The following is a 123,684-nucleotide window of genomic DNA, read 5'->3' on the forward strand; positions in this document are numbered from 1 at the left end:
CCTGGCCCTGGGAGGAGGCAAACAGTTAATTATCAGCTGCTTCAGCTGCTAGTCCCACCATCCTGCTTTCTACAGGGTGATGAAATTGCCACCTCCTCATGATTGCAGCATGAAAAAGCATGTCAAAGCTTGAAGGTGTTACTGCGGTTGCTATGCAGAGCTACAGCCCCTGATCATCTGGGGATCCCAAAGCTCCTTGGGGTTTCCAGAGAGAAGCAAGTATTAATGCTCCCAAAATCATAAGGCTCCCAAGGGGGAGCAGGATGACCAAAGCCATGCCTGACAGAAGTTCACCCCTGAGCATGCCAGCCTTGGCATCATGTGGCTTTCTCTGGCACATGTCCCTCCATCCAAAATTAAGATGCGGGCAAAAGGTTGTTCTCTCTGCTGTGACAGCAGTGGTTATTTTCCCATTGAAAAGGAAATTTCTTCCCAGTAACAAAAAAGGAAACAATAAAACCAGCTGTACAATAACAAATAACAACATTATTTGCTTTAAATTGGCCGAGATTAGTAGCTCCCTGTGAAGTTCTCGCATCACAGAAACTGACTGTTAGAGTAAGTAGCTTTTAAATCAATTATGTATGGATGGATATTAATAATGGTATAGCAATGGGCTGAGAGAGTGCACACATAAACACTTAGTCCTAATTCAGAACCCATACAGGCTGCCAGCTCTCTATGTTTCCAACTCTATGTCTTTCCACCACATAAGTCACATTATGATCACTTCCAACTCTAGGTATCTTAATTTGGAAATATAATCACTTCAAAATATGTTAGCACTTTAAGCATCCCACACAGAACTGATTGCTCTGAAACCTCCATTATTCTTTTTAGCATAGTGAATGCACACTTAATATTTCCTAATAGGTACTAAGAAGATCAAGGAAGAAAAGACTTCTAAAATAAATCATGCTATTTTAAGAGGATCCAATTTAAACAAGTGCCAGCTAAAATATTTCTGGATTGAAAAGTTTCCTATAGTATCTTGCAAGTGCAAAATCAGTCACCAGGGCAGTTCTTGCTGCCATCTCTTCTTGTCACGGATCTGTACTTCTGTCCAGTTAAAAATTCCTAGTTCGAAAATAGGAAGGTGTGGGATGAGCACTGAATTTCATCTAAATAATTAAAAAACTTATTCATGTTTTTAAGCCACAGCTTACAGGTAAAGTCAAAGGATTAGTCTATCCAGGACTTAGTACAAGGCTTGCTCCAGCAGCTGTTGAGGAAAATGGAGCTACAGATTCTGAACACAGGATTGCTGGTCAGGCTCCTGCCAGTGCAAATTTGGGCCTATTGTGGTCAAACACAGCCTTCTCCATGGATCTCACAGACTCTGTGAGCAGGCTGCAACATCCCAGACAAGTGCATTTGCAAGATCAAGACCAGAACACACAACGCACCTACTCTGTTTTTCATCCTCACTCTCTCTTTAAATTCCCACTTCAAAACAGAAGCTTCTTTGTAGTAAAAAAGGAAGAAAACATGGTCCTGGATATAAAAGAAGGTGAAAACTTGATGTCAGGCACACAGATGACAAATTTCTTGACTAATTGCGTTGGTTTGTTTCCAAACACTTGCTATCGAAGCCTGCAGGAAATGTCATATTCTCTGCCCACCCATTTGAAAGGCAGGCTGCAGATCTCAGCCTCTGCAGGAGTTTCCAAGCACCTGCCTTTCAGCAGGTGGTTTTCAGACCCCAGATTCTTGCCACAGCCTCCTGTGACTCCAGTTGCTCTTACTGTGTCCACCCAAGTCAAAGAGTCTATTACAAAAAGGTGTAGTTATCCAGGCATGAAAGGTATGTATCATAACATTCAGGCAGGCAGGGAAATGTGGCACATCCTCTTTGGATGTGCTGCTGCTGAGGGCTCACCTGATCACACTGCTGCTGGACTGCACCATGGAGACTGCAGCTCCCATCCAATGTATGCAGGACCCTGCCCTTCTGCTGTGAACAGCTTGGTGAGCAAGCCCTCTCACACAGCAGCTCACCATGTCCCCAAACTCCTCTGCCCCTTCTTCATAGGTTGTTCTTTCTATTTAGCTGCTTTACTCCCAACAGTGAAGATTGGTCACCCTTGGGCAGAGGGTGAATTCTGCAAGTGGAAGCAGCAGATTGAATTGCAGGGAGTAATAGCTGCTTAGCCCCAAAGAAGTGGCTGTCAAGCAGTACCAGTCCCTTCCTGGAGAGGTCGAGGATGTACAGGTCTCCAGTGCAACAACAGAGCAGAGCCTAGCACACAAGATCTGAAGGCCTGCACCTTGGTGATAGAAAGTCAGTGAGATCAATCCACCAGCGATGTGGGACGCAAGGCAGAGCAGCAGAGCACTGAATTGTAGGTTTTCAGCCACACACAGAACTTCCTCCTGTGGCTCAGGTGGACAGACAAAACACAAGACATCATGAAGTTCATATATTGATGCTCTAAACAGCAGCTAACCCCCAAAGTCCCACAAACTCAACAGAAAGTTGCCTGTGGTAAAACATTGGACAGCTGGAAACCCAAATTAATGCATTCTGGTCACTGCTGCCAAATTATCTCAAGTGGATTGATGGCAGCAGATAGCAGACAAATGAATACACAGCTGGTTTTGGCTTGTTATTTGGTTCACCAGAACACATCTCAGCACAGGCTCCATGCATGGACCCCCAGCTGTCCAGACCCTGAAGCAGCCTTTGTAAAACAGGAGGTGAGAAGCTGGGGCCCTGATTCAGCAATGTGTGTGTGGGCACATACCTGCTTTCAAGAACACCGTGAAAGACAACTGAAGTCAGCTTGTGGAGAGAATTTGCTGATGCAGGGCTGAGGTGTACACCCCACTCCATTACACACCGCAGTTGCTCACCGTCATCTGGTGATGGTGACCAACCAGACCTTGGTCATCCAAGCCTGCACAGGCTGGCCTTCTCAGCAAGGACCTCTCAACCTGCCTGCCATGTTCAAGCTGAATTGCGCAGCATTGTGTGAGGCGCTTGGAGTAGATCATTGTGAGACAGAAGCACCAGTGACCTCCAGGCAATGTCGGTGGCCAGCATTATAGACACGGGGTTTTGTCCTCCCTCACAACCCACCTGTGCCAGAATGTCACAGTCTGAAAAACAAAACCTCCCAAGCCAGCACTTACAGACCTGGTAAAACACTGGTGCCTTTCTGAGCAGCAGAAGCTAGCTGCAGATATTAAAAGCTCCCCATCTGCCCTTTCAGTTGGGAAGTCTCATCCTTTGGCACCTCCGGGGTTCTCCAGGCAATGTCCCCAGGGAGCTGCAAGCTTGCCTGTCAGTACCTCATTGACTGACTTCTTGCTTTCATTGGCTGCACTCCAGAGAATAGCATGCCCAGCAGCATCCTCCCTGCTCGATTAGATACCAGAGGTCTGTGCACACCTTCAGATTACTCTGTTGTTAACAGGACACAAGCCCGGTATAACTGTGTGCTGCTTTTCTTTCAGGCTTTCCCTCTGGACCAGACATAGCCCTGCTCATTCCACACAGCTAGAGAAAAATTCTTGCCTTTTCCTTACAAGTCCTGTTTGAGGACACGAAAACACTTGATCTTGACATCAGGAAAGTCTTCCCCACTTGGAAATCCCAAGTTCCTCCCAAGTTGAAATGTTGCCCCACACACCAGAGCAGCAGACACACCAGAGAAATCATTCCTGTCTAGGCACTTATATGAACATTCACAAGTCTGGATGGGACTACTGAGCCCTTCTCAAAGGACACCAGTCTCAAAGGACACCAGTCTCAAAGGACACCACTCGGAAGCCCTTCACTCCTGCATGCCAGCTTGCTCCACAAGCCCTTGCAGAAGGCCATATATTAAGAGACATCATTAGTCAGGGTTTCTGGAAGGTTGCACACGGTTTCCTTTGCCTTCCCCTTGCCTTTACCCCTGGTATTTCCCTCACATGCATGTGCTATGTGTACATATGCACACAAGAACTTGCCTGATTTTTACCTTCACTAATAAAATTTGCTTTCTCTCCCTGCAAGCCTTGCCTGCTTTCTTTCAGCCACATTACAAGAAAACATGCCCTTTCCAGATCTGACCTGTGAAGACTGTCCCAGTGCACTCACACGTCTTGCCTGGATCCCAGCAGGTCACATTGTGAGCTGTGCTGAGGGTAGTTCTTGATTTCCCAGCAAGCTCTTCAGCTTGTGTGAGACATGTAAGTATTCCTAGCACACAGAAGATGGCAGCTCACTAACTGGTGGGGAGGAACAGCACCTCCAACGGACACTCAGCGGCTTCATATAAAGGAGAATAGAGTCAGCAGAAGAGGGTAAAAATACATACCTCTGATACTGGGGCAAGTGCTCCTGACTGTCTGGGAGCTGGAGGGACTCAGTCATTGTCCCCTCATCTTCCCAATGTTCAGTGCTTTAATCAGAGGGCTCTGGAGAAAGGTCTGCCACTGCCCCTTTTCAGCCCCAGCCCCATTTTGTGACTGATCTCCAAGTTCTCCACTTCCCCTCCAACCATAAAATCAACGTGATGAATTCAGTCTGAACTGGGGAAGCTGAGCACAGCTAGAAGCTCATTTTTCTGCAAATACATTCACAGTGCAGAAGAAAGGATAGGCTGACTCTTCTCTTTCTGCCCTCCTTATGCCTCCTTCTGCAGGACCAGAGCCTGGACCAGCTACATTTGCTGGACAGTAGCATACCGCTGAACTTAATATTTACCAGTCTCAAATACTTGTTTTCATCAGTGTTGCCCTCACACAACATACAGCAGTTATGAAAAAGCATGCAGAAGAGGATGAGTGTTATCTCTGTCATTTAGTCTACTGGAACAGGATAACAGACACTCCCCCTACACCCCATGTGTGTACACAACAAGACAGTAGTTGCCCAGTGGAGGTAGAGGCACAAGACTGCTATCTTCAGGAGGTTTTCTCCTTCTTAAACCTAGCGGGGTCTCTTTCAACACAGCTATGTGAAATGCAGGAGGCAGACAAACACAGAAAGGCATGGACAAAGTTGAAAGATGCACCCTGGAAGAGGCGTATGATAGTAGTGTTCTCACAAGCTGGCTTGCGTGCAGCTGAGTAGTGCAGGGATGCAGCAGCTGCAGTAGATATAGCAAGAGAGAGTAGAAGTTGACTGGGACATTAGTATGGGTGCCAAAGAAATAGGCAAACCAAGCAAATGCACATGCTTCCACTTGCAGCGATCTCACATGTTCCTGTAAGAGACCATGTCCAGAAAAAAAGGTATTTCCCAGCTGTAATACCTCTTTGCAGATTGCTGTGGGTTTTTTTTCCACCAGAAAACTCCTCTCTCTTTAAAGAAATTCCAAGCCACTTTCAAGACTTCTGGCTTGGTCCTTCTGAAAATAACCTTCTCTCCTTCACTCACAAGCTGTGGGAGGGCCTTTCCTCAGACGTGACTTTCGGGAAGCAGCAACTCAATGAAGTAAGTGCCATAAAATGAGTGTTTTGCAAAATATTCATGCTTGAAAAGAAAATTGTTCTGAACTATCAACTCCAGCAATTCTCAGAATGTAACATCTATGGATATTTCTACATTACATTTACAGCTTTCCCACTTACTCCCTATTTTTCATAGAATCCTAGAATTTTTTGGGTTGGGAGGTACCTTCAAAGTCATCTGGTCCAAGCCCTCTGCAATGAGCACGGAGGTCTTCAACTATATCAGGTGGCTCAGATCCGTCCAGCCTGGCCTTGAATGTCTGCAGTGATGGAGCAGCCACAACTTCTCTGGACAATCTGGTCCAGAGTTTCACCACCCTCACTGTAAAAAATTATATCTAGTCTGAACCTACCCTGCTTTAGTTTAAAACCATTACCTCTGTCCTATTGCTACAGGCCCTACTAAAATTTGTGCCCATCTTTCTTACAAACCCCCTTTAAGTATTGAAAGGCCACAATAAGGTTTCCCCAGAGTCTTCTCTTTTCCAGGCTGAACATCCCTAACTCTTTCATCATAGGAGAGATGTTCCATCCTCCTGATCAATAACTGGTCATTTTTGTTGCCCTACTCTAGACTTGCTTCAACAGGTCCATGTCTTTCTTGTACTATTTTTCTACCTCCACTACGTCAACACAGCGTACTCTGAACACTTCTGTAACTGTGATGGCAACCATGAGAAGATCTCATGAAGTGCTGGATAGTCAATAAACCAGGATAAAGATTAATAGGCCACACAAACCACTATGAACTATGAGATCTCAGCATGCTAAGCTTGTAATGTGGGACACTGCTTATGAGGAATCATGCAATGCAGAACAGAATGTATGTTCCTCAAAACGGAGAGGGAGTGTAGTCAGCAAAAGCAGGAAGTTTGAATTGGCAGCTCTTATAAATGCCACTGGTCTTCAAACTGGTCTCATTTTCCAGCACTGCTCATTCTGTCCAGCCTATCTTTCCAACCCTTCCCTTCCACACCCCCCGCTCCCCCCTTTATTTTCTTGGTATTTCAATTCAGCAATAGAGTGGAGTGAAGCTGGTCACAGCAAGCCCTCTGCAACATCTGGAAAACAGATTTCAACCTAATTTTTCATGTTAGCACCAGTAAGTTGAAGGATCACTGCCTGACGCTGGGTACACACATTTCCCAGTCTTCTTTTCTTCTTCTTCTGTGTGTTTGTATTCCTGGTGCTTTCTGTGCACCACCTGGCTGCTTCCATCGGATTCCAAACACTCCATCCGCACTGCTCTTTTCCTACCTGCAGCAGTCCTGACCAGTCCTTCTCCTCTCCTGCAAAGCCTTTCTCTCCAATGAGCAGTACTACGGAGAGATGAGATGCTGTGCGCTTCTGCTGGTTTCGGTGTGCGAAATGTGGATCCCAGTCTTGAACACAAGAGTGGCTGGATGTCTGTGTCATCCCTTGAGAGGGTTTTCTCCACATGCTTAAGCATTTGCAGGATTTGGATCTTTGATTCCTAGACCCTTGAGTCAGAGAATGCCTCATTCTCTTTGCATGATCAACAGCACTTAAGGCAATTACACTTAGAAAATAATGCTCAATATGCATATGCCTACATAAAAGCAGCATGACACCGACATTTGAAATGCAGAATTAAACTGATTTGGCCTTTATTTTCTAAGAGTACTTAAGACATTTTAAACAATACAGCATCAGGCAAGCAAAAGATTTTAATGATGAGAACTGGAAATGATTCGCAAGTTAGGGCTCTCTTGGCAGGATGAGCAAAAATCCCGATTTCAGCGGGAATGGAGCAAGGCTATTAAAAAATAACATCAAAAAGCCCATTTGAGGCAAATAGTATCTTCAGAGGGTTTGGGGGGTGTGTGTGCCACATATAAGAATGTAAGAAAATCCAACTGATCTCATTACAAGAATCCAGCAATTTGGGTTAAGCATCCAACAGCAGGTGAAACTCTTCTGGAGAAGTTACACTTGCTCTGTATTCAGCTAAGATATTTTCAAACCATCACATACAAAAATACGAACTAATTATAATCTTTGCATCAAAGAGGAAAACTGCCCAATCTCTGTGCTTTTGTTTCAGCTAATCTACGTTCACTGCACTCTTCATGCAAATGAGCACATTTGTTGGAAATGGAGTAAAATTACTCTGCTAATCATCCAGTATTTCATCTTCAGAATTTCAGGCTTTAAATAGCTTGTTTGTGTTATACCTGTCTGCTAGCCATGGTATGGCACATGGTATACTTTTGGTATCACCACGTTGGCTCTGCAAAACTCACCCTAGGGCAAGCGAGCAGTACACAAGAGTTTCCCAGGGGATGCAGAAGGAAAGACTGACTTTTCTTTAAGAGTGTGTCTCTGCTGATCTGCAAGCTGAAGAGTACAGTGTGTCCCTTCTGGCAGCAGACAGCCCCCAGGCACGTCCCCACAACATGCTGTGAAGGGGAAAAGGCTTTTACCCCCAGCTCACAGTCCAAGTCCAAGGCACTTCTGATAAGAGTCCAGCACAGCCGGTGTCACATACACTGACAAATGCAACAGTGTGGCCAAAGGGGGAAAGGGTGTCTCATTTCTACCCTGCGCTTGTACTCGGGAGCCAAAGCAGCTGACCAGACTACGCTGCAAGGATGCTAACGCAGAGCTGCATGTGTTGACGATGATCTGAGCTAAGAAGCCTGTATCCAAAGCCCAGTAAAATTCTGTTACTAAGGCACATTTGTCAGGTCACTCCAGGTCTCTCAAGTGGGTAAGAGGAACCTGTAGCAGCTTCTTCAGTATATGTTTAAAGAAACTGAGCTGTTGTAGGACAGGGGAACAAGCAAAGCCTAGTTTCTACATCGATCCTTTGGCCAAAGCATACCTGCTTAGACTGGTCAGTCAGCTGCTTTTATGCAGACTGGACACTAGTTAAATCCTGCCCAGTCTTTAACGGGGTCATGCCCTGAGATCCTTGTCCATGACACATCCCTGATGCTTAGCAGAGAGAGGCATGGGAACTCAGGTTATCCTAGGACCTCTGCTTTGCTCCAGGTTTGGTTGAAACAGGTCAGCAGTATGAATAACATCACACTGAACACACATTTTATTTCCTTATGTCCCCTTTCTCCCCCACCGCTAAAACTCTGAGTAGGATGTTGAGACGAAAGCATTCTGAAGTCAGCTATTGTGAGCTTATGTGTAGGTGAACTATTACTCCCAGTCAGACAACTGTCTTGAGTTTTTGTTTTGTTTTGTTTTGTTTTCCCCCCTGGGTTTTTCATAGAATGGTTTCATTTTGGCTTGCTCAGAGATGCTGCATGTGTTAAAAGGGCAAATGTGATTTACAGCACTCTCCCCTGGCCCTGCCCACCCTGCAGAAGCCACCCCACAACATGAAAATTTCTCCCAGTTGCCTCCAGTTAACTCTTACTTTGTTTTGCCCCTGTACCTCCCTCACCACAGCTCTGCCTTCCCTGAAATGCTCTGCCCAGCCCACCTGGGGAGCGTCTCCGGCCTCTACTGAAAGCCTCAGAAAAGAGCCCCAGTGCCCTCACAGGACTTCCCTAGACTTCTGTCCGTGCACCCAGGCCTGAAGAGCATGGAACTCCTAACCACCCCACAGTGCCTGCTTCTAAATATGTGAGTGAGAGGAGGGTGCTTCTCCACACATTAAGATATGCTCTGCACATCAGGCTGTGCTTTGTAAACCAAAGCTGTGCCCCATGCTACTGTTCACCGAAGGATTTATCACATGCAGGCATCTCGGTGCAAGTGCCTATACGAAGTGCTCTGCTGTGCTCTCCTAGGCGATATGTGCATGTTCACCTCCCATGGTGTACCTATCTCCACAGGCTAGGCCACTAAATTTATGAGAAAGCAGGAGGGAAGCCTAGGATTTCTGTGCTGTGGCGTGCTGCCTAGCAAGATTAAATGGGCAATGCTGCCTGTTGATACCCACTGCAGAAAGGTGATGTCCACATCCCCACAAACATGTCACTGGCAGAGCTGCAGACACAAGTCACAGTGCATCTCTCAGTCACAAGTGCATCCCTCGCTGTGGCAGCTCTCTCTAATGGACTTCTGCCTTTTCTTAGCAGCTGTCTCCTGCGTCCCAGTTGCGAAAGAGGAGGACCAAGAACCTTCCTCCATGGACAAGCATGGCGTTTGTGGAAGAACGAGGCTTTCAGTGCTACTGCCAAAATGGTGAGCAGTGACATGCAGGGGGAGTTCATGTGCAGCCAAAATGCAAGAGGCTGCTCGCTCACTCCTAAGCTGCTGCTCTGGGCTGTTGACGCCAGCAAAGAGAGCTGCTGCAGTTGTATTGGTCTCTTTTTAAGCTGCTCTTCAAAACAAAAAGCCACCCGCAATACATGCAAATGTATTCTGTCCCCATGCCTTGTGTTTCTCATCAGTCAAGCACCTCTGGGAGCCTACAGCTAACTGTAGGAACTACTACATGCAGGGACTGAGGCAGAATTGGGGCCAGTAGATCTTTGTCACTTTCCATTTTAAAGCCAGCTTTTAAAGAATAAGATGTTGATTTCAGTGGTATGATTCAGTGGCATGTTTTCTTTAATTTGATCTTGTGCCCAGCCACCCAAAGGATCTACAGATTAACTCTGCTCAGCAACTGCTGTACACAAATGGTTACAAACTCACTTGTGCCAAACAAGCAAGCCTAAACAACTATAGACACTATGCCACACTCCAGTGCCATTTCTGGGACCACAGGCTCAGCTTTTTCAGGGGACCACCCCAGACAAAAAGCTTTTGCAGCTTTGCAAAAGCTTGGAACCAGGTAGGGTTATTTTGACCCACTGGGAAGTCTTACAGCCTCCAATGACAGCGCTCTTCGTGCAGCTGTCATCTTTTGTATCAGGAACTGTTCAGCTCAAGCCTTCCTATCTCACCAGACATAACCAACTCTCAGGGTAACAGCTCTAGGGGCTTTTGAGTGTTTTGGATCTCATGTCTTCTTGCTGGTGACCAATACAAAAACCATCCAGTACTGGGTGCACTTTTGCTGTGTGAGCTGTGCAGTGTCATGTTCTGCATCACCAGTGGAGTCTGCAGTAGATATCACCAAATACAACATGCTGCAGTGTTAAAATCAGAGGCGTAAAAAAGGCATAGGCGATTAAAGATTTACCATGTATAGTACATCTTGAGGCTGAGCATCACGCTGAAGCCAGTCTCTAGTGGCTAGTACCCTCACTCTAAAAATGACGACACTGTTATGCTAAAAAAGGTGTGCTTTGAGCTACAGATTGGACTTGAGTTACACCTTAAGCTAATATCATGTGTCCTCAACACCCTCCAGTGAGGAGGTCAACTGTTTTACACTGAGTGGGGAAGACAGCTACTGCTCCTCACTGCAACCCAAGATTTTTGTCAAATGTTGAGAGGTTACAGGTCCTTTGGGATGAACCTATGTACCCCATTGGGCAAAATGCAGGAAAACAACTTCAGAAAGTCAGTCACCTGTGTGTGCATGCCCTACCAAATGTTAGCGGGGCAAGGGCCCAACTGATCACAGCAAGGCCACAGCTTTCACTTTAGTCCTCATAGGCAAGCTGAACATTTTGGAGAATCATCTGAATCGTAACAGAAGCAATGGCAAAACAGGACCCTCTGTCATCGAATCTGGGAATCCTCAAGCTATGGAGGCAATGAAGCTGGCATAGCTAAGGGCAGATGGCATTAAAAGTCTCCTTACAGTGACACTCCTTGTACCTAGTATATAAATACATGTCTACATAAAATAAAAATGGCTGGAAGAGACCTCCGGAGCTCAACAAATATGACCTCCAGCCCACAGCAAGGCCAACTAAATGAGGTTGCTCCAAGATGGGAAGATCTCCAAGGCTGGAGGTCTGGGCCCCATCCCATACAGTAAAAACCCAAAGGAAAAAGGGCTCCTCTGATCTTCTGGCAATGCCCTGTCCTGCAACTTCTGCCTGTTGCCTTTGGGGCTGTCCTTGTGCCCTTCTGAGCAGGGTCTACTTCGATCATCTCCATGCCCACCATCCTGGGAGCTGACTGCAGCTAAAACAGCTCCCCAGTGCTTTCTTATCCCCAGGCCAAAGCAAGGCATTAATCACTGTGAACACAGGTGATAGAAGACTACTCATGGCTAACAGAAAGGTCTGGAGAGGGTCAGATGAATAAGGACATGCCTAATCACTTACTCAGTAATTTGTAGCAATTTATTTAGATGACAATGTAATCATTCACTAAGCAATTAGACAGTTGTCCCTGGTGTGAAGCCCACCAGAAGTAGTCAAGCATAGAAACTCTTCTCCTGGAGGATCTTGCAGACTGAAGGCACTTACTGCCTGAAGGAATACAGAACTCATTATGAGATGCCCCAAGAGCACTTGGGGATTCTATAAAATTTATGGGACATTTTTAAGGGGATTGATGGAAAACATCTGATATTATGCAAGGCTTAGGGAAAGGACCAAAGGAGGGGAAAAAGTAGGATCGAGATGACTCAGGGAGGAACAAACATTGGGAAGTAGAGGAAAAAGTGGATAAAAATGGCTGGTTATAAGCAGGTTGCTAGTCAGTGTACTTCTCTGAAGCAGTCTTTCATCACCACTGTGTACTCCATCCTCTCATTAGCTCCTACTTTATGAGTGGAGTCTCTGCTCTTAGTAGGTATGTGTGAACAGTGAGCTTCAAGCTGGACTCACCAGTAAGATAAGAGGTCTGGATGCCAGCAACAGGACCATGGCTGCAAACCATGGCTTACACAGACCCAGGGAAAACTTGGGGTTTTTTCTACAGAGCAGAAATACAGATATGTAGTATCTGAGTAATTTGGGGTTTTTTTTCCTTAAAACTGAATTCATTCACAAGAGTCTCTTCTTAGCTCAAGATTCATCACACTCTGGGTCTTTCGGATCATACTGGGCAGATGTTACAAGCTTTGAGTGGCGGTGAGCTGCACTGACCAATGGTGATCTAGAGAAATCTAGCAGATATAATATAGACCACTGTAACTGGGTGAACCTGGCTCTGACCAGCAGCAAAGATGTCACATGGAAAAAATCACCAGGTGTCAAAACTTCATCCGAACAGGACGATGTACACAATATCCCTGCTCAGAATGTATTTAAGGAGGAGCCTGTGCCAGTGCACAGGGTACTCCTGAGGAAGCTGCAGCCCAGGCTGATACTGGAACAGCGACTACAGAGGACTTGAACAGAAGAAACTGATAGGCTCAGAGCAGCCAAAATCATCCCATGTATCACTCCTGCTTTCCAAACCACTTGTTTCCTTGTCTGATGGTTTGGGACACACCAAACATGACAAGGGAAATTGGGATGAGGAGGGAAGGGGAACAGCTAGTGAGATTAGAATTTACATTTAGGCATTTGGTTTTCCTGTACATTCAGATCAATTGCCAAAATTTTGGGTTGATTTAAAATAAAATTATTTTTACATAATTCCCCAGTTCAAGTCTGTTTACCTCTGGCAAGAACCAGCTCATTTCTTCACTGCCTCAGCTTCGCACTGCCATAGCCCAGAAGCCAATAAGTTAAAGTAGTATTTAATTTGTCTATACTCAAAGGGTGAAAAAGAATAAAAACGGCAATATTGAAGTTGAAAGCACAATGCTTTCTTGAGGTATCACCCATGTGTAACTCAAAACAGAGACGCAGTCTAAATTCCTCCTTCCCTTCCTGGTCTTGAAGACCTAAATAAGAGTTTTTCCAAGCCTGAATTCAATCTGGACATCTTTCAACTTCAGAGAAGAAAGGGGACACTATGAGTATTTAACTAAGTAATATGAAGAAACGCAACCTTAATACACACACAATAGTTTAAATGCCACTATTTGATAAAATGTCCAAGAGAGAAACTAGAAACAAAAAATATCAGAAGGAAGGAATAAAAGATCTTGTGAATATCACCTCACACTACTTTAGGATTCTGTACTCCAGAGCAACCTCCCCTCCACCCCTTCTTTCTCTTTATTAGCACCCTTTCCCTCTGAATTGTATCTCTTATAAAGATGTTTTGTATGAATGTTAGGGAGGATTGCTTAGGAATTAGCCAAGTAAGCAGAGATGACATCAATAATCCCCATATGGTTGCTAGCCAACAGATAACCAGAAAAATACCAAGATGAAAATGGTAAATGTGTACAACACTCACAAATAAAAAGTGTTTTAAATATTCCACAATTTGCAATGAAAAACATTTTATTAAAAGTATTTAATTTTCAAACTCTCAACTGGTCACAGTGAATGACATTAAGATCCAGTAGTCTCTTCTCCAGGCAAACAGCAGTACGTGGGCAGAGTACTGAAAATTCTGTTGTTTTACAGTTGAAAAAAGTTTCACTTTTAGTGATTAAGATGGCTCACTATTAATATATAAAACTAAAGGCCTACCTTCTGAGATTTGCACTATCTGAAACATGAGATGAAAAGTGTATCAGTGATCCTAACAAATGCACTGCTGGCTCCATAGGGCTTAAAAGCTTTTTATTTGCATATTTATAACAAAAGTTAAAGTTCCCTGTGTGCCTTTCTTCTGCTGCACCTCTAATACATTTAGATTAAATCCTACTGGCTGCTAACATGGACAAAAATATGAGGAAAAAAGAAAAACCCACATAAAGAATACTGACAGGATGGTCATCAATGTTTATCCCCTTGACAGAAACAAAGAAAACAACATTGTTAGGAATTAATTATAGCACATTCAAGTGAGGTGGCCAGACAGGTCACCAGAGGGAAGATGATGCAAACACACCTTTTATTCTGCTGGTAACTTAGCCATTAAACTGTTTTGTGCTCATGGCTCATAACTCTCTACCCTAGTGTGAAAAACATGATCAGATGTTCAGCGCAGCTGCCATGAACCTGGTTAAACATTAGACATTAATAAAAAGAAATACAACATTTTAGCAGTGGATGAACTCCATAAAAGAATCATTGCTTTGTTAGCCCATTAGTGCTTCCTATCCAGTGACTGAAATGCAGATCGAAATACATTGCAGATAACGGTTGCACTCATCTTACAAAGAAAATACTGCCTTTAAATAGAAATGCTGCATATGCAAAACAAACAAACAAAATCTTTTACATGGAATATTTGTACAATAATTCAATAATAATTTCAATGCACATGCTAGAAACTAAACAAACAAAACCCCCAAAGGCTAATGAATGTAAGATCTTGTTAACAGCACCAAGAAATCCTCTTGGATATTTTTAGGATTCTGTCATCTAAGAAGGTAAAAAAAGATCGTATGTGCGAAAGATTTTTTCAATGCCTGTGGTCTGTACTCAGATTAAGATGTACATTTTTAAATCTGAATCACATAATATTGCCATTCTGTTATTTGGGAAGTGCTATAATGACAGTTACAGGACAAAAGTTATCCATGAAAAACCAGTTTATTTAAAGTAAACATTTTTAAAGCAAACTAAAGTTTTAAAACAGTACAGGCCCTTGAAATCCTGACTTTGACTAAAATAAACAAGGTTATACTTCAAATTCTGCACAACAATTTAAAGCCATTACTCTCCTTTTTCCATCCCAGTATCGCACTAGACATTGCAATGCAGATCTGCGTCCCGCACACTTATTTCAATCTTGCACTTTGTGAGAGTGGTTGTGATCCATGGCTGTGAAGAACAGGCAGATCGTGGCTGTGATGAACACATGCACTCCCTCATAAAGTAGTTTTGGCGAGAAGACGCTCCATATGAACAGGTGGTAACGCAGACCTGTCACCAAAACTATGTATACGGCAACTGGAAGTGAACGCATTAGAGCATAGCAGAAACAGCCGTGACCCACTGCTGCTGAATTCCTGGTAACAGAAACAGAGGAGTTCATTCTCAGGCAAACTTGGTAAAGACTTAACAGTTTCTCTACTTTAGCATTATTTCACAACCAAAGAACACTGATAGATCTCCACTTTGTGTTAGGATACTGATTATTGATGCAATGATGTAACTAATAAAGCTTGTCCTTATCATCTCTACATATTCTATAACATGTAAGTACATTAAATGTAAGCATAGCAACTGCCACGGCAATAAAGGCACCCAGTAGTTCACTTCACACTTAGAAGGTTCTGTGCTTTAATATACTTTGTTGTAATTGTTAAAGTCTCCATTAAGCAGTTTGAAGATAGCTCCATCTCTTGTTGGCCCTCCAGTGCCTTTCACAGTATCTGGATGGTAAGAGGCAGAGAAGAAAGACTTCAGTACTATTCACAAACCTGCCTAATCTGTACAATGGACAATCAGATGGAGCCTGCTCCCCTTGTACAGGGCATAAAACTTGTCAGAGCACACTACTGCCTGCAGCCAGTAACATTGTACAAAGCAACATAAAAACAGTGCTATTAGCATACTTTGCAAAGCTAGCTAACATAACATTCTCCAGAGAACACTATATTCTTAGGCTTACATGAGTGATGCATTCCTGTCACAGCAGATTAGCTCAGCTGGGTCGACTGTATTGCTAGAAATGTCTGCCCCATATGTAACCTACATGGTCCAAACCTGCCACACTGAGGTAGACTGGTGGGTGACAGGAGTCAGATGGAAAGGGAAGTGAAAGGGTTTTCTGCACTTTGATTGTTCTTCCCACCCCAAACTCACAAGCAATGTCAGTTGCTGTGCCAACTCACAGCAATGATGCTGGGTTGGCAAGTGTCCACTTTCCCCAAACCACATCTGCAGAGACTAATTTGCACCAAATTCAGATGCTTACCTGTTCAGACAAAAGGAAACAATAAAGCTATTTCACTGAAATAATAAGCAGAACATTTTCCTCTCCCCATCAATATATTTTACATCATCAGTTCCTAAAAGAACACATTGGCTGAAAGCAGAAATTATTTACACTGAAATCCTGATCTGAGAATCTGTTCTGCTCCTCCCAGATCTTAATTCTGATCTTGCTCCAAGTAATAAAAATTTAAGATGATTAGCACTTCTGTGAGATGCGAATTAGTCACTTATGACTAAGTAAGCTACGGAATGCAATATTTTACATAGTAAAACTATTTAACTTATTATTTATAAATCAAAATAATTAGGATACAGTTCTTTTTCCAGCAAAGTCAAGAGCAAAATTCCCAAGGCTTTCAGTGGAAAGAAGAACAGGTCATGAAAGCAGAGCTAAAAAATCAGTTAAGAACAGCAGGTGTGAACGATTGCAAAACATACATTCATTTCACAGAAAACTATTTCCCTAGCTGCTTAGCCAAGGAAACTGTGGCTTGGGAGCGAACTAGGCTGCTCCCTGCGTCTGCATAACTATTTTAGTCTTCAGTGAGCTTGTGCAAATAACCAGCTTTATGTTTAATAACCGATTTTGTTGACAAGGATTAAACCAACTGCAGTTCATTCATTCTTAGCTGTTTTCATGCTGTATGAGTAAAACGGTATTTGTAGTTAGATGATACAATAGAATAAACAGAGGAAACGGGTTCTGAGTCAGATAGGCAAACAGGTGATTTTTAAACCATTTTCTGGAGTAAAAAAATGCACTTTATTGACCAACCAGATGAAAGCTATCAGTGGTAGTGGCTATCAATCACATTTATTAAGCTCAGTGATGGGATTTTCAAGAGAATCTTAAAAGAGGGAAGTGAGAATATCCATGAATTTACATATCCAGGTCTTTCAAGAGCCCTGCATTTTAAATGTAAATTTCAGTTCATATCTTTTTCCCTAGTTTGTGCTCGCCTAACAACACATTCAGTACCCTATTGTGAGAAAGCTCCTAGTCTTAAATCAGTGGTGTTAAAATTTAAAAAATTAGTACTTTTTTAATTATGAAGAAATTAAATTGGAAGATTATCATATTGGAAAATTATTGGAAGATAATAATGGAAGATTATTTTGAATAGAATTTCTGTGCACTCACGTCTTTGGCTCAAAAATTAGACAGACATAATACTTTCGATACTAGCATTTTAAACTGGAATGACAGCACAGAGTAATCTTCACTAGCAACATTTAAATTCTGCATTTTCACATTATGATTACTAGCAAAGAATCCCCAAGTCAGTAAGTAAATGGTACAGTTCTTTCTATATTCTGATACAGTAAAAATAATGAACTGGTTTCTGCTTATATAATACCTTTATTTCCAAAAGGTCTCAGCACTCTCTTCATCTCTCAACAAAACATAGACACCTACTTGCAGAAGGAAATCTTGGACAGTTTCACAGTATAATGCAGCAGTGCACTTTAGAGAAGGCAACAAAAGTATAGAGTATTCACAAAGTTGAACTGTTAATGGGGTTCAATGGGAGAAAAATCCCATTTATTTTGGAGCTGGTATAAGACTTCACATGTGTGTTGTTGCAGCAACAGCACCAGAATGACTGAGCCCAAGCAGTTAGACCGACTCAGCTGTTCTGATGCTAAGGCGCAGCCCCATGCCGCCTTCTTGCTTCTGCTAGGTATACATTTGCTGAGTAGCTAAGAATAATGACTTTATGCACTCCTGCTCATTCTACACACACAGAGTGGCCACAGGGTACAGGGCATAGGGATCAGGCTGCTGCTGCTAATATGACCAAGGCAATCTAGGTAGTTCAGCTGGTTCTCGAGTATTCCAAAGGAAGTCACGAGGAGAGCACAGAAAGCTAGCTGTAACATACCACTCATGTACTCTACCATTTGTGAGCTGGAGCAGCCAGTAATTAACAACCTTGCAACCTCTCAGTGCTGTTTCAGTGAAAACAACAGAAGATTAAAACACACATCTAAAGCATAAACCTGTAACTACTCCATACAGAACTGTCTCTACAGCAGTCAATGCCTTTTCTTGTTCAAAGGAGAAGAGCATAGAGCGATGTAAACTGTACATACTACCACCATGTTCTGACAGAAACAGCTTCTGCATAATGCAGTAGTTAAAAAAAAAAAAAGTATGCAACCTCTGATATTGAGCTCATTTAGCTAGTTAGCTTCTTTGGACTTGAATGAGAAATTCAAATGCTTTTAAGATGATAAAGCACATCCAAACTTCATATGAGATTGATGCTGAAGATTGCTAGATCCAGAAAAGACAATGCCTTAGAAGAATTCTGAAGTGAAGAACACTAAAGATTCACATCACTGAACATGCTATATTTAGACTGCAAATACTCTAGAGCACATACTGGCTTTTAACAAAAATCCTCTCTTTTAATTGAATATTTAATAGATAGAAAAATATAGCCAAGAAAGTGTGCTATTAATAGATTTTCTGCTGCTTTGCATCTCCTAGATCTAACTGCCAATAGTTTGTCAACAAATCTTTCACCTCTCTCTCTGTCTCTAAGGCGCTATTAAAGTGGGTAATACAAGGTTTATAAGATGAAAAAACTATGATGCCAAAAACATGAAAGAAAAAAATGCTCTTTTCTTGTAAAAACATGTCTCCCAGTTACGCAGAATACTTGGCAGATGGTGGCACAAGTTTTGCAGTTTAAAAATAAAGCAAAAAACCTCTGCAGGCAGCCCTACAAATGCTTCCACAAGGAATTTTAAAATACACTGCTTTACATTGTTCCAACGTTTGTTCTAACCCACCATATTAAATAAACATTTGAGAAATATGCAAGCAGATGAATGAGGAATACCCCAGGATTGTTATTTTCCTGGGACTGGGGGAGGGAGGGCCAAGTCTGTAGGGTTTCAGTATGAAATATGCTGTATCCTTTCAGTAAATGTTATCCTCCAGCATTTCTGCCCTTCCAGCTCCTCTTTTCTAGCTGAATATCACTGCCTAGATTGCCTCTTACAGGGATATTGAATTTGCATATTTGAAGGCAATTTTACTGGATAACATTTTTTACTGTATTAATGGCACTTTTCGTTCTAGGGTTTCTGCAGCTTCAGTTTGCAAAATCTCCCTGTTTAGTGACCTATGAAAAATAGTTGGCACTTTGTTAATCTGTCCTGTTTATATATTAATAAAGGGTTGCAGGCAGAAATAAATCCTGTAACACTCCAACTGTGTCTCTGACATCTTAGAGTACCTGCAATCTACAAGAAATTCCCCTGATCTAAACAAATACCAATTAGCTTAGCAGCAAGAGCAAACTTGCTACGTCTCTCCCACATGCCACATTCTCACCTAGTATAATTCTTGCAGTGCTATTTTAAATTGTAGTGTACAATCCTGCATTGTCACGGAAAAACACTTTTTAGCAATTTTTAGCAGATCCAATGGAACCAAAAGTCCTTTGGAAATTTACATGATCAACTCTGCCCCAGGCTGTCAATCAGAACAGCATTAATTCTATAGAGTCACAATTTTTGACACCAAACCGTATCAATGGACAGATGTCAAAAAGAGTAGTTTGCACTCATCTAAAAAAGTCATTGAGTATATTCTACAGTCAAGGAAATGAAGGAACTTGGGGATCACCGTTGATTTTCCTATGCATCCTGTTTCCCAGTAAGAAAGGTGGAGAAGCTACAACTAACTACTTGAACAAAGTCAAATGTCCATGGCAGTAAGGTACAGTGCACTGTACTATGTATGGACTGTAGCATAGAGTTCAGCAGGTTCTCATAAAGACTTAACTGTAAAAGGCTATTAACACCTGAAACTTTAATTCTCTTCATTTCAGCATCAAGAGCAGGAAAAATAAGATCATATCAATGGTTTTGCCTGTTTTCACTGCTGACAGAATCAGTTGTGCCGGGAGCTTCCTGTCAGAAAAAGAAGTAGCTACAGTTACCCAGCAGAGCTAACTCTTTTCGCTGGCATCTACTACCAGCTAACCTGCTTAGAACAAGAGCTCTGCCTAAAACACAGGACACATATTGATTAAATTCAGACTCCTTTTTTCATTCTTCAGTCAGGCTTGTCCCCTGAAAATAGTTCCCGTGGAACTCCCTAAACTGGATACCTAACAAAGATTTATATTAGATTGCAAGTAGGAACCCCATTATGCTGGCCTTGTGCCAGAAGGTCTGAACAGCCACTCTGAATGGCTACCATCACCATTTAACTAGGTCAAGCTGTACCTTTAGTAATGGATCCTAGAAATCTCAGCAACCTAACTGGAAAGATGTTCACTACATCCAATTCACCCCCTGCATGTGCTCATTTCCCCAGATCCTGCGGCAATCAACTTACAAAGGACTAGAAACTCTCTGCTTTTCAGCTTTTACTTGATCAGTCCTCACCTTCCCTTACAGAAAAAACACTTCACAAACTAGAACATTCATGTTTATTTCAGGATTGCAGGCAAAGAGATAGCACTCTAGGCAATGTGGCCACATAATACATAGATTTCTTCACCACAGAGAAGTTTTACTCCTTTTCAGCAGATACCTTTCACCCAGAAAACCAGCTTCCTCCATGTAAGCTACAATGGCTATCGATGAATTCTAGCCATTTATTAAAGACAGTATTTGCATGAAATCCCAAGTGCTCTGCTTGATACATTTTTCTTCATTACTTCTGTGGCAGGCCATGCTGGTATATATGTAGTGACTGTTCCTGCCTGTTATCACTGCTTCAAGCCTTCCCATAAGGCTCTGTTCACTTTAATACTTAGCACGTTACTCTGCTCAGCTCCAAGAAAACCAAAGAAGTTAAATCAGTCTATTCCCGTTGTCACTGGCCCAGACTTTAAAGCAACAAGATATAAACCAAATCATTAAAATTCCTAACAAGCAAAACACAAATCCTAAGTATTTCAAAGCCCAACATTAGTCAATTTTCTGCAAAGCATTCTTCTAAAAATCAACTTTGCACTTCTAAACACTTACACTAGAAAAAATCCTGAAGCATTTCACATTAGCATAATACATGCAGGGAATAAAAGGGAAACTTATTGCTTGATTTTCTGGTAAAGTGCATCTACAGGCTTTCCTGCCCACTTCGTAAACAAACAGCTCTTCTTCATCACCTTAGATAAAGATGTAAAGAAAAATCACATATGACAATTTTTCTGGACAGGCAGGCTCTGAAGAGACTTAAATAAACAGTTACATGTTATTTAATTAAATTCAAACTTAACAGTTTAGAATATACCAGTCTAACAGGACATATGAAAGTGTCACAAGGCATTCCTAGAGAGGTGAGGCACAAATTATTTAAGTAATGGGTAGGAAATTATTTACGTATGGGTAGGAAACTGGCCAATGAGGCCACACTCAGGTTGGTGACCAGTGGATTTTACTCAGGCTGGCAGCCTGTCACAAGTAGAGTTCCCCAGGGATTGATACTGAGCTCCAAGCTGTTCAACATTTTCATAAGTGATCTGGATGATAGGATTGAAAGCACGCTCACCAGGTTTGCTGATGACACTAAACTGAGTGGTGAGGCGGACATGTCAGAAGGGAAAGCCATCTTACAGAGAGACCTGGGCAGGCTGGAAGAGTGGGCTAGCAAGAACTGTATGAAATTTAACAAAGACAAGTGCAAGGTCCTGCACCTGGGACAGACAACCGAAGGGCCCAGTACAGCATCTGTGAGGCTGGGAAACAGCCTTGCTGAAAGGGACCTGAGGATGCTGGTGGACAACAAGCTGAACAGAAGCAGCAGAGTGCTCCTGCAGCAACAAAGGTAAATCAGATCCTGGGCTGCATCCGCAGGGGCATCACTTAAAGAGAGTGAGATGTGATCATTCCACTCTACTCAGTGTTCGACAGCCCACACCTCAAATACTGTGCTCAGTTCTGGTCTCCACAATTCAAAAAAGATGCAGACAGACTAGAGAGGGTCCAAAGGAGGTCTGGAGATGATCAAAGGGCTAGAGAGCCTGCCCTACAAGGTAAGATTGTAGGACGTGGGTCTCTTCCTGGAGAAGGCTCAGGAAGACCTTATTATAGTATTCCAATACTTAAAGGGTGGCTACAGAGAGGATGAAGATGCTCTCTTCACCAGGTACACCACATGGAGAAGACAAGAGGCCATGGGTACAAGGGAGAGGTTTCACCTCAGTACAAGGCAGACATTTTTTACATGAGAAGAATCAGTCGCTGAAACAATCTCCCCAAGGATGTGATAGAGTTCCCATCACTGGAGGTTTTCAAGATGTGACTGGATGTGGTGGTAGATGATCTCATTGAAGCTCCCTTTCTCATGAAAGGGTGGACCAGATGATTTTGAGATCCCTTCCAACCTGGGCTGTTCTGTAGTTTTGTGAAGCAATGCTCGCTCTTCTGCACTCAGGGCAGAGTTAGTTCTTTCTTGTATTTTTCCATTAGAGTAGCTATTTTTAAACATGTGACTAGAACTAGAATAACAGCTCTCTCCTCAAACTACTCCTGCCACCCCAATAACATATACATTCGAAAATAATTTGTGCACTTCAAGAAAAGGTGTGAGAAAAGAAGATAGAAAAATCCTGGACAAATGCAGAAGGACAGCATCCCATACCCAATGTACAGTCCTATCCACAGCTACCAGAACAAAGCAGTCAGTTTTGTTGGCCACAGAACAGAGAAGGACAGAAAACAAATAGTGAAAAAGAAAAAACCTGCAAGTAAGAACAATAAGACAAGGCCGTTAACAGCAAAAAGTACAGGTTACATCTAGAAACATTTTTACAATAAAGAATTATGTAAGTAAAAGTCTAAAAATATGGTCCTCTCTTTCCAAAATTGCGCCTGTGAACGGCTCTGCTCCTGCTTGAGCAGTAAAACAAACCACTGACAAGCCAGCATCATCATGCAGCCCTTACTAATTGTAGAGAAGAAATAAAGTTTGTACTATGCTTCAGTCTGAAGATTACTGTTACAGAACTAAGAGGAAGGAATATCCAAGGTAATGAAGGGGAGAGCATTCCTTTAGTGCACTGTGTATACCTCATGCAGTGTGTCAGAGTATTGCTTTCCTCACAGAATCTTCTGGTGCAATGTGCACTGGATTCATCTCCAGAGACTTATTATTCCTAGTGGTGCAATGAGATGACTTTTGGGATTATGCAAGGATACTCTTACTGAGCCCAAGTGTCATATATACTTTTTACATGGGCAAGTTTATATGAGTGTTGGACTTAGAAATAACTTGAAGTTGAATAATTAAAAACAATATTCAGCATTAGCATGAAGACTGTAGAGCCCCACACACTTTCTCTTGCAAGCAAAATGATTCTCTGCAAAGGATGAGACAATCCTAATACTATTAAGTACAAAAGGAACAGTAAAGAAAAATGGTTTCGCCTTGGCAAGAAATTAAGTTCAACACCAATTTGATTTTTGAGGAAGATACCTTTGTATACTAGCTGCAGACCCTCTTCCTCACTGGACTCTAGCTGAAAAAAAAAGCAGAAAAATCAGCACAGGACTTTTTATGCCATAGTTTTGGTGACACTGTAATGCTGATCTTGGCTGACACAGAAAATGAAAAGTAAACAGACAGGACACAACTTTCAGAGGTCACTTCCAACTTCAACCATTCTGTGATTCCAAGAAGGGTGAATGAGAGGAAAGGAAAGGGAAAAAGAAAAAGGAGAGAGAGAAGGAGAAGAGCAAAAGGGAAAGTAGCAAGAGGGAAAGGGAAAGGCAGAAAAAAGGGAAAGAGGGAAAGAGGCTGATAGGGCATAGAGGCAGAGGAAATAAAAGTAGTTGAGAGTGAAAGAGGAAGAAGGAAAGAACAAGAAGAAAAAAGAGTGAGTGTCAAAAGGAGCAATCAAGATTGAACGACAGGAATAGGAAAAGGTACCTGGGGGGGAAGAGTAAGCAAGAGTGGAAGAGAGGCAGAGAAAAGAGCAAAGAAAATGGGAAAAGTAATCAAGAGAGGAAGAAAAAGAGAGATAGAAAGGGAATGAGAGAGAAGGAAAGTGTGCCAGAATGCAGGAAAGACAGCAATTGAAAAAGAAAGAGAATAATAGGCTAAGCAAGTAGGAAGACGAAAATGGATATGAAAGAAAATCAGTAGGAAAGATGAGAAAGTGAGACGCATGAAGGATGAGAGACAGAGGGAAAGAGAGAAAGTGATCACAAAGGAAAGAGTGAGAGATAAAGGGAGTGAGACAAAATGAGAAGCAGATACAAAAGATTCTGCAAGTCAGGGCAATCAGGAGGTAAAGTGAGACAGAGAGAGAGGGAAGGACACTGGGCAAGAGATGAGCTGAGACAGAGGGAAAAATTAAAACCAACACATCAAAGTAAAAGAGACCAAACAAGAGGAAAAGTGAGGCAGAGTGAGAGAGGACAAGATAGCATAACAGAGTGACAGAGAAGAAATAAGGGAAGAGTGAAAGATATCAAAGAAGAGGGGAAAAGGAAGAGAAATAAAGCAGGAGAGCAAGATGAAAAGAGTGAAAGACTGAGAGGGAAAGAGTGGGCAAGAGAGAAATGACAACAATAACAAAAAAGCATATAAAAGTGGGAAAGGGAGCATGAGTGTGGAAAGCCATGCACAGGAGTGGGAAGGCTGCATGCAAGAAAGAAAAGGGACACACAAAGAGAGGGAAAGACCACGAGAACAAGAGAAAAAGCATGTGAAAGAAAAGGTACATAGAAGAAAAGGAAAGCATGCACATAAGGGGAAGCACGCAAGAGCGAGGAAGCGTAACAGAGAGAGGGAAAGCATGTGAGACTGAAAGCAACAGAGAATGATTGTGTGTCCATGAGAGAATGAAAGAACGCTCAAGATAGGGGAGAAAGGGGGAAAGCAACTGGGTGGGGGAAAGCATATCTGCATCTGAGAGAGAGAAAAAACATGACAGAGGTAAAGGCCATGAGAGAGAGCGGAATAGCATGGACAGAGACACACCAGGACAAAGAGAAAATGGAAAGAATATGCAAGAGAGAGAGGACACATCTGAGGAGACATGAACACACATGCAAGGAAGTGTGGCAGGAAGTGTGGCAGAAAGAAACAGAGAAAATCTGTCACTGAGAAACAGAGGGAAACCATAAGATTGGGGTGGGGGACAGGACAGGACACACAGCAACAGAGAGAGTACCAGACAGGGAAGGGGTGGAGTCGCCGAGATTGTGGGCAAGACAGAAAAGTAAAGCATGTAAAATAGAGAAAGCATCTGAGGAGTGGGGAGGGGGAAGAGATAGAAAGCACATCAGTGAGAAAGGAAAAGCCCAAGAGGCAGAGGAAAGAAAGGCACAAAACAGTGAGCAGGAAAAAGTATGCAAGAGAGGGAAGCAGCATGTGAGGGAGAGATGGGAAATGCCTCCGAAAAAGTAAAAGCATGCAAAAAAGGTAAACAACACACAAGAAACAGTAAGCAACGGAAAACATGAATGGGTGAAATAAGGAAAGCATGCAATGCAGAGGGAAACCATCAGAGAGGGACAGTGTGAGCAAAGAAGAGACATCATGAGTGGGAAGGAGAGGCAAAGCACATGAAAGAGAGGTAAAGCTCCACACTGAGAAAGATGGAAGAGCAAGACAGCAACGAGAAAAGAGTGATAGCGTGAAAAGTGCACAAGAAAGAAAGCTTGTGTGAGAAGAAAAACAAAAGAGACAAACAAAAAAAGGCACAACAGATTGGGAACGTATGCAAGACAAAAAATGTGGGAGAGGGAAAGGTGCAAGCACAAGAGTGGGAAAGCATGCAAGAGAAATCAGGGAAGTTTTGAGACATTGAGATGGAGGGAAAAGTAAGACAGAAGGAATGAGATCGTGAGAGTAAAAAGAGTGAAACTGCAAGGGACAGGGAAAGTACACGAGAGAGGAAAAACACACAAGAGAGAAAAAGCACACACTAAGAAAGAAGCGTGAGCGCAGGAAAGCCTGAAGAAGCATGAGAACACAGGTTATTGAAAGAGCAAGCATACAAGAGAGAAGGACGTGAAAAAGCAGCAGCGCATGGATGGGGGCATACAGGGGAGAAACCACAAGTAAGAAGGAAAGCACAAGTGAGAGAGTTAGCGTGTGTGTGCAAGGAAGAGAAAAGCATGCATGAGGGTGAGAAGCAACGTCACCGCATACTCATAGCAAAAGGAAAGCATATGCAAGGAAGAGGTAAAGCATGTGAAAGATGGAAAGCCTGAAGAACAGCAAAGCATTTCTGAGATGGAGATGGAGGAAAGTACAAGAGATGGAAGTACAAGAGATGGAAGCAGAAAAGCACATGTGTGAGACAAAGTGTGAGTGACAAAGCAAAAGAGGGAAGGTGTGCTCATGACAGGAAAAGGCCATATGCTAGACAGAGAGGAAAACAGGGAGACTGTGCAAGATAGAGTGGGAAAGCATGAAAGAGAGGCGAAGAATAAAAAAGGGGTAGAGGAAAACTGAGAGAGGATAACACACCAATATTTTAGTTATTGCTTGCATATCATCAAGATGTTCTCAGTTTCTCACGCTGCCCGACCAGTAACTAGGCTGGGGCTGCACAAGAATTTGGGAATGGACACAGCTGGGACAGCTGACCCCAAGTAGCCAACGGGACATCCCATATGTTGTGCTCAGCAAAAACTGCTGTGGAAAAAGGAGAAAGGGGGGGATGTTTGCGGTTACAGTGTGTCTTCCCAAGTAACTGTTACACATGCTGAGGACCTGCTTTTCAGAAAAGTGGTTAAACATCAGCCTGCAGTGGTAAGAAGTGAATAAATTCCTTATTTTGCTTTGCTTGCACACAGAGCTTTGCTTCACTTACTAGCCTATCTCTATCTCAATCCATGAGTTTTCTCACATATGCCCTTCTGATTCTCTCCTCCATCCGACTGGGAGGGGAACAAGCAAACATCTGTGTCATGTTTAACTGCCTGGTTAACCCACAACAGAGGGAAAGTACATGAGAGAGGGAAAGCCTACAAACAACAGAGAGAAAAAGAATGAGAGAGGTTGAAACATGCAAGAGAGAGAAAGTTAGTGAATGGGAAAGAGTGCTGCCAGAGGGAGGGAAAGAGTGCACAGGGAGGGAAAGAGTGCACAAGAAGGAAAAGCAACTTGCAAGGAAGGAGGAAAGTACAAAACAGGTACGGAAATGGCACATACAAGAGAGGAAAAACATGCACTGTGGGGGAGGGAAGCATGTGAGAAAGGGAAAGAATGCAAGAAAAGGCATGAGACAGTGTAACAGAGAGGGAGGGAAAGTGCACAGAAGGTGAAATTGCACAAGAGACAAAAAAAGCCCAGGCCAGCAAGGAACAGCATGCAAGAGAAAGAGCATGCACAAGAAAGAAGGAAAGCCCTCACATGCAAGAAAGAGGAAAAGAGCATGACAGAAGAAGGAAAAGGGAGTCGGCGGGTTGGGGAAGTGTGTGTGCACAAGAAGGAGAAAAAGGAAAAAAGGAGAATAACGGAAACTGGATGCAAGAGAAAAAGTGTGCAGGTGTGACAGAGAGCAAATGCCAGAGATCAAGGGAAAGAGTACACAAGAGGTGAAACTGCACAGAATATGTAAGGAAAGCAGACACATGAGAGAGAGGTAACGAGGGCATGAAAGACAAAGTTCATCAAAGAGGTAGACACGAGTTACAGGGAGAGCCTGAGATAGAGGAAGTATGTAAAATAGGAGGGGAAAGTGAGTGGGTTAGCAAAAGAAAGCTCAAGGCAGACAAAGCACAAGAAAAAAAGAGAAAAGCAGATGTTATGTATGTGAAGTGCTGGGGAAAGTGCAGACGTAGCAGGAAAACACACAAGGGAGAAAGAGAAAGCATGATGAGACAGCACTTGTGATAAAGCATGTGACGGAGAAAGTGTAAGTATGCCTAAGAGAAAGAAAGCAAGGGAGAAAGACGGGGAAATTGCGTCCATGAGAGAGGAATGGCAAAAGAGTGAGAGGAAGTGTACCAGGAAGGAGGGGAAAGCACACGCAATAAAGGAACAGTGCATGACAGAGAAGCAATGCAGGAGAGAGGGGGAAAGTACAAACCAAGAAAGAACTGAAAAGCATAAAGTGTCCAAGAGAGAGGAACGGATGCATGGGACAGAGGTAAAGATGTAAGAGAGGGAAAGAAACTTTGCACTGTTGGGAGAAACAGGGAGTATGCGAGAAAGAATGAAAGAGCAGAAGAGATACACGTTCAACGAAGAAGGGAAGTATTTGAGAGGGAAAGTAGCCACAAGAGGCGGAATATATGTTAAATGAGAGAGAGCGCTCAAGAGAGCATGAAAGTGAGAAACATTCACACTAGAGACAAGGAAAGCATGAGCAAACAAAAATGTATGTATGACAAAGTGAAAGAGCATATGGTGGGGGGGAATGTGCACGATGGAGCAGGAAACTGTGACTGGGAGAAAGTGCATGGGAGAGACAAAAAAGCATGGAGGGAAAGCATGCCACAAACAGAGAGAAAGCAAACGGCAGAGGGAGGAGGGAGAGAGGGAGTGTGCATATGAGAAGGTGAGACCAAAAAAAGGAGAGAGCATGCACAAGAGAGGAGAAAAGTGCAAACAGAAAGAGCAAGGAAAAGGTGCCAGAGAGGGCAAAGGCACACTAAAAAAGATTAAATATGCGAGAGAGGGAATGTATGGAATAAAGGAGATGTTCATTAGAGACAGAATGGAATGTGAACATGGAAGAGGGAAAGCAGGTGCGCAAGTGAGAGGAAAAGCATGCAACACAGCACAAGGGAGGGAGCAATAATGTGCCCAGGAGCAGGAGAGTGCAAACAAGAAAGGAAAAGTGAAAACACAGACAATAGAGAGAAGGCGGAGGAAAGTGACAAGGGGGCAGCATGCAAGAGAAGAAAAGCACATGCAAAAGAGGGGAAATATACAACAGAGAGAGCATGTATGTAGGAGAAGGAAAGCTTGAGAGAGGAGGGAAAAGTAATAGAGCATGAGGGAAAGAGAGAGGGAAACTGTACTGACACACAGAAGAGTGTACAAGAAAACAAGAAAAACTGCAATAGGCAAAAGAGAAAGCACAACCGTGAGCAGGAGGGTAAGTGCACAAGGGGGGAGAGACAAGTGTACAGGAGGAGCAGAGGGAATATGTGATAGATACAGAGGAAGAAGCACATGCACAAGGGAAGGAATTCATGCGTGAAGAATGGAGGGAGAAGTTGAAGTTAGTGAGAGGGAATGCACACAGAATAGCGGTGAAGTGCACGTAAGTGGAGAAGTACATGCAAGACAGGGAAAGTGCATGCATGTAAGAGAGAAGGGAAGCACACATACAAGAGTAGGAAGGAAAGCACACCTGTGGAAAGGGAAAGCACAAGAGAAAGAAAGCACTGGAGAGAAGGCAGAAGAAAGGGAAAGTTCATGAGATGGGATGCACAAGTGAGAGGCACAGTATATGAAAGCACACAGGATGGCAAATGACAAAGAGATTGCAAAAGTGAGAAAGTGTGAGAAAGGGCATGTGAGAGAGCTCAAGAATGCCAAGCTGCACATTACAGCATGTGCAAGAGAAGGAAAGCATGAGATGGAGAAACTGAGATAGAAAGGATGTAACAGGGTGAATATGAGTGAAAAAGCTTGTAAGGCACAGAAGGAAAGCTCATTTAAGGGACGCAAAAAGTGTGCAAGCAAGGACAATGCAGTAGAGGCTATGAGCACACCAGAGACACAAAGTATGTGCAAGACAGGGACAATACTTGTGGGAGAGGCAAGATGTCCAAGAAAGGAAAATACACAAAAGAGGGAACAAGAGAGACAGAGAAAGGAACAGATGAGAGAGAAAAAGTGTAAATGTGTGGAAATTATGAGAAAGGGAGAGGGAAAGTGAGTATGAAAGAAATGTAGGGTTGGTGAGAGAGACAAAGAGAGATGTAGGGACAAGAAGACAGAGAAGGGGGCAGGAAGCAAGACAGGGAGAATGAAAGGAATGGGGGGGGCAGTAGGGGCAGTGAGAGGGAAAGAGAGGAAGGTACAGCAGCAGGGAAAGAGTGAGGCACAGGAAAAGACCAGAAGGAACAGTGGGGGATAAAGAAATGAGTGGAATAGACAGCAAGAGTAGGGAGGGACAGAAAGTGAGAGAGGAAGGAAGGGACACTGAGGGGGAAAGACGAAAGGAAGAGAGCAGGGACAGCATTTGAGAGTAAGGAACAGCAAGAACAGGAAGAGAGACAGATAAAGGGACAGGGAGCAGGCAACAGTGAGAAAGATAGGGTGAGAGACAGAGGGCCACCAAGAGAAGCAGAGGAGCACCTAGAGAAGTGGGAGGGCAGCGTCGGGAGAAAGGGCAGTGAGTGAGTTATTTGGGGGCAGCAAGTGAGGCAGAGGGACAGGAAGATGGGGGTAGGGGAGAGGATGGAGTGAGAGGGGGGAAGAGAGAAAACCTGACAGTGAGAGTGAGAGAGAAGAAGATTGTGTGCCTGGGAAAGCATGCAAAAGAGGGGAACAGCAGAAGAGCAAACTGACACAGACAGAGGGGGTGTGCAAGAGAACAAAGACACATACAAGAGTGGAGGCACAGAAGACATGCATGGAAAGCAGGAGAGAGGGGAAAAGCACTAGCAAGACTGAAAGCATGAGTGAGCGAAAGAGCATGCAAGAAAGAGGAAAAGTATGAGAAACATGGGAAAACATGCGAGCGGATGTTAGCAAGAGGAAGAGTTAACATGAGAGAAAAGGGTAAACAGTAAAGGACAAGCCAATGAAAATGCATGCAAGGGAAGCAAAGCATGTGTGAGAGAGAGCAAACTGCAGGTCCAAGACAAAAAGCACATGACAGAGAGGCAAACTGCATGGCAGAGAGAGGCAAGATGTGTGTGAGTGAGAATGCATGATGTGGAGATGGGGTTAGTGTGTAATAAAGAGTGAGTGGGGGGAGGAGGAGAAGGGTAGAGCACGTGACACACGGGAGCAGCACACCACGGAGAGGCATGGTGGGTAAGAGTGGCAAACTGTGATGCTGAGTGAGCACGTGAGTGAGGGAGAGGGGGCAGTGACAGAGATTAGGTGGGTGGGAGTTGAAGAAAGAGAGAGAAAAGGGGAACCGAGGACAAGAAAGAGGGTATGGGATGAGAGGGGGGGGGAAGCAAGAGAGAGGCAAAGCAGGACAGGGGGAGAGAGGGTGGAATGCCACTAGTAAAAGACAAAGCATGAGTGAGATGGAAAGTGCAAGCAAGAAGAGAAACTGTTTGAGACAGCATACAAGAAAGACGGATAAAGAAGGGTAATAAGACACATGAGTTGAGGAGGTGAAAGACAATGACAACAGCAAGCAAGAAAAAGCACACGAGATACAAGGAAAGCATGAAAGAGAGGCAAAATTCATGCGTGAGGGAAAGCACATGAGGGAGAATGCATGCAAGAGGGAGGCTGTTGAGAAACAGACACAGGGTGCACCAGAAGCAGAGGAAAAGGGCATGGGAAGCCTGCGAGGCGGAAAGCGTGTGAGAGAGAGGGAAAGCACCCAGGAGAAAAAGCAGGTAAGAGAGAGAGAGAAAGCATGCAAGAGTGGGAGGGGTTGCAAGCAGGAGGGAGAAAGCACATGAGAGAGGTAAACCATGTGTGAGAGAGGCTCAGGCAAAGTAGGTGGCAGAGAGACAGAGGCAAGCCATATGGCAGAGAGGCAAAGGTAAGAGAGGCAAACCATCTGAGACTTGGCAGTAGGGAAGTACGTGAAGGAGAGAAGGAAAGCAATATGTGGGGAAGATATGTCTTAGAGAGACAAAGGAAAGGAGAGAGAGAGAAACATAGTAGGGGTGAAGGAGAGAGAAAGAGGCAAAGCAACAGAAAAGCAAAGCAAGGCAGGTATAGGAGGAAGCAGAGGGAGGAAAAGCACAAGTAGACATGCAAGCAAGAGGAAAAGTGCAATCAAAAGAGAAAGAATTGTGTGAGAGAGGCAGGAAGTATATGGGGAAGGGTGCAAGATAAAGATGTTAAAAGCAACAGCCTTTAAGAGAGGGAAGCACCTGAGAAAGAATAAAGGTACAAGACAGCAAAAGCACATGAGAGAGACAGCAAACAGAGATAGAGGCAAAGTGAATGTAAGATGGAAAGCAATAAAAAGAGGAAGGTAAAGCATGTCTGGGAGAGAGGAATTACATGGCAGTGAGATGCAGAGCCGGAGAGAGACATGTAAATGGAATGAATGAGATGTGACACGTGAGAGAGGGAATGTAAGGGGGGCAGGGAAGGGACAGAATGGGAGGAACGTGAGGGGAGGGAGATGCAAAGAGCCGGAATAAGAGTTGGAATCAGAGAGAGGGTGGCAAGAGATACAGAGTGGTAGCATGAGAGGAACTACAAGCACAATTAAGAGCCTGAAAACATGAGCAACTGGGAAATCACATCACAGAGAGAGGAAGTATGCCAGAGTGTGCAACAGCATGTGACAGAGGCAAAGCAAATCCACAAGAGCAGGTAAGCATCTGAAAAAGGCAAAGCATGTGCACAAAAGAGGCAAAGCACATGCAAGAGATGAGGCACGTCAGATGAAGTGGCCAAGACAGGGGGAAAGCTTGAGAGAGGGAAGGAGAGAGAGCAAGCACATCAGAGAGAGAGGGAAAGCATGCCTGAGACAATGCTGGGAAGGCAAGAGAGACAAAGAGGGGGGATAGCAAGGGAAAGAGAGGGATGCCGAGAAGTAGGGCTAGCAAGCAATAGAGAGATCACAAGTGACAGAAGTAACGAAAGCATGAGCCAGAGACTGCAAGCACGAATGAGCAAGAGAAAAAGTGAATGTAAGAAACTAGAAAAACGTGCCAGAGATGGAAAACCACCAAGGGAGGGGAAAACATAAGAGAAAGGGCTAGAAAGTGAGAGTGAAGAGAGGGAAGTGCAAGGAAAAGAAAAATACACGAAAGGCGAAGCATGTCAGAGAGGGACATGAGAGGATCTGTGAGAGCAAAAAATGTAAGACAAAAGGGGGAAATGTGAGAGGGAAAGTGGAAGAGGAAAGTGTTTGAGAAAGAGCACAAGCAAGGAAGGTAAGAGAGACATCAAGGGAGGAAATGGGAGGGTGGCAAGAGGGACAAGACATTGAGAGAGAAAGATAAAAGAAAGCCACTAAGAAAGAAGGACGGTGAGAGACAGGGATAGCACAATACGGGGAGGAAAAGCACAAGAGACAAAAGATGAGTTAGGGAAAGTACAAGCAGAAGAGGAAGTGATTGTGCAACACAGAGATAGCATGCGAGGGAGGGGGAAGAGAGGGAAAAGCAAGTGCAGGAAAAAAATGAAACATGCAAGACTGTGAAACTACAGAAAGATAAAAAGTGCACATGACAGGGAAAGGGCACCTGTGAGACAGAAGGTCAAACAAAAAGAAAGCAGGTGACTGATGAATTATGCAAGAGAGCACAAAAATTATACAGAAAAAAGCAATACCAGAAAAAGGGAGAGGGCAAATGAGGAGAGTAGTGAGAAGAGGTGAAAACAAAAGGAATAGAGAGGGGAAACAGAAGTAAATCGAGAGGCAGAAAGAAAGAAGGGGGGAGAGGGAGAGAGAATAAGAGTGAAGGGGAAAGTAAGCGAAAGAGGTGGATAGCAAGGGTTAGAAAGGGCTAGAGCAAGAAAGGGAGGAAAAATCACAAGGTACAGGAAGCATGACCAAAGGAAAACTACAAGCAGGAGAGATGAAAATTGCGCAATAGGGAGAAAGCATGCAATATGAAGAAAAAAAGAGAATGGGAAAGCAAGACAGAGAAAGGGAAGGCAAAAGCAAGAGGGAAATGCAAAAGGAAAGGAAAGGCATGCAAGAGTGTTGAAGCACATGAGAAAAGGAAAGCATGAGACTGTAAATGTCAGGGATAGTGAGGAGTGCGCTGTGCAATAGAGAGGGATAATGAGCCACAGGCAGAAGAAAGTACAAAAGAGAGACTGAAAGCACAGATGAGGGAAAGTGCCTGCAAAGAAGGAAATGTTTCAGAGAGAGAAAAGCATGCAAGAGATGGGGAAAACAAAAGACAGAGTAGCAAAGTGAAAGAAGGAGATGGAGAGTGAGACAGAACAAGAAAGTGGAAAAATGGAAATGACAGGAAAAGGGGCAGAGTAGAGGGGAGGGTGTGTCCAAGAGGGAAGACAAGCAAGAGGCAGAGGGATGAGAGAAGGAAAATGCATTGGAGAGAGTAAATAAACCACTCTGAGAGGCAAATCACATGAGAGAGGCAAACCGTGTGTGAGGTGAAGCCATACAAAGGAAAGGTGTGTCAGAGAGAGGTACAGCACATGACCGAGAGCGACAGCAAAAGAAAGAGGGAGGGAAAGTACAAGGAGAGGTGTGTCAGCAGTAAGGTATGTGTGGAAGAGAGAAGAGTGCATGCAAGAGAGCAAGAAAGTGAGATAAATAGAAGAAAGATGCTAGAGGGTGTGCAAGGGAGTGTGAGTGCACAAGGAAGACAAGGAAAGTCTCCCTTGGGAAAAGAGAAGCACATGCAACAGGAAAGCTTACCAGAGAGTGGGAAAGCATGTCCAGGAGAAAGGCAAAGCACATTCAGAAGAGCAGGAAAACACGTCTGAGAGAAACAGAAATTTTAGGAGAGAGAAAGCAATAGAAGGAGGAAGTGAGCAAGGAAGAGTGAAATGTGAATAGCAGAGCAAGGTTACAAGCAAGAAACCACAAGCATAAGAAGGAAAGCACATATAAGAAAGAGGAAATCCGTCAGAGATGGAGTATCATGTGAGACATAGGCAAAGACAGTCCAAGAGAGAGGGAAAGCAAGAGAAAAGGGAAATGCAAGAGTGGGACAGCAACAGATAGCAAGAAGTAGCACAAGACCAAGGGAAGAAAAGTGCAAGTAGAAAAGAGCACAAACAGGAAAGTGCAAGCAAAAGAGGAAAACACAAAAGAAGGAACGTGTTAGAGAAAGAGAAAACACACGTCTGAGACAAGGAAAGCACATCTGAGAAAGTAAGAAAGTGGAGGAAGAGAAAAATACATAAGGAAGGTGAGAGCAAGAGAAAAAGAAAGCAACAGGGAGATGGGGCAATGAAAAGTGCGGAAGAGGGAATGCTCAGAAGAAAATGTAGGGAAACCAAGAGAGGAGCAAAGGCTGTCACAGGCAAAGTACATCTGAGAGAGGAAAAGTGTGTTTAAGATTGTGAGAAAGATGGGCATGGGGGGCAGGAAGAGAGATGGTGAGTGAGATGGAAGGTACAAGGGGGTGAGGGGTGACTGAGAAAGGGTGGTGGTGGTGAGAGATTTGTGGCAGGGCAGAGTGGGATAGCAACTGCAACAGAGAGGGATAGTGAGAGACTGAAAGCTTGAGTGAGACAGTGCAAGTAAGAGAGAAAAGCTGAGAGATGGAAATGCGTGAGAGGGCAGGACAGAATGTTACAGGGAAGCAAGAGAACATGAGAGAGCAAAGTGCCAAATTGACACAACAGCAGCAAAGCGTTTAAGACAAAGCAGGAAAATGTGTATCAGAGAGGGAGAGAGAGTGGCAAATCATGCTCACAAGAGGCAAAGCTTGCACGCATGAGGTAAGCATGAGCACAAGAGACTGAAAAGTGAGGGAGAGAGGCAGAAAGCATACATGCATGCAAGAAAGGAAGAAAGGTAAAGTGCATACACATGAGAAGGAAAGTGCAAGCGAGGGAGAGGCAGAACACATGAAAGGTAAAGCACATGTGGGAGGCAAAGTGTGTGCGAGTGGCAACATGCACATGATAAAAAACATGCATAAGGGAGAGAAATGCATGTAAGGGAGGAAGTGTGCAAGAGGGAAGGCATGCAAGTGGAGGGAAGTGCATAATGCATGCAAGAGGCAAAGATGCATAATGGGCAAAGTGACAGAATGAGACAGGGAAGAGGGGAAGCAGAAGACAAAATCATATCAGAGGCACAGCACATAGGACAGGTGAAATGCCAAGAGAGGCAAAACATGCAGCATTAGGGGAGGAGGGAAAGCGTAACAGAGGGAACATATAGAATCATTTAGGTTGGAAGAGACCCTTAAGTTCATCGAGTCCTAATCATAGAGTTATAGAATAGTAAGGGTTGGAAAGGACCTTAAGATCATCTAGTTCCAACCCCCCTGCCATGGGCAGGGACACCTCGCACTAAACCATGTCGCCCAAGGCTCTGCCCAACCTGGCCTTGAACACCGCCAGGGATGGAGCATCCACAACCTCCCTGGGCAACCCATTCCAGTGCTTCACCAACCTCACTGTAAAGAACTTCTTCCTTATATCTAATCTAAACTTCCCCTGTTTAAGTTTGAACCCATTACCCCTTGTCCTACCACTACAGTCCCTAAGGAAGAGTCCCTCCCCAGCATCCTTGTAGACCCCCTTCAGATACTGGAAGGCTGCTATGAGGTCTCCATGCAGCCTTCTCTTCTCCAGGCTGAACAGCCCCAACTCTCTCAGCCTGTCTTCATACGGGAGGTGCTCCAGCCCTCTTATCATCCTCGTGGCCCTCCTCTGGACTCGCTTCAACAGCTCCATGTCCTTTTTATGTTGAGGACACCAGAACTGTACACAGTACTCCAAGTGAGGTCTCACAAGAGCAGAGCAGGGGGCAGGACCACCTCCTTTGACCTGCTGCTCACACTTCTTTTGATGCAGCCCAGGATATGGTTGGCTTCCTGGGCTGCGAGCGCACACTGCTGGCTCATGTTAAGCTTCTCGTCAACCAACACCCCCAAGTCCTTTTCTGCAGGGCTGCTCTGAATCTCTTCTCTGCCAAACCTGTAGCAGTGCCTGGGATTGCCCTGACCCAGGTGTAGGACCTTGCACTTGACTTGGTTAAACTTCATATGGTTGGCATCGGCCCACCTCACAAGCGTGTCAAGGTCCCTCTGGATGGCATCCCTTCCCTCCAGCGTATCAACCGAACCACACAACTTGCTGTTGTCAGCAAACTTGCTGAGGGCGCACTCAATCCCACTGTCCATGTCACCGACAAACGTGTTGAACAGGACCGGTCCCAACACTGATCCCTGAGGGACACCACTCGTTACCCGTTTCCAACTGGACATCGAGCCATTTACCACAACTCTTTGCGTGCGGCCATCGAGCCAGTTCTTTATCCACCGAGTGGTCCATCTACCAAATTGATGTCTCTCCAATTTGGAGACAAGGATGTAGTGCGGGACAGTGTCGAACACTTTGCACAAGTCCAGGTAGATGATGTCAACTGCTCTGCCCTTGTCCATCAGTTCTGTGGCTCCATCATAGAAGGCCACCAAATTGGTCAGGCAGGATTTCCCTTTAGTGAAGCCATGCTGGCTGTCACCAACCACCTCATTGTTTTTCATGTGCCTTAGCATGTTTTCCAGGAGAAACTGCTCCAAGATTTTGCCAGGCACAGAGGTGAGGCTGACTGGTCTGTAGTTCCCCAGGTCTTCCACCTTCCCCTTCTTGAAAATGGGGGTTATATTACCCTTCTTCCAGTCATCGGGAACTTCACCTGACTGCCACGATTTTTCAAATATGATGGACAGTGGTTTAGCAACCTAATATCCAATCTAAATATCCTAATATCCAATCTAAACTTGATGCTATTTCTTCTCTTTCTGTCATTCACTACTTGGGAAAAGACCAACACCCACCTTGCTACAACCTCCTTTCAAGTAGATGTAGGGAGCCTTAAAGTCTTCCCTGAGCCTCCTTTTCTCCAAACCACCACAGTTCCCTCAGCTGTTCCTCATCACACTTGTGCTCCAGACCCTTCACCAGCCTCATTGCCCTTCTCTGGACCCACTCCAGCACCTCAATCTCTCTCTTGTAGTGAGGGGCCCAGAACTGGGCACGGTATTCAAGGTGCAGCCACACCAGCACCCAGTACAGGGGGATGATCCCTGCCCTGGCCCTGCTGGCCACACTATTGCTGATACAGGCCAGGATGCCCTTGGCCTTCTTGGCTGCCTGGGCACAAGGTGGCTCATGTTCAGCTCCATCAGTCAGCACCCCCAGGTCCTTTTCTGCAGAGCAGCTTTCCAGCCACTCTTCCCCAAGCCGACAGCATTGGATGGGGTTGTTGTGGCCCACGCGCAGGACCCAGCACTTTGCCTTCTTGAACCTCATACCATTGGCCACAGCCCATCGATCCAGCCTGTCCAGATCCCTCTGCAGAGCCTTCCTATCCCCCAGCAGATCAACACTCCCACCCAACTTTGCGCTGTCCGAAAATTTACTGAGGGTTCGCTCAATCCCGAAGTCCAGACCACTGATAAGGATGTACATGAAGGCAGGCAACGCACATCTGAGAGAAAGGCAAAAGGCACACAGGAAAAGGGTGTCAGAAAGAGGGAAATATGGCTGCACAGAGAAAGAGAGGAGAAGCTTGAAGGCAGCAGTACACAGATACCAACAGAGGGAGGGAAGAGAAATGAAGGGAGAGAATGAAGGGGAATGACAGAAGGGGGAAAGCCAGTACCAGTGAGAAGGGACTCAATAAGCTTGAAAGACAGAGGCAAAGTGCATCCAAGAGACAGGAAATAACCCAAGAGATGGAAAACGCAAATCTAAGACAGAGAGAAAGCAGGTCCAAGACAAGCAGAAAGGAGGGTCTGTTTGGGGGAAGCTCTACAGATTGAGAGGAAGAACTGTACAGATAGAAGGGACAGAGAGCTAGCAAGAAGGAGAAAGCACGAGAGAGACTGCAAGATTAAAAGAGGGAACGTGCATGCAAGAAAGGAAAAGTTTGTCAGAGACAGGAAAGCACATAAAGGAGAGACAATGTTAGCAGCAAAGAGTGAATGAGGGAAGGAAGTACAAGGCAAGTGAGAGAAAATAGGTGAGAGAGATGAAAACTCAGGCAAGCTATTGAGCATGCAACAGAGAGGGAAAGTGCAAGTAATTTTAATTTGTGAGAATTTGAGTGTGTGAGAGAGATATGGAAAACATTTGAGACATAGGAAAGCATGCAGGAAAGGACAAAATCTACACAGGGAAAGGAAGACAGGAAAAGGAAAAGCAAGAGACAGAAGAACATGCAAGAAAGACACATGAGAGCGAAAGTGCAGACGAGGGAAAGAAAGCAAGGGAGAGACAAAGCACATTCAAGTAAGAGAAGGAAAGAACGTGTGAGGAGAAGCACGCATGCGAAAGGGAGAGAGTACATGCGCAGGGAAGAGAGTGCATGTGTGAGAGGGAAAGCAGCGAGGGGGAGAGATGCATGCAAGAAGGGAACACAAAGGAGTGGAGGAGCACACAAAAGAGATGGAAGCATGCCAGTTAGGGGAAGAGCACAAAGGAGAGGGAAACAGGCATGAAGAGAGGGAGAGAGGCACATGAAAGAAGGTGGAAGCGCATCTGAGCAGGGGAGAAGTGTGTGAGAGAAGGGGAGAAGTGCGTAAGAGAAGGTGGATGTGCAAGTGAGCAGGGGAGAAAGCACACACAAGGCAGGGAGAGTGCGTGCATGAGTGAGAAAGCACAACAGGGAGAGGGAGAAAGTATGCATGAGAGAGGGGAAAAGCATGATGTGTGATTGTGAAGGAGGAAGTGTTTGAGGAGGAAAGCGCATGGAGAAGCACAAGACAAGAGAAGAATGCTTGCAAAGGGGCCGAAGCATGAGAGGTACAGTAGCGCATGGAAGAGGAAAGAGCAAAAGTGGAAAAGCCCATGAGCGAGAGTTAAGCACCTGCAAGGAGGGGAAGTACATGTCAGAGAGGTGGGAAGCACACATGTGAGAAGTTGGAAAAGCCTGCAACATGAAAGAAATGGGGAATATTGATGCATGAGAGAGGATGAAAGTGCCTCTATGGAAAGAGCCATAAACCCCTCAAATTAGAGCTTGGGCAGAAATAAAAAACCGTTTCAGAAATCTTTCGTTTCAGTTCAAGACTACCCATAAAGTGATAAATGATTTAAAAATTTAAAAGCATTTCTGACATGCTTACTTAAAGTGGCCTCTACTTAAGCCAGCAGTTCTATCAATGAGAACAAATCTCATACCAACAGCAGTACACAACATTAATAAGACCATTTAAAAGCTGCGTGGCCATCTCTACAATGCATTTGGGTAGTAGCAAGCACACTGGACCACAAATTCTCAAGTAGGGTTATCAGTAATTATGAGAAAATAAGCCTCATTGGCACTGGATATGCCAATTTTACCAAAAATTAGATCCTAATTTTTTAAGTTCCAAATCTGTTCAGAAGCTTACATCTATCTACACAAAGCAAAAATAACCTAACCCAGCCCAAACCTGTGCATCTATAAATTCTGTGCACAGAACTTTCCCTAACATTTACATAGAAAGTGTTTCAGCTCCTAAAACACAGCTGCAAAGCTGGTCCATGGAGCAAGAGGATGACATTTATTTTGAAATGGCTTTGAAGCAATTTGTCATTTGTTTATAGCGTAGAGGCAACTGCAGGCAATCCTACTTAGCTGGATCACTTTTCACTAAGAAAATACTTTTCAGTATAGAAGCCATGGCTGCCTAAAGGAAACCTCATAGGAAAAGTTAGTGTCTCACCAGCATGACAAAGGAATGAATGAGGAGAGAGCACTAACAACATCTAAAAGATATCTTCAGCCATCACTGCAATGACAGCATATCAAGAAATACCTGAGTGAGTAAAATACTCTTCCGGCTTGCAGCAGTAAAACTCCATTCCAGTTTTATCAAATCACTTCCAGATTTCCATGCACATCCACAAAAGGTAGGTACCTTCTTTTACACCTTTTTTAATTTTGTTCATTTATTTAGACAAGGGGACTACTGGCAAACACAATAGGTAACAGATACTACCATTCTAGAGAAAGTAGCAGTATATTGCTAGTTGCAAACATTTTTTCAGCTTTAATTGACCAAATTAACGAAGAGACAATGGGTGAAACCAGAATTAAAAACTACTTTAACAAATACCGAAGGGTTCAGTGTTTTCAGATAGGCTATGTCCAAAAGAAAAAGGATTAATGTTTTAACATCGGTTGTGAATGGGGGACTCTATGAATCAAACACATTAGGTTGAAGATAGCAAAAGCTGATGTTAACTGCTGAAAATCCCTTAGCTAGCATGCCTTCCTAATTCTGTTTAGATCAGCATTATAATAGAATTCACAGCAAAACTTAAGCTTGCTGTGCCAGCATTCTAAACTAACAAAGTCACAACATAACATTAAAAGTCTGGCAACTACTAACATCCTTCTGTTGGGCATAACGCCCATTTTCAATACCTGAAAGCCATTTGGTAACATGAAAGTACTGTTAAAACTATTGATAGCTAACGAAGAAAATCTAATAAGCATGCAGCCTTCTAATGCTAGGAAATGTCCACCAGTTCATCCTGACACTTGACTCATTAAACCACTTAAAACACAGATTCCAATATGCAAGAAATCTGAAAACTATCACAATGCCTAGCTAAAGAGTGGTAATTACACAACACTGTGAACACCACCCACATGACAATTTTGTTTGGGTGGGAGCTTGAAAACTGAATCCATCTGGAGTGTACTGCACAGTGAGGTCAACATAATATAGGTCAGATTATCCAACAACATGGCCCTTTTCCTGGTCATAAGGATCCCAAAATCCAAAATTGTACTTCAGATCAGAGCAACACAGTGGCCACCGTAAAAGCTACCCTTTACACAAATCAGGTGCTCTCTGGAATTTATGCAAGTCACACACACAATACTTAGTTAAGTTCAGACATCCGTTTAATCAGTACTCTCTGTCTCAAAAATAGTTTCAAGAGTTATTGCATGGTTTCCATGGCGACTGAAGCCAAAGAGTTCTTCTTTCTATTTCTGTCTGTGCAAATCCCATCACATTTAAGCTGTCAAGTTTCTCAGGAGAGCCTGAAGGACTAAAAGTGGCAGTAACACCCATGTTACTGTCTATCACAAGCCACTTAATTATTTTAGAAACACATTTACCTTTCCATATGAGAAGAATATTTTATAGTTCCACGTGTTTGATCAGATGAAAGCAAATAGTTTAAGGAGTTACAACGACATTTCCACAGTAAATGTATTATTTCAAAACCTACTTATCTTCTACTCCATTTTACTATACTGGCGAAAGGTACATTAGCTGCTTGCATCTAATGCACTTTAACCTCACAAGGAGACTTTTAACACCGTCTCCCATAACAACCTCCCAGGCAAACTGATGCAGTCCAGGCTAGGAAAGTGGATAATGAGGTGGATTGAAACCTGCTCAAATGCCAGGCCCACAAGGCTGTGATCAGCAGGACAAAGTCCACCTGAACGCCAGTCACTAGCAAACAACCACAGGGCTTGACACTGGGGCTGATACTCTTTTAACATCTTCATTAATGACCTGGATGATGGGGCAGAGTGCCTCCTTGGCAAGTATGCACACCAGGCAGAACTGGGAGGAGTCACTGATAGAGTAGATGGATCTGCTGCCATTCAGAGGCACCTCAAGAGGCTGCAGAAATCATCTGACAAGAAACTCAGTAAGTTTAACAAAGGGAGATGCCAAATCCTACACCTGGGGAAGAATAAACCCATGAACCAGGCTTGGGGCTATCTGAAAAACAGCTTCGTAGAACAACATAGGTTGTTCCTGGTGGACAATAAGTTGATCATGAGCAAGCAATGTTCCCCTGAACCAACCCAGCTGTAGTGGGAAAAGGAGAACCAGCAGACTGAGGAAGGTGATTTTTCCAGCCTGCTGAGTAGTAGTGAGATCACATCTGGGGTTCTGGATTCAGTTCTGGGCTCCCGAGTACAAGACAGACATCGGTGTATGAGCAAGTCCACTGAAAGGTCACAAAGATGAAGAAGGGATTGGAGCACATGAATAAAATGAGAGGCTGAGAAAGCAGGGATTGTTTAGCCTTGAATTGAGAAGGCCCATCAAGGATCTCACCAGTGTTCATAAACATTTGATGGGCAGAAATAAGACAATGTACCCAGACTCTTCTCAGTGTTGCCCAGTGAAAGGATGAAACGCAATGGACACAAACTGAAATATAACAAATTCCCCTTAAACATCAGAAAACAGCTGTTTTGCTGAGGGGGTTGTCATACACTGGAACAGGTTGCCTGAGGAGACCCTGGAGTGTCCATCCTTGGAGATACTCAAAAACAGACTAAACATGGCCCTGATGAACCTGCTCTGGTTGACACTCCTTTGGACAGGAGGGCTGGACTCCAGACTCAAGTATTCCGTGATTCCAAAAATGCAAAGTGCAGAGAGAAGGAAGGGTAGGCATGTGTACTTGCCCCTAAGAAGTTATGCCCCAGCGGAGCTCAGCTCCTAAAAACTCCAGCAAGAAGCTCTGGTAATTCAACCCAACTGATGCAGCTACAAAAGACACGAGCTCTGCTAAGTGTCTGAAATAAACAAAGTCAGTTAGCAGTGAAGTCAGGCTTCCCTGTCCAGAACAACTTCCTCAGATGCAACAGTACTAAAACAGGCTGCAGGATGCTAGGGACTTTAAGAATGGCACTGCTGAGCAGTTCTGGGCACATCCATTCAGCTAAGACTGTATCAGGATGGCTCAGGAATCCTGATGACATCCTGTGGTAATCTAATGAGATCCAATCAGCATACTCTGAAGAAACAGGGCAGCTGGATTAGACCTTCCTATCTGGAGGAAGACTGGAAAGGATCTTCATCTTGCACTCAGGACCATGTTAAAAAAAAAAAAAAAAAAAGGGGGTGTGTGTTTGAATCTCATTGACCAAGTCATATTGTTTATAAAACAGTGAATAAGAATCCTTTATGAAGAAAATTCAAAAGCTTCCAGCACTTTAAAATCTCAGTCTCCTATACGTTTAAGAAAACACAGGAAGCAGCTAAACCTCTGCCTTCTGCAGTTTGAGCCTTGGCTTCAAAGAATGACAACCAAGTAATTTGGGCAGCAACAACAAAACAGAAGAATAAAATAAAAAGTGTTCAGACCAAGTTCTGAGCACCATAACATACCAATTTAAAGAAGTCCCAGCGGCTACAGAGATTCCAGTCCAGAGTTATGTACTGTTCCATAGAGAAAACAACCTTACCAGTTGACCCAAATGAACTTTAAAATGGCTACAGACACGAGCTGCTTGATGGAATCTACTTACATAAGTGATGTGGGTATTACAGGTCACAGCTACCCACTTGAGAGCAGTTTAAACGAGCACTGTACCTGGCAACACTACTAGCTGAACTTTTAATCTGCAAAAATTCAACCAAGAAAACACCAGAACAATAATCAACACGACTGCAGAGGCACATTATCTGAAACAATGCTAAACAAGTACAGATCCTTACAGATTTTGTTAAAGTTTTTTATTATCTTGTTAGAAGAGCTTTGAAAAAAACATGCTGTATGGTATCATTTTCTCTTCATTGTATGTTAGTGTTCATCACAGCCTGCAGCCTAAGGTTTAAACAACATTAAAACTTCAGCTCTTTAAAAATATTACGGGTGGTCTTATTCTTTCTTTCTCCCTTAACAGACAATGGCACTGACGCAGTTTACTCCTCTGTGCTCAGACCCCTCCAAGCACAGGCAAAAGATTCCAGTTCCAAAGCACCTACAGTGTAATAACAAAGAATGGAAAGCAGGACTGCAAAAAAAAACCAGACAACAACACAGGAACATGGATGTGACCAGTGAAACTGTCTAGCACCATTTTAAACAAAGCATGACAGAGGTATAAAGGAATTGGAGAAAACAGTAGATTAACAGAACCTAAGTAATACCCTGGGTCATGGGTCACATATTTACTAGAAGACAAGAGGTGGGGCTTTATATAAGATATATCATAGTTCTCTTTAAAGAGAGTTGAAAGAATGAAGAAAACCTGAAGAGCTTTGATACTGGGAAGATGCATTGATGGAGCAAAGCAGTAACTAAATCTAAACTGAGGAGCATTAGAAACAGAGATTTAATACTGAGTTTGGTGTCAAGTCACCAGACAGGAAAATTCAAGAAAGGGGTTTCTGTGGTTATACAAATCTAGACATCAATATTTAATGTATTTCACATGTACTCCTCTGAAGCAAAAAAATATCAGAATGAATAGAGAAAATGATGGGTTTCAGAGGCATTATAGATAAAGACCAGCACTTAGACAGTACCAATCTATATAAGAACAAAGATGACTGCAAGGTAGCTGGCCTCAGACTACGAGCTAGTATTCTACAGTTTGTCTCAATCTATGCTACGGAACGCATTACTAGAGCAATACAATGACCCAGCACTGGGCTGCATAACTCCACTGCAATAGAGAGATGGACATCTTTAGAGAGCGTTATGGCAGACAGGCAAATCGGTGAATTAAGGTAAACAGTAACTCCACCTGTTAAAGGTACCTGTTAATATGGTGCAATGGACACAATGATTATGCAGGAATTTAGCCTATTAGAAAAGGTCCTTCCTGGTTCAAAAACCTCCACTCGTCTATCCAGCTTAGTCAGCTGGGGATCAAATCTCCTTTACATTTTTGATGGATACACACATGCCAACGCAAGTTCACAGCGTAGGTATAGCCCAAAACAAAAAAAGCAAACAGAGAAGAGAAACCAGAAAACAAAAAGCACCAACAGGATGAGACTGGATGACACCCTGCAGATAAAGGTAAGTCAGAGGTTTACAGAGGATGACCATGCATAAGGCAAAGAGCTGTGACAAACTATACTTCTGAAGTCCCACCTGCCAAACCTGCTGCAACATTTTTGTCCCTCATTAAAAAAAAAAGATTAAAAAAAAGTACATTTATATTCCACAGATAACACACAAAAGACTCTGGGATGGTAAGAACTTAGTCACTGTCAAATGTTATGTCTCTTAAAATATATCAACTTCTCTATTATAACATACTGCATCTCTCACTTTGAATGCCCTGGATGATGAGTTAAATGCAATATTAGAGTCTCCAATTGGATTTTACATGCACACTCTTAAGTTACATAAGCAATTTCCAATTATGTGTTCTTAAAATTCCAAATGCACTAATTAATTTTCCATTAACCCATCCACTACACAAGATACCAAAAAGCATGAATATTTTAGCTACAAATGACTGCAATAACCAGTAACATACAATAAATCTGGTTTACCTATGCCAAACAAGGACAGACATTCGAAGAACAGCCCATTAGTTAAGTATGAATTCTGATCTATTACTTTAAAAAGTCCTTCTCAGGTCTCCTACTTAGTAGATTCCAAGAAGAATGTTTTTAGGCAGCACATGCTGTTACAACAAAACATAATAAAATTGTAAGTAACTCAGCACAGCAAACTGAGAACTCATTAAGAAACAAAGTTAGTAAAACATACACTTATATTCCCAGTGCAAAACTTCTGCAAAGAAAATGAAACTGGAAGAGTGAGGTGATAAAAACTCTTACAAAAAAAAAAAAAAACCCCACAAAAAAAAAAAAAACACACACACATGCATTTTCTTACCAGAAAACTAACTTCCAAGGAAGAAAATTATGTGACCAACACTATTTGTTTGACAAGGAGTACACTATATGGATGGCATTTGTATGTGCAGTATGTAGAGAGGAGGGTTACTTTAATACGAAACATGATTACCTGCTAACTTCAGAACTCAAGTAGCACAGCAGATGAATGGCCCAAAGCACAGGTCCTGCATATGTTGCAAATGCTGTAAAGAAGATAGCTGGTATTTCCACATAGCTTTCTAGTCCCACAAAACCTGCTGAAACATCCACAGTAGCAATGCCATTTGAATTTCCCTGAAAGCGGGAATAAAAAAGTAAAGTTTCAAATGCCTCTGAAGAAATATTTAGAATACACTATAATATTAATTATTTTACCAGTTGAACACTTACTCTTTAAGCTACTTTACAATACAGCCATATTCTTTACATCAGAATTTCAATAAAGCATCTTACTAAACAAGAACTTTTATTTAGGATTTACAGACCAATGAAGGCATAAACAGCACGATCTTTTACTTGTCTTATTTTGCGCGCAAATTAACATTCTGGTTGTTTAATAAATTACATCCAAGAAAAGAGTTTTAAGCAAGCAGCTATACCTGCTGATTTCAGTCACAGTAATGAAATTAAATATGCATTTTTCATCATGCATGGTTCAAACCCAAGATTTTAAGCTTGTTGCCCAAAATTATACCAAGAAATTAATATTTCCTGCCCTTAGAGACAGAGGGCTCTAATTTAGACCTGTAGAGGAAAACTACACTGCCCGCTTGCCCCATGAATCAAGCTGCTGCATGTAACCAGATTAAGGCTTACAAATTCAGAGAGGTTTCTGCTTTCCAAGACTCTATACCACAATTGCATTGAAACAGACCAAAAGTCAGCCTAGATACTCTGAATCATCAATAAAGGAAATTTAAAATGTACAAAGAGAAAAACAGAGGTAACATACAGTAATGAAAGTATTAAGAGCTGTCCAAGACTTGTATGTTTTACCCAGTTAACTTTTTCAGTGATTAAGACCACAAAGTAACAAAGGATAATATAAAATTGAAGGAAGTATTTTCTATTGAAAATGCCTAAGTATTTAACTTTACTCAAATACCTAAAGCAGAAAACACATCCTGTGATTAAGGCAGAATATTTCTTAGCAGGTCAAAGATAGGTTTCCTTACACTAGTGTGAGATCTCTCAGATATTCTTGCCATACCTGGAGAAGCAGATCAGTTCCTACAGCACTGGTATTCTAACAGCTCTCAAACTCTCCTTTTCCCCCTACAGAATTCCAGACCAACACAAAAGTAAGTGCTGTCACCACCAAGACCCTCACACCCAGCCTCAGCAGAGCATGTAAGGAGCAGCAGCTCCCTCCTTTCCTCCAACCTGATCTCCTTTCACCTTAGTGAGCAGTCTTGAACCACCAAGATACCCCAGCGAGGAAATCTTACAATCAAATACATGTCTGGTTGCACACAAAATCCAGAGCACACCAGGAAGTATGAAAAACAGGTAGCTTTTTCAACTACATAAGTAAGTAGCCATCAGGGACAGGGAAAACTGTGTTCCTGAAATAGCTCTAACAACTAAGGAGAAAAAGACTATCCATGTTGACAGAACGATTCAGAGCTCATCATCAGTACTTTCCCTGTGAATCCTACCATGAAGATCTCCCCAGAATGTAAGGGGAGACTGAAGCTGTAAGAAGGCAGTAAGCTACGGATTTTACTAAGACACCCTACAGCAGAAAGATCGTGACTTATGACTATCAGACTTCCTCATTTTCACCTTCACCATGTACCACTGTAGTGACTGTTACACAGCACCAATGTAACAAATTACTGTTACGCATTCAGCGTAATGTTCAGCAATGACAGGAGCAGAGCAAAGAATAACTGATGATGAGCCACTAAAGAAAAAGCTTATCTGTGCCCTAGTACCTGTAAGTTGAGACTGGAAAAGAAACCTGTAAAGCAAAGCTCCTCCTCAGGTTTAAGGTGTATATACTGAGGTTGAGACAAGAGCAGAAAGGTCAAGTGCAGCCCTTTGAGAGAAGGGCAGGGTGCTGCTCCTCAACGAGTAAAAGTTTGCCAGGGACAGGAAGCAAGAGAACCTGCTCTCTTTTCCCCCAATCCTTGTCCAAAGCAACAGGTCTTTCCCCCACCACATCTACTTATTTTCTCTTCTCTCCTTCTTCTCTGTATAATGCACGCAAAGTAGAAAAGCTGAGACATCAGGCAATCCTGCTCATCTTCTGAAGAGCTGAAAGGTCTTTTCACACTGTTTGCTCCTCCTGGACATACACATGGTTGATCCTTGGCACCTTGGCACCCCATCCCACTGCATGTGAGAAGGAGCAAGAACAAATGCAGCAACAGGGAGCGTATGTCACTGGTCCTGCAAAAAAGGGCAAAAAGATATACTCTCCTATGGAAGGTAGCAAGTACAGAGGTAGGAACTAGATGAAGGAATAGTGCTTTCCACCTTCTCAACTTCCTTTCACACAAAGCTCGCTCCCCCTATGTTTGACTTTGTTTAATGTCATATAGCTCTGGAACAAGGAGAACAAAGATGCACACACCTGAGTCCACGCACTTACAACTTTGACCGCAGTGTTTGTTAGAGTGTCCAAACACTTCACTCTCACCAGGCTCCAAAGCTACTATTGGAAGAGCCCTGCTGAGCAGTCAGCAGTGTTTCTTCTTCACATTAGATATCTTTCTCCAAGACTAATTCATACATTTGATCTGAATTTTAGTAGCTTGTAACTTCTAATACTCCACACAATACAAAAGTGTCAATTCAGAGTGTCTGCTTTTATTTTAAAGTATCGCTCAGGTATTTCAAATGGTCTAATAGCTTATTGTGGTAAGGGCAGAAAGTGACAGGAGACAATGCACTATTGCATAAAAGCATTCCACGATAATCCATCATCACCTAGATCAATGAAGCACAAATACAGGAACGCTGGCTAGAGAAATTACTCAGCATATTTGCTACAGTAACAAAGGAGAATCCCTCCATAGACAGTAATGAAATAATCTAAAACCCTCTTCAAAGTTGCAATGATTTTTCTGAAAATGTTTCAGATACCACATCACTCACTGAAAATGAGCAGTATCTCAATGACTCTCACTGAACTGAGAAGTACAGAGGTGCAAGACAAAAATGACATGCTTCTGGCTTGTTTAACAACTGATTTAGCATAGCAGACTGTTACCACACTTTTGCACATCATTTTTTGTCTTTCTAGGAACTGGAATTCAATGAACAAGCAGAGAATGAGGAATTTAATTATTTGAAGCAAATAATTTAAGGTGAAAAAAAGTGAAATAATTGGAAAAAAATAAAATGGAGACAGTTCTGTTGGAGGTTTCAAGACCCTGAGCAACCTGGTACGACCTCACACTGCTCTGAGAATGGGATTGAACTGTGGGCCTCCTGAGGTCCTCTCCAATGTAAGTTACCCTCCAATGCTTTGAAATTGTAACAAGAGAAAGCTATAAACAACTTTGAAATGTCACTCAGTCTATCTCTTTACTTAAAGGCAAGATGAATTAGATACAAGTTATTCTGAAAATGTACAAACCTATTCTGTTCTCCTCCAATAATTAAAATTACCACACAGTATAGGCAAGTCTTAAAGATTTTGAGACTGTATTTTCTTTTTCCTCTTTTGCAGATACACTGCTCTAAGGATGGAAAAAAAATCCTGCAAGACTAATAAATACATGGAATTTTTGTTCATTTATGAGCTTTCACATGGTAACAAAAGTATTTTAAGAAATATTTACGTCAAGAATTTTTTTTAGGACCTGCTGTAGTTAAAAGAAACAACCAAGATACTTATTTCTATTCTTATTGTATTTGAAGGGCACGCAGCAATGATAAAGATATAGTATACTTCCGGTAAGTGACTGATGAGTTAGGAGATGTGGACAACATGGAACTTAGGAGAAAGCAATCAATCATTCAAGCTTGTCGAAAAATTCATCAAGAGGTTCTCAAGCTTGCAATAATATCCTGACAATCAAGTGGCACTCTAACTAAATGTATTAATTTCATATCTTTTTGACAATACTCAAATATTTTTAACTTTGCTTCTCTTCACTGGATTAGATAAATCAATAAATAAAGCAGAGATCCTAACTACTAAAACAAGCCTAAAAACCGAAGTGATAAATAAATTTATGTCTAGTATTCCCAAATTACAACTGTTTAATAAATTTGCCTTTTAAGTTCACATTGTCAGAAAGCAGCAAGGGCCAGCTGGTTCTGCAAGGGAAGGTAAGATGGGAAATGGGTGTGAAAACAAGGCAGGTGAGAGCAGTAAGTCCCGACGACTGGGAATGCTAAGTGGCATGCCACTGTCACAGCTGGATCCAGAGACGGTGATCAGGGCCAGACTCAGTCCAAGGGTTACACAGCAAGTCTGTAGTGACACGATAGGTCCCACATTAGGCCAGAAAGCCCATACACCATGTCCAAGTCCAGATCAGGATCAAGAAGGTAAGAGACAGGCACAAACATACCTGCTTACACATCTGTGACACAGCTCAGGCAGTAAAGCATCACATTAAAAGCAGGTCTCACAGGACAGCAGGGCCAGGCCCTTCCTTCTAGCTTTTCTCCCAATGGCTCCTCTCAGTGAAGGAGATCACCTTGAACTCTGCTAAACTAAACTCCTAGACAGGAGATGCACTCAGGGTCCTCGTACAGATGAAGCGTGGAATGCAAAACCAAGTGTAAGTTCAAGGCATTTGATTTCACCCCATACTTACTTTGGTTTTCTTTCTACTTCTACTTAAGATCAAAATATTAGATTCCACACCCAGGCACTTCATTTCCCCACATACACACTTTCAACTATACCAATTAATGAAAAATAGTACTTCTTCCTATGAACCTTGCTTACTCTGTACACAGGATTTTCACAGCTATACTTCCATAAAGTCTTTAAAGACACTACAATATTTTTTTCACAGAACACTGTCTCATTCATTAAACATGCTATCCTGAACAAGGCTATTTTTACTCACTATCATATTCAAAAGGCTATCACTTACATTCGACACTTAGCGAGACAGAGTTACTGTTTTTGTCATTACACACCCTCTTGCCAACCAAGATTTAATAAAGGCTCAGCAACATCGGCAAGAAGTCTCATTCTTCTCATAATCACACCAGGACATGTACAAAAAGTAGTTCTCTAAATCTCTCTCATATTTCCAGATGAAAGGGTTTTAGATTCAGTTTATATTTCTCTTCTCCTGGCTCATTTAGCTAGCACAGTCTAAATTTAGAATCCAGTCTCATGTACATCAACAACAAATTTCAGTGCTTTTTCCATTTCTGTATTTCAATCATAGACCTGCTATCATTTTTGTATGCCACATTAGATCTTTATGCCTGTCTGGAAATTAAAAACTGTGAACCCAGCCAGTTTAATAGTGGTAGTTCTACCACTCAGCTCAGGCTTTAACACCTCTCCCATAACATCCTCCCACGCAAACTGATGCAGTCCAGGCTAGGAAAGTGGATAATGAGGTGGATTGAAACCTGCTCAAATGCCAGGCCCACAGGGCTGTGATCAGCAGGACAAAGTCCACCTGAACGCCAGTCACTAGCAAACAACCACAGGGCTTGACACTGGGGCTGATACTCTTTAACATCTTCATTAACGACCTGGATGATGGGGCAGAGTGCCTCCTGGGCAAGTATGCACACCAGGCAGAACTGGAAGGAGTGGTATACTGGATACACCAGACGGGTCTGATACCATTCAGAGAACCTAGAGAAGTGGGCTGACAAGAAACTCATGAAGTTCAAAGGGAGATGCCAAATCTGGCACTTGGGGATGAATAAATCCATGCTTTGGGTCAGGCTGGAGGCTAGGCATATGGAAAGCAGCTTGGCAGAGATGCACATGGGGTCTTGGTGGACACCATGTTTTTGTGCAAAGACACAACATCTGGGACTGCATTAGTTGGCTGAGGGAGATGCTCCATTCCACCTACTAAGCAGCGGTGAGATCATATCTGGGCTGCTGGGTTCAGTTCTGGGCTTCCCAGCACAAGACAGACATGGATGGAGCAGAGAAAGTCTACTGAAGCACCACAGAGATCATAATGGGAGCAAAGCATATGTCATCTCTCTGAACAAGCTGGTCTGTTTACTCCCAAGACGAGAAAGCTCAGCAGGGATCATAACATAGCATGCGAATGAATACCTGTTATGGAGGAGTAAAGAAAATGAAGTCAGACTCTGACCTTCCCAGTCACTCAGTAGTGACTAGTTGAAAGGATGAAGAGCAGGGCACACCAGCACTTCTGTTTAAGCATCACGAAAAGCTTTTTTACTGGCTAAGGTGCAAGCAATGCACACAAGCACTTCTGTTTAAACACCAGGAAAAGCTTTTCTACTGGCTAGGGTGCTCAAGCGTTGTGACCAACTGCCCAGAGAGGTTGCAGAGCCTTTGTCCTTGTAGGCAATTAAAACTGGACTGGACACCTGACCTGGCTGACCTGTTAGATGAGGGAGGCTGGACTGAATGATCTCCAGAGGCACTTTCCAGCCTCAACTTTTCCAGCCTCAACTTTCCAGCCTCAACTTGAAATTCTCAGCTAACTGTACCAAGAATTCATCATCACTGAAAATTGGTGCTTTATGAAAACATTCAAGCCATTCTTTATTAGTCCCTTTTCCACAACCTGGATTTTCTTGCTAGCCTACCCACTGTTATACTTCTGGCAGCTACTTTTGCTTCGTACCTCAGTACTGAAAGGCCCTGCCTTCAGCCTCTTGACAGCCCCACTAAGGGCTGCTTTCAGAATGCCATAATCAGAGCTGACTTGCCTAAACAGAAAGAGTCAAGCCATGCAAAAGCCATTCAACCAAGAAGTGTTACGTCCTCTGAGCAGGAAAACTGGATGGGAAGGGATGAATCATGATGATCTTAACCCCATCAGCAATTCCCTGTCCTCACATGTATTCTCAGAGCAAAGTCAAGCCAATCCTCAGTCAGTACAAACAGGATCAGAAACATAGTAGGGAAGTACCCTAAGCTTAACTACACCTTTAACATCCTCAGCCATGCCTCAAAAGTAACCAACACAGGTCTCGCCTTGAAATTTTGCAACAAATCAGAAAGCCTCTCCTCCTAAACCATAAACAACCTGATTCCCAGTTTAACAAATGCCCTCCTTAGACAGTCTGCTAGAATAAGTTTCCAGTGTTATTAGAAGTGGAGAGAACCTCTCCAGCTTCAATGCTAAGGAAAGTCTGTGGAATTGCAGCCTTATTTGCAATGCAGAGAACAATGTTATTGAAATTAGTAAGGCTCCTCAGGAAAGAAGATACCATTTGATATAATAAGAATGGCAATTAGTTCTGATTCTCATAAGAGACATTACCTTGTCACAGAACTTCCCTTCAGCCTTAAACTGTACGTTTACATCGACCTATCGTGATGCTACCAAAGGTTTCATAAGCCTCAAGAATCAGGGACAAAAGACATCTGCCCTTTATTGGTATTATTAATCAACTCAGCTGAAATTCTTAAATTTATTATTACCAGAACAGTACTAAGGAGGCCAACTCACTAACAGACCAAAATCACCCCTGGTATAGGTATCTGATATTTCTAACACTTATGGAAATCTGTATTGAGGATAAGTTATCTTTCCCTGATTCTGAAAAACAAACATTAATAATACAGTTAGAAACTAAACCGTTCCGAGAACTCAGTAAACTCTTCCACTCTGAGATTTAGTTGGCATTTTACTCACAATGAATAACGTTTCTTTCGAAAACTATTCTCCCTCCCCTTCCACCCCTGTAGCAGAGAGAGTTTTCAGCTTACCTGAAAATAGAAGAAAGCTTGGCCAAACCAGTAGTGCATGATAGTAATCTGTGCTGCATCAAATTTCAAAGGTCTCCAGATATATTTCGTCATCATTGTCTGAATCAACAGACAAAACACCAAGACTGGTAAATTGTGAGGTCTAAATAGAAGAGCTGCTAGTAGAACCAATCCACTATACACTTCCCATAATCCCGTACTCTTCACACTGGAGTCTGAAGAAATAACCTGTGACTTTAGCAAATCTTTGGTGCCAGTGAAGACTATGCCAAGAACAAAGACATAAACAAAACGAGCTTCAGTAATCCCCCTAAAGAGGAGTGGAAAAAAAAAGTAATAATAAATAAATAAAACAGAAATATTAGCTATTTACTAATGTCTATTTCACAGGTCAGAAAGTATTTCAAGAGAGGTGCAGATGAATGCACTTCTGCCAAACAGGTTAAATTCTAAGGCTAGTACTGGCAAATTTCATGACAGAGCTTTCTCAAATACAAAACTCTAAAAATAGTTTATAATTAAATTGCAACACATCCAAATCAACTTCAGCAAAGAAAGCAGCTTGTGCTAAAAAACTAACCTATAAAATAAAATATCACATTAATGTAACATATGTCAATTAATGTAACAAAAATAAATGTATTTTATTACTATTCAAGGTCTAGCTCCATAAATTCACATAATGCCATTTATATAGCATAATGAATTTCCCCAAAAATACGTCTTAGAGTGATATGGAAACTTTATTTCAGGAATTAAAGTTACTTAAAAATTACTATTCCCTTTAAGCTGCTCAGTCATTTTTCTCTGAACATTCACACAAACATATGCTCCTTTTTAGCCAACTGAAAAGACAGTGATAGTATTTGAAGTTCCTTTTTTCACTCTGAAATTTCTGCGTAATTCAGACATCTTTTCACCTCACACAGTTGCAGATATACAGACATGCTGGTTTACACTAGCACACTTTTTCCTTGTAACTGTACACATTTTTCAAATCCCTAAGCAAACCCATTACAAAAAAATTGAATGTTTTAAGTTGTAAACAGCACCTATTGCTATGTTCACTGCACCTGTAAATTCACTGGCCTCTTCATTTCCAGTGAAAGCTGGCTTCTGAAAAAAACACAGCATCTCGTCCAAAAAAGCTGACAAGGACAAGGACCAGTAAGCTTAAAACCTGTGACCTGCTATTCTAGCAATACAAGGCCAAAGGAAGAAAGAAAGTGACAGCAGATAACCATCAGAATGCACTGATATTCTTATATTTACTGGGGGGGGGGAAGTCACAGATCACATTAATAATTAGATTATTAAGCTATAATACTAAAAATCCAAGTAATTGACCAAATTCAAAATTTTGTTGTTTTTGAAAAATATTAAAAACCACATTATCTACACATTTTATCCATAACTTAATATATACTATCTTTAGGGATTAGCAGTCACTTTATATTTGACTGGTGAAGAAACGTGGTCTCCTACAAAGTTAACATAATTCATTCAGAAGTGAGGATTGTTGAGTCATCTAGACTTAATAATACATGGAGAATTAGATCATGACACTAAAAATAGTAAAAGCCTAGTTATACTTGGTGGAACTAATGTAACTAGCTGACAATAGAAAACACCACTAGTCAAAATTTCTAAAAAGAAATTTCTTTTAACTTTAATTAGTTTTTTCAGACTTTGGAAGGCCACCTTCTTTCTCAACAATTACTAACAAATGAGCTTGAATTTAGTATTTATTTTCCACATACAGGAAAAATAATCAAAAAGCATGAGCAGAAATAATAAGCAACAGTACATGTTCAGTTTTCATTTTGCACTCACAGAACCAAGAAAAAAGATTAAACCACCACATGACAGTGATATGGCCTTCCTAAACCTGAAAACAGTGCTATGTTCTGTGATTTAGCTTTCAGAGCTTCAAACTCATATGTAACGGTATATGCAAAGGCACTTTACAATTTTATTCCCTTAAATATCAAGCCTTTGTAAAATCTCTGTAGGCCCAGTGGCTTTTTCCTTTAGGGGGGAAAAACACCAAAACCAACCCAAGCCAAAATCCATAAAGTTTAGACAGTTATTCCATTTCCGGCTAAGGCAGAAATTCATTGCCCTTTTTCAGCATCTCTGGTAATTCTGATATAATTATTACCATAAAATATTAAAATACATTCATGCAACTTAGAAGTAAAACTTTAGGAAATAGCTTTGGGTATTTGTCACTATTAAATGAGTTAAGCGAAAACTGAAATTAACCGGTCGATGGTAATTCAGACTAAAAAAATCAATTTCTCAGCAAATGCACTACTATTATTTTGTTTGAGTTTAGTATTATACTTGTCTTTTTCATTGCACAAACTACCATTTTTAAACAATGGAAAACAGAAGGCCAAATTACTTCCTTGCATATTTTAATTTAGAGGTTATCTTTGTGTAAGCCATAGAAGACGTGATATACTTCAATTGCCTCTTCTCTCTCATCCACCTCCCAGCAGTCGCCACATCCAGAGAAAAAGAGACTTATATTCAGTAAAGAGTACAGAGAGGGGGAGTTTCAGAGCAAAGGTTCTCCATCTTACAGAACAAAGCATTAGGTATGAAAAATGCTTCGGCTGCCTACAGCTTTTTCTCATGTTACACAAAACTACCTCTACCTTGCATCTGGATTTGGAGTTATTCCGTATTATGAATACACTAAACATACCTCTAGACATATTTAAAAGAAAGTCCTGATTTTGCTCCTGGTGGTATTTTAAATAGGCTTTTACCATTTATCACACCAGCCACCTAATGAGCTAGGATTACTATGACAACACATCAGCAAACATCTCAAAACTACTAAGATGCATGTACCATCTTTTCTGACATGCTGTATTGGGAGCCTTGAAAAAGATAACATGTTTGACAAGTTACTGATCTTGGGCAAACCATGTCTGCTCTATAAAGCCTTGTACTTCAGGCTTAAGAAGTCCACATTATCATGGGCTTCTCAAAGTTCCAGCAAGGGACCATGCCAGAACCCCTGTCATGGCCTGTGTTGTGTGCTGGGGGGGGTGTTATGACAGAGATAATTCTGACAGAGCAGAAGCAGACACATGGGTTTGTTTTGGTTTGGTTGGTTTGGTTGTTTGGCGTTTGTTTGTTTTCTTTTACACAAAATATAAGGCACCACAGTATGGGAGGGAGGCAGAACCTCTCCACAGATGGGACCTGTGTGCCACAGTTTGCCACAGAAGATTCATCTGGGGTTTTTCTGATGCTGCACGAAAGTAGGGTTACCAACACCTGAAGACATTACTATCTATATTCCTCTTTTTACGCTATCTTAAAAAACAGCTATTTTGTTACACATTTGTTGTTGCTCCTTTCTTATTGACATCTGGAAAGTGCCCTGCATTTGCTAACCCTACCATCTTACACTGAGGATATAAAGGGTATAAAGCTTTGAAACATGACAGAAATTTTTAGACCAGTCTATAACCAGAGATATATAAAGACCTAGCATAATTTAAGCAAATCACCATATTCACTATTTATTTACAGTGATATAACACAAAAAGCCAGTATCTATCTTGTTATAATTGCAATCAGTACACCAATTATAGAATGAAGAGGTTCACAGTAAATGCACTGCCTTTAGTATGTAAGTACTCCCCTTATTTCTCTAATGGCATTTTATTTGTGGCTCAATTGCTGTATTTAATGTTCAGTTCCCCACTGCAGTATTTTGCTTCTCTTTGCAAGGACAGTATTCTTCTCCAGGGATTGTATTCAAACACAAAGCAAAACTAGACGTCACACTCAGAAATCAGTCATTTTCAAATACAAAGCCAAATTCTGAAGACTGTGTAAAGACAACCCTACTTTCACATCCAGCAGAACTAGCACACAATAGCTTAACAGCTTAACGCTAGTATACAACTAGAATTAGCTTCAATATTTGGAGAGACGGAATGTATGTAAATATATCTAGCTATACATACATACATACACATATTTGTTATAAAACGTGCCTTGCTAGCAAATCTGATCTTTTATATCTCCTAAGATCTTCTCTTGTAGGAGAGAATTTTTCCATCTCTGCATGTCATATCTTAAGAATCTCTGGCCCCTGATTAAAAAGCACCAACAGAAACCATTTGTATCCATATCAAATTCAAAATAAGTGTGAGAGAAAGATTATTAAATCCAGAAAATAATTGTTTTACTAATTCTCTTCCATGATCCCGTCCTCTTCATCAAATGACCTAACTGACTCTGGAAGTTTTCCACAGCTCTCTGACATTTACAAAAGCTTGAGGCTGCAGAGCCAGGTACCATCCAACAGTAAAAGGTATCATAATAAAAGTAAGTCAACTTGGCTCTATTTTAGAAATACCTGCTGGTGAAAGAGCTAACAGCTTTCTTACAGTTACAGACCAGTTCTATAGGACACTTAACATCCACATAAAAATCCTTAGTATGCATTGTGCAGCACAGCCCAGACCTCAAGAGGGATTTGGTTACATCTTGAAAGGCCATACAGTACAGAACACTTACCAGCCAAAGAAAGATACAGAAAAGTAGCTGTCCCAACTACTGCCTAACCATTTTTCAAAACTAAGAAGTAGCTAAATGAGCTTGGCATGTGCTCTGCTAAATGTGGCAAGTCCACATAAAACAAGAGGAGATGGTGCATTTGGAGTTTCTTTGCAGCAAAAATACAGGGTATGAATATTTGGTTTTCCTCATATTAATTCTTATCTGACTAGCTTCTAATCTGTCACAGTCGAAAGATACTTTATGGAGCTCAAAATTATGCACAAACTACGAAAACTGAGTGCTGGCCATCTACAAAATAGAGTTTTATTCATAAGAATGTGATTTTAGCCTAGACATAACGTTCCCTCCCACTTCATCTCTCGATATCCAAAGCATTAACACCTCTCTCGAAACAGAGTTACATATCTGTTGATTAACTTACTTTGAAATATCTTTGCTGTCATGTTGCCATGGAAATATGACATTTCCAATAGCTGCCCGGTAACTGTAGACTCCCAGGAGCCCAAGTGCCATAGCAATTTTTGAAACCAGGGAGCATCTTCTTTGAACCAGAAAGAAGATCATAAGGAGGGATACTGCAGCCAAGAAGGAGAGTTCAGATTTATGTTCAGAGCTGTAAAACAAACAAACAAACAAACAAACAAACCCCATAAAACCACTGTAATTGCTGTTTAAAACATTTGACAGAGCTACAGCACTGTATTTCCAAATTAATCACTGCACTGACATCTGTTATGAACTTTCCAAAAGGTACGGTAAAATATTTTAGTATTTTTAGAAAAGCAGTTTTATTAATGAGGTTTTCTATTCAAGCATGCATGTTTAAAAGTGTAATTATTGTGTTCCACCATATGCTACTTACTCTGTTAATTATATAAAAACTGAGTTGCATATTGCATAATGGAAAAGGGACTAATGCACTTAAACTAGCATTTTGTTATTTACACATTTTGAAACAGTGCATTTTGCTTATACTACAGCACTTCAATTTTTAGCATAAAGCACAAAAGAATTCTGCACTATAGAATTAGACCTATTCTCTCTTTTTAAATAACTGCTTATTTAATTTTAGACATACAAACCGTTACCTAGCCAAAATTACCAGAAGTATATACTTACATAGATTAAAACATACAAAACCAAATGTATTATCACAGTAAGATTCCTTTACGAAACTACAGCACTTGTACTGGATCAATACATACAAGGAACAAAGACACTAAATTTGCATCATGGCCAAGAAGATTACAGACACGGTTTGTTTGTTCCCCCGCATCCTAAATAGCTAACACTTGTTCCAGAATCAAGGGCATTTCATTGAGCATGCTGCCAGCATTATGTATTTAAATCTACAGTGATAATCAATTACCACTGCAAAATGTAATGGGGTAATGTAAAGATCTGAACTCAATCCCTACCATAGGTAGTGATGCAATTCCAAAAAGCCTGCTGTAATCCAAGAACTGCTAACTCTTGCTTACTGCAAATATCTCCAGTATCCCAAATGACCTAGAACCACTCATTTTGTTAAATCTACTTACTGCAAAGAACATCATGTATAGCGTGAGAGTCAAGGGCTCCATCTTCTGTCTTCCACACTTCAAAATGCCATGATAAAAGATCACTAACTTCAGCAAACTGACAGTAAGCCCTGGCTCTTACCTGCATTAACACTTATGAAACTCCAGTTTTACCCCTGATTTAATCAAAATCACAGTACTTCAAACAGGTTTACTTCCTATTCTCCAGTATATGCTTTATCAGGACATTCACCAATAGCTGTCTGAGCTTTTGTGCTTGGAAGTCACATAGGAGAGGATATGGGGCAGAAAAATTGTCCTGTTAGTCCTCCCTGCAGGACCCTTCATACAACTTTATAGGATTCCCAAAAGATGCACTGCTCTCTGCAGGCCAGTAGAGGAAAGTGAGAGGAATAAACACTAGAACACTATAGGAGAGAAAATACTGTCTTGATGTTTCTCCTATCTTCAGGAAGAGACAGTAGAAGCAGTGAATACATTGCTGCAGCAAGATAGTGCACCTGTATTTTTCAAATGAACCTGTGTGAAAAATTTTAAAAGCTTTCAGGCCATATTCCTCTTGGCAGCTCATTGTGCTAGAGAGAGATATATCAGGGATAAATAACAGTACATCATCATCATCATCTTTGTCTCTAAAATAGTCAATCCACTTCTGTTAAGAGACTCTTGCAGGCAAACCCAACATAGCAACATATAAAAATTAAAATAAGCATTCCTAACTGCAAGAAATAACTGCTATATCAAGCAAGACACTCACTAACAGCTGCAATTTTCTGGAGTGAACACTTGAAATCATACTCTCACCCCCTCAAAAGGAAGAACATTCTCAGAGAAGGCCCAGTGGGTAGCAAGGTTCAAAGTCCTCTTGCACATCAGCCAGTAATGGTGCATTCTTAACTCCGAGCACAGGGGTCTATAACCAAGTCGTGTCCAGGTATTCTGGGAACAATCCTCTGTGTTTTCTGGTTTGAATTTTTTAGAACCATGTAAATTTGTTGGGGAAAAAAAAACCAAACACCCAAAACAAACAAACAAACAAACCAAAACAAACAAACAAAAAACCCCAAAACAAACAAACAAAAAAAAAACCCACCAAAAAAACCCAAAAAAACCAAAAAAAAACCCAGATAAAAAAAACAAAACACCAAACCAGTGCTTCACAGAGTTTGCTGGGAAAAAAAATAAAAACAAAACCAAAAACCCAATAAAAGGTTTTATAGCAAGTGAAGTCAGTTCAGTATAAATCACCTACATTTTCAAGGCTTTCCAGCCAACATTCTTACAGTTAGGCAGCTAAGTGCATACCAAATTAACATATATTTTGAAAGGGTATTGTAGTTGCTCAATAGAGTGCAGGCATTTAGCAAAGTTCTGAATGATTTTGATATTCTAATCAGAAATACAAGCATTAACACGCTACACTGATCTCAGCTGAAATGTAGTGGGTTTTGCCTAAATCACAAAACTGAAAGTGAAGAACTAATGGTTTTCTGAGACAGAACCTGGGGAGGGGGAAAGGAAAAAAGAGTGCTTCAGCTATATGTTTTTACTGTAACAGCTTGCACTCTACGCTGTCATACTTCTGGTATCAGAATGAAGGTTGAAGACGTTTCCTTCCACTGCTTTGCTCTCACCTCACTACTGCAAATACAAGTAGAGTGAAAGGAATTATGTATGTGCAAAATTCATATTTTATGTGGATAAAGCCTTTTTTAATTGCTTACTTTCATTCTACTATGTACAACAGAATACACAGGAGTCACATGGTATGCTAGCTTTGGGGGGAAGGGCATTTAGGGATGGTTAAGTAAATTATTAAAAGAAAGTACTACCATCTTCCTATGGTGCTGCTTCTCATCACTTCTGTTCAAGCTGATGCTGTCACTGACACCCTTCCCCTTCCACACTGAGCTATGCAGCAGCTCTGACACTTCCTGAGTATCAGTTCTGACCAAGATTAACAGCCTAATGAAGCTAACTGCATACCAACTAATTAAAAAGAAAATCCAACTTCCAAACAAATTTAGGAATTGCATGTTTTCTTCCACTTCACCTACTGTCTGATTTTCTTAGGCTCTTTTTCCCAAAGTCTCCTCCCCTCCCCCCCGCTGACTTTATAGCAGGTTTTACAGAGCTCTCTGCAAATAACAAAGAACATTTTCCTCATTTCAGCACTGTTGAACGCATCTCTAGTAGCCAAATTCAACACACTACAGCTAGCTTGATTTTCTGGGTTTTGCTGCTTACATTTTTCCATGCACAAACCTGCACAATTGTCTCTGTCTCAAATGCTGAGCCCCTTGAGCACTGTCCAGATCAGCAAAATATTAGTCTGAGTGTGATGTCTAAAAGGCATCACTAAAAAACGTGCTATTAAGATATAACTATGCAAATTAAACACATACTTAAAATAGCATAACAATCAACCTTACAGACTAGCAATGTATTTTGGGAAGAGGAATAAGTGCTTTATGCAACTCAGCTTATCACCAACTTTTAATTTATGCTATAAGGAAAACACATCATCTCAATTCTGATCAATACTCTCGGGAAACAGACATCTCTACCACCCTATTCTCTTGTGAAGGAGAAGCAACAAAGACATTAAAACTTCCAACCGAAGAAAATGCAGGCATGCTTGCTGAATAGGAATTCGCTCTACTCTACAAACCACAGGATGTGCAAAGATTTAGTTGCATCATTGACTGATCTTTCCAAAGCTTGTTCCAGTGAACCATTTCATACTAAAAAAATCACCTACATCACATCACTCCAGTCCAAAAACTGTGCACTTCAAATGCTGCTATTCTGGGCAATCTTTTAACCCTATACAGCAACTGAAGTATATGTCAGAATGGTGACATATATTACATTTTCCTTTCAGTCTAAAAACTGCTTCATTAATTTAAGTCAGGATGTAGCTCCACAGCAGCCCGAGCCAAGCTGTGCCAGGGTTCTGCTCTTTCACCTGCTCCCTAAACATGACAGAAGTAGTCACACCAATGAAAGAAAGATGGCAGAACTGTGGCAGCCCTAATGGCACATCTTTTAGCCTGCCATGGCACCCAGAACTGTTCCATAACCTTCTTAAAGCCCTCAAAAGTAAAAGTTTGTGAATCATTGCTTCCTTCTCAACCAGATTTGAAAGGCAACTGGGTTTCAGTAAGGAATGCTTGACAATGGCAGAACGAAAAAACCGTTCATGTCTGCAGCTCTTCAAAGAATGTAGATACTTCCAGGCTTGGGGGTTTTTTTTCCCTACAGGAATTTCAACACCAGCAGTGCTGGCTTGCACACTTTTCCCTCCCTGCATTTGTATTACTAAGTCAGCCCATTTACCTGTGAAGCTGGATCGTAAATCAGAATGGGAAGTGGTCCATGTGAAAGCCAAGAGCCCCCCATACCATCCTGGGTTATTCTTCCAGCCACATCTATTCAATAATTTCGTTCACATACTGGCAAAGCAAGAGCCATACTGGTGAAATATAGGGCTAGTGAGGGGAGAAGCAAGACAGCAGGTACTTTGCCTTGTAAGGCAAGAGGTCCTTCCATATGGACATACCAGAGCAAGTGCAGTGAAGGACTATGAAAATTATGATGATGGGATTAGAACATCTGTCATACAAGGAGAAGCTCAAAGCACTGGAACCATTTAGCCTCAAGAAAAGAAGGCTCAGTATGGATCTTACCAGCCTCATTGGAGGTAGAGGGTGTTAAAAAAAGATGAAGCCATATTCTTCTTAGTGGTACCCAGCAAAAGGACAAGAGGGAGGCAATGCACACAAACTGAAATAAGGGAAATTCTGTTCAAACAGAAGCAAAATTTTGGAGGTAAAAAGAAAAGAGGTTGCCCAGAATAGCTGTAGAGTCTCCATGCTTGGAGATACCAAAGACCGCGCTGGACACAGATCTGAACAATCTGTCCAAGATCACTCCACTCTAAGTAGGGGGACTGAACCAAACAATCTCCAGATATCCCCTCCAACCTCAGCCATCCTGTGATTCTGTGGTTTTCAAAGATGGATAGGAATTCTGCAAAACACACCAATTCACAGGAAAAGAAGAAATGCAAAAATAGCCTCCTCCTCCCCTTTCCTCCCTCCCTCCCCAACAATAACAAAAAGACTAAGCCAGAGCAGGTGTTAGGAGCTTTGGGTTAGCTGAGCTCGTTGTTTGGAAGCTTCTGAGAAGCAATAATGTCAGAGCCGGGCATACAGAATCTCCCAGAATCTTTTTATAAAATCAGGAAGCCCTAGAAGCACTTGCTTTAGCTGTAGACTACGTTCTACCCATGCTGTCTCCGTGAGTCCCCACAGCCCAAGGCTATAACAGGTTTTGCTGCTCTATAGGCATTCCTAGCACCAGGAAATCAGAGGTGGGAGCACACTTAACCAAGACAGGTTCTTACAAGTTAAGTCCAGGCATACACACACAATTTCTAGAAGGCTGGTAACATTTCCAAGTATCAGCAAACATTCCTGGGGGACCATATGAGCAAAAGTGTATCTGTGTAACAATGCAATTTTTCAGCTGAAAGAATGTCAACTCCTTGTTTCACAGCATTGTGGCACTAGTACACTCCAAAGAAAAGCGCTGACATTCTGAAGACGACATCTGGCACAGGAAGTTATTGGGAAAATAGATCTTTGGAGGGTGCTCAGGATTAATTATAAAAATCCTCCCAGTTGCACCAAATCACACCTAATCCTGCTCTCACACTGGCTTAGCTCGTAACAACGGAGTTCTCTATCATGTGGGACTTAATGTTGGAAATATAACATTCCTCCCTCAATTCCTCGCCTCATCTCAAGAGGAGGAACGCACAGCAAAAGCTTTGGTATGGAACTGCTATACTTCAGTAAATTCCCTCATAACTCATGTCTTTCAGCACCCATGCCTGTCACAGCAATTAGTATTTTATCTGTAAGGCTGCCAATAAGTAACAAGTCTCATATTGGTTCATTTGCTCATGTCACTTTTAATGAGTGATGAATGACATTTCTTCCACGTGTTGTAAGATACTAGCAAGAAATCTATTTATCTTACACAACACAGCCCCCCCCCCACCTGCTGTCCGCAAAACCCCGACTAGTCAGCCACAAGGTACTGCTTCTCTGTCCACCAGATGAAGTAGACAGCTCAAATATCAAGTACTTTTTATATCTGAATAATGACTGTAGTTCCTCACAATACTAAAAGCTAGCAGAAAAAGTAGAAGCCCTTCTCCATTGTACTTGGAGTTTTAAAAAATGCTTTCTTGTTTATCATACTACATTTGAAAAACTCCTTCAGTTTTCCACCCACACACTATATGTCTGTGAAAGACAAGGAAGAAATCTATGTGCAGGATCTTCTCCTTCAACTTTGCTTCTTCTCCTAAACTTTGCTTAGTTTGGAACTAAGCAAAACCTTCAGCCTTAATTTCAAGGGTTTAATTCCATTACATGATTTTTAATTTCCCAAACCAGACACTGTTGACTTGCACATGGAAAATATTTACTTTTTGCCTCTGATAAATCTATCATGTATAATTGGCATTAATTAGATAAGCTATGGTGCAGGGCAAAGATTATTATTGATAGTACACAAGGAATTACTCCTGCATGAAATAGAAGTGAAAAATTCCTTATGTTACTTCACTATTTACCTGCTCTGCATGTTTGCAGCACTTTCTAAACAGAGACTGTACAGAAATGTATATACATATTTTACTAAATGAAACATACATTAATTTTTAAGTAAGACAGAAAGTATGACAATAAATCAGATACCCACCTTGTCAACCAATGTCCAAAGTCTGGCCGATGAGCCCACTGGACACCTGTCTGATTCAAAGATCGAAGTAGCCGACAGCAAATAAGGATGATCCATGGACTTGCTAAGCTTATCCACTTATCTGATCCTCTAATGAATTCAGCTGAAGAGATGGTCTTGCCCAATTTTGAATTATCTGCTGCTGGAATGTCCATGTTCTTGTACTCAGAGGCTTCCCCGAAGTTTTGTTTTACATTGGTGCTATGTTGAGGGTCATACTCTTTCAGAAGAAAATTGTTTCTACAAAGATCCTGACACAGCACCAAACAAAGAGTATTGATAAGAAAATACCAGGTTTGATGTTCCTCTTCTACAAAACTGCTTGCCCCCAAACTCAAAACATGGCCAACTGTTCCAGCCAGAATCAGCACATCGATTTCTGACCAGCCGGAACTGGACACAACTGGATTCTGAAAAACAAAACAAACCAACCAACCAAACAAACAAAAACTATGGTGAAAGTATATACAAATTTCACTTGTTTAAGCATTCATACTATGCTTACAAAAATTTCCTTTAAGCAAACAGCGAGAGAAGTTATTTCTATCTTGACAAATACCAAAAATTTATAAAAGAATCATTTTGGTGTAGCCTATTTAGGTAGCATTGCAATATACTCATACTTTTTAAGGTGACATTCTTTTTAACTGAAAAAGCTTCTCTACAAATAATGATCACAACTCTACAGATCAAGATTCCCTACCACCCTGTGACGGCAGGTTCGAAACACACTCTCTCCCTGCTGCATATTTGTAGAAATCTAAATAGAAATCCTGCAGAAATAAATTTGAGATACAGAAAACAGGTAATTTTCTAATAGTTTAAATCTGTGCTACCCTTAACTCAGTACAGTGACAGCCTTCACAACTCAAATTCACAAAAGGTACTTGTAGACAGTCTGATGGCACTTTTTAACCTTGCAGAGCTTGAAATGTGTCCTTCATCATAATATCTACTTTAAACCTTACCCATCAATTATTTACTTCACATGCTGAGCCTATCTAAAACCGCAAAATTCTCTAATGCTTCCGTTAGTTTGATTTCCTGCTCACAGCAGCTACTTGGAATTGTCTCATCATTACTGCCCTCGATGATACAGCTAAAAACAGAGCATAAGGGCATGTGGAAGGGGAGAGCACCTGGTCCATTGATGCTATCAGGTAAAGGACCTTTTCAGCTCACAGGGAATACAAAGTAACAGGGAAAGCCATAAAACGACCACACAGACACACAAACCTGCTAAGTAAGCACTACAGGAGACCATAAAGATGACCAAATGACTCTTCAGCCATTAATTGACAGGCCATTACAAAACCACAGGCATAGCTCTGAAGAGCATCAGCCTGGACTTTGTAACAGATAAAGGGGAAGTGACAGAACATGAGTATTACGGATATCTGATGGCGCCTGTGGATCTATACAAAGTCATTAAGCAAAGCTTCAGGAAAGTGTCAAAGGTGGGGGAGGAACAGGCTGGAGGCAGAGGGCAAAGTGAGAGGAGGAAGGGGTAAGGGGCCAGAGTCACACGTAAGCAGGTGCCATTCAATGCTCTTCGCTGGCTGAGCCCTATGCCTGATCACTATGGTCTATTCTGTGTTATTAAATCCTCTCCTATCTTTCTGTGCAACTCCACTCCCTGTCCCACTTGTGGGTGCTGCAAGTTCTCACTGTAACTGAGGATAAGCCTGCATGTCAGAATTTGAGACCAGAGCAAGTAAAAGCAAACGCCAGCAACTGGCGCAGAATCATGGGTCATTGAACCCACACTTCTGTAGTGCCAGCGGCTGCAGCACATGAGGGTCCACGTGCCTGAGACTGGAGTAGGGACCACAGGCCATAGGGACTGAGTACCTGAGGCACCAGGCAGCTGGGTGATCAGAGTACAAGAGAGATCAGGGTGTCAGCAACAGGAGAAGTGACCATGGATCACCAAGCTTGCAGTGCTGCATCAGCAGTTGGAGGGCTCAGAGGGCACACTTATGTGCGAGAGGTCACAGGATGCATGTCTGCCTGTTTAGCTTCTCCTCAAAGTCTGACCCAGAGGTGGGGACAGGGGTACAGGCTGGATGCGCACAGCTGGGCTCCAGCAGGAAGGCAGGACAAATGCCCCAGCCCTGGAGGGCACCGGAGCCAGCAGGGCCTTCCCAGGATGCCTTAACAAACAGGGTTACATACTTGTGAAGCATTTTGAGAACGGGACTGTCGAAAGTCATCCTTTACCATTTTACTTTCTCAATTTTGCCTCTACTAGAGAATGTCACAGATTATCTCAGACTGTTATTTTAAACACCTGATAAACAACTTAAAAGCCAAATCAAAACTACTGCATGCCATTTTTCCTTCAGAACAAGGATCTCTGAACCTACCTTCACATATTTCTTTAACTGCACACTTCAAGTGCATCATCCTCCTACATTTGACCTTACGAACAAACTTTAAAAGACAGCGTTGAATATTCATAAAGATGTATCTCACAGAGAACGTCCTCACATTCAAAGATGCACAGTGTATTGTGATTCCTGAACTGTTTAAATAATTTCTTAGAAGAATGCAGAAACTCACTAATCTTAGAGCAGGTACAAGAATGTGGCTATAAACAATAGAAATATCTCTAAGTATCTTACATGCCAGTCTCACTTATGTTTAAGATTTACTGACAGCAGTATATGTATTTTTGATCAATAAGCAAAACTACGCAACATGGAGAGAACAACAAACACACTTGATGCAAGAAGCTAACACTATATGGAATTTTGCTTTGAGGAAAACAAATCTCACAAAATCAAGATTTTAAAAATGTGAAAGAATGCAGAAGGTATAGTTAGTGTTATCACATATTCACATGCCCTCCATTTTTTGTGTTGTTAAGGAAATAAAATCATAGAACCATAGAATGGTTTGGGTTGGAAAGGACCTTAAGATCATGTAGTTCCAACCCCCCTGCGATGGGCAGGGATGACTCACACCTTTGAGCAGGTTGCTCAAAGCCCCGTCCAACCTGGCCAACACCACCAGGAATGAGGCAGCCACAGCTTCTCTGGGCAACCTGTGCCAGTGTCTCACCATCTTCATAGCGAAGAATCTCCCCTGGTTAAGTTTGAGACCATTGCCCTTCTCCTATCACTACAGTCCCTGACGAAGAGAAATATATTAAAAGTCACTTCACTTAAAAAAAAACCAAAAAAACCCCAAAACCAAAAACATCCCCCCCCCCCACACCTAAAAAAACCCCAAAACAACCCACCCCACAAACAAAAAAAACAACAAATAACTCCCCATGAGGCTACAGACAACAATAATGGGGGCATGGGGGAAACTCTAAATTTAGCACAAGAACATTCATAATCTGAAAAACTGCCCAGGCACAACCGAAATTTACTAGCATTTGATTTCTTTGGTGCTCTGAAGACCACTCCTTTTTGTTTAGTACTCTGCTCTGAAAAATTAAATACCATAAGCTGGTATTTGGAACAAAAGGACAAGGTAGTCTGTGCAAAGACCAAAGACCATCAAATTCACAAAGCTGAGACAAAATCAGTACATGACTAAACCACAGAAAGTTCAAACTCCAATAATTTCATCAGGCTGACCTTAAAGATCTTGGCTAACTAAATAATGAGTGAGCATGAAAGCGCCATCTGTTTGCATAGACAAAGGAATCAGAAATCCCCAACAAATGAGAATGAATCCGTCTTCAATATATTTGTCTTCTTTATAAGACAACATAAAATCCATATAAGTATTGTTCTCTTGTATTTGGTTGCTGTTAACTGATAGGAAAACTGAAGAAGTGATGCATCATCAATAGTGAACATGCAAACATCTCAATAAAGTGATGATATTCATGTGAAATGACCCAGTGTCAGACAGAAATCCGTATTTCCTGCCTGCTTGTCTGATTCTCAAAACTCCAGTGAAGAGAGAAAACAATAACATTACTACTATATTCCCAAAGTATTAAAGTCCAGTGGCATCTATTGATAAACCACATTTCAGACCAGAGTTGGCCACATGCAAAATGAAAAATTATCTTGCAAATTATAATCTCCTGAGCCTTGATGATCTAAGAGATACTGAAAACAACTTCACAAAATTTTTCTAAATGTATTGGTAATCCCTCATATATGTACTGTGCCTTATTACGAATGCCATCATTAGTTTTTTATATAGCCTGACCTCAGATTGCTTATATTGTACTTAATTTTTAGATCTCATTTACAGGCATAGAAATGTAGGTCCTACTCTGATAGTTGCAGCTCTGTCTTTCTAGCTGCTGAACACCTCCAACCCTTAAGAACTCAGCAGGGACTCCAGATACCAAAAGACTCATATGACTTGCACCAGTATCTTGGCACACAAACTTAATACAGAATCTTTGGTTTAGAAATTTATAAATGCTAGGCTTTCAACTTAAGCCTATTATCTCCCAAGCCCAGGTAGCTTTATCATTTGATGTATCAGCATTAGTAATTAAGTAATGCAGAAACGGACCTCTTTGCCCTATCTTTGAACATATCTTGCTGGTTTGCAGAAGTGCCAGAACATAAGCAATGGAATACATGCATCTCTGCCCATGAAACTTTCATTTTCTTCAATTTGAGATAAAAACTCCTGTAGTTTATCTTCTTGGTCCGATTCAGTTATGTGGCTTCTGTGTGATTGAGACTAAAGCTCTTTCACAAATATTAACCATCCATAGTTAATGCTTGAGCAATTTTACAATCACTTTTGGAAGAGGAACGATTTATTTTTCACGCTCACCATCACCCACAATTTACATACTTGTCATTCTGTTTCCTTTTGATAATTTAAACTCTCTGCACTCAGTCTTGATTCCCAATGATCATAACTTTCCTATGACAGAGTACTACAGACCACACTTTCTCCTCTACTCTCTGTTTTTCCCTAAGTCAAAAAAATGCAAAAAAAAAAAAAGGTACAACTGCATAACCGTTCAATTTTATCATTCAATTCAGTAATAATATCACACAGAGGAGGAAAAACAAAAATATTTTAAAATGAACAGGGTATTTTAAAATAAACAGAAAGAAGGATATTTTGTTTACATAATAAAAAAGCATTACAATTCTGCATAATGAAAATTCTCAAAAGCTGTATCCGACAAGCATTAACTTTTATGTTCTATTTTCAAAAAACCGTCAGTTTTATTTCTATCAGAAATGGGAAAAAATACAATTACTAGTAGTAATATCATAAAGTCAACTGCCAAGCAATTAGAATAAAACTATGAACAAGAAGTCAGAATTTTTGTCGATTTTCTGTAATTCATAAAGGGCTGCAGAACTATTTAAAGCCTGAAGTGTCATTAGAAGAAGGGACTGGTGCTGCTAGAAATATAGTAATCAGAACCTATAAATAACAGTCAGGAAGCAGATGCTAACACTGCCTGCACTGGTCTTCAGAAAATTCATGAACTTGGTAATCAGTTTCTATATTCAGCCACAGTGGAAAGAAAGCATTACAAATGAGAAGCACTTCAGAGAAATCTTTAGATGTGAACGGAAACAATTTGTAGAAAAAAAGCTCTGAAGCCATTAACAGAAGAACTTATCTTACTTACTTTTAAAATACCTACATTTTATCATATAGCATGAGCTTAGAACATGCTTTTAGCTTTTTTAACTAGCAAACCCCTGAATCAGGATTCTACCCCTGCCATCAGAAAAGAAGGGATCCACAGCTCTTTCAGAAGTGGAGCTCATATGCAGATTTGCACTGCAGAGATGCACAGGTCACACACACTTAGATTCAGAGTTATTTAAGTGTAAGTAATACTCCTAACTCACATAGAATGCCCTTTAAGATCAAGACACAGTATATATAGACAAACACTTTCTTCCCCAAAGTCTACGTGTTCTATTGGAAAAAGGACTAGAAGGTGGTACATGAATATTTGCAAATTATAGTGGTATTGCCCAAGTTACCAGTAAATAGTGTCTCACATCCACACTGCAAGCAACACCAGATTATCCACTGCTCCTTCTGCATCCTCCAGACTCTATCTTTGCATAGACAGCCATCTGCAAAAAGAACACCGTATCGTTCTGCAACAACCCCAAGACCGGTAAAAATGTAAATGAAATCCAGGTCACTGCTTTTACACATGTCTGGAGTGGAGGTACTTAGTAATTAAACCTACAAAATATATTGAGCTTGCTTTGGAACTTGAGCAGAGACAGCAGAGCCCATCTAACTTATGAGAAGAGACATAAATCCAGCAATCCAGTCATTTATGGAATAGGATTGAAGATGGGACGACAAAAATGGATTTCTATAGGTCTGGACACAAAGTCATGTCTGCTTCAATCACAATTACTATTACCTACACTTCATAAAACATACTTCAGCTTCCCACATTTTCAGGTATGTCTCAGGCAGGAATATGATCACAGACAGACCTGCAGTGCAGAATCCAGTATTTTTTATTTCTATCTGCCCCAGCCTTGTAAAAACAAATACACAAACCTTCTGGAAAACATTGCTGAAAACCTTCTCACTCATTTACTACAAACTTGAAGCAAACGATCTCATCATCTGCTGGTCTGTCCTGAAGTCCCAGCTGCGTAAAACTCCAGAAAACATCTATGCACCAATTTCAGAAATTCCCCCACCTTTCTAGTTCAAATAGGAAATGCCTGAATTAATAACTGTTCTGTTACAGCCAAATGGATATATTTTAAAAGGTGATGTGAAAATAAGCACCTTCACATCCAAGACACGCTAACTAATGCCTGTCCTAAAATTACACAAGTGTAACTGCCAGTAACACCAAATATCACTTGTGAATAAAAGGGGTTTTTTTCCCACTTCTTGAATTCCAGATGGTCTACTCATTGGTACCAATAAGGAAAAGTAGACAAGTTGCTGATGAAACATCCTTCAAGTAAGAGGGGATTGGATCTAAAGCCCCAACATCAAGAAGGTAGAAAGCTCCAGCTGCAGTGGTCCCTCAGATGCAGAATGAGTGATGCTGGAGGCAAAGATATGAAACTGCATACAGTATCCTGGATATAATTTCTAATCAGTTTGTCTGGTTTTGCTCGGCTTGTCCTCAAAGGCAGAGGTACAGACAAAGCAGGGGTGGGGAAGGAAGAAAACTGAAATCAAAGATAAAAGACTTCTCACACATACTCCTGTCTGTGCTCCCTGTGCATAGCTGATGAGGAGGAATCATCAGAAATGGCCAACAGATTATGGGTATGTAAATAGCACTTTCTCCTCTAAAGTTACTCAGAAAGATTCATTCTGAAAGCAGAATAGCATAGATTGTATGGGTGCTTCTTTTTATGTGTACCTTGAGGAATTATTTGCCTCCATCAGGGAGCCAGCAATTAATTCCTTTCACAAGAAAAGCCTTTCTACTGAATTCAAGTTTTGAATTCCAGGAGACATTTTTCAATTGCTGCTGTGACGACTGACAGAGCTGCTGTATTAGCAATATATAAGCCACTTACAGGAAGTGGTTCACACAAGCAGCTGTCTCTCACCAAGAATGAAAACATGCCAAGAACAGTTGGGAATGAAACCCTAAGACTCAGAACAAACTAAAAAGGCAGACCTGTCAACCAATACTGGTAATAGCCTATTCTAAACATAGTAATAGCCAAGGAATAGCAGTATCATCCCAGATTCTAATCTTTGACCTAGTAGGAAAGCATTTTTCCTGGGTCATATAAGGTTACTTTAAAGTTAGTCCTACAGTAGTGGGTGTCACAAGGAATTATCTATGGGTTAATAAATGTTTGGAAACCACAGAAGTGAATTGAGTCCATTTAAAGACCAACACACAACAAAATACCAACAGTGTTAATACACTGCAGAGCTAGTCATCTCATTCAACAGATTTCTCCATTCACATTAATCTTACCTTCTTCTCCTATCTGCCTTATAAAAAACCCAACCCATAAGCATCACTAGCTTTGGCAGCAAAACATTAACACTACTTTGACACAAAAATTTTCAGTACCAAAAGCAAACTGTAATTTACGCTTACAAAGACTGTTCTGTTAGCAGCTATACAGGAGTTGAAATTTCTTTCCCTGATTCAATTGAGCAGACACTGTTAGCTGACTTGTTACTCTATTTTAGTCTACCTAAATACCTGCATTCAGCTTTGGGGCTGAACGTAAGAAGGACGTGGACCTTTTGGAGGCCATGAAGATGCTCAGAGGGGTGGAGCACCTCTTCTACGAAGACAGGCTGAGAGAGCTGGGATTGTTCAGTCTGCAGAAGAGAAAGCTCCAGGGAAGCCTTAGAGCAGCTTCCAGTACCTAAAGTGTCCTACAGGAAAGCTGGAGAGGGACTTTTCCTAAGGGCATGTAGCAATGGCTTTAGACTGACAGAGGGGAGATTTAGATTAGACATTAGGAAGAAATTCTTTACTGTTAGCTTGGTGAGGCACTGGCACAGGTTGCCCAGAGAAGCTGTGGCTGCTTCATCCCTGGCAATGTTCAAGGCCAGGTTGGATGGGGCTTTGAGCAACCTGGTCTAGTGGAAGGTGATGCTGCCCACAGCAGGGGATTGGAACTAGATGGTCTTTAAGGTGCCTTCCAACCCAAACCATTCTATGATTCTGTGATTCTAAATGATCAACAGACACACCTAAATCTTATGTGGTCAACAAATAAAAACACAGGAATGAAATACCATATTCTATCAACAACTCCCTTTTTAATAATTTTCAATATACTGAAACAAACTGCACTGAAGAAAACTAAAAAGGAAGGGGGGGAGCTGTTTTGAGGACAGATGGGCACTACTTTTAGTCTAAGGCTTGTCTCGGAAATGCAGCATCTCTAAGAAGGAATAACACTAATTCAGAAATTACAGAAACAAAATTATAAACTGGTCTAGTTCAAATAATAAAACTCAGTAGTCTTATAAGCATTTAAATTTATAATTAAACCCTGGAATTACAGCATATAGCTGCACAGAGTGCAGTATTAATCTCCACTCAGAAGCAGTGAATTTTTTGAATTACATGAATACAGCATTATTAGATATTTCTTTAAGTCAGAAAGTTTGCTTTTCAGCTAGAAGAAATGTCATCATATCACTAAAGCAATGCACTTGCCACATATTGTCACAAGCTAAAAAAACAGGTACAAAATCCCAAAAGTGATTCAAAGAAACCCAGACTGGCAAAGGACTGTACTGCACAGAGGTTTCACCACTGAATAGAGTGCTATGAGCATTAAACTTACTGAATTTCATATACCTTTGAAAGATACAACTAACAAGCATCAGAAAAAAACAGCTAGAGCCTGATTTTATGGTATCACTGACAGTTCTTAGCATACTAAGTTTAACAATGAAAGAAGAGTAAGACATTGCAAATTCTATTTCCGTGGTATTACCTGAATACTATTCAATACAACAGTAAAACTCATCAACCTATTTTACAGATGGTAACTACTCACACAACTGAGAACATTTCTGAGCATTCCAAAGATTGTAATAAACTCAATTTCATAAACTTAAAAAACTTCAAAAGTTAACTTTAAAAGTAGAAGAGCCAGATTAATTTTGCTTCCTCTGTTACAGTTTCAAAACTATTTTTGAAAAAGCATTAAGAGTACCAATAAAAGAAAGGGTACTGGCAAAATGTTTTCTTATTAGTCTTAGAGTATTAATGTCTGTGGTATTTGGGAAAGGACAGATCATCACCACTGCATATTGTTGCAAAATATCATACATCTTACTTCAATTGCAATTGTGAAATATCACTGTGTAACAGCATAAAATTCATACACAGTGTAACTGTTTCTGATCTCGTAAAATTAACTGCAAAATAATTTATGCTAATTAGAACATTTCTTAAAGTAATGTGAAAATAAGCACTTCTGTGATCTTCTTTATAGAAATCAGTATCATGCCACAGTGAACACAACATCTTTCAATTGCAATTTTTAATTATTCAAGTTACATTACAAATATTAAGTGCACACAAAGAAAACCTTCATAAAACTTTATCTGAAAGTATGCCATAAACAGCAAAACATTCTGAATACTAATTAATGCATGCTCTCACCTTCACTGGAAGTCTGGAATTCTCAAAAATCTTTGCAATGGCAGATAAAATACCACACATGAGTGCAGATATCAGCATCATCACTCCCACTGCTGTGAACCAGGACATACTGCAGAAATAGCATAAACTTTCTGCCGATGTGCATACAATGACGTGAACTGCACAAAGCATCAGACACACCAAGTAAAACAGCAGGGAGAATAGTGGAAGTGAAAGTGGCACTTCAAATTCTGCCCGGCTGCTCAGGGCTTTTGGAATGCTAAGGAAAAGCAGCAGCAGAACCTAAAATAAAATAGAGAATTAATACTTAAAGAATCTGGATTAGCGAAAACATACACTGAGAATTCATACACACACTAAAAATCCTACTGTTGTGATCCATGTCATTCTGCTAATATATATACTACAACAAAAAAAATCTGTGAAGAACTATACTGGATTTTTTTGTCCCCAGTAAGATATTACCATATAAATGGAAGAATTAAAGATTGTGTTTTCATTTATTAAGGGCTTAGACATACAAGACGGCAGAGTTCAATAAATTACTGTGCACCTCCTTATGTGGTAACTGATCACATGCATGATCTTCATTCCCTGCAAAAGTAAAAGGTTTAATACCCAATATCAAAATAGTTCCTAAGTGAGCAAATTTGACCTATTATTTGTCACCTATAAATGTCTAAAGTTACATACACACACTGCCAAAAGCCATTCATCTCACAAGGTGTGAGATACACATACACAGAGATACTGAGAGTTAAATAGTTTCCCAGACCAGGGAAAGTTCTCATACTAACACCCACATGTATGTTGTATTTCAAGCTTATAAATTCTTCTGGTATTCATTTTTTGTACCTCTCCTCATCTTCATTTGATTGATTGGTTTTACATTCACTTTGCTCTAACCTGCACATAGATCAGGAAGAATTCAAAGTTTCCTCTCAAGTAACTGTTGCAGTAGAGATGAATAATATCATGAATAATTTCTGCTACCCATGAACAAACCTTCACAAGGGAAAATTCAACCACATGCTAAAATGCTTTGCAAGGGGCACAGATAGAGCTAGGACTAGATTGAGTTCAATCAGATTGAGCTAGAGCAAAATTAAAACAAATCGAGATAAAAACCATGTCAGACTATTGCCAAGCCGTAATCTTCACTATCACTTGGAAGATCTCTGCCTAAAATTTTTCCCATAATACTGCAGGGTAAAGCAGACAAAAAAAATCCAACGCAGTGCAGCAGTCTTTCTTCTTCTTCGTATTCTACTTCATACAGTTCACTTGGTGATGAAAATATAAGTTATCACAGCATCAAACTGGCTTAGGTCTTAACCTTCAACACAACGCTTAAAACATAGACAGCATACCTGACAGGAAAATGCTTGAATTGTAGTTATCTACAAACCTAAATTTAGTTCTTTTGAGCAAAAGCACTGTTATCAATTTACATCCTAGAGGTATTACCCTCATCTGAAATGCAGGATAAATTACATTTTTAGGATGGTGTAGTTTGAAGTCACCTGTGAGATTCCCTACCCTTTTTTATTCAGTAGAGGTTGGAAAATATATATCAAGACAAAAAGATTGGAAAGCAAGGCAGTTTCTTGAGCAGTTTCTTGAGCAGTTTCTTGGAGGAAAGAAAACATTCCTGCAGTTTTGTACCAAGTCTTACAGTGATGGTGAGCAAGCTCTTCTCAATGAAAATTTCCATGGTTAGTAGCTGCATGTTTCTTTTGATGAAGGCCCATTGAGTAAAAAACCTGGTATCTGTTTTGTAGAAGCAGTAAGCACCTACAACTGCATTCCAGGAAAAAAAATAAAAATAAAACCAATGTTTCAGGTCCAAAGTAACAGTCAAGAGCTTGAACGTATAGGTTCTCAAAACAAAGGAACAAAATATAAGCACTTAAGCTTTTCACGGAGGTTTGTCCACCTCTGTAGAGTGGGAACTGAACCTATCATCCATTTTCTAAGGGCACTGTGGAACTAATTCCTGTGAAGTACTTAGCAGAGTAATAAACCCCACTGAGCAGTCTACCAGAAAACCATTTCAGATGTACTCTGTACATAGAACAGTGCATACAGAAAGCATAAAGCCTTGCTAGGACAAAGAAGACTCAAATACTAAATAGCTGTTTATGTACTGTTATCTGTTCCAGGCACTGAACAGGACCAGCGCTACAGCAATTACACAGTCTTGTACAACACTACAAACATGAATAGACTAAATTAAGCTTAGAGTAGGTATTTCCATGGAACAATGGAACAGTGCTTATCCTTACAGAAGTTGAAACTCTAAAAGGTCAGTGCAAGCTCTGGTACATAAAAGTTCAGTGTCCATGCCTGTTATCCCTTAAGCATGATTTTCAAAGGATTCCCACAGAGGGTATTTCTAGCATTTGAGATTTGACCAAATTATCAATTGCAGACAACCACTTAAAATTCCAGACATGTGACATCTTATCTTTCTTCTTACATGAGATACGAAGTGGTAATCCAGCACCTTACAGCAAGTATTTATTTCAGGGCTCTACACCTATCAGTACAAAGAACAACTCTTAGAATTGTGAAAATTGACCATACAAAGTATTGCTTGTTCTGAGCAGCTATGCTCTCACTATTAGATAAAGAGGAACAGGTAGGAACTTATTTGCCAGACCTTTTTTTTTTTTTTTTTTTAAATGTAGTAAGGCTACTCAAAACGTAGGCGGCTAACTAATATGACTAGTTTAAGTCGTAGCACATTTGCATATTTACTGTAACTAAGCAGCTTCTATCAAAAGCTTTCTTCAATCATGTTAAAGGCCAAGTCATACTTCAAAAAGAAAATATTAACCTCATACAACCAGAAAGTCAGCCATCTCTAAGAGTTCATACTCAGTAATTCTAAAGACCAATAAAAGTATACACTAAGTAGTCAAAACCAAGAAACTTTTAAGTTTGCGCACTTAGCTTTTTCACAGAAACATATATTTTCCTACCTCCATAATGATCACAGTCCCAACCATCATCGAATACATGTCATATTGTGCCACTTGTCTGCTTAGTGAAGAACTCAGAGTCTTCAGGGCCTCCAAATACTGCTTCAGGACTTTTTTGCCAAGATTTAAGAGTATTTCTGAATTATTCCCCTCTAAATACAGTTTGATCCAATTGGCATGGGACTTTTCTGCTATCTTAAAATGTTCATATCCAGGATCTAAGGAGGAGGGGGGAAATAAAAAACAACAACAACAACAACAACAAAAAAAAACCACCAAACACAAAAACAAAAAAAAAAGTAAGAGGATCCACAAACATAGGAAGATTAATTAGAGATGTGGTATTTTGTTTTGTATAGTATATTAAAAAAAATTGCTATGAGGGTTGAAACGTTTTTCACACCTAGAATGTTACATTATCTTTCTGCAGCAAGACCATAATGAGCCAGTTCCTCAGAATAAAAGCAATTAGTCTCTAACCTGATAAAATGTCAAGACTTCCAAAAGTGACAAATTTATTAAAACATCCATTTACCCTTACAAAAGGTTTCCAGGACAAACTTCTTCAAATACTTTAAATCCTGAAAAAAAAAAAGTTATATTTTCCACTGAAGCCACTCTTATCCAGGCCAAATTGTACAAGCCAAATGGGAAATGATCAAATAAGCGATCTCAGGAAGAAACACCAACGGGCATACACATCATATTAGGGACCTTGAGTTTGCCGCAAAACTAGGGAGAGTCTGTTGCTAACATGAAGTTAAACATATAGGATCTGAGATTTTGAAGCAGTAACAGGTAAGTTAACAGCTGAAGTGCACAGTTTGGCTTCAGGCATTTGGTCTATGAAGCTGGTGCAAAGCAATACTCAGCAGTGAAACTTACTATTTATACCATAGTGTAAGTACGTCCCACAGTCTAACTTGATTAAAAAAGAGAAAACCTGATGGTTGCCACCAACCTGTGAAAGCAAGACCCTTGTGGCAGAAAGTGATTTCATAGTGGCCTATCTAAAAAAAAACCAAACCTGACCTGAAGAAAAATAAACAAATCAACCAAACAACCAAAAAAAAAAAAAAAAAAAAGTCAAACAAAAACCAAACAATAAATTAAGAAAACCTCAGGAAGGAAAAAAAAAAAAAAAAAAAAAAAAAGGAAAAAAAAACCTCCAGGACACATATCTGTTGTCTATACCTAAGTAATATTTTCTTCAGAAATGTAGTTTTGATTAAGTCTTCTGATAAAGGTATGTGTAAATGGATTGTAGCTGAACACTCACAACACCCACTAAGACTGTGATTTGCTTTCAGAACTGCAGATGAGGACATGACTAGCCCTAGACTATGTCCCTGAAGGAATAAATTTTAAATCAACCATTGAATTCTAAGGATTCAGGTTTCAATGCAAGTATACTTTTTAATATAGATAGAGAGACACTAGTTTCTTTTCTTTCTCATACTGTAGAAACATGTCTGCATCACTCTCTTCTCTCCAAACATATTTTAAAAGCTTGAGTGAGGACAACAGGAGAGGACAACAGGAGAGAAGCAAACAGCCAAATCCTACATTTCAGAAGTCCTTTCAAGTACAACAGTAGTAGCTTCCTTCCTACATATATTCCCCTCCATAGTTATTCCAAGGATTCCTTACTTTACACCATCGTTCTGGTTCATACGTACCAAAGGGTAGGTGCGGAGAGATACTGATTCAAACCAATTCAAAGGACACATAAAAGTACTCTACCATTTTGTTCTCTCATCAACTAAAGTTAATTTTCATCAACTTTCCCATTATGAAACATTTACACAAAAAGCTGCTGCACAACATGCTGAGTCTCAATAGTCTGCTTACTTCCCAAAAATATATATTCAGCAGTGACAATAAACAGATTCTGCAGGTGAAAACAGAAGAGCATCGCTTTGTTCACACATTCAAAAAAAATTCGTTCTCATTACAAGCATAAAGGTAAAAAAAAATTAAAACCATTTCTGCCAGAATTATTATTGTGGATCCTACATGCATCCGAAGAGCATTCTACTCAATTCATGTCAGTTTAATTCCAAAAGCACTTTTTTTTAAATAGAACAATTAGGTTAGTTTCTGTGTTTTATTGTAAATGTGAAAAATGATGTTGTTCCTGGAAGCACTTAAGACATGTTTTCCCTTTTCACTTTATAGGAGCATCACGCCATACTCCAACATGCCATATAGTATTTAAAATATAGGTCATTGTGTATAGTATGCAATCAGATTCATTCAGTATGCATTCAGTCAACAACACAAAGAAAACAAGAGCATAACTTTCAGAAACTTGTATCTCACTGGACATTATGCTATGTGTCCACATTCACATACATCTTCATTGTTTGCAAAAAATAAATGTTTAGTTCACATTAATAATCCTTGCTATTTCCCTGCAATTTCACTTGAAAGCTAATGACAACTTAAGGGAAGAAACGACAATTTGGAAATTTCAGATTTAGATAGATATCATCTTCCCATCTTGCAACCCTTACGTTCTTAACTAAAAGTAGGGCAACACATTTGCTGTGCAGATTCAGATGACAAGGGTTAATGCAATGGCTGAAGTAAGTTTGGTGTCAAAAGAACTTAAGTTACAGTTCATTTTTACTCCTGGTAGATCAACAGTATATCAGACTTGGGGAAAAAACCACCATGTTCTTTGCTAAGCCTTTTCAGCAAAAGTGCATTATTAAACCCAGAAATTTTAAATTTTATTTCAAGTGAATGAAGACTAATGAAGTATTTCTATTCACAATTCTAGTACAGTTATGAAAGAACTGTGCTTACCATTTGTAAGTCTCTTATCATTCTAAGACAATTTGTGATCTACTAGAGACTGAATTCAAAGTGAGAATTTTAGAAAGTAATGTTTAACTCAATGTCCAGTTTAGTTTCCCAAGACATCTAAAAGCATGCTGATTCTGCTATGCAAGAGGCTTGCAGGTATCTGCTAAAAAGTACAATTCAGCCAGCAGCAAACACTTGTATATTGAGATAGCTGTCAATGTTCTTGGGGACTTTCACTGTCCTACAGTAGTTCTTTGAACCGTGAATTTCATAGAAAGTTCCGCTTCCAGCATATTTGAAGTAAGTTAAATATTCATAGTTTTGAGGAAATCCAGAAATCCAGAAAGGATCTTCTAAAATGAGCTTTAACCAAACTCACTTGAAAATTTGAAATTACACTATTCAAACTCAGATTTGAGGTGACACTATTTCATTAAACAGAACACTGAAATGAGTTCATGTTACATTTTGAAATATAAATAAATTCTCTCCAGATATTCTGTTCCTGTTCTGCTCCCTTTTCATGCTCAGTTTCCCTCTTTATTCCTTTTAAGATTTTTATTTCATTCTCATCTATCTTAGCAATTCAGAGAATCATGCAATGGTTTGGGTTGGAAGGGACCTTAAATATCATCTAGTTCCAACCCCCTGCCGTGGGCAGAGACACCTTCCACTAGATCAGGTTGGTCAAAGCCCCATCCAACCTGCCTTGAAACCAACCTTAAACCAACCTCTTTCCATAAAACTGCCCACCAGACCCATACTGTCCATGTTATGAAAGATGATTGCTTTGGTCAAATCCACATTTATATCTTTGACATATATATAAAGTGAATGATTTAAAGATCCTGCAGAAAGGAATAAAGGACCATAGCTACCAATTTTCTTTTGAGAACTCCAATAACAATCTGTTCAATGGCACATTTGTTTGCAGTAAGTATAAAATGAGAAGGGTCATAGACTCTGCGTTGTTGAAGAAGTATTCTGGTATCTGGTGAGTAAAATTTGCAAGTCATTGCTGCATGGGATATTCACAAGACAAGTTAAACTTCGAGCAAAATCCAAAGCAAGCTTGCTGAGTTACAGGATTCCCAAAGCAGTGGCAATGGTTTACTTGCCCAGTACTCCACTAGCAATTTCTGCTTCAGCAGTGTTATCACAAGCAAATGGCTTTGCTTCTCAAACATCTGTTTGATAATAATTTCATGTAGTTCCACTCACAGGCAGCAATCATTTTAAAAGAAAGTTATATTTGTGAGAAGAGAATGGATAACATACAAGTGATTCCTCCAGTTTCAACATATAAATCTCCCAGTAACAATCAATTTATTTCAATCAACACATGCATCTAATACAAATTCAAGATTAGTTCCAAGTTGAAGAGAGACCCATTTCAATAACAACATCCAACTAGCCCTCAAGTGTGACTCTTCATTCCACTATGAAGTGCCTTCAAAGAAACGATCCTGTAACAATCCTACTCCATCATTCAGGTGCATGTTCACAAGTTCAGAACGAGGGCAGCACTACTACCTACACCTGCCTACCTTACGCTGACATATGAATTCTCTAGGAGTTTCTAGGTACTTCCCCTTTCAGCTTCTTCATTTCTGCCAGCTGTTTTTATTCTCCTTTTCCAGCTTTTTTTTAGCTGCATGTGTCCATCTCTACAAAAGAAAAGCTAATGCCTCACATTAGCATTTATTCGTACGTTTCAAAAAAATCATTCTCAAGATAATGAGGCCTTTAGTAGAGCTTCAAGTCTCTCAATCAAAGTTTACCTCAAGATAGGTTTAACCATGAATATTCCTCTGTACCTCAAACTTCAAGTCCCATGAAATGCTGTACAAGCTCTTGGTTTGAAAACGCATGTTTGCATGAACAAACACTGGGGGAAGAGGGGAGAAGTTACTGAGCGGCCTCCATTCTGCTCTTTATTAAACAGATACACTGAAAGCACACTTCAAGAATATGGTATTTTTGTGTACTGTTCTGGTTTGTACTTAACATTGGAGAGGCTGAATTCAGGGCACTCTATGGCTTCTTCATAAAACAGCATGTAAAAGTCATTCTGCTATTACAGCTGACTCTGATTCATCTCAATCAACATCCAGCTTCATCTTTTCCTATTTAAAAGGGAACGAACATTGCACCAAGAATGAATGTATACATTCTGCTATAGCTTACAATGGGTGATTTTTTTTTTTTTACCATGACACAGTCATCATATTCAAGGTACTGATAGGTGGTGCCCTATCTCTGTGCTGCGAATTACAATAGTCTCTGCAGGAATTCCATGTTTTCCCCTTCAGAAGAATGTACTCTTTTTGCGCTGAAGAGTTGAAAAATAATAACAACTAGGGGAAAAAAAAAAAAAGGCAGCAACAAAGTTCAGGCTATGCCTGCAAATATCTTTCACTTTAAAATGAAGCTCCAGTCACAGGCATCTCTCTTAGCATTTATATGAAATGTTATGATCCACCAGTTGTTACTAGCCAAGAATCAGCATGGGAAAGCTTGAACCTGTAGCTGTAAATGTAAGATGTCTAACTGGGTTATCTTCCGGAGTTTTTTTCCCCTCAAAAAAACTGTCAGACACCTTGCTTGTGGAAAAGATGGTTTGGCCCAAGACTTGTCAGCACAACTCTAAGGAGTGTCCCAAAGGCGCACAAATAAAACCCAAAGGCTCAGAGCAGGATATGCTGTAGCAGCTTGCTCAGAACTGTGTCCAATCAGGTCTTGAGTATCTCCAGGTATGGAGACTCCACAGCCTCTCTGGGCAACAAATTCCACTGATTGGCAACTCTTATTTGAAAAAGATTTTTCTTCCATTTAAACGAAATTTCATGTATAGCAATTAATGCCCACTGCCTCTTGCCTATTCACTGGTCACCTCCAAGTAGACCACCACCAAGTTCAATCTTCTTTATTCCCTCTCATCACATGCTACCTACACTGATACAATCCCTGCTGAGTCTTCTATCCAAGCTAAACAGCCCTATCCAAGCTGAAGAGAGCACCCTAAGCCTCTCCTTGTATGACAGATATTCCAATTCCTTCATCATCTCCACGGCTCTTTGCTGCACTCACTACATTCATTACATTCATGCCTTTCTTTTACTGGGAAGCCCAGAATTGGGACCCACATGTGCTTTCCCTTCCACATGGGTATACTGCTGGCTGATGTTAAACTTGGTATCTCTAAGGGTCCCTTGTCCTTCTCCACCAATCTTCTTTTCAGCCAGTCAGTACCATATCGTCACTGAATCTTCAGAGGTTCCTCTCAGCCCTTTTCTCCAGCCTGAGGTGCCTCTGAGTGGCAGCAGATCCATCTACAGTATCAACCGCTCCTCCCAGTTCTGAGCTGTGTGCAGGCTTGCTGAAGAGGTACTCTGCCCTGTGAGCCCAGCAGCTGAGTCAGTTTTCAATCCATCTCACTATCCCATTATCTAGCCTAAATTGCAAGAGGGTGGTTGAAGCACCATATGAGCAACACAGATAGTGAATTGAACATGGGACTTCCTCAAGTTGTCTGATGACCCTACTACTTCTTCCCAAGAGGCTGTCTGTAGCAGACACCCATAAAAATATTGCCCCATGTTTGTCCACTAATCCTGAGTTGTTACTGAGACTCTCCCATTACTGAAGAGAGAGAAGCTCATCAGGGGTGCTTTGGCTCCCAACCCCTTTCCACTATGGTAGCACTTCTAATAGCAGTTTGCAGTGACGAGCAAACAGCATAAAAATTTATCACATTTCCATCCTCAGCAATTTTGATTCAATTTCTCAGATTAAAGCTACAAGTTGAAATTAAGCTGTTCCTGAGCAAAAATAAAATGAAAGTGAAGACGTAAATCAGAAGCTACTAGAAGCTTCAATCTGTTTCACCAGTGCTTGCAGAAATATTGTGAGACGGAGCTTTGTGTTGGAATTTTCAGTAACACAGCCATATTGTTAACTCCATCCACAGTGCAGTTTTCCTCACTTGATACAAATAGGTTAAGCGAGGAAATGTGTGCAAAAAAAAACCAAAAACTCAGAATTGATGGAGCATGGGTCCTGCTACTGACATGTTGCTACCATGAGCGGCATTTGTTTTGTTAGACTCCTGGACAGGGTTTAATTATGATTAGAAGCTGTGATGCTGAAAGATAATTAATTCTTGACCTACAGTCATCATCTTGCTAAACTTTACATTGTTATCTACTTTAATTATTCATAGCTGTAACACAGCTCTGCATTCTCATCCAGTTATTTTAATGACTCAACATTACAAATCGTGACAAGGACTTCAAGCTTCACTGTCACTTTCAGACAACAACTTCTAATGTCCATGGTAAAATATTCTTCCTTCATCCTCCAACTCAATTTTATTCCACATAATTATCATATTAGCTTTCTTAGTTATATTGCAGTTTGTATCATGCTTCATTATGATATAGTATATTTTGCTAGATTTGGCTTATTTTTTTCCACTTGTTTTTTACTCTTTGCTCCAAATACACACACACACAACCACCACATGTATTTTTAATACACGACTCTGCAGTTCTCTATGTTTTCACTCTAAGTAAATTCATACATAAGAATGAATAAAAAGATAACTTTCCCTAAATTATTTCCTAACTTTACTTGAAGCATGTTTTTATTTAAACTAGAAAAATTCAACCTCATTGTGCTATTCCTCTAAATAGCTCGAAATCAGTGCCCTATGTAGGTTACCTTAGAAATAGCAAGTATGGAACCACTACAATTTCACAACACTGGGAGTTTTAATTTAATCTTACTCTTTCATCATTATTTCTGCTCTTTTGTCTAATAGGAGTAGTACTTGTCATTGAAAAAACGTTTGTTTAGAGACAGTGTGCCAGAGTAGGTTACAGTAAAGGCTGAACTTAGTATCATTTCTCTGAACACTGCTCTCAACTGAATAGCTAATTTGCAGTCCCATGCTATACTCTTGACTGTAAAAGCCCACACCATATTGTAAACAATTTCCTTTTGTACATGTAACTTTTTTTTAGCTGATTTACCTTTTTCATATGCAGGTGTATTCTCTTGCAGCAGTCTACTAAGCTGGAACCCATTCAAGTGCACAAAACGCAGTTGTTCTCTCATTGTCCTGCCTCCCACAACTGGCAATATAAGGTTCCCAACACTGTTTCTTGAAATTGGTAGACCAAGACCTACCGCCAGAGTGCTAGCTAAATCAGTTTGTTGCACACGTTCAGGTTGTGTTAGAGGACCTAGAATCAGTCAAAAAAAGAAAAAGAAAAAAAGAGAGAAGAAAAAAAAGTGTTTCAGTAACAGTCCCGTTCTATTTCTCCAGAGACAGCTGGAATCTTGTTAGTTTCAAAGTTTCTTCATTGGTGTTAGATTAGCTATTTGGAGTAACCTACAAAGAGCTGAGTGATCTTTTTCAGCTGCTATCCTCTGCTGTTGTAAAACCAAAATTTATTCAATTCTCAGCAACTACTATAAACACAACATTAATATTATACCTGTAAAAAAACAGATGGTCCAGGAGATCACCTTAACACCAAGTTGCAGCCTACATCATAAGAGGGTTTGATAACTTTTACACTAGAAAAAATAGAAAGCACTACAGTCGACTAATTTAATGTATGAACAAAGAATGAGAATTTAAAATAATCTTGACAGCATTCTGGAAGGTTCTTGATACAATGACAACAGCTCAAGATATAACTAATATCAGGTTGCTAGGCAAACAGAATTAGAGGTCAGATAAAGAATGTTGAAGCCCAAATCCATGGCTCTGGGCAGGCAAACCCAGTGATTTTTAAAGGGTTCTGTGCAGGATGCCATTACCTTCCCTGCAGTTATATGGATTAGCCTTCGGTCCCACAGACATCTACACACATGAATGATTCCACAAATGTAAGTAATCTTTTGTTTAAGATTGTCTTGTCAATTGTTTCTTTCTGTGCTTTAGTAGTTACATAACACTGTTTTTCTATTATGCTTTTTCTTTGTTCTCTTTGTAACTCCAGGCACTGAAGTGTTTTGACTTAAGTACAGCACAGAAAGAATTTTATATGCAGCCTTTATAACTCTCAAGGGTCCCTTTAAGAGCATTAGAACTTCTCTCATTTCTCATGTAGCTCTGATTAATCCCATACTTGTACAGAATGCCATCTATAATCCCTAAAGCCTCTTTGCATGAGTGCCTGCACGTCAGCAGTTTTCAGATTTCATCTTTAAAAGCAAGTTTTTAACTGGTTAAAGAAAGACAAACTACTGAATGCATTTAACCAACCATGGGTGACACATTCCTGTAGAAGGCTACACAAGTAATATTCTGACAGCATATTAAATGCAAAAGCCCACAGGATTACTATTTTGAGGTCTACCAAATTAACCACAGTACATTTTGTTTACAATAGGATCATAAGGAGCAGTCACTAGAATTCTGATTACTGTAGCAATGAGAAGAAAGCTGCTGTGTATTTACATGGGCATCATCAGAAATCACAAACTCGATCCCAAAGACAGGTGAATAGAGATATTACACTGTATTGTAAAACCTGAGTGTTTGGTTTAAACCTAACAGAAACTAATCCCAGTGAATAGGAGATTGCATTTACATAATCTACACTCTCATGGCCTGGTTCCCAACACATAACAATGAAATTTAGAAAGCAAAAACTTACCTGAGAGCTATGGTCAGCTCTTGACTTTGTTTTGGTTTTACACCTGAAAAGAGTTCAACGACTCCTCAAGCAATGCTTTCTACTGCAGCTGGATAACAGCTGCAATATATAACAGCTGGATATAAATGACAGACAGGTAAATGTATTTCCACCATGCTGCAGAAACCTCTAGCAAGATAAACAAAGCAAGGTTCTGCAAACAAGGTTCAGCTTTAAAAGCAAAGAAATCAGACTGAAATGAGCAAAAGGCAGAATGAAAGAAAGAGGGGAAGTACTATTTTGAAGAAAAAAATCAGCCCTGGTATAACTACATTTCACCAATTCACTCAGTTAAGGAGTTTAAACAAGACTACGTATTAAAGATTCTCTAATCACACCATTCCCTTCTTGCCTCTTACCTTAAGCTATACTACACAAGTAGAAAATGAGTTTCAGAAACAGGTAAACTCACAGAGATAAATACACAGAGGAAAAGCAATTCTTCCTCTTTCCTGTTACACTCAGAATGAGAAATTGTCATTCATTCCTGTATGCTGACTGTCTGAGATGGAGGAACGGAAGCCAGAGAAATATTCTAGCCAAGACAGACAAAACTCAGTTTAAATAGGATTTTATTTCTAATCCTATCCATTTACCACTATCCCAGGATCCTGACAACAGATCTCATTAGCTCTCAACACTCAAGCAGGACAGTGCTACAAAAGGTTATCATCTGAGAAATACCCAATTCTCTCAGTGGAAGAGAAGACTAGGTCATGGTTTCATCATGATACAGGTGCAAACTCTAGCTAAAACCAGAGTTTTAGGTCACACAGACTGACCTTGCCAGATATCTCGAGAACTTTTCAGGAAGATTTCCAGAGCTAATATAGAGATGGCAACGTGTTCTAAAGAAGGTTAAGATTTTTTGATCCTTACCGCTTCTCTTTTCAAAAGCAGAGCTGATAAACAGTAGTGGTGTGTGCACTTCTCCTGCTGAAGAACCACCATGACTACCTGTTTCAGACATCCCATGATCCCCACAAACAACTAGCAAATTGGGCAGAGAGGCTTCTTCCTGCAAGTAACAGAAATAAATTTAAGATGCTGTACAAACAAGATGTGCATACATAATGCTTCACTATCTTTGTTATGTTCACACATGAATATTTCTCAAAATAATTTCCATTTTTTAAATTGGTTCACAACACCTGGGGCAGATTACAAGCATCATCTGCAACTGTTATACAATAAAATTTATTTTTAACAGTTAACGCACACGTATGTATGCTACATATTTTTCAGCATGTTACAAAAAAAAATAAAAACAAAAAAACCCAAAACAAAACACAAAAAGCTTAAAAAAAACCCCACAGAGAGTCACAAGAAACTAACTGAAGGATTAAATAATCATACTGTGGGGGAAAAAAAAAAAAAAAAAATCAGGAGTCCAGGAGCAGTAGCATTATCAGAGAAATTTTCACCCCTCCATTTCTTCAACTTCATGAAGTTTGTAATATAAATGCTAAATTATTAATATTGTAACTATAAATATAATAGAAACTTAATATAAAAATAAATCTATTTCTAAGAGTCTTTAGTCTCTCAAGTACTTTTGGGGTAGAAATACAACATAACTGATCTCAAATTATGTTTATTTTTCTGAAGAAAAAGAAACACAAACATAAATGAAGCCTGTCCAACAATTTCAAGCTAACAAAGACAGCAGAAAATAAATATTGTCGTTCCATAGCAAAGCAGCTTTTTGTCATCTCTAGCTATTACCAGTACCTCTTGTTTCAAAAGTAGTGATTTTATTATTTCTGTATTCTAAAACTGGGATTAAGGTTTGCGTATGTTTGGCAAAAGCAAAACATACTAACAGACTGCAGCAAAACCACTGCAATGTTCATGATATCATCACTTCCACAAGCAGGATTTAATCTCTCTTGTCATACAATAGTATACATTTGACTAAAAATACTATTGAAATTTTGTGAGCAGCTACTGTGAACTGCAGCTGCCAAAATCAAATAAGAAAAAAGCTTCAGGCCACATCAAATTAGGACTTGGTATTTCAACATCCAGACTATTTAGCTAAGTGACATCCTATATTTCCATGTCTAAAAACAGATTCAGATTCAGTAATTTATGCGCTACATTTACCATAAGAAAAATGATGATTACAACCACCATTGCCATTCTAATCTTTTCAATATCTAAGAATTAGGTATGCCTTCACAACTGTAGAAACCAGAGCCAATAGCTATACATGCCCATTATTCCTCCTGCTGAATTTCAGTACTAGAAAGCACACCAACCACCATTTTAATTTATGAGTGATCAGAGAATTTTGGCATGCATTCCTCTCCTCTTCTCGCACACCAAGGGGGAGTTACTTCCCACAGCTATTCAGAAGAGACTGCTAACAGATGTTATTAAGGTCAGCCAGTAAATCCTTAAAAATGCTACAATATACCATTAACTAGGGAACGGCCAGGGAAGGAAAAGAACAAAAGAATACCCACTTTGGTCTAGGAATAAACAAGCTACCACCCACACACAGGAAAGCATTTTAAAGTTTGTCCACAACTAACAGAAATTGATCCAAGAAGGAGCCATATTACCTTCGAAAGAAGAGAAATATGAATCTTCTTCAGGATGTTATCCATTTCACGCAGTTTTGCTCCCACTAATGGGCTGTTTGGCCCAGTCACATGTCCAATATGATCCAACCCCAGGTAATGCAGTATTAGGAGATCCCAGTCTTCTCTCTTGAACACTCTATCCAAATGCCTGGTAACATTATCATCAACCTCAGAAATAAAAGGAAAACAATTAAAAGGTAAAAATAATTTCAGTCTTGTAAAAAGCACAGAAAAATGAGATCACACTACCCACGAAAATTCTGTAAAAATTGATGAGAATTACAGTCACTCACAATGCTAACAGGGAGAGGAAAAAAAAAAAAAAGTAAAAAATCAGATTGATTAGTTCAATGCCAGACAGTCAAAAAAAAAAAAAAAAAACCACACCCAACAAAAAAAACCAAACCTGTCTTACAAAACAGACTCCTCACCCCATTTAACTGTTTTCTGGTCATAATCACCAGGTTACATACAAACAGAGAAAATGGTTTGCCATGCTTCCACAGATACTTTTCACAACTGCTTTAAGAAATTTTCAGTAACTTTCATCCTTCACACTCTTGATTTATCACTTCAGAAGTAGTGTATAGGGAAAAGCCTCTCTTTAGTGCTTGGAAGCACAGGGGAAAAAACCCACTCCTCTTCTTACCACTCAATTTTTGCTACTGTGCAAACACAAAAAGATTGTACTTGCTGTAAGTAAAAGAACTGACAACAGCAAGAGGGAAGAATTCTTCAAAAAGTGTTATTTGGGGCCTAATTCATATGTTCTCCTCCTTAAGTTCACAACCTATTTTTAGCTGCATGTGTTTCTCCCTGGATATTAAAAAGCCTTACAAAATTTCACATGCAACACCGTTTCGATGACTGTGGATAGAACTACCTAAAAAAATATAAAAAGCTTTCTGTTTAATGGACTATATGCACTCTCTATGCTTTCTGAATAATGAGCTTGAAAGACATATAATTGCAACCAATTAAGTGTCTTCCAGTGCTCTTGTTAGGCCTATCTAACTTCCTTAAACATAGTAATAAAAATATTTAACGTCAGTAGTAGCAGGTCAATAGCCTCAGGTTTTACAAAACATAAAAGTTCAAAATACGATCTAAAATTGCCAAACCATTTACTCTTTTAGCATGCCCAGACTAAGAAATTTCATATTTTTTCGTTCACTTTCTATGCTCCCTGTTTAATAACATACTGAAACACTACTCATATTGTAACTACAAAAGCAATACAATACTATAGAAAGTATGCCTCTAAGAATCACAGAATTGTTTGGGTTGGAAGGGACCTTAAAGCTCATCTAGTTCCAACCCACTGTCATGGGCAGGGACACCTTCCACCAGACCAGGTTGCTCCAAGCCCCGTCCAACCCAGCCTCGAACACTTTTAGGGATGGGACGTCCACAACTTTTCTGGGCAACTTCTTCCAGTGCCTCACCACCCTCTCAGCAAAGAATTTCTTCCTAATATTTAATCTAAATCTACACCTTGTCCTATCACTGCTTGCTCCTATAAAACATCCCTCTCCAGATTTCCTGTAGGCCCCCTTCAGGCACTGGAAGCTGCTCTAAGGCCTCCCTGGAGCCTTCTGTTCTCCATGCTGAGCAAGCCCAGGTCTCTCAGCCTGTCTTCATAGGAGAGGTGCTCCAGCCCTCTGATCACCTTCATGGCCCTCCTCTGGACTCAGGATTGCCCCAACACAGGTGTAGGACCTTGCCCCTGGCTTTGTTGAACTTCATGAGGTTTGCACTGTCCCACCTCTCAAGCTTGTCAAGGTGTCTCTGGACGGCATCCCTTCTCTCCAGTGTGTTGACCGCACCACAACCACGGCGTTGTCGGACCACAAGAGCAAGATTATATATTAATTGACCCTTTTAAGACGCGATAGCAAACTGGAAACATGGATAGTGGAAATGGTCTAACTTCCTACCACAAGTTGTGTGAGAATATTGTATGTTAGGAAAGTTATATGGTAGCACGCTCTTTATTACTGTATCATCCAAACACTTCCCACAGCATATGCATGAGGGACTGAAATGCTTATCTCCACATTGCCAATATCGAAAACACATATAAATGCAATTTGTATTTAATTGTCAGGTTTGTATATCATAAGGATAGTTGTACTCATCTGTTCTTAGAAGTTGCCATTATGTTTGTACTCGTATTATTTAACATGATATTATAGAAAGTCTCTCACCTCTGTAAAGTCTGACACGAAAAAGGATGTTGTTCCATCATACTCCACAAAATGCTTTGGAAACAATTTAACCCAAGTATCATCACCATAAAAGATTATTCTTTTCCCAGCTGTTTTTGCCTGCCATATCAGATTGTCATCCAACAGAGCTGGAGAGTTGAGATTCACAATAACATCAATGAAACCAGGTATGCTACCCGTCATCAAAGCCTACACAAGAGAGGAAAATAAAAGAGATATATGAACAGAAACCAAAAAGTACTCAGAAGACAGTGTTAGTGTAAGAAGAAGTAATGAAATAGACTGTAGCAAACTTACACTTTCAACGAAGAAACAAAATAAATTAAAAGAACACATGAGCTGCAATGCCACATAACATTACCTGCCACAACACAGTGCTAGCTGATATCAGAGATAACTTCTTTACGAAAAAGCTAAAAATAGTATTTTCTTAATTAATAAGAAGCAAAAAGACTTTGTATGCCAGCTGAAATTTGCTTTATTTACTAGTCACTAAATCACCAAAAAGAAGACCTAAGTAAACTGACTCAACACAACAATAACAATGGTAGCACATTCAAAACAGTAATTAAGCATCTTCTGGAAAATGTAATGAAGTCCACCTATCAAGAGTTACCAGACTGTCTCCCCTTCACTTTCTCACCGACCTTCCAACTGACCTACCTTCTAGCTCACTCCCTCAGCTTCTTCAATGTAAGAAATGTCACTCAGATCCACCACTGAGAAGCCTGGATGATCAAGTATATTGACAGTCACAATACATATTTTAGTTACCTGGAATCTGGCAGTTTCATTTCTTAGCTCTGCAAAAACATCCCTATGACAAAACAAATTTACACTAAACTGGATTTCCTATCAGAAGTTATAAGAACACATACAAATAGCAATGAACATGTTCTTGAATAGAAGACAACTGGAAAATGTGATAACTGAGAGGCTACTGCCTTCCCATGATTACAAATAAAAAGATTATATCAATGATTTATGCCAGCACAAGGGTCTTAACTGCCCTTGACCAATTCTCACAGATCTTCCCACCACAGAGCTACCAACTTAAAGAAAAAAACAAGGCAATGTGACTTGAGTTGAAGCTGACACCTCTTCCTCTTGCTCAGTCCCTCTACATTCCTTTGACCCTTGACCTGACTGTTTCTTCAGGAAGAACCTCTGGGCCATGGCAAATCAGGACTCTATCCCATGCACTATCCCATACAGGACTCTATCCCATGCAGCAAAGCGAGTTCCAGCCACAAAGTGCAATAACACAGCAAACCCTCCCTTTGTGACAACTCCAAGCATATGAAACAAGCTAGCCTTAAAAACTCTCAGTTTTCAAGCGAGAAGCTACCCTAAGTGGAAAAAACACCCACTTACCTTAATTCGAGGCATAGTGACAGTCGGTGGCTTCGCTTCAGCAATGAAACTGTAGGATGTCCCTTTTTCAATAACTTGTTTAGTATATGGCATGAACTGTTCACCTTTGGACCCAAACACAAAGTCATCTCTCAAAGCATCTATCAGCACGACGACAACTTTTTTGAAAAGTGGTGGTGGAATTTTGGTCCAGTTAGAAACCATTCCTAAACAACAACAACAACAACAAAAAGATACTAAAAGTCATTAACAAATTTTAACAATGGCTAAACAGACATTAAAGGACAACTTCTGTACTAAATTTATATTCATAAGTGAGAAGTTGGAAACAACAGCAAACATGACAACTAATCAGAGGAAGACAAGTTTTCAGGCCATCCAGCACAGGAATGACACAACAAAAAATCCAATACACCATCCAGGAAGTTAATCAAAACATGAATGGAGTGCATGATGTGAAGTTGGGGAAACTAAGGAAAAGCTACGAAACGGAGAATGTTCAACAGAATAAGACGGGATAGCTGCCTCCTTCTCTCTAGCTAATTTAGTAAAACTGAACTACATATATCCGAAAGTCAACTTTTGTTACTTAAAAAGATGCAGCCTTCACCTGTGCTAATGGTGCAACTTCTGCAACATCAGAACTCATCTCCATGAATGCCTCTCCATCAAATCCCACCGTAAGAGAACATGAGAATTATAAATAGATAGACAGGTTAGCTGAAATTTGAAGGGAAAAGATCTGTGCACACTGGCACCCTTCAAGGTAGAAACCTGTATGCCAAGGCAGTTCAGTGATGGCAGCTTCATGGCCAAAATCCAATTCCAGAATCCCCTGGACATGCTACAAGACCGAGCACAGCAAAATGCTGCTGCGCATCAGCTATCAGGCACTGTCATGCCTTCAAGCCCACTACTTTCTCTTGTATGGACTTAATGCTGTCTGCAGCAACTCCTCATTTCCATTGAGCTTGGTCCACATGCTGACATTTAGCTCTTACAGCAGCAGTTTTTGGCCCAACCTCTACAGGTCCCACATCTCTACCAGAAAAACACACAGAAGGACAAAATGGAAGGAGAATGGATCCTACCCACAGATCTCTACTTAGACAACATTGTGGTGAATCAACTTCCCAGTACACGCATTATATAAAGTTAGGGGGTTTATACTCTGTCACAGTAAAATGTGTTTCTGAGTAAGTGGTTGACAATTTGGAAAGGTCACAGATAATGTTGTGTGTAACAAACAAACCTTAAAAAACCAACCTCAGAAACTGTGGGTTTGGGTAGATAGACAAGCATCAACAAATTGACATTCACAGACTCATTATTGCTAGTGATTTTGTCCAGATAAGGAAACTGGGGAGTGGGGCACAAGAGGGGGAAGAAGCAAATCTCAACAACTGCCAGAAACCTTGATTAAAATGATAATGTTGTTTTTCCAGGGCTTGATTTATCAACTTAGGGAAGATGCTTTAGCTCTCAATGAAGGCACAACTGGAGGTATTGTACTGTTAGTTAAATCTTTCTTGGCATTTACTCCTATCCACTTGATTAGGGAAACAAAACTTGTTGGACACCAAAAATCACAAACACATACATCCTTCTCACAACTCCCTCTTACAGTGTTATTCATCAGTAAGTCAAAGTATTGAGTAGTAGAAAGGAAATAGGACTCAATGACAAGCCACCTGAAAATACTTACTATAAGATAGCTAAAGCAATACATTGTGCAACTCTTGGCATGCAACATGCTTATTTATCCCTGCTACGGTTATTTAGAAAACATTACTTTAAACCAAGCTGAACCAGAGGTTCTACCAAAAACTTACCACAAAGAGGTAAGGATTTACTGTAATACAGTCATCCCACAGGCAAGACAGCACAGATTCAATGGCAGTCAAGACTCACAAAGTGAATCATTCAAGAAATTCAGAGCACTGAAGAAATACTACTTTCTGAACAGATCTAAAGTAGACTGCAAGCCTTCTGTGTCCTGGTTTTGTAAGCAATGGTTTCGTAAGCGATCTTCTGCCTTTAGAGTTTATAATCCAGACCAAGAGATAACTCTGCAAGCAAACTGTCATGCATGAACTACAGAAAGGAAGTATTCTTCCACTGTCACTCCATTTCTGCCTACATCTACTTAAGAGTACTAGTGACATGCCTAAATTTAAACTGCTTGTAGAGCCCTGGGGCACACATTCATAATCTTCAGTTCAAAGCAGTCTTTTCAAAACCCAATTGTCAGACACTTCCCTCCCAGCCAAACAGTCCCCCGCCATGTTAGTCTCCTGATAATAATCACATGTGAATGGAACATTTCACTCACAGCAGCCTACCAAACATCTCTGACAGTCTTGGTAATCTCCAGCTAAAAAGCAACCTGCCATTTGGCAGCATCCACACACTGTCACCAGCTTAAATTCTTTCGGTGTTCCTGCTGAACTGGTATCAGCACACCATGCTCTAAATTACACAACCTTCTCTTTCCTCCACTCTTTCTCACAATTTAAGTAAACCTGTCCCAACATTCATAATGTCATATACTTTAGAAGGATTAACAACACCACAAAGCTAAAGTCCCAGTTCGGCAGTTACAGTCCTCTTCCACCAAGTTAACCATAAGCGGATGTACGGAGCAAGAGCTTTGTATGAGCAAACTACTATTCAGCTCAGCTGTCCACTGAACCGGAAGTTTCACCCAAGCCCCAAACACTGGTAAAGAACACTCCTTCAAGTACGCATTCCTCTTTTTCATGTTATTTTAATATAACTTGTGACTGGACATAAGAGACAGCTGTGTATCAGCACATCCTCTACCGATTCATTAAGATGCTTGAAAACTTTGGTTTCACAGTTACAGCTAAGGAACACCAAGCAGGACCTGCAGTGACCATGACTTCAGAGAAACAGTAATGGACAGCAACACTGTCCATTTTGCAATCTGACCAGACTGTGAAGTAAACCTGTATTAGTGCAGTTGCCTTCCTCACTACTGAAGTGTCAGAGTGTCACTAAAGTGGCATTAAGACACTCACACACCACAGAAACAACAATTCTCCAGCACAACGCAACCAGTAAGTTAACACAGCAAGCACATGAAGTGTTGTAACTGAAACGGCATTATTTAATGTGAACAACTTGCCACTGAAGAGCATCGGGATTGAGAAAGGGGACTAAAGGACAGAAAAGCACACCCTCCAAAAACGTGACAGCTGATGCTCAAGGCTTTTTGCGGGCAGGTTCTGCTGGCAGTGATCGACAACTACGTGCAGCATCAGTGAAGTTCTAAATGCCTTCGAAGCAGACAGCTGTCCTGCCTGCTCCCGCCTCTGCATCCCATCGCCCGGGACACCCGGCACACACCGATGGTGCACACGCGATGGTGAGCGGCACGACACCCAGCCCCACGGGGGCTCGCCGCCCGATCCTCACCCCGCCGCGCCGCGTCGGGCCGGGCCGGGCCAGGAGGTGACAGCCGCACGCGCTGCCTGGGGTGAAGCGGGGCGGGACGGCCAGTTGCCCTGGCGAGCAGAAGCCACAGGGGAGGGGAGGAGCGGGCTGCTCGGGTTACCTGGGCCGGGCGGGGCCGGTTCGGCGGGAGGGTCCCCGCGGGCCTCTCTGCGGGGCAGGGACCTGACGGGCACCGGGAAGAAGCCGCGGAGGAAGAGCGCGACCCCCAGGACCTCCACCAGGAGGCAGGAGGAGGCGAACACACCCGAGCGCAGCCGCATCCTCCGCCGCGGAACCGACCGCCACCGGCCCCGTTCCGCCGGCTCCTGGTGCGGCACACTAACCGCCCCACCCCTTCCCCTGCCCAGGCCAATTAGAGCCCGCAGCACCTGCCCGCCGGGCACTACTATTGGCTAGCGCCAGCCAACCCCTCCGCGGGAGGCGTGGCCTCAAGGCGGAAGTGGACCCCTCACTCGCAGCTGCGCGGGAAGGTTGTCTCGCTGTGGAGGGAGGGGCGGGGTGGCTGGCGTCCGCGCCTGCGGCGGAGGTGGGGTGAGCTCCGGGAGCAGGCGGCGGTGCCGGCTGCTGCCGCTGGAACACGGGTTGGAGAACAGGCTGTGCCCGCGGGGAGATTTCATGTGGCTCTGCGATACCGGCGTGCCAGGCGAGAAAGGAAACGAGTCGGTGACTGTTGCAAGTGTGTGGCAGGCAGGATCTCTCCCCCTCACACACACACATTCCTTTTTACTAATACTGACTAGTAGTAAACCTTTTAGCCTTTACGTTGATAGGAAGCAGACTAGCGGGTGGGCCATGGCAGAGGAAAGAGGAGACATAAATTTGTAAAAAGCTTTAATTTTGTGGAAGAAGAAACAAAGGATATTGTGCGTAGTGAAGCAGGGTTGATACTGGTCTCGCTGTGATCATCGATACAGAAAGATAGCGTCAAAACTCCAGATTGCTTTCCCCCTGACAAAACTGCTTCTCATCTCTACCCAAGCAGTTTTTGTATGTCCTATCTCTTTGTTAGAAAGATGTGGTATGGGTTATCTGCAGCACATGCAGCTCCTTAGCTTGACCTGTGAGCAGCATGTTTTCCCTGAGAAGTGCCCCAGACTGCCTGTCTGGCAGCCACCATCCTGGGCTTAGGTGTGTTCTGTTTCCAGATAAAGCTGCTCTGCAACAGCTTGATGCCACTGTGGCACCTCACCTGTTTACAGGCGTCATACCACAGCAATGTACATGTTGATGTGAGTCTACAAGCACCATATAATTGGGCTCCAGAGCAGTTTTGCTGCTGGGCCATTTCCTTTGACACAAAGTAAGATCTGTTTTGTGTAAAGCCAGGCCAAATGCACTGTACATACTTCTAAGAGTGTTTTCCCGCTTAGGTTGGTCAGTTTGTGCTTCTACTGCCAGTTTTTACTGGCCAACTGCTCATACTAGGCTTTGCAACAGCAAAGCTGCCCTGATGTGAAAGGCACATGTGAGTGGGTTTGGGATGAAAGCTTTGTATAACTTCATATCCCTCCAAGGCTTTCCTAGGGCATCTTAAGGAGCCCGTGTCGTTTGGGCTCACACTGCTTACATGGCATATTGGGGATACATTTATGACCACTGTGCTACGTTTAGGCTGTGTACTAAGTGCTTTTTCTGGTCCCTTTTACCACCTTATGCTCCTACTCAGACTGCTTCTAATATTTCCATTTCATAAGAAGAAGCAAAGCCATTATGTAGAAAAGAAACTGCATTTTGTAGATACGGTTTGGTTGTTTCTTTCCAGAAGTATGGTTTGCAAGGCCCGTGAAATTTAGTATTCAGTTATTAACTGCAGCTGACTAGGGACAACACAGTGGAATTCAGAGAGAACGTGCAAGGCTTTAAATCAGTAGGAAGGGGCAAAAGCAAACTTCTGGCTTTTACTGCAGGCCACTGTGTGTGTGCTTCAGGTTCTAAAATGTCTTTATGTAACATGCCTCAAACTTACGTTATTTGTGTGTCCAGAAAACTGAGCTGGCTTTGTTACTTTTAATGAGCATTTTCTGCTTTCCTTTGAACTAGTGAGTAAGATGCTCCAAGCAGAAAATAAGTTAACTCCACTAACAAATATAGAACACCCTAATGAGGCAGTATTTATAAATCACAAAACAACAACTAAGAAATATCTGCTTTTTATTTCCTGGGCAAATATTATACCACATTCTCTTTCAGGAGTAAGGTGGAAATTCCGCAAACTGCATCTTTCTTCATGGTCCATGCCTTCAAATTCCCACATAAGATCCTAATTTATGTGTTCATGCAAAAAGATTTCTCTAAAGACATAAATACACTAGCTGGCGTGTGATTCACACTCTTTAGGACCTATCTCTGAGCATTCAGTCAGTAGCATCACCATTTCACCCCATCACCGTTTGGCAAGTTCTTGCAGCAGCATGCTTTCAAGGTCATTATTATTGCACTCAAGTGCAGGCATCAAATAGCTAAGAAAAAACCTGAGTGCTGCACAAGACTGTAGATTTGACTGAGTAATTGCCTATGAATCTACAAGTATATTATGGCATAATATACTCAAAATTGCTGATGTGCGTTTCTTTAGCCATTTTATAAGGTTTTGGGTGTAACCTCTTCCATTGTGCATAACAGATTTATGCCTTGTGACAGTTGCTCATTTGATGAGAATTCAGAGGAAATGTTTGCGTGCTCCCCAGTTTGTAAGCACATGAACAGTGTTGTGTACACCAGTTTATGCCAATGGGTGCTGACTAACTTAAACGGCCTTTAGAAGGTTAAACATTCATGTCAGAGTGTCAGGAAAGGTCATGCAGTGAAGTGCAATTCATGCCATTCAGGAGGCTGTCATTTCATCACAGCTAGCAAGCCTTTTAGAGCACAGTGCAACCGATTCACGTGGAAGATGAATTTATGTATTTCTCTGCAGGAGCAGCTTGTTGCTAATGCTGTTTTTGTGAAGAGCCACTCAAGCAAACTTGAGTGTCTCAGCGAAGAAGAAGACGGAGTTTAAAACTCCCTGCCAGATCCTCACAGGAAGCATTCCCCCAAAGCATGCTGAGAAATGGGCAGATAGAAGGCCAACCAAGCCTTGCCTTCACCAGGCATACCATGGGTTCCACTAAACCAGTAGGAATACATTTTGGTAAAGCTCTTTGCAACCAACACTTAAAGCAGCCAAGTGATACTATTAATCTCTCTGGCATCCCTCAAGGTTTTTCTTTACTATGGCAACAATTAAAAAACAGTTTAAGACGAAAGTTAGTGTGTCCCATGAGGGAGGAGCCCACCACCTTCCAACAGTTTCTGCACTTAATGAAATGCTGCATGTTAGTCAGCTCCGTTTCTCCTGATTGTTTCACTTTTTATATTTCACATTTTGACTGGGGGAAAATAAAGAAGCAAGCAAATCAAACCAACTTGATTTTCCCCTCTCCTCTAGTTTCCAATACAGCCAATGTGCAGCCAGTTTCTTCAGTTTCTTGTTCTTCTTTCCCCTGCTCTTACTTAATCTTATTTTGACTGATCCCCTTGTAGTCTTGCTCGCAGGTTGCCTGCTGTTAAGTTAATAACTTCTGGGGATCTGCAGCTTACCACCTTGCTCTTTGAACTTCCACAGGTATTCTCCCCATCTGGTCCTAATTTAACAGGATTTCATATGTGGTTGTGTGTGTGTTCCTGTGAAACCTGCGCATTTCTTCCAAACTTGACAGGGTCAGGTATGTGAACATCGCATGCCAGTGTTTTAAACAAGCATCCCTTTTCTGTAATTAGAGTGATACTTCTTAAACTTGTCCCTAATACATTCAATACTGTGTTGGGGAACATACAGGAGGAGTGGGAACGGGGGCAGTGTCAAAACTGACCAGTGTAAGTAAAAGCCACCGTTTCTACATGCAAGGAGTGTGTTGTAGCATATCAGTAAAGTGAAGCTCTGATGATAAATAAATAAACAAATGACATTTCCAAGGCAATATGGCACTCTGAAAGCACTACTGTGTAGTTAGAAATCAGAAGAACACATAGTAATTTTTTCTCTCCTATCATCTCTCCATTCTTCAGTACCTAGTAATTTGAATGCATGTCAGGTCTCTGCTGCAGTTAAGCCATGGTAAAACATCAGAAGGGGTTATTGAAGACTGTTTACTGAAGTGTGACTGTTCCTCCTCTGTTCGGGTGCACTGCAAAATCTCCAGAGGTTTGTAGTTGTTGAGGCAAAAGACAATGCAGAAACATTATCATTGTAAACCCTGCTTCTCAAATCTGAGACCGAATGGGAATTTCTGCACATAGAGGAGAATTAAACAGCAAAAACATATTAAAAAATAATTCAGTAGCTTTATCCACGTCAAATAATTGACCATCTATCTTTACACACATGCACACACACAGAGGCTGCCTTCAGGTTTCAACACTATGGAGACCATGCTTGCAGAGCCTGAGGGATTCGAGATTGAGGCAGCCAAGGATCACTGAAGAAGATAACCGCTGATAACCTGAGGTGGTGAGCTGTAGGAAGCCAAAGTCTGTTTTGTTTCTGTAGACTGCAGACTTACTCCTTGCTGCAGTATGAAGTTACTTGCTTTCAAAGGGGAAGCAAAGCTGCAGAGCAAGAACTAATTGAAAAAAGAGGCTGGTTGGTAGTTTTCCCCCAGAGACCTGCACTCAAAGCCTACACTGCTTAGTAGCAGTATCTCTATCCCCCTTTCTCTACATAGGATTGTACAGAGACATAGTCATTCTTGCTTAAGAAAGCACTGGCTTTAGAACTGCAGTTGTGCTCCCATCCAGGCAGGTTCTCTGAGGTCTTCAAGCATAGGCTGGGATAGCTGAGCCTGATCCCCACATGTGCTGCTGGTTAGAAGAGATCTTGGGATGCTCTGATCCAATGTTAGTTTTCCATTCAGTGTAAATGGGTTGGCTAAAACACGAATTAAAAAGAAGTCCTGAAGGAAATCTTCCAAAACCGCTTGAGTAGATGGACTCATTCTGACACCCCTCTCTCCCCCCACACGTTAGCAGTCTCCACCAGCTAGAGTAATGCCAGCCACCTAGCCTTCAGAGCAGGCACTGAGAGAAGGAACCAAATCAGGGCACAGCTGAAGCAACAGCTTTGCTTTGCACATGAAAATTGACCAAAATCCCTCCTCCCTCTAATTTTGCCCACTTATCTTACTTTGTCTTCTCCTTCAATCCCATTTCCTTTCCTACTCTGCTTCTTATTCCTAAGGAATATTCCTAAGAGCTTGTGTAGCCATGCTCTATGTTTGACAGTCTCTCTCCTGCTCTTCCTGACATCTCATCACTAGGCAGTGAACAAGGGGCCTGGTGATACTTGGTTCTTCCAGGCTTAATGAGGACCTGGAAAGAGCAAACAGGCTCCTATCAGTGTCCCCACAAAGAAAACCCTCTCTGGTGTAAGCTGACCTCTTAGCAGGTGCTAAAAAATCCACAGGGCAGTGGGAAAAAAGGACCATGATACGAACATCCCAAGCAGAACACATGCAACAACCACATTTGCATCTTGATTACTGGGGGGTCCAGTAACTGCACCCCACAACTGCAAGAAACAGGACTGCCCCATTTTCTGCCTAGCTCCTCCCTCCCCATGACATTAGTACGTTTGTCCCCAGCATGCAAGTGACAACTTCAGCCCCCTCCAGCCCTCCTGGTTTGCCTGATCTGCCTAGTGCTATAGGGCTTTCTTTAGTCATGTGGCTTTTGTCCCACTAAGAATTTCTCATGTGTAGAAATCCTCTCTTCCATGGTCCCCATGAACAATGGTGATAAACAATTACAATGCTGAAGTAGGAAATGTAGTTACATTCTTCCATGAGATACTAATTTACTGAAATAACCTTCCTAAGTAAGAAATCCTAGCCAAGCTTTTTTTTATCTTTATTGCCTTCTTGCCTCATCTCTCTCCCTTCTCTAAGCCCAAGTATTAGTTTTAAAATGCACTAGCTTCAAAATTCAACTGCAGGTGTCAGATGTTCAGTAATACTGTCTTTTAATTCCTTTAAGCCTACATATTTATTAATAGCTAAACACCACGTTCTTCATGTTAAGAAATACCAATGTGTAATGTAAGCACTTCTTGTTTTAGCAACCGGCTTCTTCTCTGACACTTCTTACCACATGTATTTGTTACTAGGAGAAAGGTCTTGTCACTGCTGGGAAATACCAAACTGTACAAAGCTAGCATCATAAGCCTGCTGATCTTTATGCTCAGGCAGTATTCAACTGTTCAGCTTAAGAAAGAAGAAAATGTGAAAGGCTAGCAGGCATTAAGAGCACAGGCTGTTTGTCCATTTGCTAACTGAAGTGTGCACTTTTTCAAATTTGATGTTGAATAGCCAAGCCATCACCCAGAGAGAAGCTGGACCTGTACAAGCATCCTTAATAAGATGTGTCAGTGGCTGCAGAGAGGTCCAGAAACACTGCTTGTTACTGTGCAGGCACAGGAAGCCTGCACAGTGACAAGCCACACATTGGAGGGCAAATTATTAAAATCAAAAGTATTTGTAAGGGGGGAAGAAACAGGAACTTAGCTGTCTTTAGTCACCTAAGGTAATGAATCAGCATCATTGAACTGTGGCACCAGTAAATTCTCAGATATAGGTTTTCAAGTGCTTATATTTTCAGTATAAATCACTTCCAATACTCTGTGGTTAGAACTTACTGCTTTGGTAGCTTCGTCACCAATTCACAACCTGTCAGGCAGACATACCCACTTCCTTCCCTGTGAAGAAGGGCTAGCTGCTCCTGTGTGGAGTGATTCTTTATCGTACATGGGCCCACTCTCCTCCGTGTCTCCCACTATTGCTCTAAGACCATTGTTTTGGGGAGTTCCCCAGTTTGCTGCTGCAGTGGCAGAGTGCTGCGTGTTCTGTGGGGGGAAGCTGAAAGTCAGTTTTTGCATGCCCTGGGAAGTAGCATAGCATAGCAGAGGGAACTCAGCCTGCCTGGATGGTCACAGGGAGCCAAGCCGAGTGCAGAGTCACCCAATGGAAGTTGGTCCCTGAAACAGACTATCTGCATCACCCCATTTGAGTTGCCTGTCGCTGTGTTCACACCTGCCCACTGCATCTGGGCCAAGAAAACAGTGATTTGCCAAGCAGAAATACAAAACCATGCAGGTTTTCTGCAGTTTCATTTCTTAAGATGGCCGGACCTCTTGCTTCCCCTGCCACTGAGGCATTTATGAAGTCTCATGGATTCCTAAAGTCTAACAAGACAGAAGTTTGGTTTACTGGTTCTAGCCTTTCCTAGGACCTCCCCACTTTATTCAACCACCTGTGTCCTCAAGTCATGCAGCATTGCTGCTTTTCTGCCATGTTTCTTTGTACTTGACAAGAAGATCAAAACCTTAAGATGGACTGTCACTGACATATGCACCTTATGAGCCTGTAAGTCCTATTTATAGAGGAAATCAGGCAAAGAGTCCTTACATCCAATTGCAGGCTGTTAGGCTTATCTGCACTAGTAAACTGACAAAGTTTCCTTGTCTGAGCTTTCTTTTCATTTCCAAAACAGCTTCAGGCACATCCATCAAATGAAGTGAGGCTTGAGCAAGATCTGTCCCTTACTTTAGCTATTCACAGTGCCTATTTTCTTGAAGTATAGATGGAGAATGAGGCTTGGGTCACAGCAACATTGAAATCAGCTAAGCTTTTGAAAGATTTTCAAAGGTCACCAGTGTTCCTAATAGTAGGGGAGGGAAAAAAAGTTAGGATTATTTTCTATCTATTTTAATGACTTTTGAAAGCTTTCAGTGAGCACACGAATTACTGTAACTAAGAATCAAGAACTGTTAAGAAGACGGGATTTCTATATAGCCCTTAGCAAAAATGCTTTTCCATTCCTTGAATGTCTCTACTATGCGGACAGACATCTTGAGTATTCTCTTTTATTGAAACAGAAGTCTTCCATTACCTACTCCATTTCAAATTGCCGCAGACTGAACTGTGAGTTTAATTATCAGCATACCCGGAACACCAAAACCATACAGTATAATAGCTATGACAGAAGGGCAAGATTTTTTTCTTTGTTTTTCCGTCTGTTTTGTGTGGGTTTTTACTTGTAACAGTAATTCAGCTCAGTCCCAAAAATTTTACAAGGAAGAACTAATTATGACAAATCACATCTCTTTTTTTCAAGCAAAATAGCATAGGAAAGTAGATGAAGCCACTGAAACCACCCTTTCCCATCGTCTTATATGCTGTCTTCCATAAACCTCTTATATTCCATCTTGCTGTCATTCAAGCTTCTTAGGCTGTTCCAGAAAGGTGGCTTGCAGTTGCTAGAAAGCTCCTAATTTCCACCTTCAACATGCTGGTGATCCCTTGTTCGTGCACCAGCACTGCATGTCATCCAGCATAGTTAGCTCCTCTCACTCCCAGCTGGCTTTCTGTCCCCCTGCACCAATGACTTTGCAGAGGACACTGTCATTGCACCTCAGCTCCTTTCGGCTGTGCTGCACCCACCAAGATTATCATTTGTCACACTGGGACTCATTTTGATATTGCAACTGGCCAGCCCTGCACATGGTGTTTCAAACGAGGCCTCAAATAGGTCACTTGAGACTCTAAGTGTCTCTTCCCTCCCTGCTGCAATAGCCGTGACATAGCTGAAGAACTTCCCCACAGTTGTACCCCACCAGTGCCCTGATCATCCTGTAACTGGCATACTCTCACATGATTCATTTCTCCTGCACTGCCTCTGATGTATTTCCAGCTAACAAAGATTCCAGCTGCTGATTCTGAAGAGCATAATCTTACCACTTCAGGTTACGGAAACTCCTGCTGTGTCATTGCTCTCATCTCCTTACATAATCCAGTTTTAACTCTTGTGCTAAAAATCATTACTAAAAACGTAAACAAATTATGACTCGCAGGACATCTCAGATCAGTCCTGTCTCTGAATGGGTTATTGCAGTCAGCACCTACCACCTCTGTCCTTCTTTCTCTAAATCAGCTATTCCTCAGCTTCCCAAACTGAGTAACAGTAAGTCTGTCTTCCTCATTTTGTTGTTTTAAAATGACTTTACTGAACAGACATTTTCTTTCTGAACCTCACAGTTTCCTTAACTAGATGAGGAACGTAATCCCCTCCACCCAACAACAGGTTTTACTGTCACTATGCTTCTCTCCCTGAACATTTCTGTCCATTGCGTTACCCTGTTTTCATCTGGTCCTATGTTCTCTTCCTGGGTACTAAATGCGACAGCAAGAATTATTCTTCAGCTTTTCCTCAAACTATAGCAGTAGCAATCTTAGCAGTTATTAATAGCTTAGAAGCCCCTTATTAACTTGTGGCTCTATCTGGAGAAAAGTGTATCAAAGTAATTTTGATTTTCTTGAAGTAGTTGGAGTTAACAATGAAAACAGTAATAAAAAGAACATTAAAAAAGGGAAAGATACACAAACACACTTGGCAGTAAAAGTATGGAAATTTAGAGCTGCAAAGAAAGATACCAGGTTGATTATGATGCTTCAGGATATACCATCCAGGTGTCCTGCTATCAGTTTCTTGCTGCCTGCAATACTTGAAGAATATTCAAAGTTGAGAGAGGAGAAGATCTGTCACGGGAGGAGAGCCAAGCATTGTGAAACACTCACAGTGAAAAAGAATAAAGCTATTTCTATGAGGGACGCTCTAAAAGCACAAAGAAAGAAGCCGTGGCTCCTAGGAAGCAGCCCTTCATTATATATGGAAGAACTTAAAAAAAAAAAAAGGCAAACAAGAAAAAGGCACATAAAATGGCCAAACAGTGCCATCTAGGGACTGATGCCATAAGAATAGGATGAGCAAAAGTTAACAAAGGACCTGCTTTTCCCACTCAGAATGAGCAGAACTCTAATCTTTGGCAGGTTTCAATTATTTGCACAGAGCCAGTGTTGGGGTTGGGCACTGACCAGCACACATCAGTGCATGAACAGCCAGGGCTGCTTCAGGAAAGGAACACCAGCACACCTCCACATGCAAGAGCTGTAGTCAAGTAGCAGCTTTGTTATATTTTCTCAATGCAGAGATTTTTTTTTTCATTTGAAGTTTGTAGGGAACCGGAGACTGCACAGAAATCCAGGAAATGAGAATATGGCATAGCACCAAGGGAGAAATGTTTTCAGAGCTTACTGTTTTATTATGCCACCAAACAGGATTTTATTTTACAAAGCCTCCAGAGCACAGTGTTCTCCCATTTAAACCAAATATCTTCAAATGGGTCTCTGAGATTTTTCTTAAGGACTGCAGTGAAACTGCAGCAGCTGACAGGTACCTTTTTTTGATGAAAGCAATATTCTGCTGGAAATCCTGTGGTATTTTATCTCGCTGGGAGTCACAGCAGTGAAGACGGTCTACTTCTTGGACACAATACAAGTGTTTACATTGGTGTCTCACCCTATGGGTGAGGTGGGACACAGCAAGCACTACCACACAGTTGTTTACATAAGCAGCAGGAATGTGCTTGTTTCCCAAGCTGGTGCAGCTGATATAATGGGAGCAGAGATCTCTTGGAAGGACAGTTGCTTTGTTTCAGAACTGGCAAAGGAGTGTGCAGGAGCAAAGCACCTCATAGTGCCTTGAGTCAAGCCAGGGATCCAGTGTCGGCTCTTGCAGCAATGCAAGCTAGATGGATGCCTGGAGGAGGCAGGGAAGGTTTGCAGGCTTTTCAGCAGAACATAGAGACCCTGGAGATGGGCCAGATCTGCTGAGCTGGGTGTTGTGCAAACACAACAGAGTGTTTGGGATGTTCTTAATCCCAAAGTTGTATATACGAAAAGAAGTAAGAAAGTAACAAAGGCAAGACATTTTTCCGTTTCTTTCAAATGCATTAAATTTCTCTGAAGGGTTATGAGTATTATATTAAGACTGTCAGCTGAAGCTCAATAAAATAGAAAAGAGGAACCAGAGAATGTGGTCTTCAGCAAGAAGCTATAGAAGTAATGCAGAATTTTTGTTTGTTCATTTTACTCTCAAACTGACTACAAGATAGAGAGCCAAGCTAGTTCTTGTAAAATCAGAATAATAAAACTAGGCTGCATCAGAAGTCTGTGCAATGTTTGGCTACCCATCTGTGGTATTTTAACATCTTCAAGCTTCCAGAATGTTAGGTACAAGTATTCCCTTCTGTTGTATTTATAGAATTTATATCACATGCTATTTATTCTGTTTAATATTTATAGTGCATTCATTTGAATTCACCTGCTGCAATACACGGTTCATTTTCAATACATTACTTCTAATTTCAGTTCCTTTGCAAAGTCTGCATTCTCTTGAGCTAACCCTTGGAACTCAGTTCTCATCTGGAGACCAGGGGCTGGGATATCTGCTTCAACAACAGCACATGCTCTGCATCCTCATGAACCTGCTTGACATTTAGGGTCACCACAGAGCTGATATTATGCCTGCTGGGTCTGGAGGGAGAAAAGCAGGCACCAGCCTCCTTCCCTCTTCCCTGTGCAAGGAAAGCAGAACAAGTCACCCAACCATTACTGCTGGAGTGAACCCCTCTTCACACCTTCCCATCCTGAAGTCTGAACAAACAGAAGGGATGTTTTGGCCATCTCTCTGTTGTGGCCACACTGGCTATGGTGCAGCCCTGAAGATAATCACAAGTATCACTTGAGGCAGCTTTTTGTCAGAACAGGCACTAAACAGCCTGCTCTTGCGGGAACTCATCACTGAGGAAACTCATCACCAGTGGAACAGAAATAAAGGCACAGCAAATGAACTCCCTCCAGCTCGTGGCACTTTTCAGGCAGGGCAGGCAGTTCATGGCAGGCGTAAGCGTCCTCCCAGCACTTAGTAATTCACCTCTACTGCAGCCAGAACTCCCCTAGGTCCTTGGGGAAGTTTTGCTTGCCATCCTCTCTAAGGCACAGCTGTGGGTCTGTTCATGGTTGCCCTCGAACCCATGCTTGAGCTCTCTTGCACACTTCATTGCTCTCCTTCGTTGCACCAGGCTCCCTGGACAGGTTGTTTCCCCCACCTCAGCGCATTTGGCTGTTGTCACATAGGTGCTGCATCCTCTGCTTTCAAAAAACTGCTCTTTAAAAGGTGCGTTACCATAGACAAGATGGATGCTCTACACCAACTGGCAAAAGGTGCCTTCTGCTGATGGAGCTGCTTTGTTTGCTGGAGTTGCGAGGTCTGTGTAATGCAGGTATGACAGGGGACCTAGACTAACAAAAAGGTTTTAGGTGCAGCCCAATATAGAGTGTTAAAAAAATCACCCTCTTTTTTATTCAGTTCTTCAGATACAAAAGAAATATGTATTCAGTTCCTTTAGGAATCAAACCATTGACCTTTCTGAATGCCAGAGAGCATGGAAGTGGAGCAGAGGGAGAATGATTATCATACCATTAAAACAGTATAACTCCCAAATGTAGTTACTGCTAGACCTGGTGCTAACTGGGGAGAAGGAGGAAGGCAGGATGCCACCGTTAGAGCTGGATCTGTTTGGAGGCGGGGGGGTGGTTGCACAGAGGATCCAGGCTGACACAGGTTTCTCTGACTTTTTATGAGGCATTGGACTTATTTCTGCATGATGTCTGAAACAAGTGGCACAGTTACAGAGAGTGTTTGCAAACAACAGGAAGCAGGAGTGACCTGGATCAGGAGGTTTTTCTCTTTGGAAGAACCCTCAGAAACGTGTTCCTGGGAGAGGCGCTCAAGCAGGACATGTTTTCTCCTTGGCATCCAGGTGGTGGATGCCAGGTGGCACGTACACTGTTGCCAAAGGGCTTTGTCTCCAGGAGCCCCCTCAGCTCCAGGACAGAGTCCCTCACCTGCAAGGGGCTTTCCCTGGCCCCACAAAGCCCCTCAAAAGGGCACATGCAGATCCTGCCCCCATGCTTATCAGTTGTACAGGCACCTGCAGTCCCTCTCCCAGCCCTCTGCTCAGGAGAGGGTGCAGTAGGCATCACTCAAGAACATTGTTAGTGCTAACTGCTCCGCAGCCTTTGATCATCCATTTAAAGCCAATTTTCTGTCCAGGGCCTTTGAAGGTGAGAGACCTTCATGCCTGGGCTTCAAGTGGTACAAGAATATCCCTTTCAACTGTGTAGCTGTGGACAGCCCTCACTGGGTTGCCGGTGGCTGCCTTAGCCTGGGACCCAGCCTCGTGGTTCACTGGTGGGACTTGGTGCCAGGCCAGGGCTCAGCCAATGGAGGTGACTGTGCAGTGTGGAGGGCTTGTGCGTGGCAGCAGAAGTGGGTTTCATGCCTATGCGAATATACAAGGGGCTGAGCCTCTTCAGAAGCTTGGCTTCCCTAGAAGGCCCATTGGTCAGCACGAGCCAACTTCTACAGCAAAAGGAAATGTGGGAGGAAAGGTGGGAAGAAGGCGGCATTTTCGGGAGCCCATTGCTAAGGTGGCTGCGTGTTCGAGCCAGTAGCTCCATGCACCAGTCACTAGACTGCAGGATTACAACTGAAAACCAAGCAGACTCCTCTGAGCCACACGGTGCCTGGTAACGTGGAGTCCAGGCTGTATCGGCAAGAACAAGTCTTTCCAGTCTGCAGCTGAGGCTGTCTCTTGCTTCCACAACACTCTGGAGCAGCAGGGACAGGATAGGTGCTTCACCACACCTACAGCCCCAGCTCTGCAGTGTGTTGGTCGACCAAGGGTGCACCTGCTTGGGGAGATGAGGACCTGTGCCATGTTCATTTTGATAGTATCCCACGTGCTGGCAGTAAATGTCCTCCCAGGACTGAACTGGAGCCATTACTGGGAGCTATCCCAACCGCAGTGATAAGGCAGGCATTTCCTTTCACAAGCTAAGAGCTAGTCATCATTTATTTATAGGGGCTTCTGTTCGCTCTGTATTGCTGATAACCATATAGCACTTGCTAAAGTGACTTGGCCTTTGTGATTAAAAAAAGAAAAAGAAAAGGTTCCTTTCTGCCATTATCTGTCACCTCTCCCATGTGCAACAGCATGTCCTGAACAGGCTGTGACAGCAGCAAAGATCAGCTATTTTCAGAGGAAGATCTGACCATTGTACATTTCATGAAAAACCAAAATCATTTTGCAAATTAGGGAATGCTAAAGAATTTTTGTTTCTGCTTCCAAAAAAATAAAGCCTGTGTATTTATCCAGTGAGGGAAACAGATTCCTTTACCAATAGTGGTGAGATGTATTTCCTTTGGAAGAAACTAGATATTTGCAGATATGTGCAGATATTGGCAGATGCATCCCTGCCCATTTCTGGGCTGCCAGGAAGCAGAGCCTATTCCCTGGTCACAATACGGATCCTGAGGGATGCCACTTGTCATTGGTGTGCATCCAGACACTGGGCCATGGACCACTACCCTCTGGATGTGACTGACCATCCAGCCAATTCGTTATCCTTGAAACAGTCTACCCATCAAATCCATATCTCTCCAATTTAGAGAGAAGAATGTTGTGGGGGACCATGTCAAAGGCTTTACAGAAGTCCAGATAGATGACATCTGTTACCATGTAGGGTACTGTTTTCCTGCATCAACATCAGGCTGGGAACTCATGTAATTTTTGTTTCTGTGCAACTAACTCCTACGCAGGAACCTACTGGAGAGAGGGAGAAGCAAAGCCTCTTTATTCCATCAGCAGAAAGGAGATTTTGTGAGCTTCTAGGTAACAAGTGTGAGGGGATGGTGAGGAGTTTACTGACTTCTTAAGATGTTTTTTAACAGCTGTTTGGCTTGTAGTGTTGCTTGAAATAACTGAACATGAGTATTAGCTTTGCTCCCTGGGGCTGTGAGTGATTAATCCACATATGGAGATCCAGAGCAGGGCTAAAGACTTGTCTAACAGCTTTAAGCTTTTCCTTTTTGATTAATGGGAACTACAAGGCAGTTTGTCTCAGACTGCTGTGCTGTCAGTACAGCTCTCAACTATTTGACCTGCAGACAGGCCCCCACAGAAAGCACCAGAACATCAACTGGCCACAGTGCTTAACGGGATCTCAGAAGAAAGCTGCCAACTTGAAGAGGAGAAAGCTTCTGCAGGGATGTTTGCTGGTCCGTGCTGTCCCCCTCTCCACTGCTTTCATGTAGAGAATCCCTTCCCAAGAAGAACCTGGTTGTGGTGCAGGTGTAGCAGCTTCGCACCCCTGCAGCACCACCTCAGGCCCTGTGTTTGTGCCTGCTCCCTGCCAGTCTGTAGCAGGATTTTAGGTGTATGGTGAGAAACACACTGCCCTGAGTTAACCAAAGGAAATGGGCTCCTGTTTGGCTTAAAGCAAATCTAAATGCCTTGGTCAAACACACTCACCAAGCAGAGAGGAGGAGGAGACAGTGGGTTTCCCCAGAGGTTTTTGCTCCACCAGCCTGGGGAAGTACCCTCTAGCAGGAACCAGTTCCCAGCAGGGTCACATGAGCCTGAGAGAGAAATGCTGCTGTGCAGTGTTCATTACTGTAATACTCACCAGCCCCTGCCCCTAAGCTGGCTTGGGATGCAGCTCATGGGGGAAGGGTGCTCAGGTCTCAGTGAACCTCTCTCAGGAGGCAGAGGTCCCTCCTCAAGGCCCATCATCTCCTTCTTGGGGTGTGGTGGGGCTCAAAGAGCCACAGCTCCAACCCAGAGGCTAGCAGTGGAGCACTTTGGAGGCTGGACCAGGCAGGAAAGGCCCTTTTTCCTAACTCTGAGAGCATTCAGAAGAGGACAAGTGACCCCCAGACCAAAGAGGTTTCCTTCAGCAGAATTTCTTGGTGCCAAAGACAGTTACTTCCCTTTCCCAGCAGCACCCCTGTGGGCAGCCCTGGCAAAAGACCCCCGTGCAGTTTGCAGTTTCTGGGCCTCACACAAGTGAGTCTATACCTCAGATCCAGTCCCAGCTCTGGGGTGGCATGCTGTCTAGGCAAGGGAAGATGAAACCTACCTGGGATGGTCCCACCTCCATCCAAACAGGAGGACATGTAAGGGAGGAGATGCTGTGCCCAGTTTCCAGAGATGTCTCCAAAGATGAACTGGAGACATCAGGATACTACAGGAGCTTCAACTGAAAGTGAGTCACAAGGCAGCCAAGTTGTATCTGTTTCTCACAAGTCACCCCTCCCCTGCCCTTCCTGCCCTCTACAAGGTGATGGCAGGGATGACTTGGGAAGCTGCTCGCTGTGTCTCCTCTCTCCCTGCTGTGACGGAGAGGAGTGGAGGTGGAGTACTGATAACCCGTGGACAGTGCTGGGACATGGCCCTGCGGGGGACTCTGCCAGCTCTTCAGGACAGAGTGTGGTGCAGGAAGAAGATGGGAATTTCCAGGTCACTGTGGTGGCTGGCTAGTTTCACAGCCCATTCAGAGATGTGAGAAGTGGCTGAACTTCACAGGGAGAGGAGCTTTAGGAACCTTCTGGGGAACAATTCTTTCCAGGCTAGCCGTGACCTGGGAACTGAACTGAACTGCATCAGTAATAATGTAGAGGACAGAGATGGTATGGATAACCGTATCAGAAATGCCGAACTTGGGTATGGAAGTCGCAAAACTGGAGCCAATGGTGCAACAGTAACACAGAGGGAGTTGTTTATCTGGGAGGAGATTGAGCTGAGAAGGGGAAGGACAAGGGCAGCAAAGAAGAGGATCCAGTAACAGAAGTGTGCCATCAGGGCTGTCCAAGGACAGCTCCATGAAGCACTGCACCTGACACCATTCCTCTCAGGTGCAACTGCAAGCTGAAGCTCTAAAAATAGACTAGAAGAAAAGCACTCTCTTTTATCAGACTCATCAGGAAAGCTGAAACAGAGAGAAGAGGTGTGCTTGCGTTAACAGGAACAGACAGGGCAGATGACCAAGAGGAAACCTGGAGTCAAAGCCAACTGATGAGACAGAGGACTAATTATAAAGTCTTTCTTGGATCAAAATGCAAACTGAAGTGTGAGCAGCAGTAAGCACCTCTTTAAGTCAGCCTTCAGATGTTCCTATTTTCATACACAATTAGCCTCACTGGAGCGGTAAGAGCTGCCTGAAGTCCCCTTAATGTAATCATTGCTTGTGGAAAATTTCCTCTTGCATCTTTGTTACAGTTTCTCCCACAATATTTCTCTCTGAATAGGTGATCGTTTCAGTCAGGGAGTGGGAGGAAACATCTGGGCCCTTCTGCCTCAACTAAAGTGCCTTGTTCCAAAAGCGTAACCCATTATTTTCTGTTCATCTTGTTGTATTTTCACTTTTGTCTGAAATTAGGACACACTTGGAAACGCTAATTATTTCATGAACCATCGAACACTGGACTTAATACATCTCTCGTTGTTGTTGTTGTTATGCAGAACCCTTGCTTTGAATTTTTTGTCCACCTATACCAACATAACGCTGTTCAACTTACCTTGTTTCACAGCCGCTAAAGCCTCCCTCGCAGTAAAACTGTCCATGCATATGGCAACATGCTCTGCATACCCAACACATCTGTTTGCTAGCAAATTAAGTCTCCGTGCGCTCCAGCATGCAGAGAGCACAGCGTGGATGACAGAAAGGAGATACTGTCAGCCAGGAGATACTGTCCCACCACCCAGACCCCCCAGCTGATGGGGTCCACCACCGCCTCAGGGCTCTGTATGGACCTGTTGGAGCAGGTCTAGAGGAGGCCACAGAAAAGGTCAGAGGGCTGGAGCACCTCTCCTGTGAGAGTTAGGCTGAGAGAGTTAGGATTGTTCAGCCTGGAGAAGTCTCTGGGGAGACCTGATTGCTGCCTTTCAGTTCTTAGAAGGGGCCCATAAGAAAGATGGAGAAAGACTTTTTAGCTGGGCTTGTTGCATAGGATGAGGGGTGATGGTTTTAAACTAAAAGAGGAGACATTCAGGCTGGACGAGACGAAGAAATTCTTCACAATGAGACTGGTAAAATACTGGCACAGGTTGCCCAGAGAGGTGGTGATTGCACCATCCCTGGAGACATTCAAGGCCAGGCTGGATGTGGCTCTGATCTAGTTGAAGATGTCCTTGCTCACTGCAGGGGGGTTGGACCAGATGACCTTTGAAGGTCCCTTCCAACCCAAACTATTTTATTATCTTGCACCCAGATGAGCAGCAGGACTCCAAAGTAAATATGTAAAACCTGTTCTAGGGCCAAAGCACAGTTGGTGCTAGGTGCAGACCTCAGATCCCAGGCCCACCAGCTCCTCAGGCAGAAGGTGGAAATCTTCAAAAGGTGCCCTGCCCTCAGAGCTCAGAGCAATCATTAGACACATGGGAGCAGGAGGAGAGCCTGTGGGAAGCACCGACCCCTTCATAGCACCAAGGAATGACCAAGCTGAACAGCAGAGCCTCTTGTGCTGTTGTCGTATTAGGCAGAGGTGTATCTGTTACAGAAAGGCACGTACAAGACTTAGGAAGTGCAGCGTTGGACCATAAGGAGAAAGAGCCCACTGCTGCGTGTCCTGTGCTTTGCAGCTGCTGTGACAAGAAGAGGAGCAGTGATCTCCTCCCTCTCTGTGGCATATGGGACAGGATTTACAGGACACACAGCAATGGGCTGATTCCATGGTCTCCTGCCCAAGCATGAGGTATATCAGGAGGACGCAGCAGGAGCAGAAGAGTGTTTACCTCTACAGGGCTGGCTGAGGGCACCCAATTGCTTTTGCTCAGTCCGTTGCCCCATGGCACAAAAGGGTATGTTGCCATGTTATGGAGTCAATGGAGAAGGACAGGGACAGATCCCTTCTCTGACGCTGAACTATTAAACCTGTGTTTGCTTGGTTGGCCATTCCAGCTTCAGGCTCACCCCATCACAGGCAATCGTATCAGGAAGCTTTCCAGAAACCGCAAGGTCTGATCTGCCCTGGAGCCACAAGAGCAAACACACTAAGACCCTGTTCCAGGAACCCAGACTGCGCAGGGCAGGTGGATCTAGGACAGTGTCCTTGGGAAGTAGTGTGCAAACTCCCAGACGTCATGTGCCATGTTTCCAAGACGCCTGCCCTGAAGGCAGAGGTCCAGCAGGTACCCAGTGTGCCAGAGCCACCCTGCTCCCAGCAGCAGCCCCTGCAAGCCCCAGAGCAAGGTCCTGCCAACAGTCTTCCCTACAGCGATGCTGAGCCAGCTCCCTTGTTAGACTTCGGTGCTGAGTCTGCAGCAGCAGGAGCAGATTCAGTTCTGCCTAGCAAGGTGTTTTTACCAGCCAGCACACCGCAAGCACCAGTCTGTGTACCCTACTCACGCAAAGCCCTGTGGTTCAATTGGCCAGCAGTGGCTCCCACAGCACAGGATGGTCCTAATCCTGGCGACTATGCATATCATGACATTGCAGGTAGAAAGGAGGGAAACAGCTCGTGTCATCTCAGCCTTACATCCCTAGGGCTGAAAGGTCCGTGTTGGCATATCTGAAATCAGGAAAGATGCTAAGTGGATGTGTTATTTGACAGAGATGAATTACAGACCAGTGTAAACAGCTGATCTCCTACAGAATTCACTTCTTTGTTATGCAATTTCTTAGAGGATTATTCAGACAGCTCAGCTGGATATTACTAGCGCTTCAATATTTATTCTGCCCTTTAGCAAAAAGCAGAGCTGCAGAGCAGAAGTTTCTTACTAAACCCTTCTGCTGAGAAGACAGCACATTGATAATGTCACAGACACCCTCTGTCTCCCCCACAAAGGCCTATCTATGGCCTCCCACAGATGCACAGCTCGGGGGCACAGCCCTGGCAGCAGCGCACCCATGGACACCAAAGAGGAACATCTGTCCAAGCCAGGTACCCAGCTGCACTGGCTGGTCTGCACTGTGGAAACACGAGGTTTAGCTAAAAACCTAGGTGAAGGTATGGCTGCAGTTATACGTGACAACAAGGGAACCGCTCCAGCTTTCCAGAAGTGCCATAACGAGAAAAATCATCACTATTTCAGGTGACTCCAACACTGGGGCTGTGGAGAGGTTGATAAGCAGATAATTCTGCTTATCTGAAAACAAGGCTCTGCCTCAGTGCATTTGCCAAGAGCACCAGGCTGCTTTCTTGTTCATGGCTCATTGCACCAAAACAGAATGGCTTTGGCATCAATAACTGGATATGTAAAACAAGGGCAAAAATTGCTTCAGACACAGTGAAACATCTGAATATAGGAAACACGCAGGCCTGTAAGACCCGCACTATAATGGCACCAAACCTGAGATTTTTTAGAAGCTATCTAAATAATCAAAAGTATTAACCTCCCATTGCAAAGTCCATGGTATTGTAAGTTGTTTGAAGGATTTTATTCCTCTTAAGTGCTAGAAATTCCTTAGAGGGGAAGGTGAGTGTTTGCTCATCACACACACATCACTGGCACACAAGAACTTCTGAAATTTCAGATCTTAAAAGGCCTTGGACTTACCTCTTTTCACCTAGAAATTGGTGCCTTGGAGCTCAGCCATCCTCATAACAGACCTCAAGCTTTATAACATTAATGGACTATACAAGACCTCACGTCTTGTCAGGTTTTGAATTTTTGCTTGATTTCAGCCATCTCTACAAAATTAAGATACATCACCCGCACCTTACCCCAGGATTAGACACATACTGTCTAGCTTGCCTTAGCTGCAGCAGCAAAGTTGTCTCTAATGGCTAGTGTCTGCTCTGGTCCTGTGGGTTTGAGGTTGGGGGTTTTTTTGTGCACCATTGCCTAACTCTGTTAGCATCAGTTTTGTTCAGCTTGTACAGTTGTGCAGTTCTCCCTCCCTAAAAATCATGCCATATACAAAGAAGCAGCAAACCTGAGTAACCATTGTATAATTAACCCTGTGGACCCACAGGAGAGGAGAAAGTATGATCTATTAGCCAGTATGGGGTTTGAAACATACAAAGATCATCCTAAATGTACCCAAGAACAAGAAGGAAGAAATTGCCTGCTATCAATAGAACATTTCTCCTGGCAAAGGGTGTGGGATGCCAAAAGGCAAGGCACAGGAAGGGCTAAAGCAAGATGCTGACAAAGTAACTGGTGCTAGAAATAAAGTATCGTGCATTTTAGAGTAAACTTTCTGCTTTTCCTTTTCGCACATTGGAGGAGCCCGCCCAGAGCAAAGCTGTGCCCACAGGTGAAGCCAGAACACTTCCAGGCTCCTGGACACTGAGTGAACACATGCCTTTGGGTTCATATGGGGACTGGCAGCAGCACTGTTCCCACGTAGACACCCCTGGCACCCTTTATAATGCTTTCCTCCGAGCCACGTGCACCTTCCCCATGCTGTCCTGTACAGGCTTCATAAGACTCAAGCCGTTTCCCAAAGAAGGGTAGAAGAAAAATGTTTGCTTTTGCTCTAGCAATGTTGAACTCTAGCAGCTTCCTGGGAGAAAGCGCAGGGGGGTTCTGGCAGGAGGGCGCAGGAAGGAGCAGCAGGTGGATGTGTGCCTTCTGTCCAGTGGGGATCACTAGAAGTGATGCAGCCTTTCTCCAGTTGAGGGATGCAAAGGTCCCACAGTGTTCTGCAGACCTGGAACTTAATTTTGCATTCCTGGATAATTGCATGGTCTCTTGCCATCTCCTCCTTACATGCTTCTGCACAAACAACAAGTGCTTGTGCGAGGAAAAGTGCCTTTGGAAATGCATTTGCATTTCAGTCTATCTGTGGAAAATGATCAAGTATTTTTAAAAGCCATCATGGATCACAGCAATTGTGTGTGCTCCTATGCTATGCTCATCCAAGCTTATGCTCATCTTCCAGCAGATGCTGATCTTCTAGCATGAGGAATAATCTTCTAATACTATTTACATAGCACTGAAATTAAAGAACCGCATTTATCATTCCTCAGTGGAAGCAGACACGTTACACTTGACAGCAGCAGAATTAGAAGTTGAAGCTCATCTAATTTTATTTACGGTACACAGGATGCTTGATCATTCCTCCAGGTAAAAATCACTTTGCTTTTAAGGTCTTAATGGTATCAACTCCTTGTGAATTGCTGTTGCTTAGCCTGAATTTTATACTTTCCTGCATAAGGGTAAATAAATGCAGATCAACTTTGAAGCTGCTGGCATCTTTCTTCAGACAGGAAACCTCCCAGGGCAGAACTTATTCAGCACCTGGGCTTAAGTATTTAACATGCTGACCAGATGAACTTCGTGGCACTCGTGGCGGGGCGCAGGCGCACCGCTGAGGGATCGGTGTTTTCTACGACAGCACGTATCAAGGGCGCCACCCTGAGACTAGTGCTGGGCAGGGCGGGCAGGCATCCTTCGCAGCCTTTCATGTGAGAAGGCAGGCAGCGGCGCCCAGCCTGGGACAGGAGCTCAGCGCTGTCCCCAGCAGCGCCTGGGGGGATGAGCTGGGCCCCTCTAATGCTCAGTCCCAGCCCCACAGACAGCCGTAAGCCCTGGCTCGGGCATCATCAGCTCTGTGAACGCTGACAGCCAAAAGCACCGCCTTTTATGCAGTATACACAAATACATACAAAAATACACACGCACATGCAAAATGATTAGCATGGCACAGAGGTTTGGGTAAAAAAACCCACAGCGCTGCGTGGTACAGGTGTGAAATGGATATGAACACGTGTTGCTGCCGGCAGATGGCGATCAAAACAAGGAAACGTTGTTACTTCTCTGGGCAATTCCACTTGCAGTCTGGTGCACTTTCCACAGGGAAGCAATACAAGCGCCAAGGGTGCATGGCACAGCGTTGGTGCTTCTCGGCCGCCCTCCCCTCCCAGCTCCTGCTCCCTCCAGCAGGGGCTACAGCTCAAATCCCATGGGAGATGTGCTCCTCATGATGCCCCCCACACCGTGTGAGAAATACAGAGGTCCAAAGTGGCCATTACCCTGCACGTGTCAGGGAGCAGCTTCAGCAGGTGGGTGCAGAAGCAAATGAGGAATTTCCAGATCTAATAGGTATTAGGAGCTAGTAGAAAGCCTGGTGAGAATTGGAAGCAAAAGGGGCAGTAGCTTCCATGGTGAAACAAGACAGCTGTAGAAAGAAAAAGATGTTGGTAAGAAGACCCATGCATTCATCCCTGGTTTCATGAGTCAGTGAGGGCAGGAGAGGCAAGTTTAACCGTAATACACAAAAAAAGCCTCAGACTGAAATGCACTGGACATGCACTGGTTTGACATACTAATTCCATTCATTGAGAACATGTGGGAGTCCAGTTGTGATGGTTCATACACCCCTATAATAAACCTGGCATCTTATTTGCCTCTAGGATGAACCTCAGCTGAGATGCAGACAGAGTAGGGAGCATAGTGGGAAAGGAGGAGCCATGAGACATCACAGCTGCTCACTGCTGGAGGTTGACTGGTTCTGTTTCTGCTTTGCTGAAGGTCAGTTTCCGCATGAAGTGTGGTGAATCCGTTGCTGTGGGAAGTCCAGAAGCCCAGAGGAACTTTAAGTCTTGAAACCAAAGACAACAGGGAAGGCTCTGGGTCACACACTCTATTAACAGCTACTAGGAAGGCTGTCAACATCACTCAGCATTTTTGAGCTTTATAATGGCATTGACAGGACAGAGCTAGCAGCATCAGAAGAGTAGACCCAGTGGAAGCGCTGAGCTCGAACACTACACTAGGGAAGACTCAGCACTTCACAGCATGCAACAAGTACCAAATACAACCAGGTCTCCTGATTTCTCCCTTTTATTGAGTCAGTTCTATTCTACGTTCTACGCAAGTTGTTGCACAAATACGGTGTTCTTCTTTCCAAAGCCACAAGGTTTAAGCTCATGAAAAAATTTTCAATGTACTTCAGTTTGCTTCATACAAGAGAAATAAACAGATTTAGCAGCTGCAATCTTAAACTTTTGAAGAGGTTTGTCATTTAAATTACCTTCCTGAGCAAGTTAGATGAGCTGTCTCTCTTCAGGTTTCATCTTGCACATTACACGTCTGCTGAATATGCTGCGTGCTGTTTGGCAGGGAGGCCGTCCACTGGCAATCCCATCTCCTCAGAGCACAATCTGCAGGGTGCTGGTGCTGTCTTGTTGCTCACCAACACCATGCACAAGGAAGCAAGCAGCAAAGTTCATTGACTGACAATGGCCAAGTGATGCCTTACTAAGTATGAGCCCCCAAACACCCACACAAGGATAACTACTTAACCCTTGGGTCTGCTGTCTGTGTTACATGCTAGAGAACTTCACAGCGATCATTCTCTGTGCGCCCAGACTGTTGGCTAGGAGCAGAAGCCACCCCGGGAGAGCAGCCAGCACTGTTTTACTGATTACAGGACATGAAGAATCCCTTACAGCTTGTACTAAAAGGTGCTTTTTGCTCAGTTCTGCCATAGAAGGGGAAAACCTGCCAGAAGTTCTCCTATTGCCCCCACAGCAGAGGCGGTGCTGAGGCAGTGCAAATCACATCCTCTTCAGCATCCAGATCAGCTGCCTACAGCACAAACTTGGAAGGCTTTGGCTTGGATTGCCACAGGTTGCTCTGCACACCACAGGACACAGTATTCCTTTTTGTAATCCCCCATTGGCTCTTGCCATTTTATTTGCTCTGCTTAACATTGAACTTAAGGCCATGCTATTCACACATTCTGCCTACCTGGTGTAATTGCGTACTGACGCTTGCCAGGTGGACATTGCAGGATTTCCACCTGCTGTGGATTGTACTCCCGACTCAGCCTTTCTAAGTACACATCAACACAACCAGAGGCTCTGTATATGGCAAAGACAGACTAATATTACCCTTCTTTGCTGCAGCAAAGGACCAGAAGTAGGTATCAATACATTTTTCATCAGCTTTGCACATTAAGAGTAAAGAGATTGACAACAAAAGTAGCAGCATGTTCTGTATGTGGTACAGGGAGAAAGACTAACCAGTGAGGAAATGCTGTAAGACCCATCTTACGTTCTTACAAACCCATGAGACTACCTGGAGTAGTAAGCAGAATATTAAAAAATATTACCAAAGGCAAAGGTCTTTCCCTAACAGAACTTTGCCTTGCTTGTTCCTCAACTTGCTAACACTTCTGTTTCCTGTCCCAATGCTTATCCCACCCATCCTGCTTTGCTCATGCCCATCCATTCTTCCATATCCTCCCCATTTTCCACCCTTCTCTTCCAGATGCCCTGTGGTAATCCTGAACTGTTATGTTTTCATGTTTTTAAAGATACTTTCTCAATGTCACCAAGTGACTTGTTCCGAACTATAAGAGACCCTGCTTCCCCCTCCATTCTTGTTTGAGAGCATGGAGTCAAAAGATGTCTCTGGGCACCTTGTTAGTACTGTCCCAGCAGCAGCTCTCCTTTTCCCCAGCATTCCCTCATGGGTTTCCCAGATCTGCAGTCCTTCCATCGCTGTATGTCGCACTCTCCACCCTCCATACAGGCTGATCAT

The 123,684-nt window shown here is 42.0% G+C and overlaps 1 protein-coding gene across 10 annotated transcripts; it reads right to left on the reverse strand.

The window, feature by feature from the left end:
• Positions 1-13,598: 13,598 nt before the first annotated feature.
• PIGG (phosphatidylinositol glycan anchor biosynthesis class G) lies at positions 13,599-119,425 on the reverse strand. Of its 10 annotated transcripts, none has more exons than XR_003989326.1 (13): positions 98,575-98,792; positions 94,998-95,203; positions 93,603-93,812; positions 91,375-91,563; positions 89,687-89,825; positions 87,131-87,343; positions 79,287-79,504; positions 76,303-76,584; positions 66,213-66,661; positions 59,318-59,509; positions 54,346-54,608; positions 46,618-46,781; positions 13,599-15,238 (listed from the first exon to the last, which is right to left on the reverse strand). XR_003989326.1 is itself a non-coding variant. In XM_030471331.1 (13 exons), exons 1-13 carry the CDS (start codon positions 98,732-98,734, stop codon positions 15,013-15,015), a joined length of 2,958 nt encoding a protein of 985 aa, XP_030327191.1. In that variant the 5' UTR covers positions 98,735-98,792; the 3' UTR covers positions 13,599-15,012. The 10 variants fall into 10 exon arrangements, 9 of the variants coding, with proteins under 9 accessions (XP_030327191.1, XP_030327193.1, XP_030327192.1 ...); XM_030471331.1 differs by having other exon boundaries at positions 54,346-54,655; XM_030471333.1 differs by having other exon boundaries at positions 13,599-15,604; positions 54,346-54,655.
• Positions 119,426-123,684: the final 4,259 nt, after the last annotated feature.

The sequence above is a fragment of the Strigops habroptila genome, chromosome Z, assembly GCF_004027225.2.
Source record: "Strigops habroptila isolate Jane chromosome Z, bStrHab1.2.pri, whole genome shotgun sequence".
NCBI lineage: Eukaryota > Metazoa > Chordata > Aves > Psittaciformes > Psittacidae > Strigops > Strigops habroptila.

Bases quoted from the DNA above. Each gene is read 5' to 3' on its own strand.
- PIGG (XM_030471331.1), bottom strand. From the start codon at position 98,734: ATGCGGCTGCGCTCGGGTGTGTTCGCCTCCTCCTGCCTCCTGGTGGAG. The intron at 95,204-98,574 runs GTAACCCGAGCA...GTTGTTGTTTAG, and splicing joins ACCGGCCCCGCCCGGCCCAG to GAATGGTTTCTAACTGGACC. The intron at 54,656-59,317 runs GTAAGTTAATCA...ACTCCTCTTTAG, and splicing joins GACAGCAAAGATATTTCAAA to GGGGATTACTGAAGCTCGTT.